We start from the raw sequence: 123102 nt of genomic DNA, 5'->3' as shown, positions 1-123102 counted from the left end.
CTGTCCTTATTGCCATAGGCCTAGGGTTGCCTCTTATATGTCAACTACCGTAGTCATAGGGATTTCTTCGCCCTATTTTGAGTGCTATAATCCAGTAGCACCAAATAGCAAGGTATCAAATAGTACGAAATTGCAATGTGGCTGCCTTTTCACATATAAAAGTCCATACTAGATGCACTCTTGCTTTCTATAAATGCAATTGGAGATTATTTAAACTATTTTTCACTTATTGGAGTTCGTGTACTAAGGTGCCGTTTGGCCATAAAAATTATTCACTTTTTCCGGAATCGGCGTTTGGCTTGAAAATTCCGAATACAACTTGAAGTTGTATTCCGGAATACCAAAACTCAAAAAAACTTATTTTTCAATTTTTTTTTTTTTACTTTTTTCACTTTTTTGACAACTACATTTCACCAAAAACTACAATTTAAAAAACTATGGCCAAAACTCAACTCCAACTCCAAAATTCCAAAAAAAAAGGAATTTTTTTTTTTTTTTGGTATCTATGGACAAACGGGGCCTAAATCTTTTTTTTTTTTTTTGGAACAACACGTACTTAAGCTTCTCTGTCTCTCGCACACACACCAGGATTTATGATGTGTTTATGTATTTTCTCTTTAGATTGAGGATGATATAGAGTCTTTACGCTTTTTCAGACACAATCTAAAGGGCTATTCTGCAATTCCTAACAAACTTTACATGTTTCAATTACAAAAAGTGCATATAGAAACAATAACAGGGTGCAGTAAGTTTATCAATGAATGTTAAAAATTAAGACGGCCATTTTTAACTTAAGAGTTATAACATGAACAACTATTTTTCTAATCCAAAATTCCATCCCTTTTTTCAAAATCTAGTTTGTCAAACCTCATTTAATATTGTGGTATTCATTACACAGAGAATCTGATCGAAAGTAACTTCACCTGTACGTTTCTTTTCCTTTTCTTCACTCAATTGAATGTCTCATAATATACTGTTCTTTGCAAAATTTAGAGTCATCTATTAAATTGCCGCTACAAATATTTAAAACTAGTTGGACGCATAATTTGTTCTATGTAAATAACCATGGGTACATGCATTGAACTAAAACTTTGGGCTTACCTTTTCCGAAACCACAAATAAGATGAACTACATTGTTCCCCTTGTCAAAAAATCCAATAAGGGGAAAAACTCTACAATGAGAGTACTACTACACCGAAAATGTTAAAATGAAAAACATGATTATTATTTATAAATGACTTATATACAGATCACACGTGCAAAGCCATAATTATATGTATATGATGTATGAGGAAAGAAAGAAATATAGAAGGATTTGATATTTTTACCTGTATCTAAAACAGAACAGGTGGCTATAATAGCAAGATTTCCTTAAATTTGGAAAGTAGTAGACATGATTTGTGCTCGCAAGAAGACAATTACTTGTTGCATCTTGATTTTTGAGGCATGTTTTGCAACAACCATGCTTCTCTCACAGGCATTGTAGTATATATTATAATAGATCACGGCTTCTGGCCTTCTTATCATGAGCTTAATTCTTTCACCTTGCTAAGGATTTCTTCTGGTATGTCAAGAATCCGTCAATATGGAATTTGTTTTTGGCAGTGTCAATACTATAACCGTCCTAAAAGTCTGCAACATGATGATGATGAAGATTCTTTGTCATCAAACAAAGAAATATGCATAAAGAAACACACTCAGAACAACACCAAATATGAAATAAAGGAAATAAACAGATAACACTTACCATAGATATATAGAAACAACTCATAAAAATTTACTTTTAGCACTTAATTAATCAAGAAGTTACTTCAACTCCAAATGGACCACATGTATAGATGCATTTAATGAAGGCGAAACTTGTGAAAAGAACTATCTCGAGCCTGAAGCTTCTAAATGTCGCATATGATTAGGAAATAGCTGGTGTGAACATGTTTACCAACTTCTCGTCTTCTCATTCTTTTCCTATTTTTATTTGGTGAAGAGCTCTTCTGCAATCTGGCAGTGAAGCCATAGAAACACTTCTATTATTGTTGCTACTTTACGGAGGTTAGATGAATAGCTTGATGAATTATAAAGCAAATACTAAAAAGGTCGTTGAATGTTAATGGAACTTGGAAGAAAAGTAACTTTTTTCTCATGGAAGAAGGAGGAGAAAGAATCAGCACGAGTGAAAGAATCATTTGTCAAAACTGTGCTTATTGATCCCATGTCTCTCCAAAATGATATGTGGTTTCGTGGGTTTTGCCATTTCAGTTTTGATTGCAGAAAATGATGGGCCTGTCTTAAGCGGAATATTTTGAATTTTCACCCGTGAGATTAGAGGAAAATGCACAAATAAACTGTAGAAGTTGTAATTAAGAGATGTAAAGGAAGGTGGCGTTCACATTGAACCGGTAGCATAAAAGAAAGTGACGTTTGGTTATTTTCCAAAGCAGGAATTTTTAATCATTTTAAAAATTAGAAAAAGGCAAAATTCTATTAAAAAAGATAAATAGGTTTTCTAGCCATATAGAGCGTCACGTCAGCAGGCCTTTAGCCTGCTTTTATATATATATATATATGATTTTGCTAACCTACAACATGAAGGTTGTAGGATAGCAATGTACCCACTTTTTATTTCACTAAAGTGCCCTTAATTTTATTCTAAGTCCTCATGAATGAAAAAGGCTTTTTAGTCTTTTAGCCAAAAAGTTAAACTTACTCCTTCTTCCTCATTTCTCTGCCTGCTGTCTCTCTCTCCCTCTCTCTAATCTCTATGTTGAATTTTTCTTTTTCTTTTTTTTTTCATCTCCCTCCTGCTAAAAGCTTCCAATTTCTTCTCCTTCTCCTTAAAAATTACATTTTGTTTTGCTCAACAAGCATTATATCTAATTCTTTGGTGCATTAATTTGTAAATGGGTCTCCATGAATTAGGGGGATTGTGAATGGGTTGCTTAAAGAGGGCATAAATAAACTAAGTTGTTGTAATTTCACATTGCAAAGAATAATTTAAATAGAACCCACTTTTAAATTTAGCTTAAAGAGATTGTTGTGTTTAAGAGATTGACATAGATGGAGGCAGCAGAACATGTTTGAGCAAGGTTTCTATCTGGGGCCATTTAACTATAGGTGACTGCTAAGTCTTTTTATTGAGTGGAGGTAACTCAAATTTTAATTATTGAGTGGAGGTGATGTTTTTTGATTAGTGATTAAGAGGCTTTGACCTTGCCGAAAAGTTTTTATTTTGATATTTTGACCCTCAACTTTATTTTTAATACTTTACCCTTAAGTTTTATTTTTAACACTTTGACCTACCAATATAAGCCCTAAAATACCAAAATGGGTCCGAAAAAAAAAAAAGCCAATAGCCGCACTTTTAGTTTTTGCTCTTTTCCTCAGTTGTTCTTCTTCTTCTTCCTCGGTTACGTTCTTCCTCCTTCTTCTTCTTCTTCTTTTCAATCCGCTTCTCGTTCTCATTCTTTTTCTCTCTCCATTCTTCTTCCTCATTTTCCATTGTCTTTCCCCGCTTCTTCTTCATCCATCTTTGTACCATTTTGAAGAATTTGCTCAACAAAAGAAAAACTAAACCATGAGATTTACAATTTTTTTGTTTCGATTTAAATTTAGTGTCTACATGGGCATTACTTCATAAGTATTGCCGCTTCCCCGCTTCTTCTTCTTCCATTGGTGCAAAGATTTTGAAGAATTTGTCAACAAAGAAAAACGAAAAAAGAGATTTTGCAATTTTTTGGTAGGGCATTACTTGAGTAATTTCCGCTCATTTAGTAAGTAAAATATTCGTTTTGTTTCAATTATTTATCCGGGTTTTCTTCTATTTTCCAACAATTTACAGAGCAATTGCATTTTTGTCAACAAGTGCTTCCAAAGTCGTTGTATAAGAGCTTCTAAATTTTTGCAACAAAACCGTTGTAGTTTCGTAGAAGCCGCGTAGTTTATGCAACAACTATTGTAGTTGCTACCACAATTACAATTAAGTAGTTATTGCAACTTCTATACTAATTGTTGTTAAATACGTAAGTACGAATAAGTTGCTTAATGATTTGTGAGTTGTTGCAGTATGAGTGTACTACTTGTTGCAACAAGTATCTTACTTGTTGCGCAACAACTCACCGATCCGTCGGATTCGCCTCTTACCCAATGTAACCTAAAAATCGACCTAAAAAATCGTAGCCGACTCCAACGTTAGTTAGTTGCCGGGAACAAGTGTATTACTCCGTCGCAACAAGTAATATACTTGTTGCAAGAACTCACTAACTGTTGACATCTTCAATCGTCTTTGGATTAAACAACTAAAAAAGCCGACTCAACGTGCAATGTATTAGTTATCGGTGCAACAAGGATAAAGTACTTGTTGCAACACCGATTCATCCGTTCCAACAAGTCATTACGTTATTGTATTTTTATTACTATCTTTATGACCTTTTTTTAAAAAACAAAATATATTCTGTGTAGCATTAATGGGGGACTCGGCTAACAATAGGTGTTGATTGCCATGGTGAATGGATCGAGAAGAACAATCGATATATTTAGCGATGGAAGGGTAGTCACGTAGTAGAGACGATAGCGATGAGTGTCCAAAGAGATGTTGTGTTTGATGATTTTTTTAATGAACTTAATCATCACTGACAGGAATTAACTTGTGAGGCAAAGATCTTGCCATCAACACATGATAGCTCTTTTGAAAACAGTCTTGCCTTTTTAACATGCTTAGATTAGGATCGTTTGCGTTTATTTGAATGATGTAGCTAGGCCCGTTTTAAGGATATACGTGGTTGGAAGTCTAGGTAGAGAACCGTAATTAGGTCAAGACGTGACGTGTTAAATGATAAATTGGATGGGGTGGATATGGATATGGATATTCGAGATAATGGAAGTGGGGGAGCCGATTCCTACACTCCGAAGTTGCGAGCAATACACCGTGTGCCACCGTCTTCACGGTGCCATGTTCAAGATGATGAAACAGGCTTTTATAAAGGAATGTCATTCAAGAACAAGGAACAACTAGCACTATGTTGGGCTTGCGTGAAAAGATTTCACCTCCAAAAGAAGGTGATTAATTGATCGTTGTATTGCTTTAGATGTGTACATCGGAGTGCAAGTGGTGGTGGGCTATGAAGCTTTTAAGTTCGACGATTTTTGTATTACAACTACGTAAAGTATCACACATGTGGTTCGAGCATATTACTAGCCATAATCCACACGCCACGGCGAAAGTCATTGGAATACTTAAAGATAGGTTTCCGTTGGTAAAGGCCCATCTACAAAAGATATGAGCTAATCATTCTGCATAGAATTGGGTTGTAAGGTAAGTTATTGGAAGATGCGGAAGCATGGAGATTGCAAATCTTTGACAAAGGGAACATGAGATCACGGGTATGCGGCAAAAGTGTTTGATGACATCAGTTATACGCTTGCCCACAAATCCGGGGAAGTAAAGACAAGATCAAAGCGTTGATGCTAATGGGAAGTTCAAGCATTTTTTGTAGCCTACAAGGCTTGGATGCTTGGTTTTGCGCAAATGAGAAAAGTCATAGTCATTGATGGGACATTCTTGAAGAGCAAGTACGAGTGTTGTTGTCTGGTAGCGCAAGATGTGGAGAATCTATGTTTTTTCTGTGGCATTTTGTGTAGTGGACAAGTGTGATACCTCGAACAAATATTTTTTGAACAAATGAGAAGCTTTGTAGATAATACCAAAGAGTTGTGCATAATTTACATTGGCGTCAGTATCAAAAAAAGGCAAGTGCTTTCAATGTCTTCCCTTTATCTCATTATGGTTGTTGCATGAAGCACGCGTGGAAAATCTCCGAACCACGCTTTCCCATAATCGAAGGTGGATATCTCCGGTTTATAAAGAAAAATGGTACAATATAGATGAGTTCAATGACCATTTCAATCAAAAGAGATACCGTCCTGGGGTACGAGCCGAACATCTTGAACGTGTTGGATTCCACATGGAGCACCGTATTCTTCCCCGAAAATAGGTATTCATACATTACTTTTTCCAATGAGTAACCGCATGTGTTGAACAAAGCTACCTCACATTGCAGCGGTAATTTAGTTGTTCCTTATTCACTTGGCTGTTGCATTTTGGTGTGATTTCTGAAGCAATAACTGAAGCCTCTCGACAAGTACATAACTGTGTTGGAACAACTACCTCACTTGTTGCAATAACATGTAATTTAGTTGTTCAAATAACCACTTAGTTGCGTTTTCAATTTGTGATTATTGAGACGATAACTGGGCTCTCTCCAACAAGTAACACATCTGTTGGAACAACTAACTCAACTTGTTGCAACAGGTTGGTTGTTCGACAAACTCACTTAGTTGTTGCATTTTGGTGTGACACAGACAATAAGCGAAGCTATCTCAATAAGTAACGCTTGTCTATTGAACAACTAACTGACATTTGCAACAGTAAGTTAGTTGTTCCAACAACTCATGGTTAGTTGCGTTTTGGTGACACGCAGACAATAACCGAAGCTCTCCAACAAGTAACACTGCTAGTTGGAATAACTCACTTGTTGCTGTAGTGGATTAGTTGTTCCAACAACTCACTTAGTTATTGCATTTTGTGGTGACATGTAGACAATACCGAAGCTCTCTCTACAAGTAACACGTATTCATGATATTTAGCGGTACATTTGATATTTTCAGCCGGCTATAATCGTTTGTACGTCAAGGATTATTATTATGGCTATTGTGTATGTCTTATGACGTCAACATTCTTTGAGTCGGCGAACTAATGTTCGATGTTGAAGAGAATTTCCCATTCTTGCTTTATTTGATGCCATAAACGGGAGATTTATTGCAGAAAAATTGTAGAGGCGTATGGAGTTCATCGACTCACCAAACATCTTTGCTCCTTCGGTTGAATTTTTATTTTTCAAAATTTGTCAACTTGGGGAACAAGTTATTAGCCCATCAAAACTGGCCAAATCGGCGTGCGTCGGTCCACATCGAGTTGCGGCTTGATCGTCCATCCGCAAAGTAGATCTTGTACTTGTAGAGTTTTTGACACTGGACAAAATACCTTGTCCACATGCAATGGCAACCCATTGGTCCAATATGGTGACGACTTTGGAAGGTGGATTTATGACTTACTCATCTCTCCGTATTATAAGGTGGAGAATTACGCAGAGCATATTGTGAGGAAATTTGTCACTTGCCTTCAAAGAATCTTGGGAAGTTCCTTTGGAGATTTTAGAGGAAAATACCTCCTCCATATGTTGATCCAAGCAAACCGGAAGAAGGCGGACAAAAGAGAGGCGTGGAATCGGAGAATCATTTTACAACGAGGAAAAACAAATGCTCGCCCCATAAAACGGTATCGCCACAAAAATAACATGTCCAAAGCCTAAATGCTCCGTAGTTGTAAATAGCATTATGCTTTAATAATAGTTATCTGTTGAACTTTATGACATTTTAATGTTATTGTTTCTTAGCATGGTAATTTATGTTTAACTTGTTCAATCACAAATGTGTGTATTTGTTAATAAATTATTGAATAGTTTAAATGATAATAAACCTGTTAAGAATAACTAAGTTACATGTTAGGGGTTTTTTCAACTAAGTTATGTGTTACAACTTGTGTTTATCCATGAGTAAGGATTTGTTCAACAGCATTCAATCAATGTTTTAGTATACTACAATTGTTGCAACGATTCATAATGCTGATAACAGCGATACTCCGTACTTGCTTTGTGTGAATGGATACTACGGCCGGTAACGACGAATCTTTATGTTGCAAATTGATTATTCTTCAGTTTTGCGGCAGATACTACACTTGTTGCAACAAATACTATAGTCGGCAATGCGTACTACGATTATTGCAACTACTTAGTTTGGTCTACCCATATTAATGATCAGCTACTCGATTCACCCATATTTAGTGATAAGCAAAGAAATCGACCATATTTATTGATAAACAATGGAATGCTTAATCAATTTGATGTATTTTGAGTCAAGAAAGAGGATCTCTCGGTCAAGATGCAACAACTAGTGATCATTAGAGTGAATTAATTATGCAACTACTCGATTCACCCATATTTAGTGATAAAGGAAATCAACCATATTTAGTGATAAACAATGAATACTTAATCAATTTGATGTATTTTAATTGAAAGAGGGATCTCCTAAGTTAGTATGAACTAAATCGAGTGATCATTAGAGTGAATTGATGTGAACTACTCGATTCACCCATGTTAGAGGAACAAAAGGAATACTTATGTCGCGAACACGCATTGTTATGATTATACAGTGTTGCAACTAAGATCAATATGTTCCCATGATTAAGATCAATATGTTCCAATGTGATTCCTTACTTGTTGTAACAACTAAGTAAATGTTGCAACGGAGAAGATCCATATGTTCCAACAGTATCCTTACTTACATTTGCAACAACTAAGTAAATTGTTCAAGTAAATGAAGATCCATATGTTCAACTGATTCCTTACTTGTTAACATCTTCGGTAATTTGGTTGGATTATTTGCGACGGAAGATCCATATGTTCCAAATAATATCCTTAATTGTTATAAAAGAACTAAGTAAATTGTTGCCATGAGAAGATCCAGTATGCTCAGATTTCTTACTTGTTGCAAAATCTTCGCATCATAATATTTAACTAGTTGTTTTATTTTTACTAATAATTTAGGTATTTGTTCCAACATGTCATCACTTGCACTAAAACTACTAAAACAACTTAAACAATATATAAAGTGAGCGTAGAATATATTTAACAAATTTACATAATGTGTTCCTGATGATCTCAATAGTGACCATTAAAATGGTTGGCATTAATATTAAAGCGAAATATGACCTTTGCACCAATCCACTCGCAGCCACAGGTAGGGCACAACGCCTGCGGGAAGCGGGGCCGTGTATCGTCCACCTAAAGAGAGCGTCTTTGATCTAGGGCACGTCACCCACGTTTGGCAGACCCATTGGACAACCCCAAGTGCACTGCTAACGACAGATGGTAGAAGTTGAGTCCATGATTCTATCGGAAGAGAGTCATAGTGCTCAGTGAAACTAGGCTACCTCATACGCATCAAAGAATAAGATTTCATCTACATACTTAAAAATATCAAACAGTTGCCCAATTACTTAACAGTTAGATTATGGAACAACTATTAAGCCACGAATAAAGTTATTCACTTGTTGAACAACTAGTTAACAGTTAAAAATGGTTAGTATCTTGTTGTAACAACTAGTTAACTTGGTTTGCAATGTGTTCATCAATTATATGACTTGTTCAAATAGTATACCTAATCATATATGAGTATATGCTGTTTCAAACTTACCCAATCCTCCCACCATTCTGGTGTATGTTTGCTCGCGCTGAAGTCTTCACCACCCATGATTGAAAGTATAAGTTCTCCCACCCTTTTCGATTTGATCGTTTCAAGCTTCTTTCTTTTTCAAAGGTTTACACGCTAAAAATATCAACTTTTTCAGCATCAGTAACTTTCAGCATAGGAGTAGCAATAGACTTCGAGTACTTGTTTTTGCTCTACACCATGAAAGTACTGAAATTGTTTTTGCCTCTGCTAATCCTTACCAGAGTAGAAGTAGTCGAGTTGGATGCATTTGATACCTCTTGGACATCAAACTCTTTATAGCCGAATTGTATCTTTGTGCCCTCAAGCAACTCTTCAACCTTATTTATCAAACCTCCATTTTCAAATTTCGCAAGTACCGCATTCACAAGCACAAGAATACAATTCCTTGAGGAAATCCCAGACCAATCAAGAATATCTACCCAACCTATAAAGGATATCTCACGTCCGCCTACCACCACCACTTTGGGGAGTATATCCACCAACTCACCACCAACTCCATCACCACCACCATCATCATATCTTCTTTTATCAAGAAGATTCTCCAACCGGTTTTGCAACATCAACAACAATATTCATATCAACAAGATCACCAAACCATCACCAACAAGATTAACATCACCATCTACTATCACCACCACCATCAACAACACCAAATTTCATGACGTAATATGGGTCCTTGCACAATTCTTCTTTATCTGATCAATCAATCGCGCATCATGCATGTATCTCCCCATGCCCCCAACCAACAAGCATACGATCAAGACCTCTCCGTTTTGTCGATGTTTTCATGCACAACCTACAACAAACAAACAAATATATTCAACCAATAAGTTGTAATATGTCAGAACAACCCCACATATGCTCAACAACCTCAAGTTAATAAAGATATTCTTTAAATGTGCTTGAAAACTAAAACAAATGTACTGCAGCTCTCCTAAACTATTGTGATATTTTTCAATGATTATGAATCATTAAGAATAATCCAGTAAGTTGTCTCAACATCTAGGTTAAAAGAAACATATTCATTCATTCATAGGGACATCGTAACAAATATGCAACTTCCTCAAAGAATCGCTGGATTTTTTCAACATATTTTCGAGGTTGTCGTTAAAGAAGGGACAACGTATCTCAAGGTAACAAGCAGTTACTTGTTGGTAAAACTATTCAGAAGAGATATTTTCCATCGCATTCCGACTTACCGTCTGTAAGTTAAAGGATCAAGATTCATTTTTTTATTATTTTTGGTAGTCGGCCATCGAGGATCCTGTGGAAAATAAACTTCTTCCGAGGTAGTCCACGATTTGACTCCGTGGAGGTGAGGAAAGCCCGAATGCCCAAGCCTAGAAAAAATTATGCCACCAAAAATCGAGAATAATCGACGAAGGAAAATAATTAAAAAGATAAAACATTGAAGAAAGAAAGTTTACCATGAAGGCCATGGAAGCCGTAGATGTTGGAAGTCTTCACATTAGGGTTCAAAGCTTTGCCTGACAATATTCAACGATCAACTTAAAACTTTTACGACCCCGTGGATAGTTATTGAATGCCTCATGATCCTCCGAGAGTTTAATCAAACCGGGTCCCCTATATGTCTTTACATCCCTTGCCCAAAGAATAGAATTCACAAAACCAAAACTAAGACAATGACTCTTGTGCTTTCTTGAGATAGTTTCGACTTCAAGTCTGTAGCAAATCGCTACTTTGTAGCTCTTTCCACAAACATCCACCAAATCCAAATCATCAACCTTGGCTTTGCCTTTCTTCGCCTGATGACTTGGGTGTCTGGCTCTCTTGGATGACTTGGGTGTCTTGGCTCACTTCTTTAATGTAATCGTAGGAAGAAGGCGAGAGGCTTATACGACCCTTTCGTCCCCAAGATTATGGCAAACTCCTTGATGCTTAAAACAAGCGCGTACCACGTAGTTTAGCCATATCTCATCGGTTTTGTCAGAATAATTCTTCGTTTGAGAAGACCATACACAATGGTCATTTGAAACCTTGCGTTATTACGTCCTCAGTAAAATCTAGATACATGCCAAAACATGTGGCCCGAAGAAATCCTCCAAGTCCTCCCTCCTGAAGTATCTTAAAAAATGTTAATCAAAGGGCTTGCCCATGATCGATTTTACAACAAGATCACCATTCAAATCACCTAGTTTATCCATCAAGATCCGCACACGGAACTTTGTACTAAAAGTTTTGACAACTTCATCGGGGAAGATGTCCGCCGATAATATCGGGCCCTGGGGTAGAAGAATCAATGTTTCGACGTCCTTGAATTTTCAAAAGATGCAGTTTTATCCTCTTCATTGTCATCATTATTTACATCATCATCATCATCTTCTTCTTCTTCTTCATTGTTTTCTTCTTCTTTATCTTCTTCTTTTTCTTTTTCTTTTTCTTCTTCTTCTTCTTCTTCTTCTTCTTCTTCTTCTTGTTTTTCTACTTGATCTTCTTTACTTTCTTGGCAGTAAACTCTACTGAGGTTTCTGTTCGAGCTTGTTCGAAGAATATTTGCCTGTCGCCAAGATCATCTAATGATGCCCCCTTAGCTTTTTTTACTAATCGTGAGATGATTTCTCCTTTTCTTTTTCGTGAAGACATGTTATCTGCACACGTGATATAAGCAAAAACACTTTCAATTGATTTGTGCACCATTTAAAGTAAACAAATAATGAATTTTTACAACAAATGGTAAGCATATGTTGCAACAAGTGTGTAATATATTGAACAAACTCTATCATATGTTCCAACAACTTCAATAAGTTGTTGCAACAGTTATACATCTGTTGGAAAATATCAATACAGTTACTACAGCTTCCTCAGCAACTGTATTGATTATTTCCAACAGATGGATAATGCATTGCAACAGGCGTAAAGTTGTTGGAACATATGATTGAAGTTGTTCCAACGGACTAATCTGGTTGGAAACCATCGAAACGATTCTTCATGCTTCCTCAAGAATCGTTTTATCAATTTTCAAATGATTTTAAATGCATTTAATAACATATTCACTTGCTTTGCAACAACCTCAAGATCATGGTTTTTACCAATAGGATTAAATCAAGGTAGTGACATTACTCAAAAACAAAAAAAAAAAAAAAAAAAAAAGGCAAGGCCCTTTTCCTAAGCCTTTAAGGACAACGACATCTATTTCACTCGTCAGGTGCAATATCGGTGTATTCTGAACACACTGTGATAAAAAAATTGAACAAAATACACAAGATTGTTACAAACCTTTACCCATGTTCTTCCTCTTCTTCTTTAACCAAAATTAATCATTTTCGTACTTTTATTTCAAAACCCTAACTTTTGAACCGAAAAAACATTTGTTTCAATACAAACACACAACCATCACAAGTTAAACAAAATAAACCAACCTCAATCACAAACAAGTCTTTCAAAGCTTTCCGCAATAACTTACTCAATCATTGGACAAAATCCAAAAAAAATTCAAACCCTTTTTTTCGAAACCCCAAGGAGAACAAGAACACAAACAAGACTAAAACCATAATTTCACAACCACATACACTATTTAACAACACGTAAACCCCAACAATGGAACAAATAGGGCAAATACGGGTTTTGTCAAGCCCAACAAGCCCTTTTTTCGAACTCCTAAGGAAAAGAAGAACAAACAACACCAAAAATCGACTTACAACCACATACACTATTTACAAACACACAAACCCCAAATAACTCGAACAAATACGAAGAAATAAGGGTTTCTCGGACTTTGAACAACAAAATAAACAACATTGCAGACAAACCTATGTTATTCTTCTTCTTCTCTGACCAAAATCATCATTTTCTCACTTTGATTTCAAAACCCTAACTTTAAAAGAAGAAAATATTGAGCGATTTTACCTGAGAGAAATGGAGAGCAGCAATTCGATGGAGAGCAGCAGTTCGTTGTTGAGTCGGCTTTTGAAGAGGTTGATGACGGTTTGAAGAAGCACATTTAGCGGTTGAATCGGTTCGTGGGTTTGAACTTGAAAGAAGAGCAATTGAGATGATCGTGTGTTTTGAATGAAGTTCGTGTGTTTTGATATGGACCGACGTGTTGAGTTTTAGAAATAAATGGGGTTGGATTAAATGATTTGGAGTCTTTTTGTATTTTATAAAAGATTAACAAGTTTGGCAAAATACATTTTCAACCCCAATTTTCTTAATCCCAAATTTAATTGGGTTTTGACTTAATGTGGTCCCTACAAGTCACCTCTAGTAATTTTCAAACTTAAACGACACCTTCAGTTAAATTTTTGTTCTATCTGGGAATGAGAAAAAGGAGAGAAATTTTGGTGAAAGACAAAAAGGTCCCTGCATTTAATGTATTGGCATAAAAAAAATTAGGGGCATTTTAGTAAAATAAAAAAGTGGGCACATTGCTATCCTACAACCTTCATATAGTAGGTTAGCAAAACCCATATATATATATATATATATATATATATATATATATATATATATATATATATATATAAGATTATATTCTCAACAGATCTCAATAAATATTGATTTACGTCGTATAAGATTTATTAAAGGAAGAAGTGTTTTCCATTAAGATTTTTTTCATACCCATGACACTAGTCCAAAACTTCTAATTAAAGATAAACAAATTGATCATATCTGTCTCACCACAATTCTTGGCTGTGGAACTGATTGATTGATTGAGTCAACATGAGAGATTCTCCTTTTCCTCATCTTTATGTACTTTTCTTCTTCTTTTGCCTTGTGAAGATAAGTGGGACAAAATGCAGATAGCCATTGTCTTCATTGAAAATGTCCACATATCCCATCAAGTCTCACTCATCCACCACTTGCACAAATCTTTCATTTCCCCTTTCAATGTGTAAACGTGAAAAAAGTGTTAATAAGTTGGTAGGAAGATTCAACTAACTTCTTGGTAAATAAGCACGAGTTTAATTTTCTTTGTATAATAGCGTATAATAAATTATTGGGAAAAGGGTCAAAAATATCACTCTTTTTTTGGAAAAAGAATTTAAAATATCACTCCAGAAACTTATTTTCGGTCAAAATGTACCCCTCTCATCTTAAAGTTTTCAAATATCAGTTTTGACCGAAATTATCTAAAATAATAGAAATCATTTTTAAACCAGCTCCATCATTTAAACAGACCCAATTCAAATAATAACTTGTAAGATCCACTTATTCCCCCAATACGTAGGTTTGAAGTTTGAGGGAATTGGGGAATAAAGTCTTGTGGGTTATTATTTAATTGGGTTGGGTTTAAATGATGGGCGATTTAAAATAATTTGAGTTATTTTGGGGATAATTTCATCAAGACAGGGGTATATTTGAAAACTTTATGATGGAGGGGTATTTTTGACCCAAAATAAGTTCGGAGGATATTTTTAGCCTTTTTTCCAAAGTAGAGGGGTATTTTTGACCCTTTTCCCTAAATTATTTATAGCACAACAATAACAACATATCCAACAAATCCCGTGCATGTAAATGGAGAAGGTAAAGTGTCATGCCACTTACATTATCTCTGAAGATAAGGAGGTTTTTTCCGAAGTATAAATTATTTTATACCATTAGGTGAAATTGATTTATGTTGATAAGTAATTGTTTCATAGCAAATTTGATATGGTAATTTTTAAAACAGAGTACTAACATGATAGTCGATTAAATTGGTTGGTAATTTTTTTAAAAATGTTGGTAATTAAAGGATTTTATTTCCATGTTGAAAAGTTATATTTTTCAGCGACATTTGAATATTCTGTTATTTTTCAATCATACGCTCTAAAAATGGCTATTTGTGAATTTTGTTACTTTTGAAATCTTGGTCAAAAACAAATTATTGTTTTAATATTAACAAAAATATTTTTAAAAACTGATTAGCCGAACACAATTACTATGAAAAACTACCCTTTGGCCAACTAGTTTACCAAACATGGCTGAAGTATACACTGCCTATACGCTTCAGCTGTATAAGTTGTGTATATATGCATGTATATTATATGTTATAGGCATGTATATTATATGTATAGGTATGTATAATATATGTATATTTAATATAAACTATACACTATTTATACCCTGCACATGTTATGTAAACTCACCGAATGATATTTGGCTGTAATTTTCTCTCAATTACTAATGTCAAAAAACACTTTTTCGAATTATAGGCAAAATACTTTTTCCAAACAGAACATGCTATTACTCTACTTTGGGAAATTGACCGAATCAACCATATTTCAAATCCTCTAAAAATATCATAGAAGACTTGGCAGAAGATCCAAGATCAATCCAAAATAGTACTATTATGTTTATTTGACCTTTGAGCAAATAAATCATAATTTAATATAGGTGGAGGGGAAAAAAAGGAGTCTCTCTGTTCCAATATAGTACTTGCTAAAAATCCTACTTCACTTTTAAGAGTTTCAATTCAAGAAGCTAAACATATTTGCTATATCTGAAGCATAATAAATAGGTAATTCTCTGGTAAGTTCAAGAAAGTTACTTTATAATTCATGAATATTTGAAATTTTAGTTTCGACTTTATGAAATTTGAGGTGATACTAGAAGGTGTTTATCTGTGATTTAGTTCTTTACTTTTTTCATTTCTGATTTCTTTCCCCTGATTAAATTATGTTAATATCTTAAAGTTACTGATTCCTTTTTTCAGAATATTTTGTTGTGCTTTCTATAGTATTTTGTCATGGTTTGATCAATATCGTTATTTCTTTTTCCGACCTGCTTCGATACGCTTTTTTTTAGCAGAGGGTCTGTTGGAAACAACCTCTCTACCTCCCAAGGTAGGGATAAGGTCTGCGTTACACTCTACCCGCCGCAGATCCCACTTGCGTATATGTTGTTGTTGTTTGTTATCTTAAAGTACTCTGTTGTGAGCTCATCAAGTACTTTGCTTGTGAGTAATAGTAGGTTGCGTGGTAGATTAGTTTAGGTACATGCAAGCTGCCAGTCAAAATTGAACTTGTTTTTTCAGGGAAACAATGGAAGAGAACCTATTTAAAAAAAAAAAAAAAAAAAAAAAAAAAAAAAAAAACTAAATCAAAATTAGGTTTACTCTATTGAGTAATGAAGAATTTGTTAGGAAGAGAAAGGAAGCTAAGTGTGTTAAGTAAAAGGAAAAATATTTCCTAGAAAATGTTTTTCATTAAGAAATCATTAACATTGGTTGCTTCGAATTTCAAAATATATTTTCCAACAACAAGGGTAGATCACCTTCTTAACTTATGAGTGGAAATCTTTTTTCCTTTGTAAATATACCAATTCCTACTCTATATCACTTGCTTCAGCTAATATTTTACATCATTGTCAACCTTCTTTTCCCGCATTATTGTCGACCTTTAGTAATTAAAATTATGACCGACACACTATCTCATACTCTTATCTTCTATAATATTCACAATGTTCTTTGGTATACTGTGTAGTAGACCATGATTATTGTTGAATCATAGTATACTGTGATCAGGTATGTTAGATGGTATCCACACTATTCTTCGTATATAGTGTAGTATATTACGATTACTATTGAATCATGGGATACTGTGATTACTGTTATGTGCAAATTCCTCAAAACAAAAAAAATAATTCCCTGTTTAATTGAACAATTCTGAAAGCTCTCCTACTGATATTTGAACTACTAAAAAATTTCCTTGGTTTGATTTGCAAGGTAACATGGCAGAAGCGTTCATCGAAGTTTTATTACAAAATCTGAGCTCTTTTATTCAAAAGGAGCTAGGATTGCTTTATGGCGTCGATGAAGAATTAAGAAAGCTTTCAAGCTTGCTATCGACAATCAATGCTGTCCTCCAGGATGCTGATCAGGAACAACTGAAAGAAAAGGCAATAAGAAACTGGTTGCAGAAGTTAAACTGTGCTACTTATGAAGTTGATGATGTCTTGGATGAATGTGCAGGGAAAGCCATCAGGTTGCAGGGAAAAGCCCGAAGAAATGGATGCATTTCCATGCCATCTGGTTTTTCTTTTGAGAATATTTTGTTTCGTCGTCAGATAGGGCAAAAGGTTAAAGATGCCATCAGGAAACTAGATGGAATTGCTGAGGAACGTATTAAATTCCATTTGTCTGAAGTTGTGACCGCGAAGAAACAATCCACAACAGACGAAGTACGTGAAACTGGCTTTGTTTTAACTCCGGCAGAAGTCTATGGAAGGGACGATGACAAAAGGAAGATTGTTGAAATCTTAATGAAGCACGTCGATGATTTTCAAGAGCTTTTGGTTCTCCCTATAGTTGGAATGGGGGGTCTTGGAAAGACGACTCTTGCTCAATTAATTTTCAATGATGTGTGGGTGCACGAACATTTCGATTTGAAAATTTGGGTTTGTGTGTCATATAATTTTGACGAGAAGAGGTTGACAAGAGCAATCCTAGAAGCCATAGTTGGGAAAGATATAAATGCTTCTGAGTTAGCTTCTTTACAAAGTCACCTCATAACCTTGTTGAGAGGGAAAAGATATTTACTCATTTTGGATGATGTTTGGAATGAAGATCAAGAGAAATGGGATAAATTAAAAGCCTTACTAACAATTGGATCTAGAGGTACTTCAGTTATTACCACTACTCGCCTAGAAAAGGTTGCTTCAATTATGGGAACAGTACAGCCACATCGTTTATCCTGCTTGTCCGCGTACGACTGTTGGTTGTTGTTCAAGCAACGTGCATTTGGCCTAGATAGAAAAGAGAGCCCCAAACTTGTTGATATTGGAAAAGAGATTGTAAGAAGATGTTGTGGGGTGCCTTTGGCTGCTAAAGCTCTAGGAAGTCTTTTGCGCTTTAAGAGTGATGAAAAAGAATGGTTGTTTGTCAGAGATAGTGATTTTTGGAATTTGCCACAAGAAGAAAGTTCAATCTTGCCTGCTCTAAGGTTGAGCTATATTCACCTTCCTCAAGATTTGAGAAACTGTTTTTCTTATTGTGCTATATTTGAGAAGGACTCCAAAATTGACAAAGAAGAGCTAATTTATTTCTGGATGGCGAACGGATTTATCTCATCCGAGGGAAATTCGGAACCTGAGGATAGGGGTAATGAAGTATGGAATGAATTATACTGGAGATCTTTGTTCCAAGAAGTTCAACAAAATTCAGATGGGAGGATGTTGTTTAAGATACACGACCTTGTTCATGACCTGGCCCAATCTATAATGGATGATGGAATTCATGCAACAAAACTTGAAGGATGGGAAAAGATATCGGCGAGCAGAATTCGCCATGCAACAATACATGCAGAAGATAAGTCATTTCTTGCTTTTCCTAAAAGTACTATGCCTTACAACCCTTCAACAATCACAATGTATGGTTCTTTAAGGGTGTTGATTTTTTGCTCTGTTCAGTTAAAGGAATTGCCATCTGCAATCGGAAATCTAATACATTTAAGGTATTTGGACCTTTTCAGTACATGTATTGAGAGTCTTCCTCACAGTATATGTTCTCTTCAGAACTTGCAGATGCTAAGTGTAGAAGATTGTTGCTTTACTTCGTCTTTTACCAAAAGATCTGAAATATCTGAGAAATCTTCGACATCTTCGGCTAAGAGGCTGTCCATTGAGTCACATGCCTCCTAATATAGGACAATTGACACACCTCAAGACTTTAAACAAGTTTGTTGTAGGGAAGAAAGGATGTTCCAAGCTTAGTGAATTGCGATACTTGAATCTTCAGGGAGAACTAGTTATTGAACACCTTGAGAGGGTTGAAAATCATATGGAGGCGAAAGAAGCTCTAAGTTCAAAGCAAAACCTCCAAAGTTTAGCTCTGTACTGGAACCATTCCACTGGGTGTGAGTCATCAAAGGATGTTGATCTGCAGGTGCTCGAAGCGCTAGAGCCTCATTCCAACCTTAAGCATTTGAAGGTAATATTATATGTTTGCGCCTATTTTCTTACCATAATTGGGTTTTCCTTTTCCTATAAGGAAATATAAATTTTTCATATTTGACTAATCCTTTTTCTTGGAGGAAAAGGCCTAGACTTCTATAAATAGAGGCTCCTTCCTTCTCACTTGGCAGCATCCACTATGTATCCTAAGGGCTTTGAGAGTCTTGTTTAGGGGGAAAATTTGTGAGACACAAGTGTTACCCTGTCACTTGAGTGAACCTCTTTTTTCTGAGTGAATTTTGTGAGGTTATATTTCTCTCGATATTTTGTACTCTTTTATATAGTGGATTGCTCATCTCTACCTGAGGATGTAGGTCGATCGACTGAACCATGTTAAATCATTATATCTCCTTTGTATATTTCCCTTTTGTTGTCTGATTTATGTCTTTCGAGCTTTTCTTTGTTAGCTTTCGCATGCCATCTGCTTATTTCGATCCTAACAGGTATCTGGTTTCAGAAGTACAACCTTGGCAAGTTGGATGAGGGCTTCAGTTTTGGAAACCATCATTACCATTTATCTTCATGATTGTAAATACTGCTCACATCTCTCTCCACTAGTACAGCTTCCTTGTTTGAAATTTCTTTCGCTGAGGGGAATTCATGCGGAGTACATTGACAGTGACCTTGAAAGCGGAATATCCCGATTAAGAAAGTTCCCATCCTTGGAATCACTTGAGATGTGCAACCTCCCGAATTTAAAAGGAGTTTCAATCGAAGAAGGAGAAGAACTTTTTCCAAGTCTTCGCGAAATATGGATCGAAGACTGCCCTTTGCTGACATTTCCGCGTCTTTTATCACTCAGAATTTTGAGAATTATGACATGCTCGAACACGACGCTAGCCTCTATCTCTAATCTTTGCGGTCTCACCTCCTTAACAATTGATAACAACAAGGAACTAACTTCTTTACCTGAAGAGATGCTAACAAACCTCACCAATCTTGAAATACTGTCGATAAGGACTTTCACAAAGCTGGAAGTACTGCCTAACAGCCTGGCAAGCCTCACTGCATTGAAGTCCTTGCTTATTGGTTACTGCAACCAACTAGAGTCTCTACCAGATCAGGGATTGCAAGGCCTCACCTCAGTCCGTAAATTGTCAATCAACCGCTCTGATAGATTGAAATATCTGTCTAAAGGATTCCGGCACCTAGCTTCCCTGGAGGAACTGGAAATCTTTGGGTGTCCAGAGTTGGTTTCTTTTCCAGACGAGTTTAAACACCTGAATTCCCTTCATCGTGTTCACCTTGATGGCCTGTCAATGTTCCACACGGGAGAAGACACTGTTATTCACCCTAAGGAGTTGATTTTGTGGCAATTGCCTGAGGCTTTACGGCATGTCCATAATCTGCAATCTCTTTCTGTACGTAGATTCCAAAGTTTGACTTTATTGCCTGAGTGGTTAGGAGAACTTACGTCTCTCAAGGAACTGAACATATTACAGTGTGATAATCTTGCCTCACTGCCAGAGTCTATGGAGAGAATGAACCTTCAGTCCTTGAACATTTTGGGTTGTGCAATATTGGAGAAGCGTTGCGAGCCGGGACAAGGAGAAGATTGGTATAAGATTGCGCACATTCCAAAAGTGAAAGTCAGTCAGCATTGTGATTTTTTTGGTTTCAACTTGTCATCAGACAAGTTCATTGGTCTAAGGCAATTTCACTTATAGAAGGCATCATTGCTGAGATGATAAAGTTGTATTTTGAATTTCGTAATGGTACTATTGGTGAAGTATTGGCGGAATATTTATGCTTAATGCAGGTATACTTACCTTTACCTCCTTACTACATACACTGGTATATATGTCAGCTGTACATCACAAGGTAATTTTGTGTAAGTTGTGTTATTCTACTCCTTGCTCAAACACAAGCACTCTACTTTAATATTGTGCAATGCGCTACTGCAATTTGCTTGAAATTGTGCACTAGCTTTACTAGCTTTACCTCGATTCGCAAGTCCTTTCAAGTCAATAATGCACCCTGCTTTTAAATAAACAAGAGCTGAAACGCTTCTCCTTTCACTAGATTAGTGATACCGTCAGACCTCTCTATAATAGTCATCTTCTATAACAATATTTCACTATAACGACCATGTTTCTCTGGAACCAATCTTTCATGTTATGTTATATTATATGTTCTCTATAATAGCATTTCGCTACAGCCCAAAAACTATCGGAACAAACGATGTTGTTATAGAGAGGTTTGACTGTCCTTATTGCCATAGGCCTAGGGTTGCCTCTTATATGTCAACTACTGTAGTCATAGGGATTTCTTCGCCCTATTTTGAGTGCTATAATCCAGTAGCACCAAATAGCAAGATATCAAATAGTATGAAATTGCAATGTGGATGCCTTTTCACATATAAAAGTCCGTACTAGATGCACTCTTGCTTTCTATAAATGCAATTGGAGCTTATTTAAACTATTTTTCACTTATTGGAGTTCGTATACTAAGGTGCCGTTTGGCCATAAAAATTATTCACTTTTTTCCGGAATCAGCGTTTGGCCATGAAAATTCCGAATACAACTTGAAGTTGTATTCTGGAATACCAAAATCTCAAAAAACTTGTTTTTCAATTTTTTTTTTACTTTTTTCACTTTTTGGCAACTACATTTCACCAAAAACTACAATTTCAAAAACAATGGCCAAACACAACTCCAACTCCAATTCCAACTCCAAAATTCCAAAAAAAAGTGATTTTTTTTTTTTTTTTGGTATCTATGGACAAATGGGGCCTAAATCTTTTTCTTTTTTTTTGGAACAACACGTACTTAAGCTTCTCTGTCTCTCGCACACACACCAGGATTTATGATGTGTTTGTGTATTTTCTCTTTAGATTGAGGATGATATACAGTCTTTACGCTTTTTCAGACACAATCTAAAGGGCTATTCTGCAATTCCTAACAAACTTTACATGTTTCAATTATAAAAGGCCCACACTGAAAGTTAGAAATATTATCATGTTAAACCATTTCATGTGTATGGTGGTAGCAAACCATAACCTTAACAGGCATACCAAGAAAAGATAGAAGACAAAAGAGAAAGATTCCCTTGCATAAGCAAATCTAAATTTGTCAAATCAATGTCAGTCACCTACATCATGACTGCTGCTGCTGATGGTAATATGATGAATAGAGCTATAATTTTAAAGGTGAGAACTTGAAATTAAAAGGAGAAAGAGAGGACAATACCAGCTGATGCAATCAAGACTTAATTTAGTGGAGATGGTTAGAAGTTAACAGTGACAAAAGCTTTTCCACAACTTTAATGGTTTTGGTGTTACGTGAATGAAATGATTATCATGCAAACTGTTTTCACTCCTAAAGACCAATTTTTTCAGATATGACTACAAGTTGCTTCCACGGAACAACTTTTCATCAAGAAGAAAAATGCTGCTCCACGGAAAGATCAACTGCTCTTGCTCAAATTTCATCTCTGTCAAATTTGAATATTAAAATAGTGTATATGGTCATGATTTAATAGGTCAGGTCCACTTACTTTGTCTTATGTTGATCTGAAATGAAGAAAATGCTACAATTATGGACATCCCAGTGGACCCCCTCGGTTTTTCGAGAGAGAAGAAATACGAATTGCTTTAACTTCTTAGCACTAAAGTTTGTTTTACTTCTTTCTTGAATCTGTACTGCTTGAACTGCTATTGGACTCCCTTTTAGCCTCATCTGATCCTCCATTTTGTTTCTCACCAGTCCCTAAAGTTTCTGGAATCAAAGGATGATGACTGTAGTAAGAATATGGTTGTCCTGAAATGCAACTTCCAGGTGCAATATATCTATAGGAAGAAGGGTAAGGAAATGGCGCGAACGCATTAGGTTGAGGCCAATATACTAAAGGCATGACAGAATTTGGTGGATACATTGGGAAAACAGGATATGAACATTGGTTATGGTAGAGAATATTGGACGCGGTATTAGCCATTACAGGCCTTGTCATATCTACTGGTGCTTGAGTCACTGGACTTGGAGGCGAGGCATAGCCCATTAATCCGAATGGTGCAGGAGATGGGGCAGAACATGAAGGTTCAGAATGTATAGTTGTAGCTTTCTCTGAAGTTTTGGTCTTAGAGATTGCTTCTCTCTTGCTTTCCGTTTTCGTCGATGCTTTTTTCCCTTGCTCAGAATTGGGACTAATATCCTGGAAGAACATGAATATTGTGTTAGTCTAAACTGTGAAAGTTAAACTCGAAACTCTACAAGCTACGAACTTCGTCGCTAATATGTCACTAGATTGCTCATAGCTATCAGAATTTTTTGATAATCTGTCGCTAAATAGGATTAGCGACGGATTTTGTTGTTTAGCTACAAAATTTGGCCATTGCTAATTCATGTTTTTTTAGCCCTTAAGGGAGGTTTTCACAAGACGATTAACTTTAAAGTCACAAACAATGAATATCTTGCCTACTTATACTCAGAGGCAGAGCCAAGTAGGGCCGAGGGGGTTTCGGATGAACCCCCTTCGACAAAAAATTACGTTGTTTGTATATGGTTAAAATTATTTTTATGTATATATGGTAGATGTTGAACCCCTTTGGTGTCTTTGTGTGTCTGCTTCTTAATATTTTGAACCCCCTTAATGTAAATCCTAGCTCCGCCACTGCTTATACCCCCTCCTTTTCAATTTAAGTTTTTAGTTTGACTAGACACAGAGTTTAAGAAAACAAATGAGACTTTTGAATCTTATGGTCTTATCTAAAAATGTGTGGAATGCACCAAAATGTTCTTTGAATCTTGTGGTCTTAGTAGAATGTTGGAATGAGAAAGTTACCAAATATAGAAAGAGTCATTCTTTTTTAAACAAACTAAAAAGGAAAGTCAGATACTTAAATTAAAACGGAGGAAATAGTATACTTAAGAAACATTTAGGCAAGAGTAATTACTAGTAACTTGATGTAACTGAGTTTTACTTTGCAGCAGAATTACCACAAATTCTGGAGAAAATTGACCATGAGTTGCATATCTTACTATAGCATCAGTCTCATAATGTGATAGAAATAACTCCTCCCTTTCTGCATCCTCATCTGTCCTGCAAATGTAGAGATGATTCGACAACATAAGAAGAATCTCCCGAGCCCAAAAAATAAAAAAAATATTGCCAGCAGAACATCTCCGAACAAGGTAATGGAAATAAATTGAGAGGAGTTTTGCAGATGAACCACAGGATTATTACACAAATAGCCATCCAGATTCACTGTTTACTTTTCCTAGCCAGTATACATAGATTATACGCTGATAATACATGGATATACACATATAATACAACGATTATACATATATTATACATCTGCTGGCTATTTTTAGTTTAAGTGGTCGGGCAGACGCTATTTAGATTACTTCTTCATCAACCATTCCTCCACCTCGATTTATGTGTCTTTGTTTCAAAAAGAATGTTATCTTTATATATTAAGTATGTTTTGAATTCCAACAATCCCATTTTACCATAACGGCGGTCTCTTATAGGAATGACATGACATTTTTAAGACTATAAGATTCAAAAGGTATTTTTGGTATGTTATACACGCCTTTAGTTTAAGACCACAAGATTCAGAAAACCTTTTAACATTCTTTAAACTTTGTATCAAGTCAAACTAAGATATATGAAAATGAAACAGAGGGAGTATATACCCTTTTTATGCGATGAGTTGTAGGCTACTTGAAAATATACAAGAAAAACATGTAATGTAGAATACTTGTAATACTTCTGTAGGAGGTCAATTTTTTTTTGTTTTTTTTTTTTGTTTTTTAACATTCTTAAACTTCGTATCAAGTCAACTAAGATATATATATATATATATATATATATATATATATATATATATATAAGATGAAATGAAGGGAGTATGTACCCTTTTTTCGTGATATATATATATATATAAGATGAAATGAAGGGAGTATATACCCTTTTTTCGTGATTCACTATACGGCTACTTGATGAAAAATATATGACATATGCAATGCAGAATATGTTATGAATGGGGAATTAGCAGATTACGTTTGGGGCCCCGGTTGAAAGGAGCATGCATGTGATGTGGCTATAATAGAAGAGGAAATGTTGCCTTAGGATTAGCAATGAAGTTGTCTCTTTATTTTCTTTGTTGCTTAGATTAATTCTGGAACCTCCCTCCCTTCTTCCTTTTTTATGTTCTTCCCTTGGAAGATTTGATTACTAGTTTGGACATGAACTCTTACAATTGTACGTGTAATTCGAACTATCCATCTCAATACAATAAGGGTTCATTACAGAATACCTGTAATACTTCTGTAGGAGGTCCAAGTTCTTATATTTGGTTTCCCTTTGAACCAGGTCATTTGGAAAGCCAGACATGAAGAGAAGTGTAATTCCCAATGCCTTAAAGAAGAAGCTTCCGCTGCGAATATGGACCAGCATTGCCATCCGACATATAACCGGACCAAAAGATTTTAGTTTGTTTCTTCCCATCCGCTGCCTGACGTATCTGGTATGACAATGCATCAACTTTAAGTTACTATAAGCAAGAAAAATTCTGCTGGCTTTGTTTCACAGAGTACTAAAATCTCAACTATGAGAAAAAATGCCTTACTAATTTCATGTTTGTTCATTAGACAAGATACTTCTAAATTTTGATATATAGGCAAATAAAAACTAAGATGTGAGTGACCGGTAGAGCTAGGAGATTGTGCCACTAATTTTGTATTGTACACTAGTGTCTAAGTTATACAGTCAAACCTCTCTATAACGGCTCTGTCCCGATAACTTTTCGCTGCTTAGCGGAATGCTGCTATAGAGAACATATAATATAACATAACATGAAATATCGGTTCCACAGAAAATATGGCTATTAGTGAAATGGTGTTATAAAGGATGGTTGTTATAGAGAGGTCTGACAGTATACACTATCAGTGCAATTTAACCAGTTATTGCAGCTTATTACTCTACTTTTTAGATTACCATATCAGGCTCGATATGGAGAGCTACCTATAGTTGAACTCAACCTAATAGCATAAAAATTCTTTACACTTCCAATAAATGAAACATAAAGTCATGCACTATTGCAACGAGGCGTACAAGATACATTTAGTTAAGCAGTCTTACTCATTTTGAGGAAGATTTCTTGTCCTTCCTCCATACTTGATGCATAGGAATAAGCATGACGGGCAGCTAGCATCAGCCGGACGCATGGCCTTCTCCTCTTCGAGTATTTTAACAGGACATAAGGCTCGGTTCTGTTTGTTGGGAAAGAATATCTTCCTCCGAACTCCAGGATTTTCGTATAATACATGTTCCTGTCATAGGACATATCAAGTCAATTGAAATTTGAACCACTTATAGGTATAAGAAAGCAATACATCAAAAGTTTTAGACATCCATGTTTAGTAAAATAGCTTGATTATAAGTTTCAAGACCTCTACCAGTCTGTTATAAGAATGAACATGGTCATCAAGGAAATTGAGCTTTTCTTCTGCTAACGAATAGTTTACAATGGACAGATTTCTGTTCTTACAATAAACATTTGCTTCATCGAAAGGAGAATTTAGACTAAAAATATAGCCGCGGATGACCTGTATAATATTTGTTTAACCGTGTATAGTCTATGTATACGGCTTGGAAAAGTAAACAGTGAATCCAGTCAGCTATTTCTGTAACGGATCCGTTATTGAAACTAACTAGACATCTCCACATGCAGTTTAATATCCCAAAAAGATAATCGGAGGAACTGAAATGCGACATATAATTGAAGTTAGTAGCATACCCCTGGATTTTTTGCATCAATATATGGTTCTCCCTTGTGCAAAATGCTGAACTGGTTGAAGTCTAATTCATACATGTCCTCACTCCCATGCCTTATACCCAGAGGCGCAAAAACTAAGATTTTTCTCATAGTATGAGATTGAGCATTTTCCAGGGAAAGCTCTTTTGATCCTAGCAGTTTCCTTACTTCCTTTGGACAAAAAGCCATCTTTAGGGACTTTTTATGTGACAATGCAGTTCCCTGTCTTCTTATTCCATGATCAATCGAACGCGCTTCTGAAAGTGTCTCGTAGGTTTTGAGCATATTAAATTCTTCATTATTACAGTTCCTGAGTCCCCTTGCATTCTTGGAAACGTCCATATCAGTTGGTGAACTCTTTGCTTCAGTAATATCTTCGATCTCCTTTTCAATTTTCAAGTTCTTGACGTTTTCTATATGCATAATGTCAGTATAAGTGCCATTGTCATCAGATTCTTGGTCATCTTCGTCTTCGCTGCTATCAGGATCATTGTCTTCAGCTGAATCACTGTCTTTGGTTCTTTCGAAATTCAGAAACTTAGTATCATCCATGCTCATCCAATTCACTAGGCAGCGTTCTGTATGAACGTCTTCCATTAGGAGGATTTCTGTGTGATCCTTCACCTCGAAGTCCATGTTTTGTGTTCTGTCCTCGTTATTGTCTATACATTGTGCTACTTTTTGTCTCTTGAGCTTTCTGAAATGCCCTTCCCCTATACTTTGAGAACTAGTCTGTCATAAAGATAGTTAAAATAAGCATGGGAATTTGAATGTTCATAAAAATTTACAAGAAGATTTTCACTAATAAACTGTTAAGTTATATGCTTAATCTATGACGTTGCAGGTATACAAAGATAAATATAACGGGACAAAATTTCTGCTTCTCAACATAACATAAATGCACTAGTACTGAAACTCTGAAACAGTAGCAAGTGATTAATTATGTTATCAGAATCTTTTCAACTCCAACTTTTTTGAATATGCTCAAACAAATGCTACTGAAATACAGACTTTGAAAGTGAATCATGTTATTGCATACGCTCCGAGGGAAACTCATGGTTGAACTTTTTTTATATTATATGTTGCTCGGACTTTCCAAAAATGTTGTTCGCATACGTGTCGGATCCTCCAAAAATGCGTTACTTTTGGAGGATCATACTTTTTGGAGGATCCGACACGAGCCTGTCGGTATTTTTGAAGAGTCAGAGCAACATAGCTTATTACTTCCAACAAGTTACTTGGTACATTCGTTGCTACAGTTGTTAATAGAGTTTTCGTCGCCATCACCCCTCCCCCAAGCCCCAGCCCACTAAATATATGATGGCATAAACCATTACTTCACAGCCTAAGGAGAAGTTTTGTTCAAGAAATTCTTGCAGAGGTCTTACCTATTGAAGTTCAACCTGTATGGATATGCAAAAACAACCATCTATAAACTATAGAAATCAGAAACCAGTTTCATATAGTATGTTTTAAGTCTTCAAAAAGAGCAAAACAATGTTGCCAAAAGGAATTTCATAGACAAGAAAATAGACCTTGGGTGCTTAAGTCAACCTCTAAAATTGAGCTCGTGAGATGAGAATTGTCCAAGACCATAAAGGAGACACAACAACTCATTCCCTCAACTAATGTGGAACACTTAATGATAGTGAAGCACTATGAACAGATGATCAAAAGCCAAGTAAGAATCACAGTAACAATGATATAGCTAATATAAGAGTTAAGTTGAGCAATCATACATTTGCATTTGAGAACTTGAAGTCTTTTTGTTGTTCTTGTATTTGAGACTCAAGAGCTGATATTCTCTCCATGAGCTCTGAATTTTTCTGTTTCTCCCTTTGCAATTCAGCAGAAATCTCAGCGATATTGACATTCAGAGTTTTATCTTCTTTCACTTCTTGCTCAACAATGCAACATGCAGAAGCATTGACCGTGCTGTTTTTCGACATTCCTGTTGTGATATTTCACCTAAAATCCAAATAAAAAAAAAGTTTCAAACTTTACAGTTGAGCAAAAAACCAAAGAAGTATGTGTGACTTTGAGATGGGTTCGGTAGAAGCTGTGGCTTTTAATGCAAATGATAAAGATGAATAGGAACTGGTTATTATCTAATTTAAGAGGTACTATTGAAGTACTTGATCAACTCAATGTGCCTCAATCACAACTAGCTCAGCTAGTTTAACTATTTTAATGCTGGTCAGGGGGCTCGTCAAAAAATTACACTATATATATAAGGTCAAAATTACTTTTTTAGGTTTATACGGTAGATTTGAATCCCTTTGGCTTCTTCGTGTGTTTACTTCTTTATATCTTGAAGGGTAGCGCTAAGTGGAGTTTGGAGAATGATCCAACCACATTGAGTGTATTGTAAACAACCTCTCCTGCATTTTTTGTAAGTTTATTTTCATGGGATTCCAAAAATATAAATAAATAAAAATTTAGAATTAGGACGTGAGGAGGGGAAACAGGTTGGAGAATGGGAGTCGTCACTGATAAGCTTGTGTTCTAATTTTACCGAAAAATGAAAGTACTTACCATGCATTTATTGGTTGTATTACGTATATGACTTGTGTGCAACAAACGGAACACACAAATCTTTATGTTCTTTCGATTTTTCAAAAGTGTTGTTGCAGCCACGTCAAATCCTTTAAAAATGCACTAGTTTTGAAGGTTTTAACATGCACTCGGGTGTATATTTGAAGAATCCGAGCAACATAGCTCAATACTCTTACTATTTATTATTGTCACTCGTTCTTTTATCTTGAGTTTTCCTTACTGTACAAGATGAAATAATAATAGTATTAGTCAGTGCACATGAATTCTCATGGTGAAAATTTTAAAATATTATTATAAGAAAGCAATTTACAAAAAAAAAAATGAAAAGGAAAGCTTCGCTGTTAAGGGGAGCAAGTGAGGCTGGTTTTCGCAATAATCGAAACATTAGGAGCATCCTAGGCGCCATTTATACTATTATATTAGTATGTTACAAGTCTCTTGACACAAAACAAATAGTGGCGGAACCAGAAATTCAAAAAAAAAAAATATGCCAAGATGATTTAACAAATTATATATATGTAAAAAAAATTATTTTTATCCTATTTACATAGTATAATATTTCAGCAAAGAGTGTTCAATTGAACCCCTTGCACCATTGTGCCTCCATCCCTCAACACAAATGTTACTTCCTTTTGTCCATAGTCATAAATATATTTGTCTATTGATCCTTATCTCTTCTTAAATAAAAAAACAGCTCGGTGCATGAGGTATGTCGCGTTCACACAAGGTCCCAGGAAGGGTCGCAGCTTAAGGGGGTAAACTGTAGGCTGTTACCCTTTATCTCTCCTTTTAAAAAGGAAAAAGCGATTTGGTGCGTGCGGGATCGAAATATTCGTGATCATGTCATATGGGATCTAAGGAAGGGTTTTACCTAAAAGGTAAATTTGAAAAAGAAATAAAAAATAACTTCTTCTAAAACGACAAATATTTAGAACAAAGCCAATATATCGAAACTCACATTTGGGGTAGGAGAGAGCAGTAAAGTTTTTTAGTCCTAGGATCCTTTCTTTTTTGATCATTTTATTTGGACAACCAGCTTTACAGTACGGTTATTCATCCTTCCATATAAGTAAACTCCAAGGAACAACATTAAAAAAGATTACATTTTTATTTGTCTTGGTATATGAGCCAATGTAGCAATGACAGTCTGTTTCCAAGGAGAAAGTGCACACGTGCACATGAATATAATATGCTTAATGGGAATACAACATAAAATATTAACCTCACGTGCACTGGCAATTTCAAAGGATTTGTCTCCATTCTTCAATTGCAATTTATGTCAGCAGAATATGAGACTTTAACCTTGGATTCCATCTTCTTAAATTCTTTCAAAATAAAGCCTGATCCATGTACCTTTCCTTTTTCATAAGGAAAAACAAAGATTTTTCATATTAACCATGTAAACTGAATGCAAGAGAGCAAAGTGTTGGCCGTTGGGTGTGAATAAAGTTTTACATTGATAGTTAAAAAGAAAAAAGAAGTTATTTGTAAGGTGATGAATAATCTTAATGGTGTGAAGCTTTTTGAGAGTGTTCAATCCAACACAAAGTACATTAAAAGCAATGTAGCTCCTCGGTAACGGATTTATGCGAACTTTATAATTTTTATACGGAGCACGTGTCTATGCGTGTGATAATCTACTACATACAACTTTAACAAATTTTAGATTTAAACGTATGATTCTAAAATTATAGTGAGTTCGACATTAAAAATTTTAAACGGCAAGCGCATCAAATTTAAATTTTGAATCTATCTTCTATTATACTGAACTCTATGATTTGTCAAGGGGGGTGTTCCATTTACGAAAAAGAAAGAATCCTTAGTCACAGCTTTAAATTGCATCTCTAGTTGTTCAGTAATTAAAGGTGCTTAATGAGTACATGCACATACTTAATATCAATTGGCCAGCATTAGTAAGAAGAGCAAGGGACCCTTTACTACCACTCTTATTTAAACAGATCTGGTATATATATATATATATTTCACTCTTATCTTTCTATGTAATGATTAAAAAGATGTGTTTTTTCTAGTGCTTGATGTTACAACTTTCCTAGGATTTTGTTCATTCAACAATTTTATAACCTGTTTAACTAGGATTTTGAGAAACTGCTTATTCTTTTTAAAGAAAATGCTTACTTTAGAAAAATGAGATATTTGGCCAAGTTTTTAAAAAGAAAAAAAAAGTGCTTTCAAGTACTAGCAGAACTCGTATTTGAAAAGCTGAAAAATACTTTTTCCCTAAAGCACTTTTTAAACCTTTGACAAGCACAAACTGGTGTTCTAATATTGACAATTTTTCAAATTGACTGCCAAAAACAAATTGCTACTCTTGAAAAGTACATTTTTCAAAAGCGGACTTTGAAGCTTTGGCCAAAAAGGCTATAAGTAAGAATTATAGAAAAGAAAACAACATTTAAAGAAAAAATCAAGTCAACAATGAAAACAGAAGATCATGACACCCTCAGCACGATTAACTTCCATATGTCTTCGTCGTATTAACTTTTGCCTTTTTCCCATATAACACGTGGTGTCCGAGTCATCTTATGTGCATCAAGTACCCAACCTCAAATTATAACTTGCTAGTTAACCTAGTTAAATATGAAAAGCATCCAATGCCTCCCATAGACATCAGTCATTAGCATCTTAAGCACTTCAGTGGCATCAAGGCCAACAAAAATCCTCTCTTTTTTCAAGCATAGAGCTAGTTTCAGGTTGTCTTATTTTGTAATCTATAGACAGGGTCAACATGACAATACGATCCACACAAAATTACAAGGGGATCGCGTACATCAAAGGAAACTCAAAATATGCCATTAACTACTACGCACACATTCTCCGCGCGAACTCAACCTACACGAAAGTGCCTCCTTTAATCCAGTGCTTCCTGAAGATAGTTGAAGGATTGAAGAAATACCTAGTACATCACCTATACTTCATCTCCCTTTTCTAAAGTGATTGTCTCATGGTAGACGCCTCTCCATCGTGCTGACTGGTGAACATTTTGTGCTTGTCGCATGAGTATTTCCGTCAATGCACTAGAAAAGCCTTTGTTGCGGTTGTGTGGTTCCACTTCTCATCATAGCACAGAACTCCTCATAATTGATCCTACCATCCTGGTCAATTGGAAGAATCGGTATGAAATTATCGGGTGATTTGCAAGAATGACCTCCATATGGGATGGTCTTGAATTTTGGCCTCGCTTAAAAAAAAAAATCTTTAAAATATGACCTCTATTGCTCATTGGTCATAAGTTGTGACATAAATTAGTTTTGCTTATGAGTTAGGACTTCGGGACATTTCAGTAAGTTAGAGACAGTAAACCTGCTCGATTGGCAACAAATTTAGCATCAGAGGTAAAAGTTGTAACTTCTGCTTGAATAGCCAACACATCACACTATCTTCATTGTTTGTAACTTCTTGAAATGTCCTGATCTCCTGCCTCATAGGAAAAGCTAACTTATGCACCCACTGCAACTAGAATTTATGTCTGATGGGTAATAGAGGTCATTTTTTAAAGATTTTGTTAAGCGTAGCCAAAAGTTCAAGACCACTTTTTATTATGTCCTATTTCTACTTATTTTCACATTAGAGTTTTCAATGTCAAGTGTTTCACATAAGACCACTTACATTGTCAGTGTCCACCTCTGTGATTATTTCCTTGATTGTGGCCTCATCACCCATACCATATTCCTTCATAGCGTTTTCCAATTCATCTCTCGTGATGAAGCTGAAGAACATTAACAACATATAAAAGTGAACATGTTACTTACCCGGCAAAAGAAAAATGTGTGAAATGTTAAAATTTTACACGTCCACTGCATGCTTCTAAAAGGTTCAGAAACCATAAAAATCTTCCAAAATAGCCAAAGCATAGAAACAGCCAGCGAGAGACCATTACAAAGGTTCAATTTTAGATCAAGAGAGTGTCCCAAAATCACACGCTGGTGTCCACACCAGCTTGCATGCACCTCGACTATTCTACTGGGTACCTGCTACCTCTCACCAAAGACAAGTACCGGGTAACTCTGCCCAACAAGGCATAGGCAAATGTGAAAAAATCACCTGAATGTTTTTTGTCTCAGCTGGAATTTAACCAGAGACCTCATGGTTCTACCCCTACTTCATTGACTACTAGGCCACGCCCTTGGGCACCGAGGATGCCCCAAAATCACCTTTACTTCTTGATTCTATAGAATTCCTCTTAGTTCTTCATAATCAGGAAGGTTTCTTGATGGAACTACCATATGGCAAAAACTATGAGGGGACATCTGATGCTGGGGTAAGCGTTAAGTATTGCTGTATTAACTCCCAAGTTAAAGCAATCGGAAGCCATTGCCCTTTAAGCTTATGTTGTTCGGACTCTTCTAAAATGTTGTCGCACCCGTATCAGATCCTCCAAAAATGCACTACTTTTGGAGGATCCAACACGCACCCGTCGGCATTTTTGAAGAGTCCGAGCAACACATCGTGTAAGTAAATGAAATCTACCAACCACCTATGGCCAATCCCACCCTTAACTCGAGTAAATTAAGGAATTAGATGGCTCTGGAGGTTTTCCTCTCAATATCCCAATGGTCTAACAACAAAAGTAATCACTTGCAAAATCTCCGGCCCCTATCAAGTAATTGATTCCCTGTTGATGCCATGAATCCATCGATAAACCAAATAAAGGGATATTTCCTTATGTCATGATATAAGATATGAGTAGCAACAAGGAAAATAATACTCCATCCGTCCCAATTTATGTGAAGGTGTTTGACTGTGCACGGAGTTTAAGAGAAAAGGAAAGACTTTTGAAATTACTGGTATAAAACAAGCCATAGAAATCTATAAATCATCTCATTAAGGGTAAGAAGGGAAGTCAATTGTTACTAAATATAAACAGATGTCATTCTTTTTTGGACTGACTAAAAAGGAAAGGGTGAGACATAAATTCGAGCAGAGCGATAAGGTTTTTCTTTTGGTTTTGGAAAAAATTATATTTTATTGATCTGCATTGGCATGTGGAGCATTTGCTGAACACACCAAGATTTAGTAGTCAAAACTTCAATTAGAAGTTTTTATGGACTTACCCGCTATGGTCCTTGTCAAAATGCTGAAAAGCTTTAAAGAGATGTTCATCCCTTTCAAGCCGATGTCTATGCATTGTTGCGGTAATAAACTCAATGTAGTCGATTGTTCCATTTCCATCCACATCAGCCTGAAATGTTTAACCGTATTACAGGCTAGAAACTGAAATTAAGAAAAATTAAATCTAGTCAGAGGCATCATATTACTTACAGCTTCCATGAGTTGCTTGACTTCAGTCTCAGTTAGCTTTGATCCAAGTCGAGCCAATCCCGACTTCAATTCTTCATAAGTGATTGTACCACTATTGTCTGTATCGATGTTGTCAAACATAGCTTTCAGACCCTTGATTTCTTCTTCAGATAAATTTTCCGCAATGACCTGGGGAGATTACAAAACGTAACAGAATATCAAGAGCTTGTCAGAACAGAAAATGCTGATATCCATATCTTTGCTTTGACTTGTTAGTAATCCGAGTACATGTTAGTCAAATTCAGAAACTGTAATTTGTAGACCTTCGTTGGATGAAAATCCGTCTACTGATATGACGCTTCTTGTGAATGGAAAATGATCATCAATTAAGGGTGCGTTTGGTATGAAGGAAAATGCTTTTCATAGACAATGTTTTCCTGGAAAATAAGTGATTTTCTAACTTATTTCTGGTGTTTGGTAAGCAAGCAAGAAAATATTGTCTCAAGAGCATTTATATGTAATCTAGGAAAACACAATGACGGTGTAGTGGGATGGGGTGGGTAGTGGAGGGTCGGGGTGGTGGGGGTGGGGGTGGGGGTCGGGGTAGTCAAGCTGTGGGGTTGGGGGTAAGAAGGAGGAGACAATGAGCTTGAAATGCCACTTATATTACTTGTTTTCCCTACTCCCACGGGGGAAGTCATTTTTCTCAGTTTTAAAGAACTTATTTTCCTAAAAATTTTGACCAACCAAACATGGGAAAATTGAAAAACGTTCCTCCATACCAAACACACCGTAAGATCTTACTCAACCACAAAAGACACCTTGTGGATGGAAAAATCAGGTGATGTTAAGAAATTTTCACATCTAGTTGAGCAAACATATCCATTGTTTAGCACCTTCCTTAGAAAGATTAAGTATTTGTTTGCGTATAGTTCCACTTCCACTATCAAGTGCCTAGAAAATGCTACATCCTCTAGATAATTCAGTATGGAAGGCATATGCCCTATCACTTTTGCTACTGAAGAACTAGTAATGATAGTCAAAGATTCTGAGTAACAGCAGTCTCGAGAAAATACTTAGCTGCCAAAATTAGATTGCAATATTAGATTCTACCTTCAATGCAAGTTTTTTCAGCTTGTTCATTGCTCTGAACTGCTTCATTCTGGACAGTACTGCACTGTCTATTGGCTTGTCTGATGCTTCTCCAAGTCGAAGCCATGGATGTTCTGTAGAAACAAGCACAATGAATGCTAAGTATTAAACAAGTAAACAAAACCTAAATCCAGCATATAGAGCATTTAAACACAAGGTGCATGCCAGTGACACCCCTTGCTTGCAAGCAAAGACCTAAGAAACCTAGGAAGCAAATTTTAGTGGTCGATGAAGACCATGGTTTCTCATCTGATTAAATCTTAAGGAGCAAAGCTACCTAATGCCTGTATTGATAGAAGGATCCAGGTAGGAAAACACTTACCCATAAATAGTGTACAGACCAAGGAAATAAATGCATGACATGTGTCTTTTGTATGTGGTTTATCACTTAGCCAGGATTAATTATGTATTCTTAACTCATATCTTTTAACTATGGTAAATTAACATGGTTTGGCGCATGCACTGGGTTCAAATAAGCGCATCGTGATGCAGGTATCCAGGGGAATAGTCGAGGTGTGCACAAATAGGCCCGAATACCATTGTTAAGAGAGAGTGAGCGAGCGAGAAGGAGAGAGAGGAGAGGACTGGATTAACCAGAATGACACATCATGCTTACTCTGTAGTATGAGAACAACTCAATGTGATTTATCCATATACTGAAACCTTAACTATACCCAGAAAGAAAAAAGAATCGGAAAAGAAACAAGAATATGGGCTGCTAGTGATCCAACAGAAGAACGAATTCTTCAGAAGAAATGAGAACTCAGCAGTGAAATCCATTACAGAGAACCAAATATGCATATGCATAATGAAAAGACATGACACACGGCTGTAACTTTTGATTACACAAAGGGAACAGACAGAAATACCAAGAACTTGCGCCGAAGTAATTCTCTTCTTTGGCTCCTGAGTTAGCATTTTTCGAATAAGGTCCTTGGCACTATTTGATATAGATGGCCATGGATCACTTTGAAAGTCGATTTCTCCTTTTAGGATGGCATTAAATATTCCCTTTTCAGTTTCTGCAAAAGATTTGGCAAAGATACGTTAACAAAGTACACAATCTTATTAAACTTGTATTTCCATCCTTACCAGCCCAAAATGGAGGCACACCACTGAGTAGAATATACAAAATAACACCTGCACTCCAGACATCTACTTCCTTCCCATAACTACGCCGCAATACTTCAGGAGCAACATAATATGCACTACCAACTATATCACGGTACACCTTCCCTGACATTTATAAATAAAACATAAGTTCATCTATTTTAGATCCTAAACAGAAGAATGGAGGAAACAAAAGTTGAAGTCAACTATGGTAATGATCCATGCAGGAATACTGAACTAGTGGCAAGACAGCAGTATATTGAACGGGATGCAGGTTTAAGTAGTTTGTGAAATCAACTACAGTACAGAGAATCCCAAAAAAAAAAAAAAAAAAAAAAAGGAACTCAGATCACAAGACTAGTGGATGTGTAGTTAAGTATACCTATCACCTAAAAAAAGGGTGAGAACAATAACAAGACCAAAAAACAAAAGCAAATATAAACTAAGAATGTCCTCTAGGGTAAGTTGGGAGGGATCCACTAAGGTTTGTTTTTACAAATTTAATTAATTTTCTAACTTCAAACTTATGCGCCATTTACTATCTTTTGGGATGCCACTGAATCACTGACCTAGGTTACTCTACAAAGATCCAAGTGGAATTTGCTTGGTCGACAACATGCTATCTCGGAGAAAATTTGTATTAATCCAGCCATCAAGTCTTAATCGGTATCTTTTTAAATCGGACTAGAAGTTATTTTAAGTCTTGTAGGAACAAGTGAGTAATTAGCTCAAGTATTACCATATTCCTCTATATCAGTTAATGGGAAAATAACAAAAATCGCGAGCTGCCACTGTTATAAGAAAAAAAGGAGGGGAGAGTTTTTTTTTTTTAATTGACAGTGGTCTCCGGGCCAAGCTTGTGTAAACCTCAACTATTCCATGAGTACCTACAACCTTCGACCAGCGCAGGTACCGGGTGACTCTGCCAACCAAGGTTTAGGCAAATAGGAAGAAACGCCTTGTTTTTTTTTTTCGCCTTCGTTGGGATTTGAACCTGAAACTTCATGGTTCTTCTCCCACCTCATTGACCACTAGGCCACACCCTTGGACTAAAGGAGCGGAGAATTATATATAAATTAAAATCTTATGCAAACTTTTGTTGTTTCTCTAGTGCTTTTATGAATCCCTATTTTGGGAGGTTACATCTGGTTCTTGGCTCTAATCAATAGATATATTCCTATTCATCAGACGTCCCAGGATCAATGACAGACGCCTTTTTCTCTTTCTTACATATATGGGTCATGATTCGGGCCTGACTCAGCCAAGGATACATTAAAGGGTAGAAAACTCAAATACTAGTTCCTTTTTTTGGGTAAAGTAATAATTCTATTGATTTGGGATAAAGTTCCTGTATACAAGCACTACATGAAAAGGTAGACGTCATAAAAAAAAAAATGGTTCTCTAGAAAGAATCCAATCATCTATACAAACAGGGAACTCCGGGTACACCAAAATTAACCAACAAAGCAGGATATTCTCAGATACGGGTTCCTTTTGTCTGTACAGACTGATTTTCCTATTTCTAACGGAAATCATTCCCACGCGGTTTATCTGGAACTCAGAGAAGTATAAACTTCAGTCACGATATACGTAATCTTCGACGATTTTTAAAATTAATTATGATTCTTGGACAAATTTATTTACAAAGATGGTTTGTGCCATTCATTTCTATAAACTACTTTATGATTGGCTAGCTTGCAACTTTAACACTTAAGTATTACGCCCTCTGTTTCAAAATTTAGGCAGCTTACTTTCCTTTCTAGTCTGCTTCAAAAAGAATGTCAATTTCCATATTTAGTAATTCTTTAACTCCAATATCACAAGATTCAAGGGCATTTGATACGTTATGCACATATTTAGTTTAAGACCACAGGATTCATAAGTCTTACTTAGTTTTTTAAACTTTGTGCCTAGTCAAACTAAGACGCATAAAATAAAACGTCGGGAGTATGTCTGTTTGACACTTGTAGTTTCCCTCGGAGATGTCTTTTTTCTTTATTATGACTATATATATAACATATCAAACAAAAAAAAATTAATAATTTTTTGACAAGATTTCTCATGTGTCAATTTGGGATACATATCAGCTCAGATTTTAAATGGGCTGAATTGGACAGGTCAAATAGGCTAAGCTAATAATGGGAGGGTCAATACGGGTTGTGCGGGTCGTATTTTCTTGGGCTAATTTTGTCACACCCTAATGGTAATCATTGATTGCTTGCTTGATTGGCAGGATTGATGCAATTCTTATTCCAGCTAACAATAAATACATCTTCAACAAAGATTCATGTATCTTTAGATTTTATCCCAAATCCCCAATCAAATCTCTTCTTTTTGAAGACTTCTCAAATAGAATCTACTGTTAGTGTCTTAGCGCTAAAATGTCCTTGTCGTCATGCATTGACAGACACCTCGAAGCAATAGAAGTCATGTAAGCATTTAAAACTTAACATAATATCAACTTCTTCTCAAATAGTATCTACCGTTAGTGTCTTAGCGCTAAAATGTCCTTGTCGTCATGCATTGACAGACACATCAAAGCAATAGAAGTCATGTAAGCATTTAAAACTTAACATAATATCAACTTTTTCTCAAATAGTATCTACAGTTAGTGTCTTAGCGCTAAAATGTCCTTGTCGTCATGCGTTGACAGACACAACAAAGCAACAGAATTCATGTAAGCATTTAAAACTTAACATAATATTAACTTACTGACAACACAACAACTTATTCTAAATCTCGACGGAAAAAAAAACTGACCTTCTTCAATGAAGACAGAAAGTCCAAAATCAGTTGCCTTAAGCATAGCATTTTCAACCTTACTAGTCAGCAAGAAATTCTCAGGCTTAAGATCCCTATGCATAACACCCATAAAATGGCAAATGTTAACAACATTTACAATCTGTCTAATAATCTCAGCAGCATCCTTCTCCGAATAATATCCCCGAGCTATAATCCTGTCAAACAACTCTCCTCCAGCACAAAGTTCCATCACGAGGTGGACCGATTGCCTATCTTCATAAGCACCCTTGAATTCCACAATGTTTGGCTGCCCGCTCAAATGCTGCATAATTTGAATTTCCCTCTTCATATCCTCCCTATCATTCTTACTAACAAGTTTCCTCTTAAGTATGGACTTACAAGCATAAGGATTCCCAGTTGAATTCTCGGTACAATAGTAAGTTACTCCAAACTGACCCCTACCCAACTCTTTCCCAAGTGTGTAGATCCTTCTAATATCGTCGAAAGGCTTTCCTAATATGTTATTCAAATTGGTTCCTTGCATTTGGTCTTGGGGCTGCACGGTAACAGGGCGTGCCTGTTGCTGGGGCTGAGGTTGCGGCTTTGGCTGTGGCGGTGGCTGACATGGTCTTTCTGGCTGGGGTTGTGGTGATTTTTGATATTCTTGATTAACACTTCTTCTTCCATACACATTAGCACCTTCTTGGGTATATTTCTTGCTAAAACAACCACCCATTTCTACCGTTTATTCGACAAGATTGAATTTTTTGGACTTCAATTCCTAAAGAAGTTACAAGAAATCAAAAATTTGGGGTTTTAACAGAGTAAAAGATTGAACTTTGGAATCAACAATTTGAACCTTAACAGAACAAAGATAGTAACTTTGAAAAGATTGAATTTTGGGACTTTATTTGCTCAAGAAATTGGGGTTTAAATGAGTAACAGATTGCAACTTTGACAAGATTGAGTTTTTTGGACTCCAATTCCTCAACAAGTTGCAAGAAATCAAGAACCCCAACAGAGTAAAAGATTGCAACTTTGACAAGATTGAATTTTGGGACTTCAATGAGATACAAAAAATCAACAATTTGGGGTTTAACAGAGTAAAAGATTGAAACTTTTGGCCTTCAATTCCTCAACAAGTTACAAGAAATCAAGAACATGGGGTTTAACATAGCAAAAGATTGTAACTTTAACAAGATTCGAGCATTTTGGACTTCAATTCCTCAACAAGTTACATGAAATCAAGAACCCCAACAAAGTAAAACATTGCAACTTTGACAAGATTGAAACTTGGTACTCAATAAGTTACAAGAAATCAAGACTATGGGGCTTCAAAAATGTAAAAGATTGCAACTTTAACAGAGTAAAATAGGACAACAATGTGAATTAAAGATTTTGAGTGGTGAAGCTCAATTAGTATACCTTAAAATGATATTGGACAGGTCAGAAAATGCCAAAGATTTGAACACTGTACATTGACTTGGACACAACTTCATTTAGTTTTGATTAGTCCACTTTCTTTGTTTGCCAGCTTTTCTGTTTTGTCTATCCTTATTTTCCCACTAGCCAAAAGAAACCCAGTTTTCTTGTGAGGAAAAAATAAATAGGTCGGCCATTTAGAGCCTGTTTGGATTGGTTTATAGTTAAAATAGCTTTTAGGATAAAATAAAGGAGAAACGGCACGCGCCCCCTCAAACCAAAATAATTATCCGCTCATATCTTCATTACTTTCATACTCCTAGAAAAAATTAAAACTATTTACTCGAGATGCCCTAAATTATGATACCAACATGGTATATAAATATATCATAGTATAATGAAAGACTGCTTCAGTCCTTCCCTTAGTCCTCTAAGATATATTATGATATATAAATATACTGAGATGGTATTATGGATGATCATGTCATTCGCAGAATTGCCCTTCTTTTGGGGTGGTCTTTAAATTTTGCCCCTCATATTTGTAATCTTTAAATTTTGCCCTTCCGCTAAAACTCATGGGTTCCAGGTTCGAATTCTCACTCAGTCAAAAAAAATTTTAAAAAAAAATTGCAAAACGAGAGTTTAAATTTCACTATGCCCCCACCTTAAATTTTAGTTATATTTAACCAAAAGTTTGCCTTGATGCGAACTTTGGGAACATATATATATATTTTATTTTTTTAAGTAAACTTTTAGTTATGTCTTAACTAAAAGTACTTTTCTTATAAAATAACTAAAAGTATTATGGGAACTTTCCCATAACTATAAGTTTGCATTAAAAGGCAAAGTTATACTTTAAGGAAAAGTTTATGACATATTTTTAGTTATGTCTTAACTAAGGCAAAAGTCATAAATAGCCCCTAAACTTTATCACATTTTCTAACTTTTCCTAAAGACATAACATTGTTCTAATTTAATACCTAAAGTCTACTCTAAATTTGTACCTTATGACATATTTTTCACATGGCACATAAACTAAACTGCACGTACAATAGGCGCGTGGGTCCTCTTGTAAAATCTTATTTTAGTATTTCTTAAATAACTTTTTCCTCTCTTCTTATTTTTCATTTATTTTGATTTTCAAAAAATCTGTTTCTCTTTCTTATTCTCTTTCAGCGTGGGTCCTCTTTAGCTTTTCTAACCACCATTTTAGCTACCACATCCCTCTGTTAATTGTTCTCATAACTCCATTAATTCATTCTTAAAATAATAAGTCCTTTATCCATAAACTATTGTCTAACTATTAAATAGAATGTTACATTAAATAGATGAATAAAAAGGTTGGATTTCCGGCTAATATCCATGGAAGATTTAACAAATTTTCGCACTTTTCAGATCTGCAAAAAAAATTTGTTGGAAAACTTTGTGAAAACGAAAGGAACAACTTGAAGGCCATCCGGAAAAGGGTTGGTATGGCCTGTTTTAGCCGGATTTTGGCAGTCAACCGGCGACGATATCAGGTGTAGGAAGAATAAAAATGGGCTGTTGAGTTGATGGAAAGTCGGGAATGGTTTTGCGGGGAAGAAGAAGGGTGGGGTTGTGTTGGGTGGGTGGGGATGGGAATGGCGGTCGGTGGTGGTGGGTTTGACGTGGTGATTGTTTTGGTTGTGCTGAGGTCCGTTATTTTTATTTTAATATTAATTTTTAATGAGATGATAAATGAGGGGGAGGGGGGAGGGGGGGTTTGTTTGAATATAAAAATAAAAATAAGGGTTGGGGGGGGGTTGTTGTATAAAAAAATATTTTTTAATTATTAGTCATGATCATCCAAACAGCCATCTTATACTGTTCATTTGGATGTTAGTTAATCATGCTTTCATAATGTATAATATTGTATTATAATGTTTTAATGATTATTTGAAAAAAGACTTGGATCAAATACTTGATCACGAACCTTTAAAATGCTCGATCATAACCTTGCGCTTGAGGTTGCAATTAAATGTGATAAAGTTTCAGGGAATCTTGATATTTCACCGGTATTTTTTCCCCGAACTAAAAGACCACTTCATAAGCAAAATAACCAGAAAAGAAAAATTAGTTAAGGTTTAACTAAAATTAGGAATATTTTGTCTTTAGATATTTTTGTCAAAAAGAACCAAAGAAATATATACCATGTGGTTATACGAACATGATAGGAAAATGATTGAAGATATTATCTCATTTGTTACTGCTACTTTAAAATGAAGTCAAGGACATTATATGTAGATAATCAATTGCACATAGGGTAACGTTATGTATAAGTTTTTCTTGGCTATTCAATTGTGCAAAAAATGTTAATTTATTCAAAAAGACACACTTTTCAAGTAAAAACTATTATACGTTAGAATAATCATCTTATATACATATATGATGGCTATTTATTAATTGTCCTACAATTGTAATTTCATATATAACATTTCTTTTTGGACTAAACGGTACCATCATATAAATATGGAGATGTTATCATTTGTGTTGTGCTTTAGAACATTTTTATTATTTGGTTTCCATGATACCATCACGACATATAAATATACGGTCGATGATGTATTTTGACGTTAATGGTCAAAAACACATGTCGGTAAATAGTTTTTCACGAGTTTGACACGTTAATTATTAGTTGTTAGGTTTAGTTTAAGAGGGGCATGGGGCGGGTAATTATTTTGTATTTTAGGGATATGTGGGTTAATTTTCCTAAAATAAATGAGGGGCTTTTAAGCATTTGTTTGAATATAAAATAATAAAAATAAGTCAAAAGTTATAAGTTAGAAAAAGAAAAAAAAATAACTTTTGGCTTATAAGTCATAAGTCAATCCAAACAGGCTCTTATACTCTGTTTGGATGTTAGTTAATCATGCTTTCATAATGTATAGCATCGGATTGTATTATAATGTTTTAATGAATATGTTGGAAATCTTACGGAAAATACTTGATCATGTAACCTTGAGAAAAAATGTGAAAAAATAGTATAACTATTTTTAATTAGGTTTTATAATCAATTAATATATTATCACAGAAGTGATATTTCACCTGGCGTGTGTTCTCCGTTAAGCAAATATAATAAAATCTTGAGGGAAGTTTATAAAATTTAACAAAAAATTAAAGAAGAAAATCCATTTCTCACTATAATATTAGAAATATTTTGTCTTTAGATATTTTTGTCACACAAAAAGAAGACAAAGAAATATATACCATGTGGTTATACGAACATGATAGGAAAATGATTGAAGATATTATCTCATTTGTTACTGCTGCATTAAAATGAAGTCAAAGGACATTATATGTAGATTAATCAATTGCACAGAGGGTAACGTTATGTATAAGATTTTATTGGCTATTCAATTGAGTGTTAAAAGTCATTAATCCAAAAAGTCAAATGGACAAGTAAATGACAATTATAACGTTAGAATTGAATTAGGAATCATGGCCAATTGATGGCTATTTATGGAGTGGGATTAATTGTCCTGCAATTGTAATTTCATATATAATATTTCTTTTTGAGATAAACAACATTTCTACAAATATTATGTTTGTATGTACTGTATCATTTGTGTTGTGCTTTAAGAACATTTTTATTATTTGAAAGTTTAGTAATTTTTGTGATATTTAACTATAATTTAGTGGTCTCTTTAGCAATTTATTTTTAATTAATGTCAAAAAATAAAAATTGATCATTTTTTCACTAGTTTGACACGTTAACCCTTATCGTTGTTCCGTTTTCCTCTCTGAATAAATCACGTGACTACTATTAAGACACAATCCCTTGATTATGACTAATTATGAGTTGTTTGTTTTTCCTACTCGAATCACAAGAGGTGTGTTTAATTTATTCAAAAGTGATAGTTCGGAAATGGAAAACAACTCATAAGTTGAGGAAACTAAAAATGCTTGGCAATCCTTGAAAGAGCGATGTTCAAGTGTATTTTTAACTATTACCTCATTTATTTATTATAGCCCTTCCTCAAGTTGACAGAGTCTAATCAAAACGAGTAAAATTAGAAAAACTACTCCTTCTAGATGTAAATTGAGAAAAAGTGAAAAAATAGTATAACTATTTTTAATTAGGTTTTATAATCTAACTAATATATTTGGTATGCACAGAAGTGAAGCTGGAGTCCTGGCTACGGCTCTTCTCCGATAAGCAAATATAATAAAATCTTGAGGGAAGTTTATAAAATTATTCCTTTACAAAGTCAAATTTGAGAAGAGTTTATATAATTATTTATTTGATTTCTCAGTTATAATGACTTTGTAGAAAAGCTAGTCTAAATTGTGTGGCTTTATTGATACAAAATAAAAAGTAACGTTAATGGAACCATATAAATTATTTACTCTATTATATGTTGAATCCTTTTCCATATGTTTAGTTATTTATAATTTGATTTACTTAACGAAATTTTAGATCCGTCATTAACCAATCACACATAGATATATATCATGATTCTAAACAATTGACCAAAAACATCAGCAGAAAACAACTTTAAGTATCTGACAACAAACACCAAACTGTGAGTCTAACTTAAAGGGAAAAGAAACATGGAAAATGTACTTTTTCCATTCTCTTGATTAGGTGGTCTCCACTAATAACAAATTAACAATGCAAAATAATAAGGTTGGCCTTTCACCCATTTGTAAATCAAGGATGAGAGCTGTCAACCCTTCCTCTATATAACAAGAAATTGTACCATTTATAATTTGAGGCAATTTTATGGACGATCATTCAATTTATTTTATTCTATTGAAGTTATTATAAAAATAATAGGGATAAGTCAAATGACTATTATAATGTTAGAATTGAATTAGGAATCATGGCCAATTGATGACTATTTATGGAGCCCTATTAATTGTCCCCCCTAAACTTATTTAAAACGGAATAATATTTCTTTTTGAGATAAACAACATTTGTACAAAGAGAGTGTGTTTCACTCTCTTTGAGATTTGTGTTGTGGTTTAAAAAAGGGGAAAACTTATTATTTTTTTTTGATCTTAAAAATCTCTTTAGCATTTTTTTAAAAATTTGAAAATAAATCTTGAGTCTTCCACATTTAGTTTTAAAAATGGGTTTTCCATGTTAAGAAAATAATTAATTTTTTCAAAATTTTATAAAAATTTGTTTTTTTTCACATTTTGGCAAGAAAAACACTTTTTGATTTTATTTGAAAAATAAAAGTGTCCTAAGAAAATGAAATCATGAAAATCAAGATTTTTAACTAAGACATTTTAAAAAAATAATCAAGTTTTCCATATTTTTAACAAATCCATTTTTCCATATTTAAAAAAAAAAAAGTAAAAAATTTTTATAACTATTTTTTTTTTTTTCAAAAATATATTTTAAAAAAAAAAAACAAATTTTCAATTTTTTTTTATTTTTAAAATCTTGAGGGTTTTAAAAATCCTTTTTTTAAAAGAAAATTCAGTTTTTAATCCATGTTTTTAGTTTGTTTTTTTTTTTTTTTTTAAATGTGGTTTAAAAAAATCAAAAAGTTTTCAATTAAAAAAAAATTTACTCTTTTATGTTGAAACTCATTTTTTTTTAATGAAAATTCAGTTTTTTATTTTTATTTTAAAAAAAATAGATATGTATCATGAAAAAAAATTAAAAAAAGAAGAAAACAAATAAATACACATGTGGCAAGGAGAGTGTAAAATGTCACTTCCCATTCTCTTGATTAGTGGGCATCAAATTAACAATTAATAAGGGGCCTAATTATTCCATTTTAAATAAGTTTAGGGGGTAATAGGACCTCTATAATATATAAAAGTAAATTGGTTTATAATGTCGTATTTTATGGACGATCATTCAATTTATTTTATTATATTCGGGTTATTATAACCTTATCATATGCCCTTTGTTTGATGTCTCATTTATTTCCACCTAGTGACTTTTTACGATAATAATTGGACAAAGTTTGTGAATTTTTAATACAAAATGAAAGTTTAGTAATTTTTGTGATATTTAACTAAAGTTGAGTGGCCTTGTATTGTTATAAGAAATTGTTTAATAACTTTAGTGTAATAAAATAAAAATTGAGCGACTACTAATTATGAAATCAACCCCTGCTACTGCTATTTGCCTGGGCTCAAATAAAAATTGAGTGACTACTAATTATGAAATCAATCCCTACTAGTGCTATTTGGCCCGTGCCGAGCCTGAGCCCAAACTACATTAAAATTTATATCGAGATGGTATTATGAATGATCATATTAATTTATTCAAAAAGACACACTTTTCTCGAAAAAAAACCCTCTATAAGGAGGAAACTCAGTACCAAATGCTTGGCAATCCTTGGTAGAGCTTATTTATGATTTCGTGCTGAACCCGGTAAACGAACAAAATATCATCATCTTATATACATATATTGTGATGGTATCATGGAGGACTGCTTCAATCCTTGAATGAAACACTCCCCAGGGCCATGGGTACCATCGTGGCATATAAATATACTGAGATGGCATCATGAGGACTAAGACAAGGACTTCTTAGTCCTCCATGATATCATCACGACATATAAATATACGGCGATGATGTCATGGATGAAGGCTTTTAGGCGAGGAGATACGTCGGGTAAATAGTTTTGGGCGAGGGGGTACGGCGGGTAATTAGTTTAGGAGGGGCATGGGGGGCGGGGGTAATTATTCTGCATTTTAGGGATATTTGGGTTAATTATCCTAAAATAAATGGGGCGCTTTTAAGCATTTGTTTTAATCTAAAATAATAAAAATAAGTCAAAAGTCATAAGTTAGAAAAAAAAAAAAAAAAAACTTTTGGCTTATAAGTCATAAGTCAATCCAAATAGGCTCTTATACTCTATTTGGATGTTAGTTAATCATGATTTCATAATGTACAGTATCGCATTGTATTATAATGTTTTAATGAATACGCGAGAAATCTTACGGAAAATACTTGATCACGAACCTTGTCAGAAAATGCTTGATCACGAACCTTGCTGGAAATTCTTGAAAGCTTGAGGCATGTCAATTAAGACACTGTCCTTAAGGATATTTAACCCGGTGTGGGTGTATCCCCAGGATTCAACAAGCTCTTTTAGTACAAAATTAGAAGCCAGAATTTAACAAAGATTAAAGAAGAAAATCCAGCACACTATAATGTGGTAGGAATATTTTGTCTTTAGATATCTTTGTCACACAAAAATAAGACAAAGAAATATATACTATGTGGTTATACGAACATGATATGAAAATGATTGAAGATATTATCTCATTTGTTACTGCTACTTCAAAATGAAGTCAAGGACATTATATATAGATAATCAATTGCACAGAGGGTAACGTTATGTATAAGATTTTGATGGCTATTCAATTGAGTGTTAAAAGTCATTAATCCAAATAGTCAAATGACTATTATAACGTTAGAATTGAATTAGGAATCATGGCCAATTGATGACTATTTATGGAGTGGGATTAATTGTCCTACGATTGTAATTTCAGATATAATATTTCTTTTTGAGATAAACAACATTTGTACAACAGAATATGATGTTTGGATGTACTGTATCATTTGTGTTGTGGTTTAATAACATTTTTATTATTTGGTTTTACTATATGGTACTGTATAATTTAGGGTCTCTTTAGCAATTTATTTTGAGTTAATGGTCAAAAACACACCTTCAGTATCATTTTTTCACAAGTTTGGCACCTTAACTATCAGTTGTTCCATTTTCTTCTCTGAACTATCACAATCTATGTAATAAAACACATATCGAAGCTAATTATGCCTAATTATGAGTTGTTCGTTTTTCCTACCTGAAATGTCAGGTATGTGTGTTTTTTAATACACAGATAGTGATAGTTCAGAAAGGAAAACAACACATAGTTGAGGTGTAAAGCTCGCGAAAAAGTGATCTGTTCAAATGTATTTTTGACTATTATCTCATTTATTTATTAAAGCCTTCCTCAAGTTGACAGAGTCTAATCAAAACAAGTAAAATATAAAACTACTCCTTCTAGATGTAAATTGAGAAAAAGTGAAAAACTATTTTTAATTAGGTTTTATAATCCAACTAATATATTTGGTATGTACAGAAGTGAAGCTGGAGTCCTGACTACGGCTCTTCTCCGATAAGCATAATATAATAAAATCTTGAGGGAAGTTTATAAAATTATTCCTTTAGGAAGTCAAATTTGAGAAGAGTTTATATAACTATTTCTTTGATTTCTTAGTTACAGTGACTTTGTAGAAAAGTTAATCTAAATTATGTGACTTTATTGATATAAAATAAAAAGTAACTTTAATGGAACCATGTAAATTATTTACTCTATTATATGTTGAATCCTTTTTCGTATGGTTACTTATTTAGAATTTGATTTACTTAATGAAATTTTAGCTCCGCCATTAACCAATCACACATAGGTATATATCATGATTCTAAACAATTGACCAGAAACATAGCAGAAAATAACTTTAGGTATCTGCCAACAAACACCAAACAGTGAGTCTTAAAGGGGAAAGAAACATGGGAAATGTACTTTTAGAAACATGGAAAATGTACTTTTTCCATTCTCTTGATTAGGTGGTCTCCACTAATAACAAATTAACAATGCAAAATAATAAGGTTGGCCTTTGAACCATTTGTAAGAGGCTGTTTGGATAGGTTTAAAAAAAAACAGCTTATAAGTTGTTATAAGCTAAAAATAATTTATAAGTTAAAAAAAAAAAAGTTGGATTACGCTACTTTTGTTTAAGCTAAGCCAAAGATTTGAACACTGTACATTGACTTGACACAACTTCATTTAGTTTCTCTGTTTGCTAGCTTTTCTGTTTTGTCTATCCTTATTTTCCTAGGCTTTCTTCCCACTAGCTAAAAGAAACCCAGTTTTCTTGTGAGGAAAAAAATAAATAGGTCGGCCATTTAGAGCCAGTTTGGATTGGTTTATTTTAGGTGCCTTTTAAGTTAAAATAGCTTTTAGGATAAAATAAAGGAGAACTAACACGCGCCCCTTCAAACCAAAATAATTATCCGCTCATACCTCCAATACTTTCGTACTTCTAAAAAAAATCAAAAATATTTACTCAAGATGCCCCAAATTATGATACCAACATGATATATAAATATACTGAGATGGTATCATGAAAGACTGCTTCAGTCCTTCTCCTAGTCCTCCAAGATACATCCTGATACATAAATATACTGAGATGATATTATGGATGATCATGTTAATTTATTCAAAAAGACAAAATTTTCTCGAAAAAATCTCTATGATACCATCATCTTATATATATTGTGATGGTATCATGGAGGACTGCTTTAATCCTTGAATGAGACACTCCCTGGGATCATGGGTACCATCGTGGTATATAAATATACTGAGATGGTATCATGATGACTAAGAGAAGGACTTCTTAGTCCTCCATGATACCATCACGACATATAAATATACGGCGATGATGTCATGGAGGGAGGCTTTTGGGCGAGGGGGTAAGGCGGGTAATTAGCTTTGGGAGGGCATGAGGTGGGTAATTATTTTGTATTTTAAGGGTATTTGGGTTAGTTTTCCTAGAATAAATGAGGCGCTTTTAAGCATTTGTTTTAATCTAAAATAATAAAAATAAGTCAAAAGCCATAAATTAGAATTCTTAACTTATGACTTTTGGCTTATAAGTCATAAGTCAATCCAAATAGCTAGGCTCTTAAACTCTGTTTGGATGTTAGTTAATCATGATTTCATAATGTACAGTATCGTATTGTATTATATTGTATTAATGAATATAATGTTTAGGGTCTTTTTTAGCAATTTATTTAGAGTTAATGGTAAAAAACACACTTTCAATATCATTTTTTCACGAGTTTGATACCTTAACTATCAGTTGTTCCATTTTCCTTTCTGAACTATCACGATCTATATAATAAAACACATATCGAAGTTGATTATGCCTAATTATGAGTTGTTCGTTTTTCCTACCTGAAATGTCAAGTAGGTGTGTTTTTTAATACACAGATAGTGATAGTTCAGAAAGGAAAATAACTCATAGTTGAGGTGTAAAGCTCGCGAAAAAGCGACCGTTCAAGTGTATTTTTTACTATTATCGCATTTATTTATTAAAGCCTTCCTCAAGTTGACAGAGCCTAATCAAAACGAGTAAAATTCAAAAAACTACTCCTTCTAGATGTAAATTGAGAAAAGGTGAAAAACTATTTTTAATTAGGTTTTATAATCTAACTAATATATTTGGTATGTACAGAAGTGAAGCTGGAGTCCTGACTACGGCTCTTCTCCGATAAGCTTAATATAATAAAATCTCGAGGGAAGTTTATAAAATCATTCCTTTACGAAGTCAAATTTGAGAAGAGTTTATATAATTATTTCTTTGATTTCTTAGTTACAGTGACTTTGTAGAAAAGTTAGTCTAAATTGTGTGACTTTATTGATATAAAATAAAAAGTAACTTTAATGGAACCATGTAAATTTTTTACTCTATTATATGTTGAATCCTTTTTCGTATGTTTACTTATTTAGAATTTGATTTACTTAATGAAATTTTAGCTCCGCCATTAACTAATCACACATAGATATATATCATGATTCTAAACAATTGATCAGAAACATAGCAGAAAACAACTCTAGGTATCTGACAACAAACACCAAACAGTGAGTCTTAAAGAGGAAAGAAACATGGAAAATGTACTTTTTCCTTTCTCTTGATTAGGTGGTCTCCACTAATAACAAATTAACAATGCAAAATAATAAGGTTAGCCTTTCACCTATTTGTAAGAGGCTGTTTGGATGGACTTAAAAAAAACAGCTTATAAATTGTTATAAGCTAAAAATAGTTTATAAGTTAAAAAAAATAAGTTGGATTACTGCTTTAATATTTTAACTTTTTTTAAGTTAAGCCAAATCAAATTTGGCCAACTTATTTTTTTTGAACTTTAAGCTTAAACATTAAAAAAAACTAAATAGCTTATAAGTTGAGGCATCTCCCGAATAAGCACATCAACTTAAACATTAAAAAAAACTTATAACCTAAGCCAAACGGGCTCTAAGTCAAGGATCAGAGCTGTCAACCACTGTCCTTAAATATTTTAACTTCCATTTGATGAAATTATTTAATTCAAATCAAAAAAAATTTGGAACCTTTCTGTATAATATATAACAAGAAATTGTACCATTTATAATTTGAGGCAATTTATGGATGATCATTCAATTTATTTTATTATATTGAAGTTATTATAAAAATAATAATATGCCCATTTTTTGATGTCTCATTTATTTCCACCTAGTGACTTTTTATGATAATAATTGGACAAAGTTGTGAATTTTTAATACAAAATGAAAGTTTAGTAGTAAGGACAAAAAAAAAATCATGTAAGGACAACAAAAATTAGAATACTCCCTTATATTATAGTAGTTAAGTAATTTACTACGTGAAACTAGGGGTAGCTTTTGAAAAGTAGACTTTAAAAAACAAAAAACAAAAAAATTGACTTAAATAAATAAAATTAGGCATAAACACCGAAAATCGAATAAAGGGACCGAACCGAATTAATTCGGTTTTTCGATTTTCGGTTTTTCGGTGTTTTGGTACGGTTTCGGTTTTTTATATAGCAAATCGGGTGTTCGGTTCGGTGTTCGGTTCTGGTTCATCGGTTTTTCAATTCGTGCACTAATTCCATTTGTTCTGCAATCTGTTGTACTAATTCGTGTTGGTTTTGTTTCCATTTCTTTTGGGTTTTCGGTTGAGGCAAGGTTCGACCTTGAGAATCTATTTGATAATGTGGGAGATAACTTGTCAAGAAGTGAAGCAAGTAGAGAGAATCAATAGTCAATGTCCAATTTAATGTATAGTTGTCAATGTCCAAGAACTTATCATAACATGCTCGAATGATTGGCTCAAATAACCTTAGCTTGTCCTGTATGAAATATTGGACTTGGGAAGAATCCATGTGATTCCGGGCTATGTTTAGTTTGTGCCTTTGTGTGACAAAGAAATCTGGACGTGAAAAATGGTATGGTCCTAGGCCTATTTTCTGAGGGACATAAGCTTGTGTATTAGTTTCTTTAATGCTTTTAGGAACTTGACAAATACAGGGAGAAAAGTCAATCACTATTTCTTTCTCTAATTTGAAGGCATTGATACAGTCAATGAGCCAACGTTGCTCAGCTAGTGGATTATCGATGAAAGATGATTCTGTGGTCATCTTTTATTGTAGTAGTAAATATATTTTGGGTGTGGATCTTCTGATGTGAAGTGGAGCAAATTCGAAGCATGGTTTATATATTGGAATTGGGTGCAGCTGTTTTCCCTTTCAAAGGGAGTAAAACCGAATTAGAAAAATCGAAACTGAATCGAACCGAATTTCAAAAAACCGAACCGAACCAAACCGAATTAATTCGGTGCGGTGTTCGATATTCACTTTCAAAAAACCGAAACTGAAGAACCGAATTGAAGTTTGAAAAAACCGAACCGAAAAACCGAGCGCCCACCCTACATTAAACTATTAATCCAAACACCTAATAAAGTAAAAGTAAAACTCTATGCTAATCCTTAGGAAAACTTTTAGATGAACAAAAACAATCTAGATCACAAATATAACACTCAAAAAGACTTGATTGGTCAGGAGTATATTAGTTTTCACTCAAGCTTTTATGAAAAAGATGTTCAAGTGAAATCATGCTCGAACCACAAATATAATTATTTAATTACAGCTTCATATATTTTTGAAAATTCAACTCAAATATTGTTCAAATACCTAGCTACTAACTCATTTGTGTGTCCTTGATCTTTAATTTTAGCTTCGAATTAGTCTGATATGAGCATCTAAAGTATAGAATAAATTACATGTTGTAATATGTTTAATTTTTTTAAACAAAATGAAAAGGTAAAGTTCAAAACATTGAATCTGAAAAACCGATCTTCAAAGGAAAGCAAATAACATGATCTCACTGTTGGCCGGCAAAATGGATCTCCATGCATATTGAATAATAACATCATTAAAATTTACTGTACTATTTTTAGAATTTGAATTGAATTACTAATATTAAGAAATAAACAAATATTAATATTTCAAAAGAATATTATTTACAACACTGATTAGTCTAGTCAATTTCTTTACAACATCATCAATAGATACACCTAAAACCTAAAAATGTATAAACAAAGAAAAACAAAGAGAGAGTGAACGAACAAAAGTCCCTCACGTCCAAACCAACCCATGTGCCTCGAACTCCCTAAATCCATTACTTTCAGCTCGAACTCGATATATATAAGCGCAATATTTATCACATGATCTTATGCTTATGTGTGTGTATATATATTAGATTCATTCTGAACACACTGATCGACTATAAATTTTAGATTTGCCTCTACTCCCCTTTTCTCGTTCTTGATGTTTTAATTTGCCTCAGGAATGCTTTGAAGACGAGGCCTCCAAGATCGTTGTCGTTGAATATTCTCAAACGAATCAAAACTATTGTTGCTTGAGTTTAAAAATCCTGACAATAATTGCTCCATTGTCACTTTCTCCATGTTGTCAATTTTCCCAGCTAGAATTTTCTCCAATTCCTTCTTTGTTATTCTTATTTTCACTTCTCTATAATTAATCATCGTCGAAGAAGAAGAAGAAGAAGAAGGAGGTGATAATGACGATGACGAGGAGGAGGAAGACGAAAATAACTTTTCTTTATCTGCGACTAAATTTTTTGGTGCTACACATGCCCACTCATCATCATCATCATCTCCTACATATACCATGTTGGATCCACGTTTAAGACAACAATTTCCCATCTTAGAATAGCAGATGTATAGTACTCTCTAAAATTAGTCGAGATACTATAAGCTGATCTGAACACTACGATGTAATTAAAAAAAAAGGAACCCTTTTAAATATACTAATTTCTCATTAGTATGGTGTGTAATGAAAGGAAGAGGAGATTTAGGATTTACATGGTACGTCTATATTTATACCCTTGGAAGTGATGGGCCTTGGGGGGTTGGGGGGTGAGGAAGGTGGTAGGAAGGACAGAAAGTAAGAAATGGTCTTTTTCTATTTATATATTTAAGCAATTACTATGGGTAGCAGACAAGGGCGATTAGGTCAACAATCTACTTTTCAATTTACTCTATCTAGATAGATGTTTTGCTTTGCCAGGAGCTGCCATAAATAGTAGTTGGAATTTTTGGAGAATTGTTTAAAGTTTGTGGTGGGATGAATAGGAATTCTTCACCCTTAATTAGGACTTGGGTACGTACGTAAAAATCCTAGTAGGGAGCGTGTCTTTTTTTAATGGGCCTTACACGGGGCAAATCAAGATTAGTTGGAGCCCAAATAGGAATACCAGACATAGAATGAAAAAAGAGGATTTCTGAGAAGTCTGAAACTGTCCAAAATATCTCAATAAGCTATGACTTATTCTTTGGATTCAAACTTTTCCTAATTTTGCATGGATTTTTACGTCAAGAAAACCTACAAATTTTGAAGGGAAAGATTTTTGCAAAAAATTGATATTTATGTGAATGTTATGTGAGATTGATTTTGTTACGTTTCAGCAGGCAAATATTTCTCATCATGAAGTTAGGTTTATTTCGTGTTTTGCGGTTAATGGGCGCTTTGTTACTTTTTTTGTTTTTTCATTCGATACTTGTTTAGAATGGGCACAACTAATTGAATTTGTGTTGCATAAGGTTCATTAAAGGAAGAAACACTCTTTATCCAAATTTTCTTATTCTTAAAACACGAACCAGCTACCTTTGATTAAAGGAGTGAAAAGATCTTATCCATTCCACCATAACTCTCGATGGTCACGGTTATGTTAATTATTGTTACCTACCATTCTACCAAAATAGGAAGTAGCTGTACTGACATTTTATAATGTGTGAAAAGAATAAGAAGATAGGATCTAGAAAGAACAAAAATAAAATAAATTTAACAAAAAAGAGAGAGAAAGTGAGTGAGATAACATGTGAACATGGCTTAGTCAATGAAATCAAAGATATATCCAGTCGACTAATTTGGTTCCTTTCTAGGCTTACACGTTAGTAGTTACACCTAGAATTCTTGGATAAAATTCATTGATTTCAAACACAATAAAAGTCGAAAAGATCTTTGTATTAGGATCTTTTATATAAAATAAATAGTCGCCCTAATTATTTATTATTTTTTTCTCTAGCCAATATATACTGATTATACACATTACACAGAGAATAATTGGATGGACAATTATTTATGAATGTATTAATTAAAAGGAGAAAAGAGCTATAGGATCTCAGTGTCCACCAGAGGGGAATGAAATGAAGTATTAGAAAAGTAAGTAAAGATATCAAAGTGTGAACAAAAATTGATCAATGGAATCTTGGACATTTTTTTTCACCAACTTTAGTTTCTTCAACCTTAAGCCTCTTAGCTATACATAGTAAGCTAGTACATTATATTTTAGTTTCCAACTAAATTGTTATATCAGATATATTAGTAGGTTCAACCTAGCTACCTTTTGAATAAATGCCACGTATTCTAATTAGATTGACCTAATTACACTTTTGAGTACTCTACTGAATAACTAATTAAATGGTTGTTTAAAATCGACTGAGCCGACTTTAATAAAAACGTAGGTTTCTATAAAGATCTCTAATAACACCCAATAATTAGGTTAGATTTTTAGCTCTATTAAAATAAACCGAAAAATACCGAGTTGTACGTATCCAATAAATTTATACGTATAAAATTTACATATTAAATAAAAAGCATTAAAATTCGCCTTGGACCTGGGGTGAAGGAAACGACTACGGGTCAATTAGGAATTAACACCAAACGTTCCAACTCCCAAACTTATTCTGCTACTCTATTGGAACTAAATTAGTTCCAACATCTTGAATACGAAACCACAATGTATTCCAGCAATCTTCATGAGTAGGAAGCCACAAGGTATAAGATATATTTTCTCTCGTATGATTTATATTTCTTTTATTAATTGGATACTTCATCTTAATAGACATAGTTACGTTCTTGAGTACCGTCTCGTTTAATATCTTCTCGCTCGTGCGATTTAGATTTCTCGTCCATTACTAAAAAAGTGCGAAAAATCGACGGACAAAACCAATGACGATTTTGTCAATGAATTTTTTAATTAAAAAAAAAACTTTTTTTTTTAAAGAAAACCGATGTACTACTGTAGGTTAATTTTTGCGCAAAAAATGCGCGGAAACTATAAAAAAGAATTTTTTTCAAAGAAAACCGACGTCTATCATCGATTTCTTTTTTTTATTTTACGAAACTGAAGTGCAAAACTGTAGTTGAAGAGTATAAACAAAAACAACGGAATTATTTCATCAAAAAGCATATTGTAGAAGTTATCTCTGGTTTGGTGTCAACACTATTACTAAGAAGGCTCTACTGGCTTGGGATAAAGTTTGTGTTCTCAAGTCAGCGGATGGTCTAAACTTAGCAAACATTCAGATATGGAGCAGAGCTATTGCTGCAAAGAATTGTTGGGATTTAGCTCACAAGGTGGATAGGCTATGGATTAGGTGGATTCATACCTATTATATCAAGAATCAGCAACTGGAGGACATGACGGTACCTGGGCAAGCTTGTTGGATTATCAAGAAGATTATAGAAGCTAGAGAAACTTTGCAGCACATTCAGTTCAAACCAAAACCTGGACAAAGCATCATTAGACTAGCATACTTGCAACTGATTGAAACTTTAGAGAGAGTGGAGCTGGAAATGCCTTCTGTTCCAAAATGCAGCTAGACCAAAGGCAAGGCTCACCATGTGGTTACAAATGCATGGGAGATTGTTAACTGTGGACAGACTTATGAAATGGGGTATTAGTGCAGACCCTAAATGTGTGTCGTGCCAGACTAAAGATGAAAATAGAAACCATTTGTTTGTTGAGTGCTCCTTTACTGATCAGTTATGGACTATTCTGTTGCATTGGTTACAACTGCAGGCTCATTATTCAGCTAATTAGCAGGCTCACTGGTGTCTCAATAATGCTAAGGGGAGGTCACAGATAGCCCGGATTTTTAGAATGGTGTACACAGAAATCTCTCATGCCATCTGGATGGAGAGGAATCAGAGATTATTTTAGCATAAAACTGGAGATTGTACTAGCCTAGCACTAGAGATAGCTTATACTTGTATATATAGTGAGGGCCCCTGACAAATCCAAAGCCAAATTGTTGGCTCTTACGTTTAATTAGTTGTAGTTTGGTTTTGTTTAGCTGAGGATAGGAGATTAGATGTTCTGGGATAGCTGGATGTGACGACTGATGCTACTGGTTTGTAACTCTTACGTTGTTAATCAATGGAAAAGTTCAGTTACCAAAAAAAAAAAAAAAAAAAAAGAGCATGAGTGGTCTAGTGATAGAATTGTTCGATGCCATGGTAAATATCTGGGTATGATTCCAAGTTGCTATATTTTTTAAAAATATATTTTCTGAAAACCCGACGGAGTCCCTCAATTTTTTGGTCTATATTGTAAATTTAAGAAAACCGACAGACGTCCCTTGATTTTAACAGAGCTAGGTAGTCCGTCGGTTTTCTTAAACCGACCCACCATCGACGAACATCCCTCGTCTTTAACCAAGGTAGTTCGTCGATTTTCCCTAAACCGACTCACCATTTTCCGACGTAGTCTAATCCGCCGGTTTTGAATTGGTTATAGTCAAAAAACCGAGGTCGTCCGTGGGTTTGCCCTCGGTTTTTTAATTGTTTTTAGTAGTGGTCTTTGATTAATTATTTGTTCTACACTGGTGTAGAATTGTGGAATGGATCTCTATTTCTAGTTGTTTTTTATGTTGTTGACACACAATTTTGACCTTCCTATATTCCATCTATTTTAGTATGCCGCTATTTTGCTTTAAATATTTTCTTTTTTTACATAAGCTCAAAGCTATTTTCTACTTAGTTATATTTTGCGTAACAATTCTGGGCTTATGCTAGATTTTACTCATAATGATGCAAGTGCATTTATTATTGTATTTATTAGCATTGTTTCAAATTAAATCAACTCCTTCATTTCTTATTACTATATAATTATCACTACCTTTGTACATAGTTAACGCTAGCGTCGTTTATCTTTATATATAAAGTGTCACTATATTTATGTATCATGTTTTTTTTTTTTAATACTTTACGATTGAATAACATTTTTTTTTTTTTACTAGCGATTTCACATAACATCTACCACTAGACTTAGTAATAACAGGTATATATCACGTTAATATTATTATTGTTGTGGTGGTTATTATCGATTATTATTATTATTATTTATTATTATTATTATTATTATTATTATTATTATTATTATTATTATTATTGTCGTTACTAGTGCTATTATTTCCATCCTTTTAATCGAATAATATCCTTACCTAGCCTTTATTTGCCCGTACATATTTGATTAGCTAGCAGTTTATATGATATTATTACAATCATTAGAATTACTTATTGATTACTATTGTAGCTTTATTGAATATTGATTATAACCATTGGTATCATTAGAATATACTTATTGATTACAAATTCATTGTAGCTTTATTGAATATTGATTATAACCATTGGTACTATCATTTTTCAAAGCAATTTGTGTACAAGCTGAGATCAACTATGTATAGAGCCAATCAAATCAATGTGCCACGTTTTCACTCTCGCACAAGTAGTCAGTGGTTGTATGAGATTTCTTTTGTCTCACGAATTTATGGATTCAAATCTTATACTTTTTTGGCTCATAAACTATAATCCCACTAACTTATGAGATAAAAGAAACTTCACACGACTAGTATCAATTGTGTAAATGAATTTTTTTTTTAAAATGTTTTCCAACTGCATATCACAAAAACTCAAAGGGGTCGTTTGATAGAGTGTATAACAATATTACTGAATAAGATGTATTAGTAATGCTAGAATTAATTATCATGAAATTATTTCTTATCCATTCTGTGTGATTTGGTGTATTAAAGGCAATTTTGTTTTTAACCATGTTTATCCTTTTAACGCTTTCCAACTCCCTACCACATAAACTCAGAGACACAAAAATGAGAATTTGGGCCAGCACGTGCCTAGAGCGTGACTAGAGGAATTGCCCAAAGAGTTAAGAAAGAAGACATTTGATTTGATTGGATTTATTAATATGGCCAAGAATGCAGCCATTTCATCATCTCACTTTCCCACCGAGAATTTTGTCTTGGTCACTTAGTGGGGTCTTATATAAATTATTCTTCTTTTTTGGGAATAATTTTTCACTTATTAAAAATTCAGTGTTTAGTAATGAAAATTTCAATTCTAACTTGAAGTTGTATTTTAAATTTGAAAAACAGCTTTTAACCTATTCTTCAATTCACTTTTCACTTTTGAAGTTGTATTTAATGTTAAAATTTACATTCCTTCTATGTTATGATTTACATTAATGATAGAATATTTACTTTACGTTTAGTCTAGAAATATTCTATAATATTTATTTTTCTTCTAAGTCTAAGATTTACATTAATTACAAAATATTTAGTTTCCGTTTAATTTAGTATCTATAAGAAAAATAACATATTTCCTTTTATTTTATTTCTTTTAATTCTCTATAAATAGTGATGCAGTCTATTATTTTCAATGCAAGAATCAATACAATAAGTTTTCATTTTTTCTCTATTCGATTTTCTTTCTCATTTTTTCCATTCCATAACAGTAGTATCAGCACCAGGTTCATTGATCTCAATGGATCTGTAATTTCATTGAAGAAGAAGAAGATCTTTCAACCACTTTTAATTCATAACCATTTTCAACCCAATTTTAACCCTTGCTTTTATTTTTAACGCAAGACTATTTTAAATCAATTTTTAATCCATATTATTTTTAACTTTATTTCAAATCATGACAAACATCAATATCTCTTTGAAAGTCCCACAAATCTTCATTGATGAAAACCAATAGAATTGGTCAGTGAAGATGAAGTTAGAAAATAATTTTACAAGACGTTCAAGAAGAAGAATCAAGTGTTCAAACTCAAATTGGATACACCAACTTGAGTTTGAGGGGGAATGTTAAAATTTACATTGCTTCTATGTTATGATTTACATTAATGATAGAATTTACTTTACGTTTAGTCTAGGAATATTCTATAATATTTATTTTCATTCTAAGTCTAGGATCTACATTAATTACCAAATATTTAGTTTCCTTTTAGTTTATTATCTATATGGAAAATAGCATATTCCCTTTTATTTTATTTCTTTTAGTTCTCTATAAATAGTGATGCAGTCTCTTATTTTCAATACAAGAAACGATGCAAGAATCAATAAAATAAGTTTTCATTCTTTCTCTCTTTGATTTTCTCTATCGTTTTTTCCATTCCATAACATTTAACTACATTCAAGCATAAACATTATTTCAAATATTCTTTGCAAAAAGTAGGGATAAGGCATAAGTACCCCCTGAACAATACCCGAAGTTCCAGGACACACCTTTCCTTTACGAGGATCCAATTACCCCCTGAACTATTTTAAAGTGTAATAAACTCAACCCTAAGTGCTGACGTGGTATAGAGAACCAAAGTCTTGGGAGGCATGAAATACACGCGCTGCCATGTGTAATTTTGCTTTTTTTTTTTAAAAAAAAAAAAAAACTATTTCATTTTTTTTCTTTTTGCTTACTTGTTAATTCCAAATATAATGAAATTATCACTTTATATTTAGAAAAATGAAAAGGACAATTGTTATTGTTATTGTATGAACTTGAAAAGGTATTGGATGTGCTGAGCAAATTCGAAGGTTGTTGAAGTTTTAAAGTTGAGATTCAAGTGCTAAACTAATTCTAGATCCTTAGTTGTTGTTGAGATTCGAAATGGAGAAAGAATTTTGAATCCATCATTGTTGAACCTTGAAAAACTTTGAAGAACAAAAAAATGGGTTTGTAGAAAAACTTGGTTTTTGGCCAATTTGAATACTGGAACTTGGTGATTATGTTGTTGTGAAGTTGTAGTTGGAATTTAAACTTGATTGATGCGGATTTGATTGAGTTTTTGTTGAATTTTAAGACCCAAAAATGAAGAAGATAAAGAACATTGCCTTTTTGTTTTTTAAGTTCTTGAAAAACAGTCTTTTGTAATGCTAATTAGTTATGTGTACTAATTAATTGTAAAATTGTCCAATGAAAAGGTGACATATGTCCATATTATTCAGAAATTTAGCTCATTTTTCGTGTCTCACATGTCTCCAAAATAGTGAACACACTCTCTATGCCAACTCATCCTCGAAGAGTGTATTTATTATACTTTAAAATAATTTAGGGAGGGTAATGAGACTCCTATAAAAAATAAAGCGTGTCCTTGAAACTTCTAGCATAGTTCAAGGGGTATTGATGACTTATCTCCCAAAAGTATAACCAAACGCATCCATCGTTACCTCCAACTCCATAAAATACAAATAAAGTAAAAAATATTTGGGATATGTGGCCAAGCGCCTACTAATTATTCTGGATATTCTTCATTACTTGGGTGTCCCCACACACTTTTGGAGCACCTCATTCGTGGGTACGAGCAGTAATTTGAATACACAATATAATCATAAATTGTAATTTATTTAAATTATTGTTATTATACTTAAATACCTCTTATATTTTATTCATAATATAAAATTTTTCTTATTTAAATAATTCAAATAGATCCCTCTTTCATTAAAACTATTCAAGATAGACACCAAATCTCACGCAACATTGAACGACACTTGGCATGCTCATGCATTAATGATGCCTTGTGCTTGGAGCATGATTAGAGGAATTGTCCAAAGTGTTATCAGAGAAGACATTTGATATTGATGGATTTAATATGCCCAAGAGTGCAGTCAATTCATTATCTCACTTTTAACACTCTTGGTGGGGTCTCTCTAAGGTCGTTTGGTACACAGAATAAGATGGGATATCTCAATATTAAATTTGTGATTAATTTTATATTTTATTTGATAGAAGATATAAATTTATCTCAACTTATAAATAAGTCTCAAGATTATAATCTTCAAATTATAATTTCAAAATAATTTAATCCGCGTATCAAACAATCCGTTTATAGTACTAATTCCCACATAGCCAATCTTTCATTACTACTACTTGTCGTGTCCCCACACACTTTAAGAGTACCTCATTCATGGCTTCCCCAACAAGTTTTACACTCCACTTTCTGCCACTTCACAGTTCACACTCCTGACTCCTCTTTCTTCACATTTCCATATACTACTACACTCATTTCTGATCAACTGAAATTCCAAGATTTGCTGCTAATTCTTGACCCTTTTGGCTCTTCTTGCATTCAGAGATGAGAGGAGTGGTCAGTGAAAGTTTCAGACTTTACCTTCTGGTTGTATTTATACTGCTTCTTTGTAAGTATTCATGTTTTATTTTTTTTTTATTTTTTTTTATCTTGGTTAATTTACTTGTTTCTTGGATGATCTGTGATTATAGTGTTGAAATTTACCAGCTGGGTTTTAATAAAGTTTCCTGCTTTATGAAGGTGTTCGGGAACTTGGTATCATTTCAACTTTAAAATCTCGCTTTTTATTTTTCAATTAAGCTCATCTGTCAATTTGTCATCAGCTAGAAATTATATTGAGCTCCTTCACTAAGATTTGGCGGCAAGCGGAATATTAGGGGTGTCAAATATGGCCCAAAAGATGATGGGCTGCCCGAAATTTTATGGGTTGGGCTCAAGATAATTTCATATCAATTTTCATTTTTTTTTGTGCGGATTGTTCTTCAAAGGCATTGGTCTTTAATTTTTGTCCCTCAAATTGGTGGTCTTTAATTTTTGACGCTTGCCCATCGAGGTTAGGGTTTGAAACTCAGCTCAGTAAAAAAAAAAAAAAAAGAAGGAATTTCGCAAGGCAGAGGTTTGGATTCGCAAGGTAGAGCAAAACTCTGCCTGAGGTAGAGTTTGAAACTCTGCCTGAGGCCTAACTTTGGCCCGAATAAGCCTAACTTACTACGAAACTCTGCCTTGTGATTTTTTTTTTTTTAATTGAGCCGGAGTTCGAACCTCAAACCTCATGGTATTAGGCGGAGGACAAAATTAAAGACCACCAATTTGAGGGGCAAAAATTAAAGACTAGTGCCTTTGAAGGGTAATCGTGCAAATGACCCTCAATTTTTTGCGCGGATTGGCCTTCAAAGGCACTGGTCTTTAATTTTTGCCCGTCAAATTGTTGGTCTTTAATTTTTAACCTTCGCTTAAAAAAGTGGCCGAAAATACTCCAAGGTTCTAGGTTCGAACCCCCCACTCGGTAAAAAAAAAAAAATCGCAAGGCTAGGCTTTGCAAAAAGTTTACCTTATGCGGCAGAGTTTTCCTTAAGGCATAACTAAACTCTGCCTTATGCGGCAGACGTTACCTTAAGGCATAACTAAAAGTTTGCCGTATCCGACGGACTTTTAGTTATGTCTTAAGGCAAAGTCTGCCGCATAAGGCTGGCTTTTCGTGAAGCCTTGCCTTGCGAATTTTTATTTTATTTTTATGACTATGTAGGGGTTTGAACCCAAAACCTCGGGGTATTTTAGGCGAAGGGCAAAAATTAAAGACCAGCAATTTGAGGGACAAAAATTAAACACCACCCCAAAGAAGGCCAATCGTGCAAATTGACCATTTCATATTGGACTGATTTTAACCCAATCCAACATAGCTCATTTTAAAGTGATCTCCAACTTAGTCCAATACTAGCTCAATTCTAGCCCGTTTTTATGATTTACTTAAATTTGGGTTTATTGCTTGAGATTTACTTTTTTTTCTTTTTTTTAAATTGTATACACTTTTCTTGTATCATGTATCTTATAAGTAAGTTTGTGGTGTGTTTGATATGAAGGGAAATATTTGTCACGGAAAATGTTTTTCTCGAAAATATTTTCCACCAAAAATCGGTGAAAATTTCTTTCAGAAAAATGTTTTCCTAGAAAATAGACCCTTCAAAAAAACTGGGTCAAGTTCGGCGGGCCATGACCCAGCCCATGTTTAGCCCATTTCAACCTAAGTAACTTTTGAGCCAATGTTAGCCCAACCCATTTATTAGCTTAGCCCATTTTGATTGGACCAATTTCAGCCCAACCCGCCCATTTGACACCCCTAATTAATTGTTTGTGTAGATCATATGTGAATTGGAAAATTTATTGTGATTACAAATTTCTATCTTTGAAATCTCAACATGAGGGCTTCAACAGACAGAGGATGATAATTTAGCTGTAAAAGTGATTGCAGTCTGCCACCTGTTTTCTTTTGGCAAGTATATGATCTTCTGGTTTTAGTGTTGAACACTAATGTGGTGTATGCACATAATGTTGCTTGCACCATTGATCCGTATATTTTTGGAGAAAATGACAAAAAGGGTCCCTTATGTTTGGGAGGAGGTTCAAAATAGTCTCTAGCGTTTTCTCTTAACAGTTTTGGTACTTTTGGTCTTCGTCAAATATTAAACAAACTTCGTTTGTTAGATTTGACGGAAACGTGGAAAAAAGATTTAACAAAACACTATGAAAGTTCCACCAAATCCTAGAAACTGCAATACAAAGAATTGTACTACTGGACACCAAAAATAACAGAAATTGCACCTAGAAAAGATTTTTAGAAATTGGTAAGAAAACTGCACCAGACTCTTAAGATAAAAGAAATAGCAGAAACTGCAAAAATTGTACCCCAATTGTGAGTTCCTGGTAAGTCCTTTTTTCCACAGTTTCCGTCAAATCTAACAGACAGAGTTTGTCAAATATTTGAGGAAGACTTCTTTGTCAAACTTAAAGGACCAAAACTGTTCAGACCATACAGAACTTACTCCGAAACATAAGGGTCCATTTTTGTCATTCTCTATATTTTTGTATACAAACTTTTGCTGGCTGAATATTAGGAACCTGTGCTGTTTCCAATCTTTGATGGATTTGCTATTTGTACAGGCCTCCAAGACTCCAGTTGCAGCTCACTGGATCATCTAAAGGGCTCTCTAATCAAGGATATAAAGGAGGATACTCTTTTGCCAGAGACCTCACCATCTGCTGCGCCACAACCGCTTCTTCCCCTTCTTGCACCTTCTCCATTGGCACCTTTCACAAACAGCACTTCACCTAAATTATCTGGTTTGTTTCATAAACTAATTACGTTAAACTCTTAGTCCGTAGCTAGAATAAAGTTTTAAAGTATACCGATCTTCCAACTATGGAGCAACTTGGAGTAGTTCAAAGTATAGGCACAACATTATGCAAATATATTTATTTTCTCATCTGCAACGGTATGCCAATATTTTTAATAAAGAACCGCCTTAAGCAAAGCAGTACAATAATAGGATCTAGTTTGCTTTCACAAGCTGATTAAACTTTTATAAATAGTTGTATACCTATGTTATTTGTTTTGTTTTTGAAACAAATTTTGTGAAAATTCTTATGACTTAGCAAGAACTTATATCTTGAAAATGCCAAGGTCCAAGCATAAACTATAGCATAGATTGGATATCAGAAATTCCAACGGAGAGAAAAACCACTAGTTGACTTCTTCCCATTTGCCTAGGTGTTAGGGGGTCGTGTTTTTCGATGCCTGTGGTGGTGGGAGGTAGCAGGTACCGGGTAAATAGTTGAGGTGCATGAAAGCTATCCCGGACACCACCAATTATAAAACAAAATATATAGTAACATAGATTTAGAGAAGGGAATAGATCTCAGATGGATATTAGATTTTCAATATCCTCTGACTTCTCTTACTTTTTCTTTCACCCTCTCCAGGACATTGTACGCTGAACTTTGATGATGTGAAGAGTATGCTGGCCGTGACGTCAATAGACTGTGTAGCACCATTTGCAGAGTATCTGGCTAATGTCATGTGTTGCCCTCAACTGGAAACAACTCTTGTTATTCTTATCGGGCGGTCTAGTAAAAACAGAAATACGCTTGCTTTAAATGGGACCCTCGCGAAGCATTGCCTTTCAGATTTTCAGCAACTCCTGGTCAGCCAGGGTGCCAATGATACTCTTCAGCAGATATGCTCTCTCCATCCCGAAAACCTTACTGAAGGTTTGTTGAAATTTGCTTCAGTTACTGCTGTATCTTCTAACATAATAAGTTGCTTAGCTTTAGGAAGAATCTACTTTTTTGAATTTTAAATTTCTATTACAGGTTTTTAGTTTGTTGAGATTTTTTTTTTTTTTTTTTTTTGAATTTTTGTTAGATTTTCTGCAGATTATGTTTTCAATTTGGCTATTTAAAGCCCTCTACGCTTAATAAAATTATTGAGAGACATTTCTAATTATTCTTCTAATCTTTTTTGTTGCACCATCTTTTAAAAAACCAACAAGGTTCTTGCCCAGTCAAAGATGTTCATGAGTTTGAGACGACTGTGGACTCGTCTAGCCTACTTGCTGCCTGTGGAAAGATCGATCTTGTGAATGAATGCTGTGAGCAAATTTGCGAAAATGCTATATCAGAAGCTGCAAAAAGACTTGCACTTAAAGCATCTTATCTTGCACTTATGGATGGTGTTGATCACACAGCTATAGTTATTAACGACTGTAAAAGGATTGTACATCGATGGCTGGGAAGTAAACTTGAACCAGCTGGAGCAAAACATGTTCTTAGAGGACTTTCTAATTGCAAAAACAATAAAGGTGAGGAGTAAATACCAATTCTTTTGCATAATTAACAACCTTGGATTTCTCATTGCATAGTCATTATTTGTTGTAATGGTCAAAATGGGTTGAGTTAATGAATGGGCAGGTTATTGACCTGCCCAAAAGTTACTTGGGCTGAAAGCGAGTCATAACCCAACCCGCCCAATTCTTACTAAGTTTTAATTTCTTTTTATGTTCTTTTATAATTTATAAGTACCTAATAAAATTATTTTTTCCTTATTATGGCTATATACATAATGTATCAAATAAGAACCATACTTTTTAGAAAATATTTTGACAACGTTTCTATGGGTCAATTTGGGCTACATATCAGCAAAATTTTTGATAGGCTGAATTGGGTTGGGCTAAAATGGCTGAGCTAATAAATGAGCGGGGTCAATGACCAGCCAAACCTGAATGAGTTGTGTGGGTCATATTTCCATGGGCTAATTTTGCCACCCCTTATCTTGGTTATTTCTACAAACTTACCAAAATGCATGCTAAAGAAACTAAAATCTAAGTAGTGTTCTCACCTTCTTTCTTTGCATTTCTGGATGCTTTAAATCTACTGATTTGTTTTTTTTTTTTCCCTTTAGTGTGCCCTCTGGTTTTTCCTAACATGAAAAACATTACAAAGGCTTGCGGAGATGGGATGAATAACCAAACAACATGCTGTAATACTGTTGACGGGTATGTGTCTCACTTACAAAGGCAGAGCTTTGTCACCAACTTGCAAGCTTTGGATTGTGCTGCCTCGCTTGGACTGAAGCTACAGAATGCCAATGTTAGCAAAAATATTTACAATCTCTGTCGCATTAGCCTCAAGGATTTTTCTGTGCAAGGTCAGCTTAGTTTTTGTAAGAAATATTTTTTAATGCCGTTTGGAGAATTGTGCAGCATACAAATATGTTGAGCTGACGTCAACTTTTGATCTTGTTATGTTTGTGGCATCTGGTTATCTTCAATTAACTATGCTACACCAGTTACACCAGAAGGTAATCTACCTACTTTACCTGTTGCAAATCCATTTCCATACCCCTTTGCTTTTTTCCTTTTTCGTTTTCTTCTTTAGTTATCATACCATTTTACCTGCTCCATCCAATTTATGTGTAGGTGTTTTACCGAGCATAAAGTTTAAGAATGAAAAGGAAGACTTTTGAAACTTGTGGTTTATAGTCATTAATATTTGTGTGGCTATAAATCATTTCATTAAGGGTTAAATGGGAAGTTTAAAGTCAAATTGTTACTAAATATAGAAAGGTGTCATTCCTTTTGGGACTGGCTAAAAAGGAAAGAATGTCACATAAATTAAGGCAGGGGGAGTATTAGTTTGGGATTGAGGCTAGTTGCTATTGTTGTTGGAGTAAATAATTATTTGTTGTTTTTTTTCGTTGGAGTAGTTTCGGGGTGTCTTTTGCCTAGTTTACCATCAGATGCAATACTGGACAAAACTACGGGGATCAGCTTTGTATGCGACTTAAATGACAACATTCCGGCTCCTTGGCCATCTATGTCTAAGTTACCAGCTTCATCATGCAATAAGCGTATGTACTTGGACCTGTTCCTTCTTATTATGTTTAATTTCCAAAAAAAAAAAAAAAAAAAAAAAAAAACTTCTTATATGACTGGTCGCTGATATATATCGGAACTTCCTGCTTTTGCAGCTGTGAGAATTCCTGCACTTCCTGCTGTAGCATCGGGGCAAATCAGTAAGAATATTGACTTACTCATTTGTAGTTTTTGTCACAGGTTCTTTCTTTTATCAGTGTCAAGTTCAACCTCTCTAAAATAAGGGCAATATGAAGAAAAAAAAAAAAAAGACAGAAGCTAATCCAATGTGCTAAAACAACATCAGGTACTAGTGGGAGCAAAATGCTACGACATGTGATAATTCAAGAAGTTAGGTTGTGTTTCTTTTACCCTGTTTAGTCTGAAGTTTTCCCTCATATATTGTTGAACAACTTCATTGTTGGTTGTCTAGTGTCGAATCTTGTCTGTAAGCTTTCCTTTTCATAACGAAAAATAGAACTAAAAGATATCGGAATCTACACTAAGTTAACATTGAACTTTGTTAGGAGTAATAAATTACCGCTATTTTGAGGATCCCAAGTATTTATACTATTTAGCAAAAAGATAGGTTTCATAATGCCATCTTAAGTTGTTTAAGCATTCTCCTCTTGTCTGAAAGACATTCACCTAGATTTTCAGCTTGATATTTACTAAAGGAGAATTATTTTCTGTTTAAAGTGATGTTAGTTGACATAAATTTCTTGTTACTTGGTCAGGTAAAGGATTAAATATATGGTCACACCTGCTGCTGTCGACCTCGATAATACTAGAAATGTGCTGTATATATAATGCTGCCATTCTTGGTTACTAGCAATATTTTGTGGATACGACGAGCGTATATCTTGACCAGAAAGGAAAATGTCTGAAAGTTACACTTCTCTGAAGGTTTCTGAGTGACATCAAAACTGAAAAATGTACAAATGCAGGAAAATCATGCACCTGAGTGAAAAATATACTCGGATGATTACAAAATCAATTTTGTGACAAAAAATTTACTTTGTTCTTGCATGTTTCGGTAATAAAAAAGTTATTGTAAATACTTACACAGTAGGTAGATTTTCATGTAAATATTTGCAGTTGACAAAAACTTTGCCTTTGTATAATTTGAAGTCCTGATGAAGCATTCTTAACCATTGCACATTAGGTAGGTTTCTATGAGTTAGTTTTTAGTGTTATAATGTTCTATTTTCCTTTGTCAATTTTATTTTGTATCTTTCTGTCATATTGAACAAAACTGGGAGTAAGGAAATTGTAAATGGAATCCAAACTTGTCCATTGTGGCATATTTTATTTTCTTAGTCACTAGATTGACTCCTTGGGACTTAGTGATCTATTTGTCATTATGTTAATACTACTTTGTTTTTATTAAATTTTATACGCACTTTCTGTCACTTAAATATGGTTAAATATGTACTCACTTTAAGGTTAAATATGAAATGTTTCAACTATCAAATTCAACTGAATTTAAATCACAGAGAAATGAGAAACTGAGAAACACCAAAGAACGCATCAATATGGTTATAAAATTGTAATACTATTAAAACGTTTCGAGTTTTGAGAATAGAGAACTTAGTGAAATAAAAAAAACAATTGTTTTCTTTAAAAACAAAAAACTTTAATCCTTTTCGACCTCGTGAAGGCTATAAGGAAACTTCAAGTGGTGGAACACATTCATAGTTGAAAAGACAAGGAATCTACATGTAAGGTGTAACCGTCTAGGAATGCTCTTATTATGAGACTTTTTGGAGAAAATCATACGGACATGACCTAAAAAAGATAATATCGCACCATGCTAAGCCCCTTTTTGGATGGTTGTTACCCATGGTTTCATAATGTACAGTATGATATTATATTGTTATTGTACTACACTAATGAATACAATGACTGGATGGACTGTATCGTTGTTGTGGTTTAATAACTTTTTTATTGTTTGATTTGACTATATGATATTGTATAATAACATATAAGTTTACTAAAATACCCTTAACCCTTAATTATTTTTGTTTATATATATACACACACTAAGATAAAGAATAAATTGGGAACTTTAAGAAATAAGTAGGTGGTGGGTGGGGTGGGTGGTGGTGAGGGGGTAGTGGGGTGGGTAGGAATGGTTGACGGAGCGTGGGGGGTTGGGTTGGGGGGGGTGGGGGTGGGGGTTGGGTTGGCGTGGGGGTGGGGGTGGGGTATAATGGGGAAATAAAATACATAATCACGCAAAAACCATCAAATTCGTGGTTACTAAAATTGTGCTTTTTCATGATTATATAACCACGAGATTATAATGGATTTACAACACCATACAACATAATTTTAAGAATAATGAAAACAAACATGGTTTCATAGAAAACCACACATTAATGAACCACAGGAAACAACCACCCAAGCAGGGGGTAAGAGTATTTTGGGTTGTTTTTGCCCAATAAACACTTCCACTAGCCATGAAATTACACTGTATATATCGGGTTATGTTGAATCTCTTCGACTTCTTCGTGCTTCTTCATATTTGTACCTCTTAATGAGAATTCTGACTCTGCTATTGACAACTTGTCTGCCCTTCAAGCAAGCGCTTCAAATATTTCAATTGGCAAATAAATTGCTTATGAACACAACTTTTAGCAACAGAAAATGTTAATAATATGCTCTTTCTGAATCTCTTTAATCTCCTACCAATCTTGATCTTCAACTTACTCACTTTCAGTTTCATCCATGGAATATACTTTCTCTGAGACACAATATTATCTGCTTTTTGTAGTGTTTTGTAGATCAAGAATTGTGCTCTTCTATGTCGCATTTCTTCTTTGTCTTCTCTTTCAATTTTCGAATACATATATGGTCGATTGAGAAGAGTGATCATTTTCTCTCTTTTGATTTTATTGCTAGTAGTTGCTAGGAAAAGTGAAACACAAGGAGAGAGATTGAGAAAATGTGGGTGTGAGGGTGAATGGATGAAATATTTATAGTGAAAAATGAAGAGTTTAATGAAAAAAATGAATTCTAGAAAATGGCATATATTAAGGAAGAAATACGGGACGATGAAAAGTGCATGCCCTTTTTTATAGTTTAACACACTAAGGGGTCATTTGGTTAAGAGAGGCAAACAAGTGCGCAGATATTTTTGTAAATGAAGGTCACAAACATGCAAAAGATCTGCTCGAATGAGAGAAGGTCATCAAGGAAATGGAGTTTCTGCTCCCGACAGATTTAAGTAGTGTAGCTTATGAATGACTGTAGAACTTTGTGGTACTTTCCATTGTACCAAAAAAAGAAGTTTGGTTAAGAGACAAATTAGGTAAGAATAAATAATGCGAAAATAATGTGAGGATTGTAATATAGGTATTAGTAATATATGGATTTAATAATGTTGAGATTATTTCTTATTAAATGATTGATGTATTACAATATTAGGACTTAAACTGGAGATAAATCCTAGGGAAATCTTGGAATGATTGTATTTGGTAATTTCGCCAAATCTTGAATGACATATATTTTCTATAAAAGATTTATCACTTAATCATGGTTTATTCATACATATTCCATCTTTATTACAACTTAATCATATTAATTGACATGATTTGGTGTATACAAAGATCTTATATGAAAACTAATATCCAGTTATTAGGTTTTGATTGGTGAAACTAGAATATTACTTCATACTTATGGTTTATTCATACATATTCCGTCTTTATTACAACTTAATCATATTAATTGTCATGATTTGGTGTATACAAAGATCTTATATGAAAACTAATATCCAGTTATTAGGTTTTGATTGGTGAAACTAGAATATTACTTCATAATTTTATTCATACATATTCCGTCTTTATACAACATCATATTAATTGTCATGATTTGGAAAATCTTAGAGAGCAAGATATTCTTCCACATACATGGAGACAATCATATTAATTGTCATGATTTTAATTGCTATTCCTATATATAAACTAGAATGTTACTTCATAATAGGGAAACATAAAATTAGAGATAATATTCTTCCACAACTGCAAAAAATTTTAATAAAATATATACGTTTCTCTCCATGCTTTTGCATGTTAAATCAATTTTTTTTTTTTTGATAGTATGATTGATTACAGTTTGTGTGTAATAAATTTTTTCTCATACATATACATTTTTAATATTGGAGAACATGTCATTAATTTTGGCATGCTTCCTAATATATTGTGTGTTAAACAAAGGACACTTATCACGACGCGAATTTTTTTGTTTTCGTCATGCTAAATGATCACCCAATGGATAAAATTTACAAATAATTACTCCTTCACGATCAAAAAGAGTGTCCACTTAACCATTTGCACACCCCTTAAGAAAATACTAACTCCAAGACAAAAAGAGATAATTTGACTAAACTGCCCTAACTAAATTGGCATTGGAATTTGATCACATAGCACATAATAGGAGCAAAAATGAAAAAATAAGGTAAATTATTTATTGATTTGATAAGTAGACACTCCCTTTTACGCAAGAAAAAAAGATTAAGCGGACACTCATTTTTATCCGAAGGGAGTATTTTTCTACCTCTATAATTGAAAATATCACTATCATGATTCATGAAGTTCCAATTTCAAGATATTGTAATGAAATTTTACCTGTGAAATTTAAATTTTTATGATAATCGCTATTTTTTTTTTTTTTTGAAAAGTATCAAAAAGTGACCGATACACACTACGATAAATTGCAGAGTTGAGTAATTTATCACGACAAACCACAAAACCTGGAAAGACACCTTAACACACTTTAAAGGTAAAATAGGTGCACAATTTCACTCTTTAGAAAATTAATGGTTACAAGTCCTAAATATTGGAAACACGAGAGGATTTTATGTATTCAAACCTATAGATGTATATTTGCCAGGTGACCCACCTAAGCCGGATGCAGTTATAAATGCTATAACAAAACTTAGTCAGAAAATATCTCAGAGAAGGGGGTTCTTGTGTATGTAATCTTACTTCTAATGCATGTAGCTGTCCCAATATAAAATGCGAACAGGAATATGTTCAACTATACAAGCCTTGAATAACAGCTAATTCATGGAATGCAACTATATTACTGTACCAGTTGATAAGAGCTATTTTTTTTTCAGCACTAATTACTAGTAGGAAGAAAACATTCTTCTGATAAATACTAGTAATAGGAAAGATTCTTCAGATGCTACCAGGAATAAAGATCATAACTGCACACTAATAGGTTTCAACATCCCAAAATATATAATCAAGGGTTAGGGGTAAGTTAGTAAAAATCTCATATTTTCCGTGGTCTCCGTTATAGGTATATATAGGAGCTCAGTCTACTCAGTTACATTCTTTTGTGTCCTAGAAACTGAGACCACCATATGATTTATCATGTGTAGTTTAGCTCACAATTACAATCGAATCTCTCCATAACAACGTCTTTTGTTCTGATATTTTTTGGCTGCTATAGCGAAATGTTGTTATAGAGAACATATAATATAACACAATATGAAAGATCAGTTAGACAGGGAACATGGCCGTTATAGTGAAATATTGTAATAGAGGATGACTGTTATAGAGAAGTCTGAATATACTCCATCGCATTTTAAGTTAAATTGGGTTATTACCAAATTTTTACATCGATTAAACCTTCCTTATGAGAATGAAAAGCTTCTGATCAAGCTCAAACTTAGCTGCAATGGATGGGTCTCCTCTCAGCTGCATCAGAAGTCCTCCAAATGAAACAAAAATGTCTCTGAACACCAATAAAAACCAGTAAATCCATTGTGTCATATTAGTAAAATTAGTGATTGCTAATTGGAAACCAAAAAAATCGAGTAGTCCCAACAACCAGAACATAGACAACTCTCAAACAATATATTTAAAAGTTAAAGATGAAAGAGAACATACATTAAGCAAAAAGGCCAAAACTTCTAGCCCAAAAACAAAAACAGAGAAAAACCAAGTACAGGAAAGTACATTTATATTCCACAATTAAATAAAATAGAAAAGACTCCTACTAGAAAACAAGTCACATAAATCAAACGGAAATTAGAGTTAACCTAGCATACGGTATATATTACACCAATGATAAGGCAATCATATCAAAAATATAAATCCATGTTCATGGAAAAGAATATAACATTAATTTATATGAGATAAGTAATCAAACGTACGCTTTAACGTGCTTCCCTGAACCTTCCTCTGAGATCCTATATAGCTTCCCATGCATGACATATTCGAACTTGTCAGCAAGCGATTTCTTGTTACCCTGCCATCAGGTTGCAATACCATTAAGTACCATCAGGTTTTCTAAGAGTTTGACCACCACAGATAGAACAATAAGAATCAGCAGTCAAACAAAAAAAGGAAGAAGGGAACAAAGACAAGGAGGAAGTTCGTACAAGCATTTGCCTAACAGTTGTGTTAGGCGTTATCTTTAAGCATTAATGTTTTATTTTCAAGCAGAAGAATTAAGTATCTTTTCAAGCTTGTCGGCGTCAATTTTTGTATTGGGAAAGTTACTCTCTGAGTATTTCAGTTATCTAGCTTGAATGGGTTGGGGCCGTCGAAGCAGCCACTAATGCTTGCATTAGGGTAGGTAGTCCACGTCACACCCCTTGGGGTGCGGCTCTTCCCCCGATCCTGCTAACACGGGATGCTTTGTGCACCGGGCTGCCCTTTTTTAGTTTGCATGGGTTGGGGGCATGGGAGAATATTTGGCATATATTAAAGACTTCCATGAAAAGTAGCTTTTACAAACATACATTAATTTAGAGCAAAAAGTACGCCTCAATCCGAAGCTAATTGGGCTCAACTATATAAATCCCCATGAGGGGCTCATTCTACTAACACAAAGGATATCATCATGACTAAACCTTAACCCCAACTAGTTGTTATAGCCTATATGGATCTTTTACTTCTCTTGTATTCTGTTTTTCTTGAATGATAAACCATTTCACCTTAGTAAGTGTTTTAAGTAAAACAGGTGTACATTTCATGCACTATTGTCTATGCTCTTCCCACTAGACCAAGGCCCTGGGGCATATGTCGTTTCTTCGCATTCTTAACTCTTTTATCGCTCCTTTATGCAAAGGAAATCCTAAGAATAGTTCAAGGACCAAAAAACATTTCACTATCCGCCAAATAACACAATAGATGGATACTTCTGTGCTGATTGGCAATCGGATACATGCCAATACAAAATGATTAAACCTTTCACTGGCAGATACAAATTGTTTGTCCTGCCCATTATTTTAGAACCCAATTGAACAGCCATCACAAGGTTATATCATAAGGAATCACACCTCTGTGGAACAAAAATGTGTCTATGACATCAAAACAGAACCACAAAAAAATTGATATATTCTCTAGTTTCTAGTTCTAGTTAACAGTTGAGATATGTAAAAGATGAGATTTCAAAACAATTCCAGATAGACAGGGTCACAGAACCAAAATATTTTCTTAAAGGGGTTCACTTGTTCGAGATGTATATTTTTTTTCTTTTTATACGAAAAAGTACATTCTAAATGCCTATATATAGCAAGTTTTGTATTTTAATGAAAATACATGTTTTTTCACATCTTCATCAAAAGGCATTTGATGTTTCTTACTTGAGTGATTCATTATGGTAAGTTGAAAACCTCAAATTTGACAGGATTATATTGTTTTCAGTTTTCTTTTCTGAATCTTTCTGATGCATTTTGACTAGTAAGGCCTAATCCGTAGGAAAATCCCGGAGACTTCACATCACAAAATCACAAAATTTAAATTAAATCATACAGGCTAACACTTGCAAAATCTACAAGGATAGACATAAACCACTACAGCAAATAACCTGAATGAAATAACCAGTATCTGGTGTCCCATCCAAGTTCAAAGTAGATGCTAAAACCATCATAAATTTCTCTTTCACGTGCATAGGATATATTTCAGTGTTTATATCCAGCAGCATGAACATATCAAACTGCTCACTCCGTGCTTCAATGCGATTAACTACAAAATGCACGATATTGCATCACATTATTTGCAACAAAAAAAAGTGTTGCTGCAGTTTGATAGTTCATGGTGACAATAATTAACAAAATATAGTCCATCATATTTATGGTGACTATAATAAACAAAACATAGTCCATCATATACAACATATCATGGTTTTACCAAGAAAACTGCACGAACTCTATATTTTATCACTCCCTCATAAGTGCAATCAGCAATACACTTATCAGTACTCTAGTGCTCAATGCTCCCAATATTTATTTGGTCAGTCCATGGCATGCAAAACCAGCACAACACCCCAAGTTCCTAAGCTCCTTTTATTGCTCATGAGAAAGAAACTAAAAGGTACAACTATAAAAACGAAAAGTTGAATCGCCTATAGCAGAAACTATTGCAAGGAAGGTCACATAAGACCATACTTTGTCTCAAAGGCAGGCTCTCACTGTAAGACAGATGATGTTGAGAAAAAGAGTATGTAGTCCAGCAAATATGAATAGATTAAGAAATCCATTACAGGTGCACAAATTTTTTATCACAATTCATCTGGAGTATTTACAGTGAACTACATGAATACTGGCCACCATCTTTTTCTTAACCTTTGATTTCTCCTAATTGCATTAGGTCTACTGTGAAGAAACAATTTACCAATTGCCTTCAACTTATATTCAAGTGGTGTAACACGACCATCTTGTCACTTCCCCTTGAAATAAAGTTGCATTGATAAAAAGTATCTAGATGATTAATTCAATGTTACAGATTCATTGATATCTACAGATTGTATGTTGTCTCGTAGTCTAAAATTCATTCGATTAACAGATTACAGAACACGAATATATTCATTACAGAGCGGAAGAATGATAATTTGGCATACCTCGATCAAATTTCTTCCCATCAGGATCTTTCTGAGTGACGGTAAATATATCTTCGAAAAGAGTTTCAACCATCTTGAAGAACCTGAAAAGATCACAACCATAAGCTAAAAATATACAGTCAACCCTCTAATAACTAAAACTTTGGTGGACAAAAGAGTGTAAAAGTTATCAGAGACGTATATTTTACAATTATCTAACATTAAATTTATGACTTTTGATTCTAGAAAAACACTTGAAAAAAATGGCTTAGGGTTAGAGTTTTGTCTTACAAGAGACTGAGGAAAAAAAGAAAAAAAAAAAAAAAAAGAGGGAATCTTATAGGTGGTGCAGTAATGGCGACTAGAGAGAGCCAGGTAATGGTATTTGTTAAATCATTTACGAAATGAACTAATATCTGTTAACGAATAAAAGCATAGCTCATTTTACTTCACTTTACTACTAGTTTATCAAAGTACTTCGGCAAACAGAATTCTAGTTGAAAGTGTTTAAATAACTAATCGAGCAAAGATATAGGACCTTTTGCTCCAAAAAAATGCTACCGACGTAAGCATGCTGTTTTGACAAAGCACAAGCAATTAATACATTAATTGAATTATTTTTGTAACGAGCTTATGTTGGAAGAGGCAGAGAAGTTGAATTATTACAATTCTTATAGAATCTTCTCTAAAAGAAGGCAATGCTATTGTAGCCAAGCAAGTTTTCTACTTTGCAAATAATGATTAAGTCATGGATCTTCTACAAAATAATAAGGATTCCAGTACATGCTTTCTAATATGGACAACTACTACATTCACCATATCTATATATATTCTATCAAAGAGCAACGAAAACAGAATAACGATGACATCACGAATCAATGCCCCTAGTGTCTAAACACGAGCGAAAATTAATACAATCAAACCTCTCTAACATCGTCCCATATCTTTTGGTTGTATTATTGTTATAGACTTAATATAATATAACATGAAAGATAGGTTCCACAAATAACATGGTTGTTATAGTGAAATATTATTCTAATCTTTTGGAATAGAATATCATTTATTATTCCCTCTGTCCCATATTAGTTATCTTGTTTCACTTTTCTTCGGAGTTAAATTGGATTAACTCAATTCAATATTTTAAAATTATAATTTAGATATTTAAAACTAGATGTAAAAAGTACTACAAGTTGCAATTCTTCTCTTCTTAATATGGTGAGAAAATATATCTTAAAATATCAGTCAAATTTATACTTTTAAAAAAGGAATATGAACAAGTAATATGGGACGGAGGGAGTAATAAATATCACTACAACAACAACAACAAGACTGTCTCCCTTTACTTATTAGTTCGTCCCAAAAAAATTAGCACATTTCTATATTTAGAAACAAATTTAACTTTATGAGATGATTTACAATCACACAAATATCTAAGAACTTTTTTGACCACACATTTTAAAAGTGCTTTCTTTTTTAAACTTTTCAGGTCAAAGTCAACTAAGACAATCTTTTTGAGACGGAGGTAGTAATAAATATCACTAATAAGTCCTAATTTATAAACAGCTGCTTGCAATTTGAACCATATTGAAAAAGTTTCAGGGTATTACTACAAGTGTTGCTAAAGATATGCCGCAAAATAGAACATGTCAAAGAAACTAGAGGACCTCATCGATCAAATTTGTTTGGTCAACATTCTAAAATCAGCTTATTTTGAAGCACTTTGTCTTTGGCTAATCACTTTTAAGCGCAACTGGTATTTGGCCAAGCTTTTATTCCGCTACTCCCAAAAGCACTTATTTTAGGATTGGCCAAAAACCTTACTTGTTTAAAAAAAAAAACTAGTTGATTTCAGAGTTTAAAGTTGTAAAAGAAGTGCAGAAATTTCAGTGTTTAAAGTTGTAAGCAAAGTGCAAAAGCAATACCTGATAACACCGCGATAGATTCGACAGCGGTACTGAAAATAGCGATGGAATTTTAGATATATGGAGAGAACATTATAATTTGGGAGAATAACACTTTCGGTCCCCTGTTATTTATTTTTCGGAAAAGGCTGTAAATATTCGTAACCTAATCTATTGAAAAAGGCTTATAAATATCTTTCTTTTATTTTTGAGTTTAAAAATACCTTTTCATTTACCTTTTAGGTTTAAAAATACCTTTAAGGTTTATTTTTAGGTTCAATGTTATCTTATCTCAAAGGTTAAATTTAAGTATTTTAAAGAAGGCATAAATTTTATAATAAATTTATAATTTACCAAATACGATATAAAATGAAATTTTTAAGACCCAAAGGTTGGATATCATTGACCCATGGCAGCTTTGGTTGCAATGATTGTTGTTTTCTCTGCAGTAGCATCGGATCAAGATTGGAATGGCTCCGGATTATAATCCGTCACACCTCCAAACGACTACTTGAAGGTTTGTTCACCCGGCACTAAAAAATTACGGTGTAAATATAGAGTAAATTTTAACTCTTTTAAAAAATCACATAATTAATTTTTGAACGTCACACATTTAATTACGATCAGTATATTTAGTAAAACCGATCCAATTTTTAAGACCCAAACCCAATGACCCATGGCAGTTTTGGTTGCAATGATTGTTGTTATAGTGCATTATTAAAGTTGGACTCTTTTGTTGTCATATTCCCTATTTCTTCTTCCTTTTGTGTCTCTGGTGGTGATTCTGTTACGTTATGGTTCCAAGACTTCCAGTTGTGTTTTGGTGAATGCTCTCTTAACAAATGCTTGTACTGGAAGATTACAATTAGTTTAATCCAACATGAAACAATACTGGAGAAACAAATAGCACCAGAATTTTGAGCTGAAGAACAAATTGAACCTAAAGTTTCATTCTGTTAAAGCTTTTAGCTTTGTGAAATTTACCTTTTAGTATTACTCCTGTTAATTTTAATCTTCTGGTCATTTCTGTCAAGGCTTTAAGCGTTGGAAAATGATTATTAAACCTTTGAATGTAGATGGTTACATAGTATTACCATGGGTCAATGGGTTTGGGTCTTAAAAATTGGGTGGGTTTTCTTACTTAAAATGTGTGACCAAATTCTGAAAATGTAATGTGACTTTTTAAAAAGGTTAAATTTAACTTGTTAGTTTGAGCAAAATGTGATGTGGCTTTTTAAAAAAGTTAAATTTAACTTGTTAGTTTGAGGGTTATATTTGAGCCCTCGTTTAAAATACAAATAACTAATTATTAGATTATTCCACCCTCAGGTGGGATAAAAAAACACTCTAATCCGGAATAACTAATTTTTTCCAACCAAATGTGAGATAAGGCGATACTAATTTTTATCCCAGGACTATTTTTCTCTATCCATCATACCAAACGAGCCCTAAGGGGTATTTTTAGACCTAAAAGGTGGATGGAAGGGTATTTTTAGATCTAAAGGTGAAAGGAGGGTATTTATGAGCCTTTTTCAATAGGTTAGGGGTATTTATGAGCCTTCCATTTATTTATTTTCTAATTTTATTCCTTCTGATATATAACTCATTACATTAATCTTCAATAGCGTGATTTGGGTCCCTTTATTAAGAAAATATATTATATTCAAATAATAATAAATTAAAATAATTTTTTTTCTTCTGAAAATGTAGTTAATATAGAAAATTTTAAATAGTTTCTTATGTGTACATATACAAAAAACAATTTTACAAGTTAGTTAAATCACCAATGTATTAATTCTCAGTGACATCCATATAGGTCAAGCGGAATACATATGGTTACAGGCTGATTATGAAGGCATGCAAATATCCTAACTTTTAGATTAGGTAATAATCTCTATATGTGAAGGTGATATATACGTATTTCCAAATTAAATTAGCTGTTTGTTTCTTAAAAATGAAAGGAAGTTTCAAGAAAATTCGTAGTAATGTTAATCTGAGAAATAATAAATACATTTCCAAATATATACTATATTTTATGCATATTTAAGTGTGGTTTTTTTAAAAATAGTTTTGAATCTCTCGTATTTGAAAACTTGAGACGGAAAAAGATATGTGAAAAAAGAAAAAAGAAAAAAAGATATAAAGAGTAAATCTGCCACCCATCAACGGAAATGCTGGCAAACATAACACTTTATCGTTCCTCTTCAATTCTTCCCTCTTTAATACTCAACATTACAGCATTAATATATCAAGGAAAAGTTCTTCAATTCTACCCTCAAATTGTAAGAGGGCAAGAAATATCAGTTTCTCGAAAAAAGGAGCTATTGGTTTAAGTTAATATCCACAATTCACTGTGGACATCACTATATCAAGAAACGATACATAGAAATATTTTTACACAGTAGACCTTTTACTTTTTAATCTTTAATTTAGTTTAATTTTTTGAGAATATTTAAAGTTATTTAACATTCTTAAAATGGGAACCAAATGACCAGCTGATAAGATTCGACTTGGTAGAACTCCAAATTAAATCACAAATGCTGAAATTAAGATAGATAGAAATTTAGAGATGAGATTTAGAAGAAAGAAGGGATTTAATCAACTTCAATTGTGACTAATCAACATAGAAAAGGAAATCTACACCTATTAATCAACAATCTAAAATGAATTCAATCCAAGGAAGAAGAGACTTAAACTCATACATGAAAATCTAATTCTAAATTATCCAAGAGAGATTCAAGAACAGAGTTAAGGGAATCCACCCACTAATCCTAATACTACCTAGTCCTAGCTAACCCAAAAGTGGTCTTTGCGGAAATAACCCCACATGGGCCATTCTTCACTTGTATTGCAATCCTAGCCTCGAGTTTGCACTCCTAGCCACAAATTACACTTCTAGTCATGTTTTCACTTCTATTCCAGATTTTAATATTAAAGGACATTTGGGTACATTATATGTGTTAGTTTTGGACTGAACTAATTTTTTAAATCAGGGTGATAATAAAGAATCAAACACAAGTATCTGGTCCTTTTGAAGTTAGTACGAAATAAAACTCATATTTAATAGTAATTCATAATGTTAAATTTATTCATAAAAAGTTACAGCTCAAATTTCTATTGATATTGCATAAACCGTGTGTACAGAAAATTGATACGACAAAATATAAGATTTTTAGCAATTATTACTAAATAATTTAAGCAGCAACATGTGAAGTACTAATGATCACCGATTCCCTATCAACAGCTTTCTTCAAGAAACTGTTCTCTTCAAGTACCATTTGAACTGGCAAGAACCCTAAACCATTAGCCATTGCCACCATCATCTCTTTCGTCTCCTGTTTAAATTCCTCCATATCCACCGTCCCATTTGAGTCGCGATCGAACTGAACAAAGATTGAGCTATAAACTCGAGAAACCTCATTTGGATCCGTTTTCACGTCGACACCAAAATGTGTATCGAAGACCCTTAGCCCCTGCAACCAATGGCAAATTCAAGAATCTTGTTAAGATTGTTCAAGATTCAATATATATCTATAAAAAATAAATTTTGACTTATATATGCAGTATAATTATCCGACAAAGATTATTCAATACATATCTATAAAAAGTAAATTTTGACCTAGATACACAATATCATTTTCTATATACACAATATTAGTTTTTTGACAAAGGGTGTTCAGCTGATCACCCTTCAATCTGTGTGGCTTGACCACTACGTATACCTGCAGCTCCTTCAGCATTTCCGGATAAGAAAGCATGCCATCGTGGTCTTTATCGAGGTTGCTGAAGCGCTCCGCAATAAATTCGCTAAACGCTTCTTCGTCTTCCACGAAGCTAAGAATGGTGGCACCGTCCAAAATTTGTACACTCATTTTGTGGTGTTGATTTGTAGCAGCTGAAATACACTGAATATATTTTGTTGTGCTGATGGAGAAGACTCATGCTTTATGATTCTATTTATAGGCAGGTAAAAGAAGCTTCGAAGCTACCAATTAAAAATACTTTTTGTCAAGTATTATAAGACTAACAATATTGAGTTGCTGTTTTATTACAAGTACTAGTGAGAAAGTGGAATGAATTGTAGGCCCACTGCCGGTTATTTTGAATTATCGCACACAGACTACTAGTAATAAAATATTTTTTGTAGGAGTCAACAACAGCATTTATACTTGTGTTGGTCACAGGCAAATCTCAAGACTGGTCAACGCGGATGTCTGACTTTCTTCTATATTTTTATAATTGAGAGATCATAAGAATATAAATGTTATGGCATATTTAAAATAATTTTAATTTTAATAATTTTATAATCACAAACATTTTGACATAAGTATTAAGACTGCCATTTCAGTATTATTTCTTTGGTTCTTAAATTATATATGTGTGGCCGATCAAAGTAGGCGGTACAAATTAAAACGAGTTGGGAAGTAACACCTTTTGTTAATTGTTTTGGAAGACTATCAATTTGAGTTGCTAGTTTCGATAGTGCACCAGATTAAATCTTTATTCTATATCACTGGCGAGTCTCTGCACCGGTAGACTAATAAAGTGCCAATGTATTTTGAATTTCTCTTTGGTGACAAATTCCATGATTAATAATAAATCTCTTTTTTGGTTTTTGTAAGAGTCAACCAGTGCATTTATATTAAGTGTTTGCCATTGGCTAATCTCCGCAGTGGTCATTATAACGCGGATGTTGACTTGGTATGAGATACTCTAATTAACCTACAAACAACATATTCCATTTAATTAGGTACTTATTTTAAAGTACTCCCTCCTAATAAAAAGAGCCTTGTATTTAGCTTGGATTTCAGTGTCCATTTAAATTTTATTTTTTGAATAAAAAACACTACCAACTTTGAGTTGTTACTTTCTAAATCTTATCTAGAGTCAACTAGAATTAACCTTTTTCGCACACAGATTAATAATAAATTTTTATATGAGTCAACCAGTTATTAAGTGTTAGGTGATGTTGACCAATTAACACAAACAACATATTTAATTAGGTGCATTTTAAAAAAGTCCAAAATTACCTTTTTTTTCTCTAAAAATTAATATTTTTTTAAGGGGTGTGAAAATGAATAATTGAATTAGGCATTTTAGTCAAATTACCTTTTTGATCTGGGGAGTAGTACAATTTTGTGAACTAAATTACAAGAGAATATGGTGGGATGGTTAAAAAATAAGTTTCACCATTAACAAGTGACAGAGCCACAACCGATTAAGGGGTTTCAATTGGACCCCACTTTTCTAAAAAATACTACTCCGTATACAAATAGGGTAAAAATATTTTTTTCGTATACATATAAACTTTTTAATTCCATTGACATGAGAAATGTTTTCTAAAAATCGCTTTAGAGTTTAGATTGTAGGTTCGATTTTTTTTAGATTTCTTTATTAAATTCCTATTGAAAACATGAGGTCTCTAGACTCTAGATTCAAATTCTAATGCTAGACAAGTGAATTTTAAATATTGAATGGTTGAATTTCATTTGGAACTAGGAAAGCTACAAAAGCATCATATATGTTGATTTAGACTATGTTGTACTCTATTACAAAGCCAACAGATTATGGGCAAGCTATTTAGCGTGGAGTCGGTGGACCATGGGACCAGTTGTTGAGTGCTCTAATTTTTATATAGTACTACTAAGTATTTTTCTCCAAATAAATATTCAGGTCTTGCCAATTGGGATTTCTTACTTCTAGTTAAAGGACATAGAAAATAGTGGTAGCCTATAAATTTCAATTTGACTATACGTCCTAATGCATATATTTTTTATTCACATCTAAGAAGATTCTGCTGCCAAGCAGTTATATATTTATACCAGGTAAATTGCTCGCGCTTCGCGCGATCATGAAAACTTGTTTTATTCTTCGGGTCAATAGGAGATAATTGCGTTTCAATTGGCAATTACTCTCCTAATAAATTAGTCCTAATAAAAAAAGATGAAACATGAAAAATACTTGAACTAAGTTTCATCTATTAAAATCTATGTCTAAACTCTAAACTAATTAAGTCTCCTTTAAAGTAAAATGTGAAAGTATTATAATAAGATAATAACGCCAAAGAGCTTAAAAATTATAGGAAAATGACTACAAAATAGACACTTTCCCCGTCATTGTTCAATCATAAAACATTTCTCAAAAATAACTTAAATAAATTAATAAAACGATGCAAGAATCCTGAATTGCAAATCTACAAGTATAAATCTATTCATGTTTCCTGTCATAAAGAGGCAAGTATCTGCAGTATATAAATATCAATCTTCTCTAATATTTATAATGTCTTCTTCTGGCATCGTTGTGTTTGCACTGCCATTGATTCCCCAAATATAAAAAAACCACATATTGTTGATAAGAGAAAGTCCACTAAACCAGCAAAGACATGAAAAAGAAATGTAAATCACAGTGTTGACTTCCTCATTCTCTATCCACCTCAAGCAAAGAGGGATTTTCTCGTAAAAGATGCCACCATGGGAAAAATAAATGTTTCTTACAACAAATGAAACAAAATAGGTCACATGCACAAAATAAAATACATGCTACATTTTCACTTCCTATTTAGAGGCAAATGCAGATCCTGATGTCCTAGCGGCGGGGTTTCCCTTGTATGAAGATCACATAATTTGAATGATTGCACAACCTGAGATATGCATCCTTGGGCCCATTTTGGTGAGTGAGATGTTCCTGAGGGTATCGTTAAACCATTTAGGCACAAAACAATCGTACCACGAAAGAAAACTAAATAAGGGTGTGGATCTATCAATTGAAATAAAAAAAAGTATTTATTGTCTCCAAGCCTGAACTTTGGAAGTGGACCATTCACAAGGTAGACTTGACCACCAGTAATACTGCAGAGGATAAATTAAAGAATCCAATTTCACACTAACGCCAGCTTGATTAGCAAAATTTAATGACGAAATATTTTTGAAAGTTTAAAGGTAATTTATTTATTTTTACACTGATATGCGAAGCAGCTCAATGTCAACCCAGGACGTTAAGATAATTGTGATAGCCTATGACACATCATGAAAACAACTTCATAGTAATCAATAAATAAAGAGATTATACTTGACCATTGAAATTTGACAGGAGGAAAAAGTAGACTTACTATGCAAACTCAGGAAAAACTATATACATGCTGAAGTCATAACTAATTTCCAAAGAGGCCTATTATCTACTAATTACAAAGAAAGAGAGCATGCTTTGCAGGATAGCTATTAACTATTTTACGAAAGAACTCGGCCGCTGGTTATGTTCATTTTACTAAGATTTGCAAGATATGACTATTCAATCAACAAATCTTAACTATATTCTTTGATCTTGAAAATATTCTTTTTGAAGAAATAAGAAGTGTCGTTCTATTTCAGGTCCATCAAATCATGGTAATGTTATACAGCTTCATTTTTTAAAAACTTACTTTATGTGTCTTGGGTTTAGAAGGTATCTCCAAAGTAAACATTTCTTTAGAATGCTCAACATAATCGCAACTCAAACGAAAATAAACTAAGTGACTACTCTACACAGAACAACCACACAGTAATCGGATGCGTTGTTAATGAAACTAACCAGTCCAACTGCAGAATTTAATCAAAGAAAATGACAACGTCTAGTAAATAATACGACATACGGGGATTCAATTTCAAAGCGCAGGTACCACCCCAAACAGAACGCCAACCCCCCCCCCCCCCCCCCACCAAAAAAACACTTCCTCGAAACTTTTAGGTTTTCAAAGATTCCTGTCAAGGCTTGAAATCGAGGCGAGGGCTATAGGCAATAGAGTATCCAAATCTGTCTTGGCCTTCAGCCGGCAGATGATAATAGAGCAGAAGATGGAGAATATGACACATTTAACAGCAGGAATGCCCAAATAGCAGTGTCGAGAGATGTTTGCGAATATCTCTAAGCAATAAATATATTAAGCTATATATGAATCAGCATAAGTCGTGAACAGAGGTAACATGTCCATATTTATGTGATGTGAAAGATTGTCAATACTGAATATCATGATGAAAGCTGTGCAAAGTAAGATAAAATTATACATATACTGAAGTCCTAACAAATTTGCAAAGAGACCTATTATATACTAATTGCAAAGAAAGAAAGCATGCCTGCCGAGGCGAGTATTAACTATTTCACAAAATAACTCGACCACAGAGCAATGCATTAGGAGCAGTAGTTCAAACTGTACAAAGAAATTTCTACTTTCTGTTGTAACATTTGCAGAAGTGTGCTAAATGATTTTCCAGCATTCCAGTTGTCCTTTTTCTCATATTCTACCACCAAGATTGAGTCCATCAGCAAGGGAACTTATGAACAAAATTCTACACCTCGAACTTGAACCCAAATCATTATGATTCTAAATGTATTAACCCTATATTATGGAACTAATACAAAAGCTACGTAAAGGAGCAATTAAAGCGCGCTTGATCTCACAAGCTTTATATTCATGCATCACTATAAAACTCAAAAGGCAAACAAATTGAAATCAATTCGCACAACCATATCTTTCTTTAAAAAAGGCTACAGTATTTTTTAATATAGTGCTGCAATTCCTTGAAGATCTGCTTCATTGGGTCTAGTAAGAGATGGCTTTATGACACCATATTTCTTCAGCGTTGGTGCAGACCCACTCACTATCACAATGACGATAAAAGGAAGCAAACCCAGAAAACATAAAAAAATAAAAAGGAGAAGAGGATCTTCTCAGCAGAGACAACAGGGGGCATGATTTGATGCGTTCTGCAATGATGGGCCAAGAGTATAGTTCCAATAGATGTGGGTTGTGAAGAAAGGAGCGAAAAGGAAGAGTATAGTTAACGGGTGAGGGAAGGAAGAGCGAAAAGGAGGAGGAATAGGGTAATAAAGCGGTTTTTTTCCCCTTTCTCGCAAGGATGCGTCTGTTCTCTTCCCTTCTTTTTTTCCTTCGGTGAATAATGGGGGAAAATAAGGGGGGAAAGCCAACAATCTAAGAAAAGAGATAAATGAAAACTCTACGTTTGTGTTGCGCGCGCGTCGGCGGGTGCTTTGGCACGCTTTTATATATATATATATATATATGATTGTATATATTTTTTTTGAAATATTGATCGTCATATAGTTGTATAGTTGATATTAATATATTGTTAGTTTTCGGTACCCATATCGAAATCTCGATTAATTCAAATTCAAGCTCCATAAAGCCGTTAAAGAATGAAGCATTTCCTTCCTGAATTTTTTTTGGATAAGTAATTTATTCACATATCTTTTCTTCATCATATTTGATAGGTGAGAAATGGCACCCAAGTTGATGGATAATAGGTTCCCACCTTTTTCACTTATCTTTTCACTTTTCCGTTTTGGCCCAATAGATTTCATGGATTTTATCTTTTTGGGCTAGGCCAACATAGAGTTTAAAATCGCGTATCATGTGAATGTGTGGTATGACTTACATAGCCTTTCATTTTCTCTCCTATTCTGATGTGTAATTCGTTTAATGTGTCATGTGCATTTCATTTATAGAAGTTTGCCAGCCTAAAAGTATGTAAGTCGTTCTCTTGAACATCGCTGTAACAAAGGGATGACTATTGCAAAAAATACACATATGTGTGGTCTGGCCGAAGGAAGCTCTGTCATATAATTCAAGAACACTCAATTAACTTGCAACCACCCATTGAGAGTACTCAACCTGAATGAAAGCAAGTTTCAAGTCACATTAATATACTGACTCATGTATAGGAGTTTTTATTCCAAATCACGAATAAGCTTATAACGAAAAGACGATACCAACTAGTTGAGATAACTGTAGCATTTAGAAAATCTCTAATTTGCCTTTGAAGGCAATGTTTAATATGGAATTGGAACTAACCTGAATAGGATGGAATAGCTGATATTTAGTTGATTGATTTGGGATTGCTTGCTAGCATATGAAGTGATGATTCTTGTGATGTTTTTTCTTTTTGTTTCAAGGATATCCTTATTTACTTGAGTTGATGACTTCCTAGTGCCTCCCTTCCTAAAAAAGCATGGGAATGAGTAAATGTGTAATTTTGCTGATGTTTTCAAATTTTTTATTTTCTTTTAATAGAGAGGAGGCAGGCAGAATCTTACTCATCAGTGAGAAAGTATCCTGACATGCTTTAGATTGGAATCATTGTGCACTTCTACTTTGTTCTTTCATATTCTTTCAAACAACAAATTTTGCAACTTGTGGTGTTTGAAATCGGCTTTGAAATCTTGTGATATATATTTGCAGATTACTCTCTTCAGGAGAAAAAGTTCAAGTCTTTCCATCCTCAAAAGTATTCCCATTTGTCTATTTTTCTTATATAGACTGTTTTTTCTCTAGGAGATAGATTTAGCGTTACTCCATGCTGCATTAGACAAAAGAGAAAGTTAAATCTAAGTGTCTGCTATCTACCTAAAGAGTTCAAAGATGCATTTTCAAATGGTGTAAATCTCCACTTCTAATGATACAAACTATATGAAATTAGGAAGACATATCATTCACCTGTCTTACAGTAATTTAAAAAAAAAAAAAAAAACTGGTATCCATAGAATTAGGTTAATGTGCTCGTTAATCCCGGCACAAGTTTATTTATGCCCATCTATCTCTTGAAAACAGGTTGCATAAATCAGTTCTGTTGGTTTAAGAAAATGTTGCAGAACCAGTAACCAGTAAAGTACTTAATGATGCTATTTATTTATGCATACTTCTCAGGAAATGCTAAATACCATTCAACTTTGTTCGGTGGTGATTACCAAAGAATATTAATCAAAGCAATTATTAATACCAGTCCTAATCCTATGGTTGCAGGTGTAATTGTTAAGGATGGAAAAATTGTGAGTGAAAGTTTTCACCCAAAAGATGGTCAACTACACGCTAAGATGAGTTGAACGAGGTTCATTCTATGTCTGTATTTTCTTTTAGCTTGGTAGCTTGATTTTTTTTCTTAAAGACTGCTTCTGTTGTTAATTTGTTTCTTGCATTTTTTATTTCATATCTTGAATTGAGGTTGCAAGCTTTTTACATTCTATAATTATTAGAATAACTGAAGTAACTTCTTGGTAGTAGTTCTTAAGTTGAATTTCTCGATGTGGAAGCATAATTGAGATGTTCTAACTACTCTTAGAAATCGCAAGTTGCTTAATATTTTGTCCTTAATGTATTATTCAATAATGAATGAGGAAAAACAGAAAATATTGGAGTTCAAATTTGAGGAAACATATACAGTTATTTAACTTGAATATTGAAGTACTAAAAAGAGGCAGCCCGGTGCGCTAAGCTCCAGCTATGCGCGGAGTTCGGGGAGGGCCGGACCACAAGGATCTATTGTAAGCAGTCCTAACCAGCATTTCTGCGGTTGTTTCCACGGTTTGAACCAGTAACCTCCTGGTTACATAGTATCAACTTTACTGAATATTAAAGTACTAAACTAATAAATTATGTGATAAGAAATGTTTGAGAATTTTACACTTTGTCTGTATTGAGTTAGCCATTAGTTGACGAGTTGCAGATCTTGAGTCCGAAAAATCTAGATTTTTTATGCTATGTGAGCTTCGAGCCATATACTCATTATGGATAAGGATTGTAGATCTCAATTGAATTGTAACTTCAACTGGTGTCAGTAAAATAAGAGATGCAGAATTGAAGTGATAACTGATAACAAATGTTGAAGAAGAATTCTGCAGGAACTTTAGTTAAGTTTATATACATCAATGTTCTCTGGAAACTCATTTGTTACACTTAGGTATAAATTTGATATGCTACTGATAATGGTGATTTGTAGATTGTCTCGACGCTGCAAACTTGAGTTTGTCACTTTGAATCATTAATGGAGTTTGGAAACATGAATCTGTTTGAGCTTTTATTGTAACCGAATGAAAAAAAAAAGTTCTCCGGGATCAAACTATTACTATCTAAATCATGAAATGTGTTTTAATCCTATTTTTTGAGTACCTGACTGTCTTTATGACTTGACCATCCCATTCTACTGAGATCGATGCTTTCATTACAATTGCATTCCGATGAAAGTTTATTTAAATCATTTTGAATAATGTTCAGCTTTTAATGCATCCAGGTAGTAAATTTCAATGGTATTGGCTTAGTTGAGTTCGTCGGGCCTCGGTGTGGGCGCTGACAAGCTTGGGCACCCACATAAGGAAAGACAACTACAATCCTGAAATGTCTTGCTACTATAGCAGCTCATGAGTCCCTTGGACAGGTATCCTTTAATGGATGTCATCTACAACATGCACATTTATTAACCTTTTCTATTATAATTTCTTTTGAAACAAAATCTGCATGAGTACTATTTAAAGCTTATAAGAGTTTAGATTAAAATATATGCGATATGATAAATGAATCTTTATGATATTGGTTATGGCCTAAAGTTTAAAATAAAAAAAAGCGCTGACCGAGGAGCGATAAAGACTAAATGAACATGTTAAGGGAGCGAATGGATGTTCGTGTATGTTGTGTTAGCATTGCCGACACTGTTTGGATTTGCTGTGAGCATAAAAATTTAAACTTCTTTTTCTCTGTACAACTTCATTTTAGATGCAACTAAATGTGTCCTGTTTAGTTTTTGTATGTAAAGAAAAGAAAATGACTCATTTCCTTCCCTTTGTCTTCTACTGGAGATATTTGAATGTTAAATCCGTACCAATCAAAAAATTGATTTTAAACAAACTTGTCAATCAAGTACAAAGGTTTGGATTTAAGATACGTTTTGGAGGTTCCTTACAAGGTCGTATGTTACATTCTGTAGGTAACTTGAAATCTCCTGACGAGGTACTTTGAAAGAGAATGAATTTATGTGAGAGAGGTAAAATGAGACATCGAAATCAGAGGATCAAGAAACTTGGTAAAGGGTTCTCTATCATTAGGTTGAGTTGCAAATAGGTGGTCTGTCAAATTCAGGCATAGCTGCTATAATGGTTGCTCTTGGTTGGGGTGTTTCAGTTTTGGCAATTGATCAAAATGAGAATTTGGGACCAACACTTGAGGTATAATTTATGATGGTTAGTAACTGTTAATTCTTTATAGATTCACAGTACACAAACATGCACCCTCGCAAAAAAGCTGATTTTTTTTTACTGTTGCACTTCTTTTTCAGTCTAACTTTGTTATTCATAACAAGTTAGATCTTTCTGTAAACGCAGTTCATAACAAGTTAATAGATCTTTCTGTAAACATGTCTAAGTAGCATCCAGGAGTTCCTTTCAAACTTGTTAATTTGATGTGTAGATCTCATTGTCTGCAAATGTGTAAACCAGAATTTTTATACAGCATTACAGTGGACTGTTTGAATAAGAATACATGTCTAAATATGAACATAACACAGATATCTGCAATTTTCCTAGTTAAATTTTTGCTTATTGTCACACGACACGAAATAGCAGAACATTGTCTCCAAACTCTTGATTTTCCGAATGTGGTACACTAACTAAAGTATACAGGAAAAATACCCAATTATCACAGCTGTCCAAATGTAATTGAAACTTGATATTTAAAAATTATCTGGTGGGTGGTAAGTATCCATTCATCGTTAACTTAGTGACACATTCAGAATTTTATAATATGGATGCCAATATGCCTTTAATCTAAAGCATTGAGTTGCTACTGAGTCACAGAATGGTGCTTGATCAACTGTATTTGTATGTTAATTCTGATTGTTTATATAAGAATATGGTACTTGACCCAAAACACTGAGTGCTTGAGCATCCATCCTTTAGTAGGTCCGTCATTGACCAAAGGTCCAAAGATAACGTGTTGGAATCCTAAAAATATGGTCGTCTTTGATTAGAATCACTTTACCCTAAAAATGGAACTTTCCAACGGGAATCTAAATGAACCAGGTCCCAAAGCGTGTACCAGACACCAGAAAATCAAAGGAACTAGATAGGAAAGATAACTTGAGGAAACAAATTAACTGAGTTTCTTCATTTGCATTGAAAAGCTTGTTTCACAAAGGGGTATAAAGTATAAACTAAAAAGTGAGAGAAAAAAAGAACAGGAAAATTAGAACTCTTTTTTTCCTCTCATTTTTCTTCTTTTTTTCCCTCTCTTTATCTCTTAGTGTTCAAATAGAACTTGAAGTGAAAACAGGTGGAAGACTAACCATAGTCTTTTGAACCTCAAGCAAACTCTTCAAATATTTCAAATGACAAATAAATTGCTTGTAAAATCCACTTTTAGCAACAGAAAATGTTAACCATATGCTCTTTCTCAGACTCTTTAATTTCCTCCCAATCTTGATCTTCAACTTACAAAATTTCACTTTCAGCCATGGGACATTCTTTCTCATAGACACAATAGTATCTGCTTTGTTTAGTGACTTGCAAATCAAGAATTGTGCTTTTCTATGTTGTATTTCTTCAGGGGCTTCCTTTTCAATCTTCAAATAGTTAGTAGTAACATGTTGTCTACTCATGAGAAGAGTAGTCATTTTGGTCTTTATGAAATAGGAAGTGTATATATTTTGGTAATGAAAAGGAAAAAGTAGAAGGCAGTATTTGAGAAAGAATTATAGAGCTGTGGGGTTGAATACTTGAATCAAAGCAATATTTGTATTTATATTGGAAAGAAGAGTTTTAATTTGTGGGGTCAAGTAAGAAGGGGTGGGGTTGATGAAATTAAAATAATGCATGTGCCACTCTAAAGAAAATTCTGAATATTCTGGTATCATATATGACTCATTTTTTATATTTATTTTGAATTATGACGCGTCTTAGATCTTAAAGTCAAAAGTGTTAACGTGAAACTCTCAAACTTATATTATTGAAAATGCGAAAAAGTTGCGCTAGTGGATATCGAATACCAGATAGTTAAATAAATAAAAAAATAGAAAAAAAGAAATACAAATAACATAGAATAATAACTAGAACGAAAAAGCCGATCAACAACACATATCATGAGATAGATGAGATCCCTCCACCTAATAGTAGAGCTAGAATTTTCACTAGGCTAAATCAAAGTATAAAGAATTAAATGCTTGACGAAGTCAAGCAGATGCCTCTTGGACAAAGGTAGTTCTGTCACTATTTCTACCATTAACCACAAGTCTCGAGTTTTAGCTTTCGGAATGAAAATATTTATAATGGGATGTTGTTTTCCTTTATTAGGCCTTACACAACAAATCTGAATTAGTCGAAATAGTAGATACCCATATACTGGATGGCTAAAAAAACATAAAATAATAATCAGAAAAAAAAAAAAATGAACCGGCGATGAGCTATTATGCAACTCCATCCTACAGGTTATAGAATACTAAGAAAAAGTGTAAATAATTGTAGTAATATAATGTAGTATAGCAGCTAGAAGTATCAGCAGAAAGTCAGGAGCCAATTATAAGGCAATAATAATACTTATATAATTATAAGGTCACCACATATGCCTGTTTAGTAGCAGTTAAAGCCTTATTTGTTTTCTCAATGTCAACTACCATATATGATGCAGTTGCGTGTTTCGAAGTGCTCAAGAGTTAGCTGCTTTTAAATCTCCAAATAACTAACCTAACCCCCAAAATAAATATAGGATAAATATAGCCAAAAGAATCAAAGTTGACAACAAATTAAACTCGTATATATGGTGAATTGACGGTTTGCTAATTGCTATAACTGTCTAGTAATAGCAACGGGACGCAGCTAGAGCATCAGCTACGGGTTAGGACGGATTCAATAGCTTTTACTAAAGCTCTATATTTGTATCAGGAAATTTATGAGTGGTAAATATGTATACATAATTGTGAACCCAATAATTAAGACGAGTTATGAGTTTGGTAGTAAATTTAGAAACTCATAAACTTTAAATCTTCACTCCCCCTCTACATAAGAATCAAAATTTCAAAAATTAGAATAACTAAGAAGAGGTGAAATTGCCAATAATTGTATTTAATAATACTCACGAACCATTTTATTATAGGATTATTTATGCTAATGATTTCATAGTCTCAAAGTTTTGAGTCAACTATAGTGTTAAACAATTTAGATGTAGCCTCACCAGTCAGGCAGTCACCAAGTATATACAAAAGCTTGCCAAAGAGAATAAAAGTGAAAAGTTTGAAAAACTGATTCTAACCACTTTTTTAAGGTAAAAAAATTCCTCACAAAATTTCAACATGTTTTCAAGTGAAATGCATGTTTAAATTACAATTTTATTTTCAAATACCTTTTTTCAATTCAACTTCAAATACTATTTTTTGTTTAAATATCAACAAATTTTCATGTCCAAATGGCTACTTAGTATTGAATCCATTGTATTTTAAAAATTACATGTTCATACTACCTACTATTTGTTGCAATCTAGTGAATTTTTATACATAAACTTATGCTTTGCGTTTAAAAGTACCGGATTCATATGAAACCGATGCCAAAACGCTACATTCACCTGAGCTTATTGTATTTGTTTACCTTTCTTACAATGTATGCATCCACCTCTGCTTATTGTATTTGTTGACCTTTCTTATAATGTACGAATATATCAATTAATATACATCAATATGGAGAAATCCTAATTGTACCAACAAATTTTTTTTGGAGAAATCATACAGTTTTTTACCATCTTTCACACTAACTGAAAAACGCTTATGAGCAGTATTTTACACCTCAAAGTACTAATAATGCTAAAGCTTGATTATTTATTCTCTAATACAATCAATGTGGAATCTATCCTCAAAAGTTTTGGGATATATTACAAACATATCAGAAGATAATGCCTTAATGCATTATTCACAATGAGTGTTAATGCAAAGTTTCTGTTGTATAACTGATTACAACTGTACATAGGACAACAACCATTAGCTACTAGCAATTAGCTTTTATTCACTAAATAAAAAGTGTGCTTAACCAACAGATCCTTCAAGTTTCAAGCTCATCAGCTGGTTCACTTCAGCACCAAATTCATCGGGAAGTTCGTTGAAAACGTCCCTACAAAAACCCGAAATCATCGCAGCCATCGCTCTCTCATAGTCGATTCCCCTCTGTTGGAAATAAAATAACTGATCTTCACCAATCTTTGACGTGGTCGCTTCATGTTCGATGCGGGCGGTTGGGTTTTTGCTCTGTTCAAATGATGATAACATCAGTAGAAGCAATAGTGTAAAGCGTAATTTATGCATACGTCTTACAGAGAATGGAAAGAAGTGGATTTCGGTTCAAATTAGAGCAGAAAATTTACATAATTAACATGCAGAAAAAATGTTTGACCTAGTTTACAACTAAAATCAAGTTCTTGATGTATTCTCTATGATGTTAGTATCAAATATCAACATTGATTTACATACTTGACTCAGAGGGAATGACGAAGGATGTACAACTTAAACGCCCACCTAAAAAAAAAAAAAAAAAAAAAAAATACAGCCAAACCTCTCTATAACAACATTTCATTATAACAACCATGTTTTTTTTGTGGAATATATCTTTCATGTTATGTTATATTATATGTTCTCTATAACAGCCAACACATATCGAAATAGACGACATTGTTATAGAGAGGTTTGATTGTCATAAAAAGTCAAGACTCTTCTTTTATCATAAACCATGGGCACTTTCTCACATACCCTAAAACCATAATTCCAACTAAAGAGTACTCTGAACCTGAATCCCCACTAGTGGAGTGTCTTCTGTGGTATTTCCAAGCAAGATCTCTGAATCCCTAGCCTAATCAAGATGATTCCCGGACAATGAAAATATGTCTCCACCAACAATTTTTTTAATGACTCAAGAAATCCGTCTGAAGCCAACCCTTTGGGCCAACTGCAGCTTTCAGAGCTCGGGTAGACTTAGTTCGCTTGGCACAGGGCTCAAACTTGTGATTTAAGACGCACGTCTCTCAACCTTTGCCAATTGAGCTATAACCCCTGGGGGCACGGTTGAAGCAACTTTGTAGAAGCATATAGGAATATTACATTCTATAGTGGATGGTACTTCATTTGCTGGACCAAGTATAACAGGTTAGCTATTCAAACTGATGAATAAGCTATTCAATGCCTATTCACAACACACCCCTGTATGTTTGCTTTTTGTGCAGAAATATATACTAGGTTTTGGCAACAGAGGCTTCATTCAAGTTCCTGAGAAATAAATATACAGCATGGCGAAGGATTTTGATCTTACAGGTCCGTAGACATTACAATTTACAATAACACGTCCTCTCATGGCCATGAAACACTCAAGCAGAATTGGCACTCTTTCTTTTACTCACTGCGACCTCACAAGCAATCCAGCTAAAATTACTATGTAACCCAAGGCTAATTTTAGTATCTCGTTTGGCCAATTTTCAGAATCTGCTTATTTTGAAAAGTGCTTTTTATCAGAAGTGCTTTTTGGAAAAATACTTTTGGAGAGTTGCAGTTTATGTTTGACTAATCAAATTTGAAAAACACTTTTGTCAATATTAGAGAAACAATTTACATTGGGTATGTTGTTGTTGTTGTTGTAATTTGGTCTTGGCCAAGGTTCCAAAAGTGCTTCTCAGGAAAAGCTATTTTTCCCAGCTTCTGAAAAATAGCTTCTACTACTACTCAAAAACACTTACATTTTTTCCTAAAAGATTGGTCAAACGCCCCGATACTCTCAAATAAGCACTTCTTTTATTATAAAATAAGAACTTTTGGCTTCTCAGAAGCTTGCCAAACACTAAGTATGAGTAACATTCTCTAAAAGCTGTGAGGAACAAATGGTGATGCTCAAAACAACAGGGACCCACAATAGGCTGCACCTAAAAGCCGCAAGACAAGTCTAACAAGCTTGAACACTAAGGTTTGCGCTGGAACCTAACCAAAGATTCCCTGCATCTTGCAAACATGAATGACATCCTCAGATAAGAGTATAACTTGAAAAACTAAATCCTAGGCCCTATAAGTCAAAAAGGACTATAGAAACTAGATCCTAGGCTCTGCGTCTCAATTTATGTGAAGGTGTTTGACAGGCATGGTGATTAAGAATGAAAGGAAGACTTTTGAAACTCGTGATCTAAAACAAACAATAGATATTTTTGTAGCTATAAATCAACTTATTAAGGGTAAAATGGGAAGTTTAAAGTTAATTCTTACTAAATATTAAAAGGTGCCATTTTTTTTAATTTTTTTTTTTGGAACTGACTAAAAAAGTAAAGAGTCTCGCTAAATTAGAACAGTGGGAGTAAGACCTAGAGTAGAATTTCTAAGCTGTCTGCCTCAATATGGAAGCTTGCTTAACTTCTTCTCTACCAAGAGGAAATAGCAGCAGTCCTTATGAACTTTTTCACTCCTCCTTTCTTCATCTTGCAGATGATCAATAACTTCATAAGGAAGACTTCTATTTTTCTTTTTGATACATCTCGAAAAGAAGAGGTCTTAGATGTTAAATGGCGAAACAAAAATATGGTCTATCCTATGAAAAAGGTCATGTAAACACTTAAATGCACCAGGCATCATGCATAACAAATGTCACCATAACACAAAGAAAAGGATAACAGTCTGATTGCATAAATAGCATGTTGTGGCTACAAAACAAAAATGAAACAAGACTTATTGCTATCAAGATAAAACAGAAAGGAATAAAGTTCACAAACAGCAAGCAAACTACCTGAATGTATGGATAAGTGTTGGCTGCAGCAGTATCCCCAATGAGCATCGAGTCACACTGAGACGAGTTCTTAGCATTGTCTGCACTGGACAACACCTGAACTAATCCTCGATAACAGTTCCTAGAATGCCCCGCTGAAATACCCTTTGAAATTATCCTACTCCTTGTATTCTTCCCTTTGTGTATCATCTTCGTCCCCGTATCCGCCTGCTGATAATTATTCGTCAACGCAACAGAATAAAATTCACCAACTGATTCATCACCTTCCAACACAACACTCGGATACTTCCAAGTAATAGCAGACCCCGTCTCCACTTGCGTCCACGAAATCTTCGACCGAGCCCCAGCACAAAGTCCCCTCTTCGTAACGAAATTATAAATCCCTCCTTTACCTTCCTCGTCCCCCGCGTACCAATTCTGCACGGTCGAATACTTAATCTCCGCACCTTCGTGGCAATACAACTCCACCACAGCGGCATGTAACTGATTCGTATCATAAGAAGGCGCAGTACACCCTTCTAAATACTCCACAAAACTCCCTTCCTCCGCAATTATCACAGTCCTCTCAAACTGTCCGGTTTCCATCGCGTTTATCCTAAAATAAGTCGAGATTTGCATCGGACACCTAGTGTTCTTAGGTATATACACGAATGATCCATCACTAAACACAGCCGAATTCAGAGCCGCGTAAAAATTATCCTCCGGGGGCACAACTCTCCCTAAATACTTCTTAACTAAATCCGGATACTCCCTAATCGCCTCGGATATGGAACAAAAGATCACACCTGATTTCTCTAAAGTCTTCCTATGTGTTGTAGCTATAGATACACTATCAAGAACAGCATCAACCGCAACATTAGCTAATCGATTCTTTTCGTTCAACGATATACCCAATTTATCAAAATACTTAATAAGTTCAGGATCAGCTTCATCAAGACTATTTAAAGTTGGTTTCTTTTTAGGTTCAGAATAATAACAAATATCTTGAAAACTAATTTCAGGGTACTTATTATCAGACCATTTAGGTTCATTCATTTTAAGAAACTTATCATATGATTTTAATCTAAATTCAAGCATCCAATTTGGTTCATTTTTCTTAGCAGATATAAGCTTAACAGTTTCTTGATTAAGTCCTTTTGGTAATGAAAATGAATCTATTTCTTGATTGAAACCCCATTTATAATCTCTTTTCAAGAATTTATTAAGTTGGTCATTTTCATTTGAAGTTGAAATTGAAGATTGTTTACCTTGGTTTTCAATAGTAGCCTCTTCATAGCTTAGTTTTGCAGATTTGACCTTCAAGTTTCTTGAATTAGGGTTTCTTGGGGTGGTTGATTTTTGCAAAAAATGAGACCCTTTTGGGAGTTCAGTTATGGGTTGAGGTGAAAAACATGAGATTCCATTTGCAAGAAAAGAAGCCATAATTGATATTTTGGGAAGCTAGATGAACAATCAAGAATGGGAACTTTATTTCTTTTTGGAATGTTTTTGGGTGGACTTTATAGATTGGTTTTTTTCAAAAATTTATTTATGTGGTGTCTGATTTTTAGAAGGCACTTGTGCTGGCCACATACCTTCTTTTTCTGCCGCAATCATTTTTATTTTTCACGTCTTGCTTCTCGAGACTCAATTTGATTAATTTTTAAAGTTAAGTTAAATTATATTAATTTAATATTTTGAAACTAATATTTAGATATGCGGAAACTATATGAAAAATATTATAAGTTACAACTCATCTCATATTAATATGATGAAAAATATATCCAAAAATGTTGGTCAAAAGCTTATGCAGTTTGACTGTCGAGAGGCGAAACGTGACAAGTAAAAATGGACAGTGGAAGTAAATTCCTTGGGCTGAGGGTCTGCCGGAAACAGCCTCCCTGCCTCTCAAGCAGGGACGGAGCTACTCCTGCCCGAAGCGCCACCACTTCGCCGGAAAATTACATTATAAGTTAAATTTTGATTTTATAGGTATCTATATCATGTTGACACCCCTTGACACAAGTTGAAGACTTAGTGCAGTGGTTAAGGGGTTGCAATCAGCGTACACTTTACCCTTTCCAGATTCCGCTGCATGAATTTGCACTGGGTATATTGTTGTTGTTTGTAATAAATTTTTGGAATGGCTATAAATATATTCACTTTTGGGAGTTAGGACTAAATATAGAGTAGAGCTACTTATTTGTCTAGTTTCTTTTTTACACGGCTTTAAAAAAAATGTTAAGATAATTAGTGATTTTAATTCCTGTGTTATAGTTTTATTCTAGTTTTGATTCTTATATAATTTAGTTAAACATATTTATTCTTTAATTAATATAAACGTGTGATTTTGATCCTTCAAACTAATGAAAGTTTAAGAACTTAATTCTGGAGTGTCAATAGTGGTGGCTTCATAGCTTAATTCCGCAGCTTTGACTTTCAAATTTCTTGAATTAGGGTTTATGGGGGTTGTTGATTTTTGTAGAAATTGAGACCCTTTTGGGAGTTTAGGTTGTTCAGTGATTGTTTGTGGAGAAAAACATCAGATTCCATTTGTAAGAAGTGAAGCCATAATTGATTTGAGTTCTTGGAAGAGAGAAAGATTGGAGCTTTATTTTTCTTTTGGGAATGTTTTTGGTGGATTTTATAGATTAGTGTAACTTTTTGTCTTTTTATTTATTTTCTGTGGTGTCTGGTGGACTTGTGCTGGCCACATACCATCATTTTCAGCCTTTTTTTTTTTTTTTTTTTTGATATTGCTATAAATATATACTCTTTTTTGTTTGTTTTCCGGACGGCGTTTGGTGTTCGTATTGAAATTTGATTAAATTTGAATTTGCGGGGCGGGTCGGGAGAAGCTCTAATCAAATGTTTTTTTTCATACGTAGTAGCCGAGATAAGGGACAATTAAGAAAGGAGTAGAGTTACACCACATTCTCTCGTGGTGCGATAAATGTATACTCACTTATTGGAGTTAGCACCAAATATAAAGCTTCTTCCGTTTCAAATTATTTGTCGTTCTTTTTACACGCTTCTTAAAAAAATATTAATTAGGAGGATTTTTTTGACTATTTTTATCTTATTTATGTCTTAAGATATAATCTCTCTTTATTGAATATTTACTCTATTTATATGACACATTGAGGTGTTTGTAGTCTTCAAGAATAATTACTATATTAAGGGTAAAATGGAAAATAATTTTTTTTTTAACTTCTAAAATGATAAATAATTTGAGATCTCTATTTTTAGAAATGATGACAAATGATTTAAGACGAAGGGTATCAAATTAATTGTGTGGATAGTCAATCTCTGTGGACAAATTGGAAAAGAGTTGAAACTTACTAATTTGAGAAACATTTTTTTAGCAGAAGTTGAGAGCCTTATAGGAGTTTAGGTTGTTCAGTGATTTATTGGGGAGAAAGACATGAGATTCCATAATTCCATTGGTAAGAAGAGAAGCCATAATTGATTCTTGGAAGAGAGAAAAAGGCTAAGGTGAACAACGAAAAAGATTGGAGCTTTATTTTCTTTTTGGAGTGTTTTTGGTGGATTTTATAGGTTAGTATTTTTTTATTTTTATGTGGTGTTTGATTTTTAGAAGGGACTTGTCATACCTTCTTTTTTAGCCATAATTTTTTTTTTTTTTTTTTTTTTTTTTAGATATTGCTATAAATATATTTAGTAATTGGAGTTAGGACTAAATATAGAGTAGAGTTACTTATTTGTCGTGTTTCTTTTTTATAGGGTTTTGAAAACAATATTAAAAAAATGGCGACTTTAATTCATGTGTTATAATTTTATTGTAGTTTTGATTCTTGTAGTATAATTTAGTTAAGTATATTTAATTTTCAATTAATATAAACGTGCAATTTTGATCCCTTAAACTAACGGAAGTTAAGAACTTAATTCTGGAGTGTCAATAGTGGTGGCTTCATAGCTCAATTTTGCAGATTTGACCTTCAAGTTTCTTGAATTAGGGTTTCTGGGGGTGGTTGAATTCTGCAAAAATTGAGACCCTTTGGGAGTTTAGGTTGTTCAGTAATTGTTTGAGGTGAAAAACATGAAATTCCATTTGTAAGAAGAGAGGCCATAATTGATTTGAGTTCTTGGAAGAGAGAAAGATTGGATGTTTATTTCCTTTTCTTTGGAATGTTTTTGGTGGATATTATAGATTAGTGATATTTTTTTTGGTCTTTTATTTATTTATTTATTTATTTATTTATTTATTTATTTATTTATGTGGTGTCTGATTTTTAGAAGCGACTTGCGCTGGCCATATACCTTCTTTTTCAGCCTTTTTTTTTTTTTTTTTTTTTTTTGGATATTGTTATAAATATATACTTTTTTTTTTTTTTTTGTTTCCCAAACGGCGTCCGGTGTTCGTATTGAAGTTTGACTAAATTTGAATTTACACCCAGTAGGGCCCATTTAGGGGAAGCGCTCCCTACCAAGACTTTTTTCATATCCAGACTCGAACCCGAGACCTCTAATTAAGAGAGGAGCAGAGCTGCACCACACCCTTTGGTGGTGCTAAAAATATATACTCCACTTACTTATTGGAGTTAGGACTAAATATAGAGCTTCTTCCCTTTCAAATTATTTGTCGTTCTTTTTACACGCTTCTTAAAAAAATATTAATTAGGAGGAGTTTTTGACTATTTTATTTTATTTATGTATTAAGTTTAATATATAATCTCTCTTAATTATTTACTCTATTTATATGTCATCTTGAGGTTTTTGTTGTCTTCAAGAACAATTACTATTAAGAATAAAATGAAAAAGAAATAATTAATATTATCTTAAAATTCTTAAATGATAAATAATTTGAGACAATTATTTTAAAAAGTATGACAAATAATTTGAGAGGGAGGAATACCAAATAAATTGTGTCGATAGTCAAATCTCTGTAGACAAATTGGAAAGGGCAATTCGCAGAATTGCCCTTCTTTTGGGGTGGTCTTTAAATTTTGCCCCTCATATTAAATCTTTAAATTTTGCCCTTCGGCTAAAACCCATGGTTCAGTTTCGAACCCACACGCAGTCAAAATTTTAAAAAAAAAAATCGCAAGCAAGTGTAGTTTAAATTTCGCTATGCCCCCCGACGTATATACTTGTGAAGGAATTACTAAAGTTCGCCGGACCCGGCATACTTACCTTATGGGCGGACTTGGCATAAGTACGTGGGTCCGCATAATTTTGATAATTCCTTCACAGGATTTCTTTGGTCCGTATAAAAGTTTGCCCATTAAAAGTATGCCCCCACGGCATAAATTTGTGAAGGAATTACCAAAGTTATCACCGGACCGGCATACTTATGCCTTGTGGGCGGACTTGACATAAGTATACCTAGTCCCATGCTGATAATTCCTTCACAAGTTTAAGCAGGTCACGCATAAAAGTTTTCCCATTAAAAGTATGCCCTTACGGGCATAAACTTGTGAAGGAATTATCAAAGTTATCTGGGACCCGCATACTTATGCCAAGTCCGCCCATAAGGCATGAGAGTATGCGGGTCCGGCATAAAATTTGTAATTCCTTAACAAGAGTATGCCGGGTCTGGCATACACGTGACCAAACCTTGCCTTAATTTTTTTTTTAATTTGTATGCTTGAGCGGGGTTCGAACTCGAACCTCATGATTTACGCGTGAAAGCTCAAAGTTGCGGTAATGCGAAGGCGCAAAAAATTAAAGACTGCAATATGAGGGGCATAATTTAAAGACCATAAATATGAGGGGCAAAATTTAAAGACCGCCCCAAAAGAAGGGCAATCCGCGCAAAAAAATGAATTGGAAAAGAGTGAAACTTACTAATTTGGGTAACACTTTTTTAGCCCAAATTGAGTCCCATTTGGGAGTTTAGTGTTTTTTTTTTTTTTTTGAAGAAACAAGAATATTTTATTAATAAAGAATGTGGGTACAATTTTGTTTATTCCCTTCATTCTTCTCTCCTAATTTTCTCCGTGATTCAAGGGCCTTTAATAGCGTATTTCGAAAGTAGGATGACCTCCTTGTAATGCATGTGATCTCCAAGAAAGCCAGACAGTTTGATAAAGGTAGTATTTGATGCCTTGACTCTTCTGAATACCCATGAGCTTATGGAATTTTCGAGATATGCTTTGATCTCTTTGTGAATATCCTGTTAAGTTAATGTTTTAATTAATTTTGAAACATTTCATCTGATAAAAGTTTTTCAAACTAAATGAATGTGAATTTGAAGATACATTCTTCATTTAGTATTTTACGTTTTAGGTTCTTAAAAGTTACATAAAAGTTGCATGTATTTTAAGAAAAATTCATGAACTTATTTTAAATGCTATTTAATGAAAACTTTTATGTTATGTAATTTTTATCCTATAAATAGTGTTTCATTCTTTTGGAAAAGGCAAGCACTTCAATAAAAACAATTTCCCCTAAAAACTTTAGAGAGACATTGATCAAAAGGTGAAATCACCAATTCAAGAATAGAAGAGCAACTTTCTTGAATGCTGCTTGTTGTGGCTTAGTTGAATCCCGAAGATACAGTTGTTATTTATTCTTCCGTTTGCTCGTGGAGAGACTCTAACTATCTTCAAGAAACGTCTTAACGTGCCTCTCCAAGCAAGTTTATTTTGAATTTCTTTTGTTATTATCATCCTTGTTTTAACAATTTGAAGATAGTTGTCTCTATGGCTACTACATCAACATTAAATGGTGTTCCATCTCTGCCTAATCATAATTTTGAAATATTCGATGGCAAAGACTTTCCTAGATGGCGTGGAAAGATGGAATTCTTTTAAGAAGATTGAAGTTGGCATATGTTCTTGAACAACCTTGTCCTAATGCTCCTCGTTAAAGAATGACGAGGCTACTTTGATTAAAGAACAAATTGCCAAGTGGAAAGATGATGATTATTTATGTAAGAATTATATTCTTGGAGGAATGTCTAACAAATTTTATGATCAATATTATACCAAGTGCAAATTTGCTAAGGATATTTGGGACACTCTCCAAAATATCTATTTGGCGGAAGAGGCGAGTTCAAAGAAATTTCTTGTTTCAAACTATATGGAGTTCAAAATGGTTGATGATAAGTCAATCACTGAACAAGTGCAAGAATTCCAACTTATAGCTAAGAAAATTGCTATCTCTGGAATTGCTCTTGATGAAAATTTTCATGTTGGTGCTGTGCTATTGTCTCGAAACTTCCTTCCTCTTGGAAAGAATACAGAAGCAAACTCTTACACAAGAAAGAAGATTTGACACTTGAGCAATTGTTGCAACATTTGCAAATTGAACAAGAGACTCGATATCGTGACAATAATATTTTGAAGGAACCCGTCATGAAAGCTCATGTGGTTGAAGAAAAAATCAACCAAGAAGAGAATCTGTTAATAAGAAAATTCGAAGGAAAGAGAAATTTCCAAGCGTACTAGTACCAATTCTAAGTCGGTTGAATGTTATCAACTCACAAATTTGGTCACTATGCGCATGATTGTAAAAAATTCTTAAAGCTGAAAGAAGAAAGAAAAAGGCAAATAACCATAGAAAAGATGAATTTGTAACAATGGTTACGAAGCATTGGTAAGTGAAATCAAGTGGAATGGTGGATAGACACGGGCGCAACTCGTAATATATCGAGGTGATCGAAATTCTTTCAAGACCTATGAATTGGCAGGACGATAAAGTTTTGTATATAGGAAACTCATCCTCTGCTAAGGTTGTGGGAAAAGGAACTGTTGAATTGAAGTTTACTTCCGGAAAGATAATCACTTGGTGATGGACGTATTGCATGTTCACGAGTGGGAAGAACTTGGTGTCGAGTACGCTTCTTTCGAAGCATGGTTTTAGAATGATTTTTGAGGCAGATAAATTTGTCGTCTAAAAATGGCATATTTGTTGGAAAGGCTATGCTTACAAATGGAATGTTCAAACTCAATATTGATAATGAAAATATTGCTTATATTGTGGAGTCTCTAGATTTATGGCATGAACGTCTTGGTCATGTGAATTTTAGATCCATACAACTTATGGTGAAAAATGGATTAATTAAGGACTGTGGGAAAAGATCATACTACTAAGTTGTCTTACTTGTAGTAAATGCAAGATAACAAAGAAACCTTTTAAGACAGTTGAAAGACATCCACACTTTTGGAATTAATTCACGCGATATCTACGAGATGGATTGTTTGTCACGTCATGGTAAAGAGATATTTTATCACTTTCATTGACGATTACTCAAGATATACATATGTCTTTCCATTAAGAACAAAAGATGAGGCATTTGAGTCTTTCAAAACATATAAAGCAGAAGTTGAAAATAAATTGAGTTTGAAGATTAAATCAATTAGATCTGATAGAGGTGGATAATATTTAAAATCAGATTTTATTGATTTTTGTGAAAAAGAAGGCATTGAAAAACAATTGACTACATCATATACACCACAACAAAATGGTGTAGCAGAAAGGAAAAATAGGACTTTCATAGAAATGGTCAATTCTATGCTTTATGGATCTGGTATGCCTGGAAATTTGTGGACTGAAGCCTTATTTTCAGCCTGTCATATTTTGAATCGAATACCTTCCAAGAAACTTGAGGCATCCCTTTATGAACTTTGGAAGAACCGAAAGCCAAATATAAATTATTTTGAAGTATGGGGTTGTTTGGCTCATGTTAGATTACCAGATCAACATTTGGCTAAGGTTGGCTATAGAGTAGATTGTGTGTTTATTGGTTATTCTCAGACCAGTAAGGCTTATAGATTCTTAAATCTTGAGACTCCAAGTCCTCACACAATTATTGAATCCTTACATGCTAACTTTTTTGAGAATATATTTCCTAAGAAAAAAGAATCTTTAGAACAAGATGCAAGTTCTTTTACATCTCCTCTTAAAAGGAAAACAGTTGAGTCCGTGGAAGAAAGCCATCTGAGGCGCAGTATAAGATCAGCCCAGCCAAAGAACTTTGGACCTGATTTTCAAGTCTATTTGGTTGAAAAAGATCCTGAAAGTTATGCTGAAGCAGTATCTTCCCATGATGCTCCTTTCTGGGTGAAGCTATTAATGATGAAATGCATTCTATCATGTCAAATGATACATGGATTTTGTCGATCTTCCTAAGGGTGTAAACCTATTGGTTGTAGATGGATTTTTAGGAAGAAATTAAAATCTGATGGTACTATAGATAAGTACAAAGCTCGCTTGGTAGCAAAAGGTTTTACTCAAATGAAAGATATTGATTATTTTGATACCTTTGCACCTGTAGCTCGGATGACATCTATTCGGCTCTTAATTGCTTTAGCAGCAATTCATAATATGATAATTCATCAAATGGATGTGAAGACCGCATTTTTGAATGGAGATCTAGATGAAGAAGTTTACATGAAACAACCAGAGGGGTTCATCATTCCTGGTCAGGAACATAAAGTTTGTAAGCTTCGTAAATCTCTTTATGGATTAAAACAAGCTCCAAAGCAATGGCATGAGAAATTTAGAAAGGCCATGATTTCTAATGGCTACTCAATCAATGGTGGCGATATATGCATATTCAAGAAATTTCAAGAAAACTGCGGAGTTATAATCACGTCTCTATGTGGATGACATGTTGATCTTTGGAATCGATATTGAAAGAGTTAAGAAACAAAATCATTTCTTGCTTCTCGAGTTGAAATGAAGGATCTTGGAGAAGCCGATGTAATTTTGGGCATTAAAATTGTGAGATCAGCTAATGCTTTGACTCTTACTCAAGCAAGTTATATTGAGAAAGTTAGAGAGGTTTGGTCATTTTGATGACAAGCTCGCTCTCTACACCATTTGATCTAGCATCAAACTAGGTGCTGAACCGTAATGACGTTCTTGATCAATTGACGTATTCTCGCATTGTTGGGAGTCTTATGTATGTCATGCATTGTACCGAGGAGCCATATTGGTTATGCAAGAGGAACTTTGAGCAAGTTTACCGATAGAACCCGGAGTTGAACATTGGAATGCCTTAATTCGTGTTTAAGGTATCTAAAGGAACGATTAATAATGGCCTACATTATTCTACCTTTCCAGCAGTTATTGAAGGCTATAGTGATGCTACTTGGAATTCCCGATCCAAATGACTCTAAATCTATTACTTTTGGATTTTCACTTTGACCGGAGCAAAGAATCTCTTGAAATCAAAGCGGACATGTATTACTCACTCAACCATGGAGTCGGAATTTATAGCTATGTCTTCATTGGAGAAGAAGCTCGATCAAGCTTCAAGTATGCTTGATAGATATTCCTATTTGGGTAAGCCAATGCCACCTTTGACTATCTATTTGTGATAATAAAGCTGCTATTTTTTGAGCTTCAAGTGATTGTTACAATGGCAAATCGAGGCAAGTTCGTCTCAAATACAATCATGTGAGAAGACTATTGGAGGATGGCATAATATCGCTTCAATATGTGAAGTCAGATTTAATCTAGCGCATCCTTTGTCTAAAGGGTTAGGCAAAGAGTTAGTAATGGAAACTTGTAAAGGAATGGGAATAAAGCCTGTTGTAAATTAATTGTACTTTATGGTAACCCTACCTAATGATGTAATCTTAGGTTCAAAGGGAAAAACAAGTAAAGTTACAATTGTGGAGCACATCAATAAAACTTCCATTTCTTCAAAGAGTGAGTAAATGTGCATAGGTTGAGATTCTATTCTCTTAATAAATCTATAAGACCGATCTCGGTTGAAGTTAGTATGACGACTCTTGATAGATTTACCAACACTTTGCTTTAAAAGAGGATGAGATTAAATTCTCTTAATGAATTCATAGACTGTTTGGTCGGAGTATGCAAAGTTACTCTTGATGAATTCACCGTGCTAAGTGCGAAGTGGAGGCCGCTTCAATAAGATTTTTAACAAGGAAATCTTAAAGCACTTAGTTTAAAGGATTCAGGACACATGGCCGTAAGGTGTCAAAGGATTACGATTTTCACCGGAACATAGTAATGTGCGTGGAAATTTTTCTACTTCATTTAATGATCTACTCGCTCAAGATTCGTTCACTAAGTAGTCAATGATTTAGAATGTATTCACTAGCTAATGGTTCAAGTCCAAAAGACATCATTATTGATGCATATTACTAGATTAATGTCTCAAAAATATTTCCAAAATTTCTTGAAACAAGTGGGGGATTGTTAAGTTAATGTTTTAATTAATTTTGAAACATTTCATCTGATAAAAGTTTTTCAAACTAAATGAATGTGAATTTGAAGATACATTCTTCATTTAGTATTTTACGTTTTAGGTTCTTAAAGTTTACATAAAAGTTGCATGTATTTTAAGAAAAATTCATGAACTTATTTTAAATGCTATTTAATGAAAACTTTTATGTTATGTAATTTTTATCCTATAAATAGTGTTTCATTCTTTTGGAAAAGGCAAGCACTTCAATAAAAACAATTTCCCCTAAAAACTTTAGAGAGACATTGATCAAAAGGTGAAATCACCAATTCAAGAATAGAAGAGCAACTTTCTTGAATGCTACTTGTCGCGCTTAGTTGAATCCCGAAGATAGAGTTGTTATTTATTCTTCCGTTTGCTCGTGGGAGAGACTCCAACTATCTTCAAGAAACGTCTTAACGTGCCTCTAAGCCAAGCAAGTTTATTTTGAATTTCTTTTATTATTATCATCCTTGTTTTAACATATCCCTGGAGTTTATGAGATACTCATTTGTTCAATGATTGATTGGGAAGAAAAACATGAGATTCCATTTGTAAGAAGAAAAGCCATAATTGATTTGAAGTCTTTGGAAGATGGAAAGAAGCTAATTGAACAATGAAAAAATTGGAGCTTTATTTCTTTTTTGGAATGTTTTCTGGTGGATTTTATAGACTAGTGTTTTTTCGTATTTATTCAGTTATTTTGTGGTGTCTGATTTTTTGAAGGGACTTGTGATGGCCACATACCTTCTTTTTCAGCCTTGATTTGTTTTTTGGACATTGATATAAATATATTCACTTATTGGAGTTATACATTAGGACAAAATATAGAGCAGAGCTACTTCCTTTGTCTCAAATTATTTTTGGTGTTTCTTTTTACATGCTCCTTAAGAAAATATTAATCAGAAGGGATTTTTGATTGATTTATCTTCTCTATTCATTATATATTTACTCTTTTTATGTGTCATTTTGAGCTGTTTGTAGTTTTCAAAACAATTACTACTAAGGATGAAATGAAAAAAAAATTAGCTTGAACTTCTAAAATGACAAAAAAATTGAGACTACTATTTTTAGAAATCACGATAAATAATTTGAGAAAGAGGGTTACCGAATTAATTGTGTGGATGGTCAATCTCTGTGGACAAATTGGAAGAGTGAAACTTACTAATCTGTGTAAAGAAATGTTTGTTACCACTAAAGTCACTCAATTTTACGTATGTATTGTAGAAAATGTATCATTTATTTTCCTTAATAATTTTCTGTGATATTTAGGTAAAAATTGAGTATAACTTTTTTGTGACAAAAAATTAGTAATTATTGTAATGTGTTGGTGAATATACTACAAATCATTACAGTTGAAAATTATAATAAAATGAACAAAAAATGGATAAATAAATATTCAATTTAGAAATGATCGATATCTCGCTCTCTTTAGCGAGATTCAGCTCGGCTAATAATCTTCATAGGCAAAGAAGAATACTCGACTTGTCCCCTCTAGATATAACGATCCAACGATATCGTGTGAATCAAACAACTCTGGACTAGTTGAAGAGTCCAAAACTCCACCATAAGAACACCTTTCTTCATCTAAATAAAACTCTTTTATTCCTCACTTTTCAAGAACTCTCCAATCTTTTCTCACCCACCACAAGGTTAGGATGACTAACTATTTATAGGTGAGGAAATTCATCTTTGAATTGAATTGGATGAATGAGTGAATTAGTGGGTATTAAATTGGTAATAATATGGAGAATATGGGTGAATAAAAGGTAGAGGTTACAAATATTACAAAAGAAATAATGTCCATATTCTTACCACTAACTATGGAAAAACTTTATGATGGGTGAGGCACAAGTATTACATGTGAGTGCAATTTTTTATTGAAAAAAATTATATGGGTCCCACTTTTATGACCCTCTCTCATCACTAGTGCTATTTCTCTCTCCAACCTCACCTTTCACTCATCATCAGCCCTCTTCTTCTCTATTTATTTCACTCTCATTTTCTAAATTAGTTTTCTAGTCATTTTTTTTCACCCAAATCTTTTTGTATTCATGCATATATTTTTATTCTCGTTTGTTGCTTGTTACGTGTAAATAGATCTGAGTGATTCAGATTTTTTATTTATTAAATCAAACCAATTGTGTCGGTTTTTTTATATCTATAAATAAAACTGAATCTACAAAATCGAGTTTTTATTGGTCTTTTCAAATTTTTTTGAATTATTTGATTTTTTTTTCTTGGTTCGATGTGAAACAGTTTATAACAAAACTATTTTAATTTTGTGAAATATGATGCAAATGCCATATTATTTCATACAATCATATCTACTCCAGTTCATGTTAATCAATTACACACAAAACTAATATTACAACGCCATAAAAAACTTGATTAAAAATGAATAAATTGTTGTCAAGGACAACAAAAACATCAGAGGTGTAATGGATTCAAATATATATATATATATATATATATATATATATATATATATATATATATATATATATATATATATATATATATGGTAAAATTACAAGGCCAAATATGGTGTTAAAATGTTAAGAAACAAAAACTATGACAAAGTTAAGAACAAATATTTACAAAGTAGATTATAATTTTAAAAAAATTGAATATATATAATGTTGGGTTGGTTTGTCCTAATTTAGCCTTTTTGTTAGTTAAAATCGAGTCAAATCAGTTACGATCAATCTTTTTTTCCAATTAATTATCAATTTGGTTCTGTTTATCGATTTCCTTTATATGCCCCTACTTAGTATAATGGTATTTTTGTGCACTGTTAGCAAAATAACAGCGGAAAATCCATTAAAGTAATTTTGCCGTTATTTTGCTAACACAGTGCACAAAAATATCATTATACTCCCTCAGTTCACTTTTACTTGTCCACTATTCCAAAAATAGATTTTCACTTTTACTTGTCCATTTTCGCATATCAAGAGAAAAATAATTTATTTTTTCTGTTTTACCCTTTGCATTAATTACTCATTCCAAAGCATTTTCCAATTCCAATACAATTATATTTCCAATTCCAATATAATTATACACCAATTAATATGGGTATCATGATAAAAGATGCACTTCATTTATTATTTCTTAAGGGGTGTATAAAGTCTATAGTGGACAAGTAAAAGTGAACAGAAGAAGTACTAAGTAGGGGTGAATTTATTTAACACAATTTTGCTGGGACCATGTCACTTTTATATGGATGAATTTATTTCTCTCTCTTCTTGATTCTATTCTTAGCCTTAAAGTAGAGAAGAGGCCCACAGTCCACTTTTCACTTAATGAGCCCCTCACACAAGAATTACATGGCATGTCTCAACCATAATAAAACTTTTCCCAACTATGTGGTTAAAGGGATATTGGAGGCCACATTCTGCCAATCGTGGGAAATGAAGGCAGCAATTTAATTTCTTATTCTATTATTAAAATGCTCACTCATGTAATCCAACAATCCCCTACTCATTTTAATATTAAAATAAGAAAGTTCACCAATTTAGTTGAAGGGCGGTTATTATGCATAATGACGGTGTGCTCTGCATTGAACCTCCACTTAGTAAAATAACAATCTCTATTCCAGAGTCAAGAGTCTTTCTCGTACAACTACGATCGCTTTTAACGTAAATAAAGAATCACTGCTAACACATAATAATTAAGGTATTGATATAAGCTTTATGAGCCACCACATTACAGCCATGTGCTATCCCGATTGTCATGAGTGTTTTCAAGAACAAGCCTAATTCTCATAGGAAGCGGCCTACCTCGACACTCATGTAGTTGAAATTCTGTCAAGGGTACTCCTGTAACTTTAACACCCCACTCATACGAGCTATAAATTTTCATTAAGAGTTTATAAACTCAACTTCCACAAATCATTACAGGAAAATGTAGTCACACCATAGGGAGGGAATAAAATAAATATTAGTGTATTTCACAACAAGTCGTCATATGATTCGTTTTTCCCATTGAACCTGGTTATAGGATCTCTAGTCCCCAGATTGGATTTCCTCATATATGACTCAGGAATTTTCGGGCTTCAATTCCATCCCCCTTGATATGCTCCAGAACCTTTCTCTTGCAAAGGCCTTTGTCTATAAATCTCCAAGATTATCACAAGATTTAACAAAATCAATATTTATGGTATACCACTTTTCACAAATGATCTTGCAGTATAGTATTTCTCTTTTTGAGCCTGGATTTACCGTCATAATAACGGTTTTGTATTCTACCAATAGTGTTGGTGCTTTCACAATAAATCAAAATTAAAGGAATTGGTTTCTCAAATAAAGTACTTGATGTAATAAACCTACAAACCAATTCACTATTTCACTAGCCGAAGCCGAAGCAATTAGTTCGACCTCCATGGTAGAGTAATAATTTTTATTTCTAACACATAGCACCAAGTTTTATCATCTGCATCAAAAAAAAAAAAAAAACTTTGAGTACAGCAGGATGTTTTATATATATATATATATATATATATATATATATATATATATATATATATATAAACAAGCCACAAATTTTCTTACCAAGTAAATATACCGGTTTCCTTGTACCTTTAAGTACTTCTACGCATATGCAATATCGATTAATTGCGATCGATACATATCTCATATTTAGGCTAGCATAATCCTTTATGATTTATCACAAAATTTCCACTTTAAATTGAAAATAAATAAACACTTAATCAAAAGGAATTGCAACACATGTACAATCCACAAAATTGTACTTCACAATTTTCTCAACATAATGTGACTTGTTAAGAAAAGTTTTATCACATGTTTTTAATATTTGTCATTCCAAGAATAAAATTTGCCTCACTCAAATTTCTCGCGTCAAAATGGCTGCTACACATATTTTCTGTTTGATTTAACAACACTAATGTTAAAGCCAAAGATCAACAAATGATTAACCATTGATGCAAAATTAACATGTGAATTTTCAAGATTAATATATGCACTTGCCACACTTTATAAAACATTCTCAAAAATGCAGAAATCACTTTTCATGATAAATATTTTTGTCCCTTCTTTAGCCCCCACTATTTTGAGAATTTAAATAACGATTTATACTCTTGAAAAGTAGTATCACTTTGTTCATAAAAATGTAAGGTAAAAAGTTTTTTACCTTTCCTCCACTTGAGTTGAGCAAGTAGAAAAAAAATACTTCGCCCTTCCATCTCTTAAAGAGATCTAGCGACGTCGAAACGGAATGATGTTGACATCTCCTATCTTGATATCCGCAATTTTTCAAACTATAACAAAGATGAAGCTCCTTAAAATTGTTTGTGAATATACCACTGATAGACTCCTTACAATTGAATTACTAAATTGGGAAAGAATTGAGAACCTAAAGAACAACTTGTTCTGGAACAGTTACTCAAAAGTTCAAGTGAACTCGAATGGAACAGAAAATGTAATGAATTTCTTATTGATCTTGATAATTTTCTAGATAGCTATTACAATTCAAGATTGTAGGTCTTTAATGGCACCATTCCTTCCAAATGCTAGTTTCCAGAAGTGGTACAGCCTGTTAACAGCAAATGGTACCACGTGCGTGTCACGTGCCCAACTAATTCTATCCTAATCAACTAACTAACTGCTAATTAAGCTACTAACTGAAAAATGGAAGGTAAGGAACACTTAACCAATTAGGATCGTATCAACTACTCCCCCATCAAAACATCCTTGACCTCAAGGATCAAATGTAGGAAACTGATCCTTGATGGTAATGCAATCCTCCCAAGTGCTATCCTCCTCAGCTGCACTAAACCATTTGATGAGGACTTGAGTAGCACCCTTACCATGCTTTCGAACTAATTGCCTATCCAGGTAGCTTCGGGGACCAACAAGACACGACGGCCGGCCTCGGTGGAACCACAGCAAGGTGATGTAAGGGCAGTGAGAGCCAAGTCTCTTTTTGAGTTGAGAGATGTGGAAGGTGGGGTGGATGCGGAGTCGGGAGGAAGGTCCAAAAGTGTATGCAACAGCTCCGCCTTGGCTAAAAACTTGAATAGGCCAAAGAACTTAGCCGAGAGCTTGTGAAAAGCATGATCTGCGAGTGAATTTTGTCTGGGGGCCGAAGATTGACATATACCCAATCACTAGCAGTGGATATGTCCGATCTTCCCTTATCCGCTGTCCTTCATCCTAGCTTGAGTATTGACTAGATTAAGTTTGAGGGTTTTCAAGGTGGCCTCTCTAGCCAACAGTGCTCCTATCAATCGCATCCAACTGAGAGTCAAAAGCCATGTAAGGCAGAGGGGGTGGCTTTTGACCATAAACGACCTCGTATGGAGTCATTTTGATGGCAGTAATGGAAAGATGTATTGTACCACCATTCGGCCTAGTGCCAACCACCGGGGCCAATCCTTGGGTTTATCAAAGGTCATGCGCATCTCAAGTAACTCTCTAAACACATCGACAACCTCGCCTTGCCCATCTGTTTGGGGCTGATATGAAGTAGAAGTAAGGAGTGACACTTTCTGCAAAATAAACAGCTCCTTCCAAGATCTGCTAGTGAAAACCACATCTTTATCAAACACAATGGTCCTAGGCATCCCATGAAAACTTGAGCCACATCCAAAGCTGTATAAGGGTGTTTGAGGGACATGAAATGGGCTGTTTTGCTCAGCCTGTCCACCACAACAAAAATCACTGATTTGTTAGCAACTCTAGGCAACCCCTCAATAAAGTCCATAGATATATCCTGCCACACACCAGGAATCGGGAGTGGCCGTAACAAAGCCAGATATGCCACATTCTCCCCTTTACATTTTTGACAAACCTCACATTGCCTCATAAAAGAGAGTAGATATCCTGCTTCATTTTCTTCCAATACAAATCCCGTTTCAATCTTTGCAAGTGTCTTTGATTCTGAATGACCTCCCGTAACTACAATGATAGAAAGACATTAAATCTTGCTAAGAGCGGTGATTAGCACCCACCATGAGTTTTCCTTTCTACCGAGAATTCCAAACTTCGAAACTTGTAGTAAGGTTTGCGAGTGACCATAGTTTGAATAGTTTGGATCAACTTCTAAAGTTGAGGATCATAAGTCCAAGAGTCCTTGACTTGCTCCGTGAGAGAAGTTTGTAAAGCCGTAGATGCTACATAGATGAATACCTTCTTCCTCCTTTCTAGATAAAGCATCCGCAACAACATTATCCTTCCCTTTCTTGTAAGCAATATAATAGTCATAGCCAAGCAATTTGACCAACCATTTTTGTTGACCGGAGCTGGTGATCCTTTGCTCTAAAAGGAACTTTTAGACCGTGGTGACTCCTTGACAACAAAGTGCCTCCCAAGAAGATAAGGCCTCCATCTTTGGACAAAGAAGTGATTTCAGTTATTAGTTCCCTTTCATAGACAGATAAAGCCTTATTTTTTTCACATAATCCTTGGTCGCTTCAAGGTTGTTATCTTGGGGCCAATACGCCCCAATACCACCTCCAGATGCATCAGCTCCACCACAAACTCCTTAGAGAAATCAGAAGAAGGGCTAAGCACGTGGTTGAAGTTATGGCTAATTTCAAGGCTTCAAAGGCACCCGCTTGCTTCATTGGACCAAGAGAAATTGTTCTTCTTCAAAAGAGGTCATGTAGTGGTCTAGAAATAACCCCATACCTTTTTATGAATCTTCTATAGTAGCGCCTTTGCTAGGCCTAGAAAACCTCTTAGACTTTTAATAGTAGCGAAGGGTGAGGCTAATGTAGGACAAAGATCAACCTTGTCTTTGATCCATTGCTACTCCATGATCAGAAATCACATGACCAAGGTAATCAATCTGTTGTACCACAAAAGCACACTTGCTTTTCTTGACAAACAAGACATGAGATCTCAGAATCCCAAATGTAGTTTTGAGATGAGCTAAGTGGTCGGACCAACTAGAACTGTAAATGAGGATACCACTGATAGACTCCTTACAATTGAATTACTAAATTGGGAAAGAATTGAGAACCTAAAGAACAACTTGTTCTTGAACAATTACTTAAAAGTTCAAGTGAACTCGAATGGAACAGAAAATGTAATGGATTTCTTATTGATCTTGATAATTTTCTAGATAGCTATGACAATTCAAGATTGTAGGTATTTAATGGCACCATTCCCTCCAAATGCTAGTTTCCAGAAGTTAGTTATAACTAGCTTCTAGTACAGCCTGTTAACAGCAAATGGGACCACGTGCGTGTCACGTGCCCAACTAATTCTATCCTAATCAGCTAACTAACTGCTAATTAAGCTACTAACTGAAAAATGGAAGGTAAGGAGCACTTAACCAATTAGGATCGTATCAACCACAAATTATTATAGTTGAAATTTACAATAAAATGAACAAAAAATGAATAAATAAATATTCTGGTTGAGGCGCGGATATCTCGCTTTGTTTAAGAAGATTTAAGCCCACTGCGGCATAATCTTCACCTGTCCAAAGATAATACTCTGACTTGTCCCCTCTAGGATATAACAGCCCATCAATGTCGTGTGACTCAAACAACTCCGAACTAGTTGAAGAGTCCAAAGCTCCACCATAAGAACACCTTCCTTCATCTAAATAAAACTCTCTTTTATTCCTCACTTTTCAAGAACTCCCCAATTTTTTCTCACCCACCGCAAGGTTAGGATGACTAAATATTTATAGGTGAGGAAATTCATCCTTGAATTGAATTGAATTGGATGAATGAGTGGATTAGTGGGTATTAAATTGATAATAATATGGAGAATATGGGTGAATAAAAGGTTAGAGATTACAAATGTTAACAAAAGAAATAGTGTCCATATGCTTACCACTAACTATGTGGCTAAAGGGATATTGAAGGCCACATTCTGCCAAACGTGGGAAATTAAGGCAACAATTTAATTTATTATTTTATTATTATTAAAATGCTCACTCACATAATCCAACAATATGGTTAGATAAAGTTGAATAACTTTTCATTATAAAAAATAGTTTAGTGGCTTTTAGTATAGTATAAAAGGAAAATTGAGATCATTCATGATTTTAACCCCAAAAACAGGTGAGAATGCAAATTCATTAGGAAAGTAAAAACGAGATCTTTTTTTTTTTTAATCTGCAATTGGATTTTGATCATTCTCAATTCTTGTGGGGCAGAGAAGCAGGTAATTTCCTTTTTCTCATTCATATGTTATATATTATTCATCAATTTAAAGAATTAACATTTCAAATGTGTATACTTAACTTTTATCATACATGCATGTGTAGAACATGGCAGATCGTAGAGCCTGCCTCTGTTTATATATATTGGAAAACATGTACATGGATAAGTACATCACCCTCTATGGATAACTACAACATATACAAGAGATAAACACATATAATAAGAGTCCTAATAGATGGATTTTCTTTTTCTGTTTTTTCTTTCACTTATGGAAATCTTATTGAGTTATGATGATTCATTTATAAATCTTCTCTTTAAAGATCTAAGTGATTATTGTCTAAAACTCAGCGCCATTGATTTTATTTTCTAAAATTGTAGTTTGAAATTTACAAGATGAGTAAGGGTTTGTGGAGATCTATTTTCTCTATATGGGATCGAGCAAATATTCTTTTTAATCACTGGTGAACTACCTGAGGAATTTAGCAAAGATTATTTACTACTATTCACAAGTTCTTCCATTAAATGCTTGTCTTTTTCTACCCCAATGTTTTGGTTTGAACCGACCCTTCTGCACTTGAATTTTAATGAGAAACCTTGGTCAGTAAGGATTCATACAGCCGAAACATGATCAGTAAGGATTCATACAGCCGAAACATGATCAGTAAACATGGTTCGTACTTGACCAAGTGCAATTAGCTATGTCTTTCTCCTAACCTGTTACCTTTGGCTCAGACCATGTATGTGTGCTAAGAATTTCCACTAAATTAGTATAAAAAAATACTTGGCCTGTGGTAGAATCCCAAACTCGAACTTATAAATTTCAAATCCTAAATCTGCTGCTACTGAAAAGATCATATGAAGGGATTCTGTCTGAATCTTCTTTTTTGTTTTGATAATCGTGGTGTCCGGGCCATTAATTTTGTCTAGATCTTTTTATCCCAATACCCCACTTGTGGATTACACTTTAAAGATGTCGTTTGTAATTTGTGATTCTAAAATTCTAGTCCTGAATCCTGATCAGAAAATATTGCCTTCTGTTATATGTAGTGTGAAGAACCTGAAAAGCATACAAGGTTAGATTTGCAGCAAGTTATGAATGATCAACATAAACAAGAAAATCCCACAGCTCCAACAATTCTTCCAGCAAAACGAAGGCGTGGTCGTCCTCGAAATGATGAAGGTCCAGCTAAAAGAATAATCTTACAGACTCCAATAACTCCAGTACCTGAAATGAGCCAAAAAGAGAGCACTGATGGAAACATGTTGGGACAAATAGTTTCTGGTGTCATTGATGGTTCTTTTGATGCAGGTTACTTCCTTTCTGTTAAGCTCGGTAACAACGCCACCATGCTCCGCGGATTAGTCTTCGAGCCGGGGCGATTTTTTCCCATTACAGCAGCAAATGACATTGCCCCACAAGTTAAAATGCATCACAGAAGTAGAGTTATAACTCTACAAGATCAAGAAAATAGTACCAAAAAGCAGTTGGACATGCCTCCAGGACAAATTTTGCCTGATAATCGACACGCTGATAGAGATGAAATGCTCAAAATTCGATGCCAATTTACCCCTTTATTGGAAAACCTTAGAATGGTTGAACAAGACGAGGTGATGGAGGTTTTCGAAGTCATGAACCAATCAGAACGTCCTGAGTTAAATGCAGAACCAAGTAAATTTGTAGACTTTTCAGAATCCATGTTGGGATCAAAAGCTAGTGAGGGAACTAGCGCTAGCACTAGCAAAGGGGAGAACCAATATAATAATAATGTTGTCGATAAGTCTCAAGAAATGGACTTAGATCGAAAACAGGTTGATTCTGAAGTGGTGGAGAACAAGTCCAATCTTGAAACTTTACTTCAGCCAAGAGAGTTGGTTCAATGCGAACAACAGAAACTCGAGATCCACCGAGCTCCTCGTATAGATACTCAAGAACTTCCTACAATTAATCCAGAGATTCAGCTGAAACAGTTGTCACAAAGTGGACCAGGGAATCAAGATTTTCAACCCCACCAAACTCCTCCATTTCTTGAACTTAACTTTGTTGCCCAAGAATCAGTAGCAGCAGAAAGTAAACTCCAGCCAAGTGATCCAATTCTTAGTGAACTGAAAAATTCATCTTTTGAAGTACATTTTATTGACATGCCTCAAGCTGTTGAATCTGTACAAGAGAATCCAAGACAAGTTCTTCCTCAAGAATCAGTCAGTGGATCAATGGACGTTATGATGGAAAAGCAAAGTTCTACAAATATCAAGGAACAACAAAGTAGTGATGTTGGGACACAAGTTAAGGTTTTAGGAAAGGAAGAAACTTCACATGAAAGGGAACAAGCAAGTGATCTTAATTAGTGATAAACTTGTGTTAGGTTCACAATAATTTCTTTCCTTCTCACTTCCTCAAGGTTCTTTTTATGTTAGTGGTTAAAGCCAATTTATTTGGTGCCCTTTCACCCTTTTTATCCTGTAAATGGCATGTCTATTCTAAGACACTAGTTTAGTGATTTTGGTATTCCAGAAACTCCAGAAAAGGAACTAAAGCAGCTACAGATAGGGGCGAAGCTGGGGGCATAATATGCTCAACAAAACCTCCTTCGTCACACTGTATATACAAAATAAAATTACTTTTTATATATGTATATAGTAGATGTTAAATCTCATTAGCTTACTTCATGTGTTTATTTCTTTATATTTTGAATCTTCTTAGTGAAAATTTTGGCTCCGCCGCTGGCAGCAGGATCTGTTCAACCAAATCTTACTTGAGGCAACTCTTGCTGTGAAGGAATTACAAATCACTATACTCTTTGCAATGAACAGACACTGATCGTATCTGAACTCAGGAGCTGTAAATCTTTGAAAAAATTTACTGTATTCTTTGTTAAGGGTAGATACTTTTCATATCTGAACTCAAGAGTTCTACATATCAATCCTTGCACTACCATCAGGGGCAGATCCAATGTATCGGTACCAGGTTCATCTGAACCCAGTACTTTCGACATGAAGCATAAATTTATGTATAAAGTATTGACTAAAAATTGCAATAAATATCAAATATGAACACATAACATTAAAAATATAATGAGTTCAATGCTAAGAACCTTACTGTAGATTGAACCTATAAAACTTAACTCTTGAATCCGCCTGACTAACATTAGTTATGAATCAAC

At 34.0% G+C, this 123102-nt stretch overlaps 11 protein-coding genes and 1 long non-coding RNA gene across 20 annotated transcripts; 5 read left to right on the top strand and 7 right to left on the bottom strand.

The window, feature by feature from the left end:
• Positions 1-15544: 15544 nt before the first annotated feature.
• LOC132036164 (putative disease resistance protein RGA3) lies at positions 15545-23071 on the top strand. 6 transcript variants are annotated; one of them, XR_009409535.1, is made up of 4 exons: positions 15545-15813; positions 17009-19210; positions 19677-20992; positions 22938-23071. XR_009409535.1 is itself a non-coding variant. In XM_059426428.1 (2 exons), exon 2 carries the CDS (start codon positions 17014-17016, stop codon positions 18919-18921), a length of 1908 nt encoding a protein of 635 aa, XP_059282411.1. In that variant the 5' UTR covers positions 15545-15813; positions 17009-17013; the 3' UTR covers positions 18922-19592. The 6 variants fall into 6 exon arrangements, 1 of the variants encoding a protein (XP_059282411.1); XR_009409534.1 differs by lacking the exon at positions 22938-23071 and adding an exon at positions 22571-22909; XR_009409536.1 differs by lacking the exon at positions 22938-23071 and having other exon boundaries at positions 19691-21058.
• Positions 19061-20900, top strand: LOC132038195 (disease resistance protein RGA2-like). Its single transcript, XM_059428904.1, has 2 exons — positions 19061-19210; positions 19677-20900. Exons 1-2 carry the CDS (start codon positions 19061-19063, stop codon positions 20898-20900), a joined length of 1374 nt encoding a protein of 457 aa, XP_059284887.1.
• Positions 22852-26469, bottom strand: LOC132036167 (uncharacterized). 2 transcript variants are annotated; one of them, XM_059426431.1, is made up of 4 exons: positions 26317-26469; positions 25493-25699; positions 24168-24270; positions 22852-23382 (listed from the first exon to the last, which is right to left on the bottom strand). In XM_059426431.1, the coding sequence occupies exons 1-4, from the start codon at positions 26400-26402 to the stop codon at positions 22852-22854; spliced, it is 927 nt and encodes a 308-aa protein (XP_059282414.1). In that variant the 5' UTR covers positions 26403-26469. The 2 variants fall into 2 exon arrangements, with proteins under 2 accessions (XP_059282414.1, XP_059282415.1); XM_059426432.1 differs by having other exon boundaries at positions 24210-24270; positions 26317-26468.
• A 415-nt stretch (positions 26470-26884) lies between these two features.
• Positions 26885-29090, bottom strand: LOC132036166 (uncharacterized). The gene is made up of 2 exons (XM_059426430.1): positions 28732-29090; positions 26885-27724 (listed from the first exon to the last, which is right to left on the bottom strand). Exons 1-2 carry the CDS (start codon positions 28939-28941, stop codon positions 26963-26965), a joined length of 972 nt encoding a protein of 323 aa, XP_059282413.1. The 5' UTR covers positions 28942-29090; the 3' UTR covers positions 26885-26962.
• A 3116-nt stretch (positions 29091-32206) lies between these two features.
• On the bottom strand, positions 32207-40649 carry LOC132036165 (calcium-dependent protein kinase 21-like). Its single transcript, XM_059426429.1, has 8 exons — positions 39830-40649; positions 37052-37195; positions 36829-36981; positions 35921-36033; positions 34829-34996; positions 34621-34748; positions 33176-33275; positions 32207-32661 (listed from the first exon to the last, which is right to left on the bottom strand). Exons 1-8 carry the CDS (start codon positions 40545-40547, stop codon positions 32584-32586), a joined length of 1602 nt encoding a protein of 533 aa, XP_059282412.1. The 5' UTR covers positions 40548-40649; the 3' UTR covers positions 32207-32583.
• A 13971-nt stretch (positions 40650-54620) lies between these two features.
• Positions 54621-54980, bottom strand: LOC132038194 (uncharacterized). The gene has a single exon (XM_059428903.1). It carries the CDS (start codon positions 54978-54980, stop codon positions 54621-54623), a length of 360 nt encoding a protein of 119 aa, XP_059284886.1.
• Positions 54981-63360: 8380 nt separating this feature from the next.
• Positions 63361-70564, top strand: LOC132036077 (uncharacterized GPI-anchored protein At1g61900-like). 3 transcript variants are annotated; one of them, XM_059426307.1, is made up of 9 exons: positions 63362-63584; positions 66134-66313; positions 66953-67240; positions 67522-67830; positions 68430-68675; positions 68817-68828; positions 69234-69377; positions 69498-69542; positions 70119-70564. In XM_059426307.1, exons 1-9 carry the CDS (start codon positions 63521-63523, stop codon positions 70211-70213), a joined length of 1383 nt encoding a protein of 460 aa, XP_059282290.1. In that variant the 5' UTR covers positions 63362-63520; the 3' UTR covers positions 70214-70564. The 3 variants fall into 3 exon arrangements, with proteins under 3 accessions (XP_059282292.1, XP_059282290.1, XP_059282291.1); XM_059426309.1 differs by lacking the exon at positions 68817-68828 and having other exon boundaries at positions 63361-63584; XM_059426308.1 differs by lacking the exon at positions 68817-68828 and having other exon boundaries at positions 63364-63584; positions 68430-68684; positions 69231-69377.
• A 4327-nt stretch (positions 70565-74891) lies between these two features.
• LOC132037210 (DNA-directed RNA polymerases II and V subunit 8A-like) lies at positions 74892-80271 on the bottom strand. The gene is made up of 5 exons (XM_059427683.1): positions 80142-80271; positions 78241-78323; positions 77209-77366; positions 75548-75642; positions 74892-75126 (listed from the first exon to the last, which is right to left on the bottom strand). The coding sequence occupies exons 2-5, from the start codon at positions 78311-78313 to the stop codon at positions 75015-75017; spliced, it is 438 nt and encodes a 145-aa protein (XP_059283666.1). The 5' UTR covers positions 78314-78323; positions 80142-80271; the 3' UTR covers positions 74892-75014.
• Positions 80272-83164: 2893 nt separating this feature from the next.
• LOC132036640 (uncharacterized) lies at positions 83165-84125 on the bottom strand. Its single transcript, XM_059427021.1, has 2 exons — positions 83843-84125; positions 83165-83593 (listed from the first exon to the last, which is right to left on the bottom strand). The coding sequence occupies exons 1-2, from the start codon at positions 83990-83992 to the stop codon at positions 83315-83317; spliced, it is 429 nt and encodes a 142-aa protein (XP_059283004.1). The 5' UTR covers positions 83993-84125; the 3' UTR covers positions 83165-83314.
• Positions 84126-91003: 6878 nt separating this feature from the next.
• On the top strand, positions 91004-92929 carry LOC132037004 (uncharacterized). The gene is made up of 2 exons (XR_009409727.1): positions 91004-92320; positions 92867-92929. It is a non-coding gene; the product is annotated as an uncharacterized LOC132037004 (long non-coding RNA).
• Positions 92930-96710: 3781 nt separating this feature from the next.
• LOC132037892 (UPF0051 protein ABCI8, chloroplastic-like) lies at positions 96711-101160 on the bottom strand. Its single transcript, XM_059428532.1, has 2 exons — positions 99666-101160; positions 96711-97159 (listed from the first exon to the last, which is right to left on the bottom strand). Exons 1-2 carry the CDS (start codon positions 101085-101087, stop codon positions 96941-96943), a joined length of 1641 nt encoding a protein of 546 aa, XP_059284515.1. The 5' UTR covers positions 101088-101160; the 3' UTR covers positions 96711-96940.
• Positions 101161-119567: 18407 nt separating this feature from the next.
• On the top strand, positions 119568-122773 carry LOC132036498 (uncharacterized). Its single transcript, XM_059426853.1, has 2 exons — positions 119568-119942; positions 120989-122773. The coding sequence occupies exon 2, from the start codon at positions 121034-121036 to the stop codon at positions 122285-122287; it is 1254 nt and encodes a 417-aa protein (XP_059282836.1). The 5' UTR covers positions 119568-119942; positions 120989-121033; the 3' UTR covers positions 122288-122773.
• Positions 122774-123102: the final 329 nt, after the last annotated feature.

Source organism: Lycium ferocissimum, chromosome 11 (assembly GCF_029784015.1).
Source record: "Lycium ferocissimum isolate CSIRO_LF1 chromosome 11, AGI_CSIRO_Lferr_CH_V1, whole genome shotgun sequence".
Taxonomy (NCBI): domain Eukaryota; kingdom Viridiplantae; phylum Streptophyta; class Magnoliopsida; order Solanales; family Solanaceae; genus Lycium; species Lycium ferocissimum.
Note: the sequence above shows the minus strand (reverse complement) of the source record. Positions and strands in the feature narration are given on the sequence as shown.

What these genes read in the sequence shown, in the direction of transcription:
- LOC132036167 (XM_059426431.1), bottom strand. Translation starts at nt 26,402, where the DNA reads ATGCGTCCGGCTGATGCTAGCTGCCCGTCATGCTTATTCCTATGCATC. An exon ending in AGAAATCTTCCTCAAAATGA is followed by an intron (nt 25,700 to 26,316) that starts GTAAGACTGCTT and finishes TTGTCATACCAG; the next exon opens with ATACGTCAGGCAGCGGATGG. An exon ending in AATTTTCTCCAGAATTTGTG is followed by an intron (nt 23,383 to 24,167) that starts GTAATTCTGCTG and finishes ATGTTCTTCCAG; the next exon opens with GATATTAGTCCCAATTCTGA.
- LOC132036164 (XM_059426428.1), top strand. Translation starts at nt 17,014, where the DNA reads ATGGCAGAAGCGTTCATCGAAGTTTTATTACAAAATCTGAGCTCTTTT.
- LOC132036640 (XM_059427021.1), bottom strand. Translation starts at nt 83,992, where the DNA reads ATGAGTGTACAAATTTTGGACGGTGCCACCATTCTTAGCTTCGTGGAA. An exon ending in AAATGCTGAAGGAGCTGCAG is followed by an intron (nt 83,594 to 83,842) that starts GTATACGTAGTG and finishes CATTGGTTGCAG; the next exon opens with GGGCTAAGGGTCTTCGATAC.
- LOC132036077 (XM_059426307.1), top strand. Translation starts at nt 63,521, where the DNA reads ATGAGAGGAGTGGTCAGTGAAAGTTTCAGACTTTACCTTCTGGTTGTA. An exon ending in TAATTGCAAAAACAATAAAG is followed by an intron (nt 67,831 to 68,429) that starts GTGAGGAGTAAA and finishes TTTTCCCTTTAG; the next exon opens with TGTGCCCTCTGGTTTTTCCT. An exon ending in TGTAGCATCGGGGCAAATCA is followed by an intron (nt 69,543 to 70,118) that starts GTAAGAATATTG and finishes TTACTTGGTCAG; the next exon opens with GTAAAGGATTAAATATATGG.
- LOC132036165 (XM_059426429.1), bottom strand. Translation starts at nt 40,547, where the DNA reads ATGGGTGGTTGTTTTAGCAAGAAATATACCCAAGAAGGTGCTAATGTG. An exon ending in TGTGCCTCCATTTTGGGCTG is followed by an intron (nt 36,982 to 37,051) that starts GTAAGGATGGAA and finishes AATCTTTTGCAG; the next exon opens with AAACTGAAAAGGGAATATTT. An exon ending in TCAAGCAACTCATGGAAGCT is followed by an intron (nt 34,749 to 34,828) that starts GTAAGTAATATG and finishes TAAACATTTCAG; the next exon opens with GCTGATGTGGATGGAAATGG.
- LOC132036498 (XM_059426853.1), top strand. Translation starts at nt 121,034, where the DNA reads ATGAATGATCAACATAAACAAGAAAATCCCACAGCTCCAACAATTCTT.
- LOC132038195 (XM_059428904.1), top strand. Translation starts at nt 19,061, where the DNA reads ATGGAGGCGAAAGAAGCTCTAAGTTCAAAGCAAAACCTCCAAAGTTTA. An exon ending in CCAACCTTAAGCATTTGAAG is followed by an intron (nt 19,211 to 19,676) that starts GTAATATTATAT and finishes CGATCCTAACAG; the next exon opens with GTATCTGGTTTCAGAAGTAC.
- LOC132037210 (XM_059427683.1), bottom strand. Translation starts at nt 78,313, where the DNA reads ATGGTTGAAACTCTTTTCGAAGATATATTTACCGTCACTCAGAAAGAT. An exon ending in ATACTGGTTATTTCATTCAG is followed by an intron (nt 75,643 to 77,208) that starts GTTATTTGCTGT and finishes ACCTGATGGCAG; the next exon opens with GGTAACAAGAAATCGCTTGC. An exon ending in TCAGGGAAGCACGTTAAAGC is followed by an intron (nt 75,127 to 75,547) that starts GTACGTTTGATT and finishes ATTGGTGTTCAG; the next exon opens with AGACATTTTTGTTTCATTTG.
- LOC132036166 (XM_059426430.1), bottom strand. Translation starts at nt 28,941, where the DNA reads ATGTCGAAAAACAGCACGGTCAATGCTTCTGCATGTTGCATTGTTGAG. An exon ending in TCAAGTTCTCAAATGCAAAT is followed by an intron (nt 27,725 to 28,731) that starts GTATGATTGCTC and finishes TCTTTATGACAG; the next exon opens with ACTAGTTCTCAAAGTATAGG.
- LOC132037892 (XM_059428532.1), bottom strand. Translation starts at nt 101,087, where the DNA reads ATGGCTTCTTTTCTTGCAAATGGAATCTCATGTTTTTCACCTCAACCC. An exon ending in ACACTTATCCATACATTCAG is followed by an intron (nt 97,160 to 99,665) that starts GTAGTTTGCTTG and finishes TCATTTGAACAG; the next exon opens with AGCAAAAACCCAACCGCCCG.
- LOC132038194 (XM_059428903.1), bottom strand. Translation starts at nt 54,980, where the DNA reads ATGGTATATGTAGGAGATGATGATGATGATGAGTGGGCATGTGTAGCA.